Below are 115,674 nucleotides of genomic sequence, written 5' to 3' on the forward strand. Positions count from 1 at the left end.
TCGGGTTTGGCAATATCAATTGGACATTTTTCAACTTATAGCTTGTTTTTTCTCGCGGGCCGGATTCAATCGCTTAGCGGGCTTATATCGGACAGATGGGGTCGATACCGGACGGGAAGGGACAGACAGGATAGATAACGAATCAGGATATCTAAAAATTAACGGGGCAAAAATAGACAGAAACAAAACTGGAAACCTAAATTAAACAGGACTAACTAAACGGGAACAATACCGGACAGGAAAAGAGAGATCGTCAGGTGTGCCGTGCGAAATTATCCAATGTCACTTATTAAAATTTTAAATTTTATAAAACATTTATGAATCATTTTCTGAAAATATTATGCCATTGTCAAGTGTCTGTGCTGTAAAAACTGGGGGTATTGTAAATTATATTGTAATTAAACATACTGTTCAGTGTCATTTTATAACATGTAAAAAACATGCCCTGGCTTAAAAAAGGTTGAAAAACAATGGTTTAGCCAATCTGATTTTTGAGTTGACGACACCATGGTCTTCTAGAAGGCGTAAAAAAACATCAGTGGTTTCACAATCTATGATTGGCTAGTATCACAACAAAAATCCTCGTGTCCACTGCTCCTGTCAAACTGAGTTTTTTCAAAATACGACAGGCCAGGCTCAACTTTCAGCGTTAGTTTTAATGGCGATAGAAAAGAGCGCAATCTGTTCGACAGGGTATTCGAAATCGCCTTGAGGAAAGAAACGAGAATGAATTTTGTGCACACAAAAATGCATTTTTGGTGGGTAAATTTGGCAATGTTCCAAAATAGTGGTGCAATTTTATGAGGTTATCATTGTAATTTTTGTTTGTGTCACAGCTGTAGCTGCAGTAAATGTTTTACACCCATAAAATTCAGGGTTGCATTGATTCAGCCTGCTGAAGGCCTAGGTGTGACATGCACAACCCGCCACAAATGAGTGGAGACAAAACAATGACTGCATGATATTGGCAGGGATGTGGCACATTTTTTTGAAGTAATCACATAATAATGGTGGGGCCAAAAACAATATTTTTTCTTGATAATGGCGGGGACACGTCCTTTCTGTCTATGCCAGTGGTTCTCAAATAGTGGGGTGGGGCCACCTGAGGGCAATGTAGCTCCGTGAAGGGGGGCACGGGCGCGTTTGACTTTGGTCAACTATTTTTTCAACGTTCCCAGAATAAGGTGCAATTGCACCTCCGCTACGCTAGGTGGCATTCGTTTTCACAGTGGCAGAGTGTTTTGTTTACATTTAGCCTTCACGTCATGCATGAAGAGAGGGTTTAAATGAATTATCAAGTGTAAACACAAAGTGTAGCTAGCCCTTAAGTAAAAAAAATAAGAATACGGATGCGGAGACAGGCGAAGCGAGACGGGGTACAGAGACAAACAAAAGTCTCCCTCCGCAGCGCTTCACTGCTACCTTGGAGGAAGACAAGCAAAGATTGGTGTGTTTTCTATGTTAAAAAAGTTCGCAGGGGACAGCATGGATCCAAATAAATTAAGCTGTCACTTGAGGACATTAAAACCCGATTACGCTGTCCCTAATCCCGAAATAATGTACTGGTTGATGCCATCTTCTGGCTGAAAACCTCATTGGAGCTCATTTTGTTGCTCAAATAAACTCTTCCTTTTTCATCTTTTGGCATTAAGACTGTATTTGAAACCGTCATTTTCTTACTTTCACCATTTTCATCGTAGAATAAAAGAAAACCACCAGCACACGCGTGAATTTAATCTTCTCCCCCCTGGCCTTCTTTCCTCCAGCGTAATGCACTCCGTGGCCAGAACACCGAGGGTAAACGTAAGATAAAAGCGAATAGGCGCGGTGGAAAAAATATAAAAAGGCTCTTTGAACTCTGTTGAACATTGTTAACACTTATCAAATAGAAAGACCTCAGATTACCCATCTCACCTGCGTATGAGGGATGGATGTGAGTGGCAAAGGATAGTAAAGGAATATGGAAGTTTGAATCTGGGTTTGTCTGTTCGACTCTCTGTGTTTTGTGCAAAAGTTTTCTGGAGTATATTACGTGGGGCAGCTCTCAGGCAGTGGGAGGTGAACAGCTGTCTGGGGGCCGAGGCGGAGGAGGTTGACGCCCCATTCTTCCGGGAACGGGAGACCAATGGTAGCGGGCTGCGCCGCGACCAGGCGGGGTCGACGCACCACTCTTCCGGGACGGGAGACCAATGGACTCCAGCCAAGTGGCGGAGGAGATTCTTTGCTGAGCAACTCGGAAGAAGGAGAAGCGTGCAGAGCTGTATTGATTTGTGTGTTAGAAATAAATCCCCTCGTGAGTGAAAATGCCGGCTTCTGGAGAACTTTCTATGCAGAAAAGAGCGCGCAAATTGTTTGGATGAGTGGTGATTGGGAAAGGTCCCAAATTGGAGTCGGATGATTAATTGAAGTTTGTGTTGATTTAACAAGAAATTCCAACAATAGTTAAGAATGACTAATATCGGCGCATATGATGCAGAGGGGGTAAACCAGTGTAAGCTGTCGGGCCACTCTGCTAATGAATGGTTGCAAGGCTCAGCAACTCATCCCTTGTTGTGCTCTGGGTTTAATGTTCAGAGTCAGGTTGGGAGGAGCGAAGGGGAACTAATTTTTAGTGAATGTGAGTGTGTTCTTGACTCTAGTCACCTCCCTCGAGGCGGATATGGCTTTAGTACATAGAGTATATCACAAAAGTGAGTACACCCCTCATATTTCTGCAGAGATGTCATTCTAACGTTCAATAGAACATCTTTGAAGAAACATCGCTTTGACAAAATTAAAATAAGTCCACCAATAGCTTATATAGCAGAGTAAATGTATTTGTCCTCTTTAAAAAAAAACTCAAGAGATGGCTATCAATACCTAAACCCCTGGCCACAAAAGGGAGTACTGTAAACCCCAAAGGCACTACACCCCTGTATGTCGAAACAAAGCACTGCTTGTCATTTTCCCTCCAAAATACAATGTGACTTGTTATTCTTACTTGGCCTCAGGTATGAATAGGGAGAAGGTGTTTTCAATTTGAAATACATTCTGTCATACTGGTCACTGAAACTCCCAATATGGGACACCATGGCAAGGGATTCTCTGGGGACCTTAAAAATGAATTGTGACACTACATAAGGCCGCCCAAGGCTACAAGATGATTGCCAACACCCTGAAGTTGAGCTGCAGTACAGTAGCAAATATCCTCAAGCGTTTTTAAAGATCAGGATGCTCTCACAACAGGGCTTGTATTGGATGTCCAAAGAAGCTGAGTGAATGGGCAAAGCATCACATCCAAATGCTATCTAAGAAAGATAGGCACAGGAGTGCTACCAGCATTGCTGCAGAGATTGAGGAGGTGGGAAGGAGGTCAGCCTGGAAGTACTAAGACCATACGCTTGAGGAACTTTCACATTAGGGTGTACTCACTTTGTTGCGAAGGGGTTTAGTCATTGACAGCTATATTTTGAATATTTTGAGGGGTAAAATAAATGTACAATGCTATAATATCTTTACACAGAGTACTTTCCATTGTGGCAAAGCAATATTTCTTCAGTGTTGTACTAAACACTGGAATTAAAACTGCAGAAATATGAGGGCTAGTAGTTACTTTTGTGACATACTGTACATAGGTAGATAGATCATTTGTATGGGTGCTTTTTAAATTTTGGGGGACTATTTTACAGACTCAAGGCTTCGTTGCTTTCATGCACTTTCTGGACAAATTTCAACATATCACCTATGTTTTGTTTTATTAATGTTCACTGTGTTTTGTGTACTGTTACCCAACACTATATCTATTGCACCCTGGTCATCCTGGATAGGGGATTACCACTTGTGAGGCCCCTTCTCAAGGTTTCTTATTTCCCTCGTGTTGAGGTTTTGAGTTTATCCTTGCCTGCATGTTGGCATAAGATCAGGGGATGGTGTCATTGTAACCTGTGCAGTCCTTTGAGACATTATGTGATTAAGGGCTATACAAATTAATGTGCTTTGTCTTGGCTTGCTCGGGTTGAATTCAGGGGTGTCAGGGGCAGTGTCCCCTCTGAGCTGCGCGCGTGCGCAATTGCGCACTGCTCGCACATTCTCAGCGCACAAGAAAATCTAGCCAGCGCACAAAAATGAGGGCTCAAAATTACTCATTAAGAAGCGACTTAAGTCAAAGTTACAGTGCATGAAGGTAAAAATACTAGGGTTCCCCTGACATTGTGTCCTAAATGCGGTATTTTGAAGTCGAGTCGAAGTCGAACGAAGTTGAGTAAAGTTAGTAGAGTTTGTCGAGAATCGTCTTCTTCGGCTCGGCTCACTAAAAGGAACCGGCTCTTTCGGGTCCTAAACGGCTCTTCGGGTTGTTTTTGCTTCTTTAATCCCAACATGACCAGATATTATGTAAAATTATGCACAAAATGACTTAAAGGAAGAGGGGAATAGAACAAAAAAGAAAAAAATACCAAAATGAAAAAGTAGTGAAAAGCTGAGAAAAAAAGAAACAAAAGAAAGAAATGTAGGAAAAAAAGTAAATAGAGAGCAAAAAGAAAAAAGTAACAGCTTGAAAAAAATAAACACAATGAGATTTTTTTAAAGGAATTTAAAAAAAAAGTGGAAAAAAAACACAGAAAAAAGAAGAAAATGTTTGTGTTGCATTCAAATCATTTCCAATTATATCAGTGAATCTTGTCGCCAACATTATACTTCCCCAAAAAAATGTTATTAAGTACAGTTCTGTATCTTACAACCGACTAAATAAGCCCCCAAAAATGTTAATATTATGCGACAAAATATATCAGGAAATAAAAAGAAATGGATATCTTGTGAAAGAATTGTAAGAACAAACGACGTTTGTAGGCCGTACAACCTTTGCAATAGTACATGAGTCAATTCATTCAAAAGAGAAAAATTATTTTGCATTGCCGGAAACTCAGCAAAATGTAACTTGATGTCAAGTTTTGGACGTGTTTGATAATGATTTAGTTGCCACACTTGGGATTGCCATTGCTCACTGTTGTTTCAAGCGTTGCTCACCGACTTTGTGTGAACGCTCAGACCCGTGGAAAATTACAGGGAACATTGGTCAGGTGTAGCCCCCAAACGAACTGGTTAGGCCCATATGTTCAAAACAGGTCTAATTCCAGTCAACTCTCCCAAAAAGTCAACATCTAGTCTAACGCCCCCCACAGGCCGGCGGTGGAACGGACACCCAGCGCGCCTCGTGAACTAGGCGACAAAATAATGTCACGTGATCCAAAATGGGCAGTCCTCTGACGCGGCTGTAGAAAAAAAAAGCCATTTTCTGGCGCTGCTGCAAATTGTAACCAAGTGCTAAGAGTGTTTCTGGAAAAGGAAGCGTCGATGTCAAATCAGGTAAGAGTTATAAGCCTGTTCATAAAATTTCGCGATCGTTGCTCACTCCCTCTTCACTGTGTCACATTTTCAGCCTCTCTTGTTCGCCTCCTCATACAAGCCCTGTCAGTGTATTTAAGATGGCTGCTTTGTGTACCCGTTGGATTTTTTTAAACCCGTGCGTTTTGGGGTGTTTTTCGGGTGTTTTTCCCCACACCCGATGCGTCCCGTCGTTTCGTTAGCGGGAGTAAGGGAAGCTAGGCGCAAATGGGCTCCGTCTTTGTTGCTGCTCCCTCCGAAGAGCCGAGCTGATGCCTTAAGAGGAGGCCACACAGGCGCTATTCAATAGCAGGCTGCTGTGCATGCAAAACCGCTTGGGATGCACGGGGTTCGGGTCTCCCCGGGACAAAGCTTTTGTTTATCTACCCCCTTCAAGGTCTTTGCAATGAATTTGACCGCTTTTGGCTTTCTTTGTTGCAGCAAGGACAAGAGCTAGACAATCGTGGCTCACTGACCAATAACGAGTTATTTACTAGTCCCGAGGATCACACGCCTCCATCTGGCTTACATGTGTTTTGAAACAAAACAAAAATCCATAAATATGTTTCATTGATGAAAATGGAGGAAATTCTTGTTGTTACCCAACTGCCAAGTGCGGGGAATGCACAAGATTTACCCGAGTCCATTTTACTACAGTAATCCCTCGGTTATCGCGGTTAATGGGGACCAAAACCACCCGCGAAAAGTGAAAATCCGCGAAGTAGCGACGCCCCTTCAAAAATGCTTAAAAAAATCATTTTTTAAAAATTATTTTATTTTATTATTATTTTTTAGACCCAGTTAATGGGGACCAAAACCACCCGCGAAAAGTGAAAATCTGCAAAGTCGCGGGCCAACCAGGATAAACATTTATTGAACACACTTAAACTGAATGTTTTTGGAACATAAATATAAATGAAAACTGACAAGAATATTAAATTAAAACCTTAAATCACCTATACAGTGTTTATTATTTTGCTGTAAATAAAAATATCTTGTTAAATTATACAACTTAGAACTTAACTTAAACAACTTAAATTAAATTAAAATGCTTAAAAAAAAATATTATTTTATATTATTATTATTATTTAGACCCGTGAAGCTCTGAACCCGCGAACGGTGAACCGCGAAGTAGCGAGGTCCCACTGTATTCGGTGCCAACTCAACACGATAACCATCACTCAAAAAAATGTAAATTACTCAATGTTTTTAACCTTTTATCTGAAAGGACGTTCAAACTGTAAATGGTCTGCATTTATATAGCGCTTTTCAAGTCAATGATGACCTCCCAAAGCGCTTTACAATGTGCTTCACACACACAGTCACACACCAATAGCGACCATGCAGCCATGCAAGGTGCCGACCTGCTTATTGGGGGCATGATTAGGGATTCATTGTCTTGCCCAATGACACTTTGACTTATAATACCGGAGGAGCCGAGAATCGAACCTGCGATCTATTGATCCCAAGACGAACGTTCTGCCTCCTGAGATATAAGATAAATGGTACAGGTAGGAATATACATCTGTAAATGAAAAATTACACAGGACAAATGTCTCCCCTCTTACAATGCATAGCAGTAACATGGGGGACAGCAATAGATTCAGATTCAGACATACTTTATTGTCCTTCTTGTACACGTGTATACAGAACGAAATGTCGATACATCAGACCCGCAGTTTCCCTGAATGTACGGATATAAATAAAATGTTGTATTGAGTTGGAGTATTGAAGTTCTAATAATATACTAAATAATTATAGCTATGTATAGTATTATACAGTAGTGCAAAGAGTGCAAGAGGAGCAGCCAACCAGATGTGCAAAATGGGCAGTCAGGTAAACAAGTCACTATACAATAGGAGGGTAATTTAATGCTTAAGTTAGCCATCACTACTAATGTGAAAGAAGCTAGTATCCAATGAGTACTTGAAAGAGTTCCGACATGTTTGTGAACCATATTATTAAATTTACAATAAAATATTGGTTCCACTATAGATAAGCGGAGTGGACATGTTATGCTTTTCCTCATGTCAAGTCAAGTCGTGTTAATTATTATAGCCCTTAATTCACAAAGAGTCTCAAAGGGCTCTAAGACCACAGATTATTGCAAACCATAGACTATTATGACACCATCCCCTGATCTAAAACCTACATGAGGGTAAGGAAAAACTCACGGACCTCAACATGAGGTAAATGAAGAAACCTTGAGAAGGGACCACACATGAGGATGACCAGGCTGCGAAGGATGTTGCAATAACAAATAAAACAAATAATTTTGTCAACATGAAAAATAGGTTATTCATATGCTATAGATTAGAAGTGTGTTTTAAGCCTGGATTTAAACAGTTCCACCGAGGTTGCAGATCGAATCTCAGGGGTGAAGAGCATTCCACAGCACCGGGGCCCGAATGGAGAACACTCTCGAACTTGCGGATCTCTTCTTTGCTCTTGGGATCATTTGTAGGCTCCAGACCGGAACATAGGGCGAAATTAAATCTGAAAGATATGAGGGAGCAAGTCAATCAGTAAACCATAGTAAAACTTTGAAGAAAGGGTTGATTAAAAAGTGTTACTTAATCATCTTCTCCGCAATTGTAACTGAATATGAAGTACACAGTCTAAATATCACAGCCGGCAAAATGAACAGAAAATGATACCGGTACTTAAGGTTTGATGCTGACCTGTAGAGTCCGGGTCCCGTTGAAAGTAATCCAAGGAAAAAAGTGTACATTTCCAAAGGTAAGGGTGGGAAAAATCTATCAGATGAACACATTTACTTACGCAACTCCTTTTTCTTTAACCAACTTTTTACCCCCTCTTCTTTCCCTGTCCGTCCCTCACCTTTAGCGGTCCACACTTAAACTCGGCACCCCGCGTTTGTTCCGCCCCTCATTTTTCCTTCACCCGTATCAGAATAAGTGCCTAAAATAAATACAAATAAATACATTACAAAAATATACAGTTGCAAATACATATTATACATGGGTTACACATATTTACAAAGAAAGACGGTACACTGAGAGAGTTTTCAAAGCTTTAATAATAATAATATAGCTTTGACAGGGCAGTTAATGGTAGCAACACTCAAGCGCCGCTAGCAGCCGTTAGAAAAATGACATAAATTGGCCGCATCACTGAATAAGCCGCAGGGTTGAAAGCTAGGGAAAAAAGTAGCCGCTTATAGGAATTTACAGTAGTTACAGATTACTGGAGATACTCTCATTAAAGCTGACCTTCTAAGACTGATTAAAATAGTTACCTAATGAAATAAATAGAAGAAAACTTGTAAACCAATCAATGGAAGCAGTGAAACCTTCATATTGGTTTACGCAATTGTGAGAGCTTGTAAAATATCAGTTGAGTCACTCCATATCCATTTTTTCTTTTGTCTTCAAACCACTCCAATATTTCCATCTCAGTTTCTGGGTACTGTCCAAGACGTTTTCTTTTTCTCCTGGCATGTTGTACTGTAAAAACAATTTTACAAATAAAAAGATTTAAAACAATATTTTACAATTGTAAATACAGCTTACATAACTAGATACAGTTAGATACAGAAGTAGTAGATATAGGGTAGATATAAACATCACAGCTTGATTCTTGTATTGCCGGCGTGAATAGGGTTGTATGGGATTTCATGAGCGAAAGAGCAACTGCCAAATTTTAGCAAACGTTGTGATTCTCGATCTGCTTTCAAAAAGTATCGGCATTTGAGTGACAACATTTTACAGGACTTGGTACTGGGAAAAATAATTGCGTAAAGCGATACTCCCAGCACTGCTGAAAAGATTGACAATACCATCAAACTATTTTGAACGGATATTGTGCTTGGAATATATGACTCCAAGATAAATACGAGCCATAAGAAACCTTTAGTAATTGTCAATCTTATTATCATTTTAGCTAAATTCTACAAAGTTACGGGTAAAATAAATCCATTTCATTGCCTTTCAATGTGAAGTTCAACAATACGTTTTGTCCATAAAGATTTCTCACAACCAGAATGTAATTGAAACTACCGTAAATTCCGGACTATAAGCCGCTACTTTTTTCCCAAATGTTCAACCCTGCGGCTTATTCAGTGATGCGGCCAATTGATGTACTTTTTCTAACAGCCGCCAGCAGCGCTCGAGTATAAAAGGTAAGATTCAAACCGGTGTAATATATGCGAGTGTGTTGCTAGCGTGTTTTTTAATAGAGGAGCGTAGGACTATGTCTATATGACTAAGTCTCTATCCCATACTGGGGAAGACGGCTTTAATGACGTCAGTTATAAGGAGGAAGATTAGCACCGTTTATCGTGATTTTTACGAGTACCGTATATTTTTTTTAACAGACCCGTTTCCTTGTGTTGCGAGCGTGTTCCTAGTAGCGTTTTGCTACCCTTCACAGGCACGGTTTGGGATGAAAGTTATAATATTATTATTAAAGCTTTGAAAACTCTCTCGGTGTACCGTCTTTCTTTGTAAATATGTGTAACCATGTATAATATGTATTTGCAACAGTATATTTTTGTAATGTATTTATTTTAGAGACTTATTCTGATATGTTTTCCACGGGCGAATCAAAAAGAAGGGGCGAATACAACGGGGGCTGACGGGAAGTGGAGTAAAGGTGAGACGTGTTTGTGAACGCAGCGGACAATAGTGGATATATATTTTTCCCCATATACATTTTTTTTCCCTTGGATTATTTTCAACGGGACCCGGACTCTGCAGGTCTGCGTCATATGTTAAGTACTGGTATCATTTTGCGTTCAATCTGCCGGCTGTTGCTTTTGGACTGTGTACTTCATATGCCGGCTGTGGTTGTTGAACTGTGCCGGCCGCAAGAATTTAAAAGCGTCGGCATGTGCTTTTGCACTGATCGCTGCATGGCTCTGTGGCTAGGACCTTGATTCGGCCTATTGGCTGAGAACAAGTGTCTCGGCCCGTGGCCTTGTAGTGAACTATGAATTGACCGATAATGGATAATTGATAACGAATATAGAACAATAACCCTTACAAAATCCCCCCCTCAGTTACAATTGCGGGACTCAAACTCGGGTTTGGGTTAATTTCGTGATTGTGTTACATGTTGGCGCATGCGGCTTATATACAGGTGCGGCATGTGTAAGTACAAAAGCGGTTATCCTCTTAAAATGTGGTGGGTGCGGCTTATAATCAAGTGCGCTCTATAGTCCGGAATTTACGATAATAATATTTTAAACCTTTAGGTATTTTTATGTAACCTGTTTCCCCCCCTGGCATCTCATATCATCAGCTGCACAGCTTATCCTCAGTAGGGTCGCAGGGGTGCTGGAGCCCATCCCAGCAATCATCGGGCAGTGGGCAGGGGACACCCTGAACTGGTTGCCAGCCAATTGCAGGGCACACAGGGACAGACAACTCGCTCGCCCATTCACACCTAGGGACAATTTGGACCGGCCAATCCACCTGATTTGCATGTCTTTGGAATGAGGGAGGAAACCGGAGTGCCCGGAGGAAACCCACGCAAGCATGGGGAGAACATGCAAACTCCGCACAGTAGGTCCTGGTAGCTGGATTTGAACCCACACAGGAGGTTCCAAAGACCTTAGAACTGTGCCGCACACGCGCTAACCACTGCGCCGCCGTGCTGCCCCCCCCGGCATGTTTGTTTATATTTCCTTGTAATTTGGATTGTTTGTACACTGTGGTCTTAATGTCAACACAATATTTTAATAGAAATCCGTATGGGTTTTGTTCAATAAAAGTATTTAAAAAACAAAAACGTCACTGACTTTTCGTTTCTTCTCGCAGATCTTCCCAGATGGACAAAATGCAGCTGAACAGGATTAAAATCACCGATCTCAATTCGCATCTCACTTGTCCACTGTGCGCTGGTTACTTGGTTGACGCTACGACTATTGTAGAATGCCTCCATTCCTGTAAGTACACACATACTAACAATTGTTTGTATTATTGTGTGTTCTTGAGTATAAGGCGCACCTAAAAAACATATATTGGCCAGAAATTTGAAAGTGCGCCTTATAACCCAGTGCACCATTTATTTACCGACCGCCCAACCTAGCTAGCTAGCTAGCTAGTTAGCTAGATAGCTAGCTTCAAAAGTTAGGCGACTTCCTCCTCCATGGTAAAAGCAGTGTTCATTTTACCTGTGAAAAGTGATGGGTCCCTGGGACTCGCATGGTCAAAAATCTATGGGTCCCAACAGAGATCTATGGGTCCCCAAAATTTAGTGTTATCGCGGTTGAAATTGTAAAACGGCGACAAATATGTAATATAAATCTATAGTCAGGCAGAACGGCGGCGCAGTGGTTAGCGCGTGTGCGGCTCAGTTCTGAGGTCGTGGGAACCTCCTGCGTGGGTTCAAATCCAGCTCCCGGCCTTACTATGCGGAGTTTGTATGTTCTCCCCGTGCTTGCGTAGGTTTCCTCCGGGCACTCCGGTTTCCTCCCACATTCCAAAAACATGCATTTCAGGTGAACTGGCCTGTCTAAATTGTCCCTTGGTGTGAATGAGCGAATGAGTTGTCTGTCCCTGTGTGCCCTGCGATTGGCTGGCAACCAGTTCAGGGTGTCCCCTGCCCACTGCCCGGAGATGGCTGGGATGGGCTCCAGCCCCCCCGCGACCCTACTGAGGATAAGCGGTACTGCTAATGCGATGAGATGAAATCTATATTCATTCAGTTTCAATCATCACAGTTTATTGGTAATACAAATCAGTTATCTCTTCAAGATTTTTCAGTTCACAACAATATTGTAAATTATACAAAATAATATTGCTGAAATAATTATCTCATCTCATTATCCTCAGTAGGGTTGCGGGGGTGCTGGAGCCCATCCCAGCAATCATCGGGCAGTGGGCAGGGGACACCCTGAACTGGTTGCCAGCCAATCGCAGGGCACACAGGGACAGACAACTCGCTCGCTCATTCACACCTAGGGACAATTTGGACCGGCCAATCCACCTGAAATACAAGTCTGCATCATACGTTAATTACGGGTATCATTTTCCATTCATGATGCCGACTGTAGTTCAAGGATTGTGTAATATTGACTTTTGGATTTTGTCGCTAGGAGGCTAGGACCTTGACTCAGCCTCTTGGCTGGGAGAAAGTCTCTCGGCTTATTGGCTTTGTAGTGTATCATGATTTGTCGGACAACGGATAATTGATAAAGAATATAGAACAATAAATCTCTACAAAATCACAATCGTGGAATTTACAGCCTGGTCTAGGTTAAACTTGTGATCGTGTCACAAGTTTTAATGCGGGCGCACGCGGCTTATACACAGGTGCGGCTTGTGTAAGTACAAAAGTGGAAAATCACTTAAAAGGTGGTGGGTGCGGCTTATAATCAAGTGCGCTCTATAGTCCGGATTTTACGGTAGTAGTGATTGCCAGCATTGTATATCTCTTTGCAGTCTGTAAAACGTGCATCGTTGCTTTCTTGGAGACCAATAAGTTCTGTCCTCGATGCGACGTCCAAGTTCACAAAACATGTCCGCAGCTCAGCATCAGGTACATATGCATGGGGCACATTCACTGTCATTTCTTTAAATACATTTGCAAATTTAACTGAATGCATGCTTTTCTTTTTTCAATTTATTTAGAGCGGACAAAACTCTTCAAGACATTGTATATAAGCTGGTTCCGGGTTTGTTCAAAGGTAAAACCTTCCAGTTTATAGCACATTTGAAAAGAAAGTATCATCATTACTCACGTGTGCTGTTATCAACCAATCACAGATGAGATGAAGCGGAGGCGAGATTTCTACTCCGACAATCGCGTTCTGGAACCAGGGGAAGTCGTGGAGACGTTTAACATCGCCGAAGACGAAATCATCAGTTTGTCAATACAGTTCTACGAGAGGAACAAGTGAGTTCTCTTTGTGATGGTATTTTCAAAATCCAGTTCTGAATTTACAACGTTTCGATAACTTGATTACGCTTTTGTACTCATGAGTCTATTTTTAGAGATGTTTTCCAAGATGTGGACCTACTAGTTGTCTTTCTCTCTTTATGACACGTATAAACTCGTAAACTAATACCACAATGTACAGAATTAGTCACAGAAATGAACCTATGTGCATGCAAAATATCCCTCCAAATTACGAGATATTGTAAACAATGGCCAGAGAAAATGTGTAATCAAATGAAATTATTAATTCCCTACTTACGACAATCGTTTGTAAGTTGAATTTGTTCGTAACTTGCTTCAGTGCTATATTTTGTATGTTTAAGGTTCATATAAGTATGTTTCAGGCTTTTATAAGTAACCTGTATTGTTTTGTACTAAAAAATAAACATTTCATAAAATAATATGCTCTATAAAGATAAACAAAGTTGAGGTTATCCTACTTTTGGAAGATGGGCTTCAAGAGATTGGTGACTTTCTCCTCCGCGGTATAAGTGGATGAAAAAAAAGCGATCCAACCATTTTCTCAACCGCATCAAGCTTTCTTATTCCACTTACATTTTAAATGAAACTGCTCGCCTCTTCTTTACACCAACCACATCGATTGGATGCACAAAATATTAGACAATAAAATCTCAAAGCTCTTAGTGAGCTGGAGATATAGTATAGAATGTTTACACACGAACTAGGAAGAGGAAGCGGATTTCTTCTTCTTCGGGTGGAAGCTGGGTGAGCTCTCACAGCGCCACACGCTGGTAGCGGCGGAAAGAAGCACTACGGTATTGTCTTGTACTCGGAGAAAGGTGCGCAATACAAAATTGAACTTACAGCAATGTCCGGATATTTTTCGACATCCCGAAAAAAATGTTCGTATCTCAAACTGACTAGCGTTTATATCTCAAACTGAAGCACTGAAACATTCTGCGCTACAAAGCTTTTCCCCAGGCATTCCCGAGAGATGAAATGGAAGAAAATCTTTATTCTCCTCTACTGCATTACCCAGAAAAGCTAGTACCGTAAATTCCGGACTACAAGCCGCTACTTTTTCCCCAAATGTTCAGCCCTGCGGCTTATTCAGTGAAGCGGCCAATTTATGAAATTTTTCGAACGGTAAGATTTAGACCGGTGGAATAAGTGCGCCGAGGTAGACTGCATCCTCATAGTTTACGTTCGAATTGTACGTATGACAAAGGTTCTTTTCTATAAGGAGGAAGACGGCCTTGATGGCGACAGTTATAAGGAGAAAGATGAGGACGGTTTACCCTGAATTTCGCAATTGCGGTACGGCTTTTTGTAACAGCTACGCTTAATGCGTAACGAGCGTGTTAGGAGTAGCGTGGTGGTACCTTTCACAGGTACGGTTTGGGATGAAAGTTATATTATTATTATTATTAAAACTTTGAAAACTCTCTCGGTGTACCGTCTTTCTTTGTAAATATGTGTAACCATGTATAATATGTATTTGCAACTGTATATTTTTGTAATGTATTTATTTTAGAGACTTATTGTGATGTTTTCTACCGTCGAATCAAAAAGATGGGGCGGAGCAAACGCGAGCTGACGGGAAGTGGGGTGAAGCTGAGTTAAATCTGTTTGTTGTTGCAGCAGACAATAGTGGATATTTGTTTTTCCGACCCTTAACTTTGGAAATATACATTTTTTTCATTGGATTACTTTTAACGGACCCGGACTTTAAAGGTCTGCATTAAATTGTAACTACCGGTATCATTTTCCGTTCATGTTGCCGACTGCGGTGATTGCTTTGTGTACTATATCTGTAGTCACGATCGCGGCACCTAAAGTCAGATTCGGGATAAACTTGTAACTGTGTTACATCATCATAACAGATTTTCAATGTGGGCTCATGCGGCCTATATAGAGGTGCGGCTTGTGTAAGGACAAAGCCAGTAAAGCCTGTAAAATGTGGCGCGTGTGGCTTATAATCAGGTGCGCTGTATAGTCCGGAATTTACGGTAATCAGTCTCAGACACTACTACATTCTAAAATAATAATAATCATTAAAAAAAAAAACAATCATACTGGTCGTGGTTAACATCATTTTGCAGTTTTCACTTTTTGTCAGAGTTAACAGTTTGCTCAACATTCTCACTCTCGATTTTCTTGAATTTGCCTGCAGAACAAATGAGAGGCAGCGTGCAGAGGTGGATGGAGACAAGGTAAAAATCTGCTTTTACTTAAATGCAAGATAAGGTTAAGTGTATTTAGATGCTGCATCCTGTTCGGACTTATTTATGTGGTCCTTACCCTGGATTTGTGTTTTGTTCTCAGTCCAACGGTAAACGCTTCCTGCAGTGTCCAGCAGCCATGTCCGTCATGCACTTAGGTAAATTCCTCAGAAGTAAGATGGACATACCCAGCAACTATAAGGTAAGTCCACACATAACGGTGTCTGAAACTCATGAGAAAAAGTTAGCGGACACCAGGGCAGACAACTCTCAGTGATGTGATTTTTCCGACTATAGTCGGAATTCCGACTTTTTCACTTCCTCCATAGTTTCCATATTTTAAGTTTAAGATAGTATGTATACTACACTTAGAGTCTTAAAGCGTACTTTTATTTTGCAATCACTTGAGTCGGGGCAACATTTCCTCATACAATGTCGGGGTGACACGGAATTCAGTATACTGAAATTTGATTGGGCTCCAATGTGTCCATCTCTCTCTAATCCAATGAGATTTCAGTTCTTTGCCCTTAATGCTGCTAGCCAATGTTGGCCTTCGAATATATTACGTCTCGCTAAACGTACTAGCTCGTTAGCATAATCAGCCGCTAAGACTTCGTCGAGAATGGAAGAAGTCTGCCATCCAACAATTCAGAAGAAAAGACCTTATTCAGATTCAGATCTACTTTATTGTCATTCTAGTACACGTGTATACAGAACGAAATGTCGATACATCTGACTCGCACAGTTTCCTTGAATGTACAGATATAAATAAAATGTTGTATTGAGTTGGAGTATTGAAGTACTAATAATATACTAAATAATTATGGCTATGTATAGTATTTTACTGTAGTGCAAAGAGTGCAAGAGGAGCAGCTAACCAGATGTGCAAAATGGGCACTCAGGTAAACAGTAACAATAACACTGTAGTACGATAGTGCAGAGGAGAACAGATGTGCAAGGAGTGGCTAGCTATAAAGAACTGCTTCCGGGGGGACTGTGGCCCCAAAACCCCTGGCTAGGTTTCCGACTTTCTTTTCCTCACCTCAATCACATCCCTGAACTCTGAAAAGTTGCCTGCCCAGCCATAAAGTTACCTGCCCCATTTTTCACAACTTGAAACACAATAAGACGACTCATCGCAAAAAAAACCATTGTTGCAAAGTACCGTATTTTCCGCACTATAAGGCGCACCTAAAAGCCTTTATTTTTTTCAAAAACTGACCATGCGCCTTATAATACAGTGCGCCTTATATATGGATCAATATTAAGTCGCAAGCAGCCGCCGACTAGATTTTTCCTCGTAGGCGATGTGGTCCGCGGTGTATGCTGGGATACCTATGCCGGCGTTTCATTTCCCAGCCAATGTGTCAATCATCATTTGAATCGATCACTATTGGCTAAAGTTATTCGGAGGTAAAGGGGGCGGATCCTTTTTATCATTTACAGGCTCGCATAGGCTAAAGGGGCGAAACAAAGCCTGCAATTGGCCGAAAAAGATGAATGTGAATAGCAAGTTTGGTTGTCTAAGGCATAGAGTAAACATGATTTACCATTCTGTATTTGTAAATATTTTACTCTCCTGGATTTACTACACTCACGGATATAAGAGGACCATGGTTGCACATTATTATTGAACGCAACGACTTCGGTGAGCTACTCCGGCTATATATTTTCCCAGTATCTTGTTTCAAAGTGATTTTGATGTTTCTGTGATGGGTCTTTTTTTAAATTGAACTCAATTCCAAGTGTTTATTGTCATATGCACAGTAAAGTTGCGAGCGAAAAAGAAAATAGAAACTAAGGAATGGTTGGCATTTCTTGAATCCCAAGACTTTAACCTTCCGAATGATATTTGGAACGATGCATTTGAGTGACATCGTACGGACACCGCATCCGCACGTGTCTACGACACGTATTTGCTTCTTTACAAGCTTTCGGAATGTTAAGGGGGTAATAAGTTGGACTGAACTATTTGACTGTTTTGTCGACGTTCCCATTGTAGCGTCTTATAATCCGGTGCGCCTTATGTATGGAAGATATAGGACCAAAAACTATTTTTTGGGGGTGCGCCCTATAACCCGGTGCGCCTTATAGTGCGGAAAATACGGTATTAAGGATTTTGTGTTTGCAAGGCAACCTTGCTAGGAACTGGCGAAGCTGTCTTCAACGCTTCTCCTCGTTCGCCTTATCAATATATTACAAGGCCCCTAGGCAAACTGGGTTTACCCCTGAGCTAAGCCTTCAAGTTAACAAGCTTTTGGCTTTGGTAGATTTCTAACTATGGTTAGGTTAGCATCATCGACCTGTTCTGTGTTCACTTTACCTGTGAAAAGTGATTGGTCCCGGGGACTCGCATGCTCAAAAATCTATGGGTCCCAACAGAGATCTATGGGTCCTCAAAATGTAGTGTTATCGAGGTTAAAATTGTAAATCGGTGACAAATATATAATAAAAATCTATATATTCATTCAGTTTTAATCATCAAATTATTAATTCATTTTCTGCATCAAATTATTGTTGGTAATATACCAATAAAAGGGATAACCACAAACCTGTCTTTTTTTCATTTTCTCCTTTTATACTTCCTTTTATCTTAACTTCTTTATACAACATAATAATTCGTAATATAATGCATCAAAGCAAGTGAGCCGTTTGAGAGCCGGCTCTCTTGAATGAGTTGAGCCGAAAAAGCCGGTTCTCTAAAAAGAGACGGACTTTTCACTAAACAACTCAAGATCGGCGTGTAGACGAAAACTCGAACCGCGAGACCAAAACAACAATGGCGGATCTGCCTGACAAAAAGTTTGGAGTGCGGTAAATCTTTGTTAAAAAAAAAGTAATCGGCTAATAATGACAATTTCGGGGCAAAAAGGTTGATTTGACACAATGCGTCCCCGGCAAAAATGATGTGTCTAGGACGCGGGCAAACGAGAACACTGCTGTTGGAAAGTCCAGCTTTAACACTGACTACATGACATCCAACTTCTCTTGGTAGTCAAACCTTTTTGGACCGTTCCTCAGACTTCTCACGTTTGCAAATATGCCATTAATTGCCAAGAAGAGCCATGGGGGACAGTCTTTTTATATATGCTTAAGGTTCCACTCTCACCTATACAGCATCCATTGTAGGCTGGTCATCCTGGAAGGGGGATTACTTCATGTGCGGTCCATTCTCAGGCTTTCCTTATTTCTAATGCCAAGGTTATTGTGTTTTTCCTTGCCCTCATGTAGGTTTTAGATCAGGGGATGGTGTAATGATAGACTGTGGTCTGTGCAGCCCTTTGAGACTCTTTGTGATTAAGTGCTACACAAATAAACTTGACTTTATCAGCTGCTTGACAGCAGAGTGATGGATTAGATGGGCACATCATTTTTGTCATTAAGTTAATTACAGAAATGGTACTAATTGAAATATATCCCCCCCAAAATTGTTGTTTCAGTTACATTGATTTATTTGTGTCAAATATTTAATGTGATTATAAATAAGATGAAGAATGAATGTCAAACCTTTATAAAACGTTAAGTGTATACGTCATTGTATTTCACAATCTGCTCTGATGTACAAAATATATGTGTTTATAGGTGGAGGTGTTGTATGGGGATGAACCTCTGAAAGACTACTACACGCTCATGGATATTGCCTACTTCTACGAGTGGAGGCGGGTGAGTAAGGAAATCATATTTACCGTAAATTCCGGACTATAGAGCGCACCTGATTATAAGCCGCACCCACCACATTTTAAGAGGATAACCGCTTTTGTACTCACACAAGCCGCACCTGTATATAAGCCGCACGCGCCCACATTTCAACATGCAACACGATCACAAAATTAACCCAAACCCGACTTTGAGTCCCGCGATGGTAACTGAATATAAATTACACAGTCCAAATACTACAGCCGGCAAAATGAACGGAAAATGATACCGGTAGTTAAAGTTTGATGCAGACCTGCAGCGTCCGGGTCCTGTTGAAAATAATCCAAAGGAAAAAATGTATATTTCCAAAGGTAAGGGTGGGAAAAATATATATCCACTGTTGTCAGCCGCGACAACAAACACGTCTCACCTTTACTCCACTTCCCGTCTGCCCGCGTTTGCTCCGCCCCTTCTTTGTTATTCGCCCGTGGAAAACATTTCAGAATAAGTCTCTGAAATAAATACATTACAAAAATATACAGTTGCAAATATATATTATACATGGTTACACATATTTACAAAGAAAGACGGTGCACCGAGAGAGTTTTCAAAGCTTTAATAATAATACAAAACCGTGCCTGTGAAGGGTAGCAAAACGCTACTAGCAACACGCTCGCAACACAGACAACGGACCTGTTAAAGAAAATATACCGTACATGTAGAAATTACTTTAAATCGTCCCCATCTTCCTCCTTACAAATGACGTCATCAAAGTCGTCTTCCTCCAGTATGGGAATGAGACTTTGTCATATAGACGTCGTCTCACGCTCCCTTAATCAAAAACACGCTAGCAACACGCTCGCAAAGTAAAGCTTACGTGCAGTAGCTCTGTTTCCTTCTTAATCGGACTGCTCGATTGTGTTCAGCTTGAAAGCTGCGTCCTGTGCCTTTCTTTTTAGCAATTTGCATGATGAAGATATGTCTACGCTAATTTAATTTGTGCACAAACTAAGAAGTTGCAGTCTTCCTCGGCGCATATATTCCACCGGTCTAAATCTTACCTTTTGTACTCGAGCGCCAATTGGGGGAAAAAGTAGCGGCTTATAGTCCGGAATTTACGGTATATGAATTGGCTGAAATACAATCAGGAACCATGATTCATGACCAGAAGGTACACCCTACAAAAAGGAGCTATCTCAGCTACTGTATGAGAAAATACAGAACTGAAATCAGAACACAAGAGGGCTTAAGACAGGAATAGCCAACCAATGGCCCACGGCCGTGCTGTGTGTCTTCATGGTCCCCTCTCACCGGATCTCTTCAGCTAGTACCGCGATGTTGCGATTTTGTTTGAAAGGGATCACATCTCGTTTTATTGTGATCTAGTGCGTTTTATTGGCTTTTTTTTGTCAATACAGGGTTCTCACGAATCCTTCAAAAGTCTCACAAGGCATTAAACTCATTATTCTAAAAATAAATGCTTAATTTTTTAAAAGTCTTAAGAATGTAAACACATTAATTAGATTTATATTTGTTTGAATTGAAATGGTTACGTAAATAAGTCATTTTTCATGCATCATGGTAACAATGCTTCATGAATGTAGCAGAAGAGTTCTATGGATTTTAGAAGTTATCTGCCAGTTTTGACTGAGGATTCTTGATACTGTAAACTTCCTATTTATTTATTGTTTTCCATGTCTAAAATTTGGAAGAGTGCTGTTTTTCAGACGTAAAGTTTTCAACTGGACCAAAATGCGCTTTAAAAAGGAATGGTTTAAAAAAAATAATTTGTTTAATATTTCCAATAATTCACATGGCGTTATGTTGTGTTTGTTTCAACTGTGATTTTTTTTTTGTTGACTTGGTCTTAATTTTTATATCAAAAGGCTTTAAAAAGTCTTTACAAGTCTTGAATTTTACGTGCTATGAGCAGTAGGAACCCTGCAATAGTAATGGGTACGTTAAATGGTTTAGAATTATTTCATTGTTATCTTTAATACCGTTTTATCCATTATCTACACTGCTTATCCTCAGTAGGGTCGCGGGGGTGCTGGAGCCCATCCCAGCTATCTTCGGGCAATGGGCAGGGGACACCCTGAACTGTTTGCCAGCCAATCGCAGTACTGCTTTATCAATTATATATTTTTTGTGGCTATTTTAGTTTTAAGGAGTTTGCTTATGAGCAATGTAGGCTTATGTATGAGTATATACACTATGCTGTAAGTAAGGCACACATAAGATGCACTTAATAGGGCACGGGTTTTGTATACAATCCGCATGCACCCTCACTTCACCTTTCAATATTTTCAAGTGTATACATTAAAAAATAAAGTGGGAGCAAAACTGAGTTTGATTATGCTTTATTTATTTGTTGAAGAAAGTACTTAAACATTTATAGACACTGCCCTACTTACAAATGAGACTCTGGACAATTGTTTGTAAGTTGATTTTGATCGTAAGATGCTTCAGTGCTATATTTTGGATGTTTAAGGCTTGTATAAGTAACCTGTATTGTTTTGTACTAAAAAATAAACATTTCATAAAATAATAAGCTCTATAAAGATAAATAAAGTTGAGTTTAACTTACTTTTGGAAGATGAGCTTCCAGAGTTAGACTTCCTCCTCTGTGGTAGAAAGTGGACGAAAAAAAGCCATTTTCTCAACCGCATCAAGCTTTCTTATTCCACTTGAATTTCAAATAAAACTGCTCGCTTCTTCTTTCCACTTTACACCAACCATATTAAACGGTTGCACGAGATATTAAACTATAAAAATGTCCAAGTTCTTAGCGCACTGGAGATAGTATAGACATAGACGGTATAGAATGTTTACATAGGAACCAGGAAAAGGAAGTGGATTTTTTACTTCCGGGTGGATGCTGGGTGACCTCTCACAGCGCCACACGCCGGTAGAGGCGGAAAGAAGCACTACAGTACTGTCCCGTACTCGGAAAAATTTGCACAATACAAAATCTCACTTATAGCAATTTCTGGATATTTTTCAACATGCTGAAAAAAAACGATCGTATCTACAGTTTTACGAAAGTCGAAAGTAGGGGAGCGATAGGGTTGGGCATGGTAAAACACAGAACAAGCACAAAAATAGAAGGGGAAACAACATTTTTGGTTTTTACTGGTAATCAAAATACATCAAGCCCGTCATAGTCCTTATCGTCCGTTTCTGAATTTTGCAGACTGGACCCATTCCCCTGCAGTATTTGGTCAAACCCTCCAGGAAGCGCAGAAGGCCGTCCCAGTCGGCCGCCCAGGGCCACTCAGACGGCGTCAACACCAGCCCCGCCTCTGAGAGTGACTCCCAAAGCGACAAAGTCCACAGTCCTGCCTCAGCCCAGAACCCCAGAGCCTCCACACATTCCTGCCCAGCGCCTCACACACCCTCTCCTTCTATCCAGAACTCCAATGGTGCTGCCTTGCCCAACAGTTCTCAGCGACACGCCGTCTCCTCCAAACAAGGAGCATCTTCTCGAAAGGTTACCGTCAACGGCACCGGCAAGGAGGAGGCCAGGGGAGGCGAAAAAAGCGGCTTGCCGCCCACGACCTAATGTTTGAGCGTAGCAACTGGGAGGACAGTTTTTGGATTGCTGCCGCCTTTCTACAGAAAAGGAACAAATGCTCTAGCTCTGTTCCTTTTGGACTTGCCGCTAAAAGGTACCCTATTTTCTGCACTATAAGGCGCACCGGAATATAAGGCGCACCCCCCAAAAAATAGTCTCATCATGGCATTTTGTTTTCCTACATAAGGCACACCGGACTATGAGGCACAGTAAGAGCTACCTTGTGTATACACTTACGGTATATATTCGTGCATGGATTGATCAGTCGCTGACTAAAATCGCGATACAACGTGAATCAAATTTGATTGCGGGCAGCGAGAGCACCAATATTTAACTACTAGACCAGTAATACAGATCATACAAGAATAAAAATGTAATTTCATTATAACACTATTATTAGTGCCAGAAACACTGATTTGCAAAGTGCATTTTGTTCTGCAATTTGATCAGTTAAACTTCTCTTCCCTGTGCGCCAGTAACGTCAAGTTTTAGTATTTGATAGAAGAAAGCAGAAAGTCTTTCATTCTCTAAAATTTGTTGAAGAGGTGGAGATACTGTTTAACCATCAGAATGCAGAACAAAAGGCACTATGCAAATCAGTAGTTTTACTGATTGCAATAATAGGAGTTTTACTTACTGTGCCAGGAATACTGATTTGCATAGTGCATTCTGATGGGTTAAACAGTCTCTCCACTCCGTCACCTGTGCATCAATAACATTGCGTTCTAATATGTATACGTACGTAGAAGAGCTTATATAGTAGTATTATGTTGAAAGACTGTTTTCTAACATTTGCTGGTGAAGAAGCAGAGTGATTGTTAAGCTGATAGGAATACACTCTGCAAATCAGTAGTTTTACTCACGGTGCCACTGATTTGCATACTGCATTCTGATAGGTTACAGTACAGTCTCTCCAGTTGCGGATTAGTATGTATACGTACTTAAATTAGCTTAGAGTGTATTATGTTGAAAGACTCCATTCTTTAACATTGTTGGTGAAGAAGTGGAGGGACTGTTCAGCAGATCGGAATGCACTATGCAAATCAGTGTTTCTGACAGCGTAAAGATAGTATAATGAGAGCTTTAATGCAATTTCATGTCTGGGTTCGAGTCCCTACTGCGTTTAGCGATTGTGGTCAGCAATGTATTTCGATTCATCAATGAATGCACAAATAGGGTAATACACCCTAAAATGTTTTACTGTTTGCATTCCCAACCTTATTCTGCGGTGTACGAGGTGCACCGGATCAAATAGCGCACTTAAAATTTCCGGCCGATTCGGGGTTTTCGTCGCGCCTTATAGTCGGAAAATACGGTCGTTTTCTTATTTCACTACCACGGACTCGAGTGTGCAACCAAATAGTTTCGCCCGCGTGCGTGCATTAGACTAGAACGGTGCACACACCGGACTGTACAGGGCGCGTACATATGTATAAATGTATCTTTTTATACAAAACGTAATCATTTTTGTATCGTATACCACTGTCCAATTTGTACGACGATTCGGCTTCTGTAAAACGTGACGAATAGCAGGAGAGCGTTACAGTGAAAAATAGTTGCTGCGGTTAGAAAAGAAAGGGAGCGTTTTCTGGCCGTGTAATTGAATAACTGCTGTAAGTGTCCAGTATAAGCAAGCACTCATGAGGTTAACACGTTCATGACAAAAAAAAAACTGTTGATGCACTTTTTTCTTTTCAGTATGGCCGCAGTCCAAACCGACAAGTATTTGCTATCTTTTAAGCGCACCCACGCTCATTTGTTAGAGTGTGTATGCTTCTATGTGTGTGTGTATGTCAAGTCTGTTCGCCGATCATAATTTTGTCTCATAAGAATTCGAAAGGGATTTGAAAAAAAAAAACACACGGCCATGTCTGTTCATTCATAAAACTCAGCGTTCATTCCTTTTGTTTCTGTTCCCCCCCCCCAGAAAACCCAGCCATATGTGCATGTTTTAGGTCAATAAAAATGTTTACTAGGTCTTTTGGAAACAGTGTCAAGTTAATCATTTCCTGAGAAGATCAGGAAGTTGTGAAGCATACTGTGAAATAAAACTCAATGCTGGCATATTTTTCAAGATATTTTTTATGGCTGAGTTTTTGTGAGAAGAAGCTTTCACCTTGAGTGTTCTTTAGAGTAGCGGTCGGGAATCTGTTTAGTACTGAGCCACACAGAGGAAAAACATCCATTCATCCATTATCTGTACCGCTTATCCTCAGTAGGGTCCCGGGGGTGCTGGAGCACACAAAGACGGACAATTCACTCTCATTCACACTTAGGGACAATTCGAACGAGCCAATTAACCTGACGCACATGTTTTTGGAATGTGAGAATAAACTACAGTGCCCAGAGGAAACCCACGCAAGCATGGGGAGAACATGCAAACTCCACACAGAAAGGTTCGATTTTATGACCTTGGAACTATGCCCCTCACGCGCTAAACACTGGCTGCCGCAGAGAAAAACAAGTTGCCCTTTGTTGCTTATACTGTTTTGTATGTTTAAGGTTTATATAAGTATATTTAAGGCTTGAATAAGTAACCTGCTTTTTACTAAAAATAAACAATTTCATAAAATAATATGCTCTATAAAAAATAAAGTTGAGTTTAACTTACTTTTGGAAGATGCACTTCAAGAGGTCCTCCTCCGTGGTAAAAAGTGGCCGAAAATAAGCGTTCCGACCACTTTCTCAACCGCATCAAGCTTTCTTATTCCACTTCCATTTTAAAAGAAACTGCTCGCTTCCTTTTTACACTTTACATTAACCATATTGAATGGATGCACGAAATATTAGACAATAAAAATATAAAAGTTCTAAGTGCGCTGGAGATACAGTATAGAATGTTTACACACAAACTAGGAAGAGGAAGCGGATTTCTTCTTTGGGGTGGATGCTGGGTGAGCTCTCACAGCGCCACATGCCAGTAGTGGCAGAAAGAAGCACTACAGTACTGTCCTGTATTCGGAAAAAGGTTCACAATACAAAATCTAACCTACAGCAATGTCCGGATATTTTTCGACACCCCAAAACAAATTTTCATATCTACCGATTTAAATAAGTCGAATGGTCGTAAGTAGGGGAGCGTCTGTACTGACAATTTTTTTTTACCAATTGTTTAAAGTTTGTGAGGTTTTACCGTGGTAAATTACATGATTTGGGTAATGGTTAATCAGGCAATACAATCCCCATATTGGACGCAACGGGAATCAAGTCTTGATCTTGGCAATGAGGGAATTGCTGATTACGTAGGAACATCGTGGCAATGAGAGAATATGCATTCGTTTTGTCATCAAAGTATTTTTACTCACAGTACCACATTCTATTGTCTTTTTTCGTCATTAAATGTCACGTGATCGCTCTATCGTTGTACAATTCTGTTTTAGCTGAATTCGATCCCATAACGCTTAAGTCACAGGTGTCAAACAGGCGGCCCGTGGGCCAGATCAGGCCCGCTAAGGGATGGAATCCAGCCCGCGAGACAACACTCAAAGAAGCGCAAGAGAAAAATGAGCTGCAGGTTGAAATATCTCAACTTGATGTTGCCAAAGCCAGGTGCCTCGGACAAAGACACTGTACTTGTATTTCTTTTTCTCTCTCTCTCTCTCTCTTTTCCACCCCTTTTCTCCCACTCTGTCTCTTTCACCCTGTCTCTCTTTTTCTCTTAGTTGCTCTTTGTCTTTCTCTGTGTCTTTTAACCTCTTTTGCTCTAACTTCCTTTTTTCCTTTTCTCTTTCTCTCTCCCTACCCTTTGCCCTTTCTTTTCTCTCCTTCTGTCTTTCTATTTCTCTTTGGATTTCTTTACTCCTCTCCCTTTCTTTTCCCCCTCTCTCACGACTTTCTATCTCTTTTGTTTCTCACTCTCTCCCTCTTTTTCTTTCTTTGTCCTGACCTCTCTCCTTCCCCCCCATCTTTTTCTTATTTCTTTATCTCTTTTTCTTTCTCTTGTCACAATATGTTAGCCCATTTGTAGCAATGACAATAAAGGTATATTCTATTCTATTCTATTCTATTTAATCTACTCGTCCGGCCCCCAACAGAATGTTTGTTCTATCATGTGGCCTCCAGAGTTAAAATGAGTTTGACACCCCTGCTTTAAGTGGACATTCTTTTACTGATCCGTCCCACCTAAGAACAGAAAGTCTGGATTCTGCCCCAGAAGCAAACCGATGTTGACACCCCTGGTCTAGTGGTTAAGAATCGGAGCTCACACCGCTGCGCTCTGGGTTTGATTCCAGTTTTCCCAATTTTTGTGCATATGGGTTCGATATTTTGCGACAGATTAATCATTGCTCGAAGATGGTAATGTACTACTGTTAAACCTTGTGTATACTGCACACCCCAATGTTGAATTCCTTTTTGGGTACAAAAAGTGTGAGTGCAGGGTTGGATAGGGTTACTTTAACTGGATTACTTTCAATTACGTTTGGATTACTCCAATACCAAATATGCCCATAAAAGACCAAAAAAAAACTAAATATGAATAAAATGACTCACAACACGTGGTAAGCTTTCTCTCCTGGCTTTGATCTCTTTGATCTTCGGCAAAACTAACATAAAATGCGACAGAAACAAAATGAAAATAAATCCTAACAGCTTGCCAACATCATTTTTGCCCTTCCATGTATTACTTTTGGATTACTCCAATACCAAATATGCTAATAAAAGACAAAAAAAAAAACTAAATATGAATAAAATGACTAAATGTGCAGGCTTGGGGAGTAACGGAATACATGGAACGGCAAAAATGAAGTTGGCAAGCTGTTTGGATTTCTTTTCATTTTGTTTCTGTCGCATTCTATGTTAGTTTTGCCGGAGATCAGAGATCAAAGCCAGGAGAGAAAGCTTACCACGTGTTGTGAGTCATCATTTTATTCATATTTAGTTTCTTTTGTCTTTTATTAACATATTTGGTATTGGAGTAATCCAAAAGTCATTGAAAGTAATACAGTTAAAGTAACCCTACCCAACCCTGTGTGAGTGTTATATACAAATAAAAACGGTAAGCGTTATACTTCAAAATACTGGATTCTTCTTTATAAATATCAGTTTTCCACATGCAACGGGGCAGACGCGATGAAGTCCTGCTTGTGTGTGCCATCGCAGTATGGACGGTTCTTTGAGTATTTGCAGCCGCACAGAAAAACTGTAGCGTCCTTCTCCGGGACGAAGCGGACTGGAGACAAGCCCTGGGCTTTGGTCTTGTGCGCTCCGTCACAGAAAGGCTGCAACAATGAGAAAATAGCCAATTTAGTCACAATTTAAGGAGCGTCTCAGAAGTTAATGTTTTTATAATGTTTTTTTTTGTTTTCTGTAAGGCAATTAAAAACATGTCATTCTGGATTTATTACAAATCATCTGAAATATTGCAAGTCTTCCATTGTTTTAATATTGCTGATTACGGAATATAGCCTTGGAAAATTCAAATATCCTATATCAAAATATTACAATATCATGTCAGTGTTTGAAATAACGTCTGCCCGGACGCCTGGGGCGTGCATCTTTTGCGTCGGGCGTACAACTTTTTCAAGAAAGAAGAAAAAAATCTTTAGTTTTTATTTATTTATTTCAAATAAAACATTTGCTTTATTCAGATTTCGAAATCTTCATTCGGTTTGGAAATTTGAATGTTGGTTCGTTCGGCAATTTGCATACTCGCCAGCCAATCAGGAGCCAGGATCGAATAACTTTCGTGCTTCCGGACTTTCCCCAGCATCAAGGTCGTGCATTTACATATCTTTTTTCAAAGTAGGCGCACAGAGACCACAAGAAAAATGGATAATTGGTTAGGAATCAATCCAAAACCTCAGCCCCAGAAGAAATATTCAAAAGAAGCTAACAAAATTGATGACGCTACAAAACGTAAACGTACATTAAAAGCATCGTGGAAAGAGGAGTTCACGTGGCTTGTGGCAGATGACGCAACGCAAACATTGCATGAATGAAGATGAGTAAATACAGGTACATACTGATGGCAGATGGAAAACAGCCATGTCATATACATGCAATGAAGGTTATATGTAGATTTATAATAAACTTAATTTTAAAGTGTTCTGTTATATATTCTGATTATCAATCCTCAACACTTTGCAACAATGTTTTTGTTTTGTGGTTTTTTTGGGATTAGTCGTCTTATTGCGTTTCAAGTTGTGAAAAATGGGGCAGGCAACTTTTGTCTGCCCTGGTGTCCGGTAACTTTTTCTCATGAGTTTCAGACACTGATCATGTACATCAAATTAGACCTTGTCCATGCCAGTAATTCTAAGAAGTCTGTTTCTGAGAACACAGGTTTCAAAAGGTAAAGTAGATGTGAGACTTAATTTCTAATTATTGACATTTCAGATGATATTTTAATGCATCACCACTGTTCACATATCCCTTAACCAACTAGATCGTCTGCGCACAAGTCTGGACAGCTTTCTCCTACGTTAACGGTTTTTGGCCTACGTTTGGGTTGTGGCAAAGTTGGCACCCGTCCATTTCTTAATGTCGTCGGCAGGGTTGGGTAGGGTTACTTTAACTGGATTACTTTCAATTACTTTTGGATTACTCCAATACCAAATATGCTAATAAAGGACAAAAGAAACTAAATACGAATAAAATGACTAAATTTTGTGCAGGCTTGGGGAGTAACGGAATACATGGAACGTCAAAAATTATGTTTATATATAAATGATGAATATATAGTCTGCAGTGTGCATGTAAAATATTTGCATTTCACCTGTTTCTTGCTGTGCCCACAAGAGCACCAAGAGTAGCGCTTTCCACCAATAAGATCTACTTTAAAAGGCTTCTTGGAGGGGATGACTGGATCAGGAGGAATTGTGGAGAGATGAACCTGAGGACAGTTAACAGAGACCATTTATTTACAATTATTGATTTGCTTTCAAATGGAGGACCGATCCTGCTACATGAAAAACTAAATGTATGCATGGAAGAAAGGCCACAAATAGAAACCATAGAAATACATCAACACATAGCTAAATCATGTAATACCTAAATATATGACATAAATGCAATCTATTCATATATTTATGTTGTCATTTATTACATATTTTCTTTTGTTTATTTTACATACGAGCCAATATTTTGACTTAAAAAAGCGGTTATGTTAATGCACAATCCATTTTACGCAATAAACCCAATTCGTCTCGAGAATATTAAAAATTATAATAAAAATTGAGTCATATTTTGTTGTGACAATATGGGGCACATATTAAACCAAATACAGAAGAAAATACACAACTAAATAAACGACGGAATAAATGTCAAAATACGCACTAAAAACAAGAAAAAAAAAAGACAAAATAAATGACAAACAAAAAATAAAAGGACAAAATACACGACATAATGCACTACAAAATACATTACATGACAAAATAAAACACAAAATAAAGGACAAAAGTGATCAAATACAAGGCAAAATACACAACATAATATGCGACAAAACACACCAAAAAATAAACGACTAAAAGACAAAATGGACGACAAAATAAACGAAAAGATACACTACAAAATAAACGACAAAATACGCTACAAGATAAATGGGAGAATTTTCTAAAGGGGAAAGACTGGCTTAGAATGTTCCTGGATCTAAATCCAATAGAACATTATTGGGGCATCCTCAAGTGGAAGGTGTAGAAAGCACAAAGATCTCAAATATCCCCCAGCTCAGTCATGTTGGCATGGAGGAGTGGAAGAGCATTCCAGTGGCAACCTGTGAGGCTCAGGTAAAATCCAAGGAGGATAAGGCAGTTCTGCAAAATCATGGTGGCCTCACAAAACATTGACACTGCAGGATCTTTCACTTAAGGGTGTACTCACTTTTGTTAGCAGGGATTTAGTTATATTTTGAGTTTTTGGGGTAGAACATACATTTGCACTGCTATATAAGTTTTACAGACTACCTTTCATTGGGTGAAAGTAATGTTTCTTCAGTGTTGTTCCAGTAAACAATATGATGACATCTTTGGAGAAATGTGAGGGGTGTACTCAATTTTGTGACATACTCAATAGCAGTATTGGTCCGCCTTATTTTATCACTTGTCCTCACTGTCGAATTTGAGCCTTTCTCACTCGACTTTGCAAATTATATTTAGTCGTTATTGACATCCACTGCACACACACAAAATCTTGATTCCCTCGTTTCAATGTCCATAGTGAAAAAAACGTAAATTACAGCAAATGTCATGCAGAAGTGAGTGAATTTACCTTAGGAGCCACATCATTTCGAGATTGTTTCAAAAATGAACTCATCCATCCGTGAGACAATTTGGACAGGAAAATATTCTGTATTTTCAAGGACATTTTTGCAGAACTGGGGGAAAAAACATAAAAACCGTTGTTTAAGAATGCAACACACCATAAACGCTAATTAAAAAACATTAAACTACTTTTCTATTAGAACCGTTTACTACAGCAACACTATTATACCAACATATGAAACTATAATAGCGTTACCGCCAAGGAAGATTGAAATAACCTTAAAATACTTGTGACATATTGCCAAGGCGCAAGAAAGGTTGCTTAGCTAAGACTACAACCACGCGTAAATCAATGTCGTTTAATAAGCCAATCAGGAAACCGAGAGAATTTGAATGACAGGTTAAAGAAGCAATAGGCGCTAGGAAATGTACTTATGGAACGCCTACTAATTTGATTGGTTGATGGGAACTGTATCCGGAAGACAACTGTCATTGTTTACAAACAGGAGGAACGTTTCGTTGTTTTTTAATTATTTGAATTGGAGGAAACAAAATATCAATCAATGAGAAATTTGTGTACTATTATATATTTTATACGGGCTCTTTGATGCTGCCACGTCGGTGTACTATTAATATAGCCTCAACGACATGACGTCATGGTCTCATCATGTCACTCAAAGCAAAATCAGAGAGTGACGTATTAATCGGTTGTGTTATGCGTGGATTTTTTAAAAGTTTATTTTTTGTTATGAGTGATCAACATCGAAGGGACAGTTTTATTAAAGCCCCAGTGTGTAATGGTTGACCAGTAGATGGCACTGTTGTCCCATGTGAACCAAAAGCAGTGCCAGAGCAAGCAACGAGACATAAGACAAAATGGCGGCGACATAAATTGGAATTCCACTGTCACAGAAATACATTATTATCAACCTATGATTTCTTTAATTTAACCAAAATTACTCTGGTATAAGAGTTCATTTTTTTTTGCCTTGTATTCAAATTATTGTTTCGGTGTTTAATTTTTTTTACTGGGTTAAAAAAATGTTACCACTAGGAGGCACTAAACATTACATATTGAGCATTATAATCGGTTTTACTCCTTTGGGACGACACATGAGGACTTTGATGAAGGTAATAAATTACACGATGTAAGCCGGAAGTTAAGCGTCATATAGAAAGAGATATCCGTTATTTGCCAAAATAAAACCATTTGGGAAACAAGCCAATTGCATGGCTTTCGTCACTTGGAATTTGGAATCACTCACACAAAAAAAAATCCAATTAATTAAACATGCATTTGCTAAAATAGAATCTAAATGATACTGACCGTGCCTAAATGATATCATCTTATTTCATCTAATTTTCATATTACGGGGATTTCAGACGATTTATCTGTTTTGCCTGTTTGAAATGGAAAATTATTTTCAGAGCCATACGGAAATATTGCTTTATTTATCTGCTCATATTGCAATATATTGGTTAGCTTTTCTGCAGGTTCAATTAAATTCACTAAACTATATGCGTCATCAACAAATGGTAATTTTTTTTAAATTTAGTACTCTGTCTATTTAAACCCCGCTTTTAAACGGAAACAATGGCGGCCAAGTGATGCAGGTGCTGTATCGGAGTCGAGAGAGAGAGAGAGAGAGAGAGAGAGAGAGAGAGAGAGAGAGAGAAAAAGAGAAAGACAGAGATAGATAGATGTCTAGATAGATAGATTTCTAGATAGATAGATGTCTCGGTGTCTTGATAGATAGATGTATAGATGTATAGATAGATAGATGTATAGATAGATGTATAGATAGATGTATAGATAGATAGATAGATAGCTAGCTAGCTTTATTCATCCCCGTAGGGAAATTCACAAAAATACACAATATAACTTGTAAAATAAGGTTTTTCTTGCTACTGGTAACTATGGAAACCGGTACTGTTTCATTTGGGGTAGCAAACCCCAACTAAGAAAAAAACACACACCACAGGAAGCGGTGCTCCGAGGACCCAGGCGGTCAAGGGATCCGTAAAACATTAACAGATCACATGATTTTAAATCTAAGAAGTACTTACTTGTATATTTGGGGGAATTTACTTTCAATTGTATATTTTTGAGTTTACAATTCGATTAGCTGTTGACTGGATTGCCCGTTAAGTGGCGCTGATGATCCGCCTCTAGAATTATTCCGAGTTGGTTGTCTTAAAATTGGGGTTATTAATCAGTACTTTCAACTGTTACAAACAATGTCTAGAGCACAGGTGTCAAACAGGCCGCCCGCGGGCCAGATCATGCCCACTAAGGGATTGAATCCGGCCCGCGAAACAACACTCAGAGAAGCGCATGAGAAAAACAAGCAGCAGGTTGAAATATGTCAACTTGATGTTGCCAAAGCCAGGTGCCTCTCACAAAGACACTGTACTGGTATTTATTTCTCTCTCTCTCTCTTCCTTTATCACCCCTTTTCTCCCACTCTGTCTCTTTCACTCTGTGTCTCTCTTCTTCTGTTGCTCTTTGTCTCTTTCTCTCTCTGTGTCTTTTAATCTCATTTGCTCTAACTTCCTTATTTCCTTTTCTCTCTTTTCTCTTTCTCTCTTCATACCCTTTGTGCTATCTTTTCTCTCCTTCTGTCTTTCTATTTCTCTTTGGATTTCTTTCTTCCTCTCCCTGTGTTTTTCCTCTCACACCACTTTTTATCTTTTGTTTCTCACGCTCTCTCCCTCTCTTTTTCTTTCTTCCTCCCGCCCTCTCTCCTTTTCCCTCCCTCTTTCTCTTATTTCTTTATCTCTCTTTTTCTTTCTCTTTAATCTACTAGTCCAGCCCCTGACAGAATGTTTGTTCTATCGTGTGGCCTCGAGTTAAAATGAGTTTGACACCCCTGGTCTAGAGTGAATATATTTCGTTTCTATGAAATACATCCATCAAATGTTATTTTTAGCCTATTATGCCAATGTTGGCATTTGGCATCATTTTTATAGTAGTCAAAATGTGCGAAGAGAATAGAATGGCCAGATGAGTGGGATGCTTTTGAGATTTGAATAGTTCAGGTGGGGAAGATTGGTATGTTAATTTAGGTTTAACTGCTTCCGTTTCAGAATGCCACTAGCAGAGAGGTCATCGATTCAGTGTCCAGGATGTGATTTCTGCTATCCAAGATGGTGAAAGTGACTTTGAGTTGGGAACAGACAGTGATAAGAGTGATGAAAATGCATTTTTGTTTGTAATAATTCTGTTTTATTTTGTAATGTTTTTTACTTGTATCTTTATATATCTTCAAATGTATATTCTTTGATTCTGTTCTGATTAGGTGAACAAAATAACGAGACCATCCTCGGGTGGTGGGGGTGGGACGGCCTCCAAGAAGCTATGTGCATGACTCAACAAGTCCTGTGGACACCCTGCATTGGATGTCCATAAGGACCGAACGGCTCATTTCACACTGAAAACAAATAAAGGATGCTGCAGGCATTATGATAAAGGGTACACCAGCCTGCAGTATAGCAGTGTAGGAAATTTAATATTCTCCTTTGCCTCATAGATTTTCTGAACTATCATTTAATGTGAGTAAGGTAAATGGAGCAGAGAGGAGGCCAGAACATGGCCGAACAAAAGAACAGATTTTCACTTTTTTGGACTAATGAATTAACATTTATAAAAAAATATGATATGGTGTGTGGTTAAAAATTATGTTAGACATTATACTGTTATGGAGCCAAGTAGGCAATATACCCTGCAAATAAACACTTTATATTTGTTCAGACGATATGAGTACAGGTACAAAAATCCTACTCACTTCAAAGATCAATGATGCCATATGGCATTTATTTTTTTAAAACTTACTTAAACACAATTTCTTTAAAAACAATTTCATTTCTGCATACAAGAATATCTGAAAGGTGAAAAAAATTGCTAAATTTTGGTTAGATCTGAAACCGTCCTCTTACTTGTTGCTGCGGAGATTTGGTCTCGTGCTCTGGATGGTCGCAACGTATGGCCCTCATGCTCAGCTAAAACCCGCAGTGCAAGCCAGCATGGCAGTTGTCGCGACCAAGTGCGAAACCAACCAGCCAGGCGGAAGAAGAGGACGAGCTATTGGTCAGCTCCTCTTTTTGTATGGATCAGGGATGCTTGACCAGATCATACCTCTTTGGGCGTAGTCTCAGATATCTGAGACCACCAGGATCAGATGATGGTGTTTGAAGTTGCTAAACTTGTTAGAGAGCCAAAGAAGTGAAATATTTGTGTAATGTTCTGTACTTGAGAATGCCCCTCCAATCGACATAATTACGTACAGTGAGAACATTAAATTTATCAATACATAGCCCTGGATGTTTTAATTACATTCAAAACTACTGTGTATGTCAATGGACAATGTACTTAACAAATTAATTTTGTCTTCCAGTAAATATTGCTAAAGGTATTCTTACCAATAAAACAAGGGTGCCCACGTGTATGCAGCAGCTTTTCTTTATATGTAAATCTTCTAAACTTCATTTGACTTCCTATATATGACACATTTCACTGAAATTGATGATTAAACAACTAATGATTTATGAAGAAAATCTTGAAAATGGGTTTAGGGGGGAAAATAGGCCTGTTTGTACTACATTATTCATTCAAGTCAGTATTTAGGAAAGGCATATATGCAAGAGCAGGTACAGGCTGTGCTTAAAAAATATGACTTACAATTTACCGGACCAGACAGTTTTTATTGAAATGTAAAAAAACGATTATTGAATCTAAAAGAAAAAACAACACAAACAAGGTAGATTATTTTAGAATACAGAGTGATACAAACAAAACTACTCTTTAGTGTTACAGGTAAAATAGAGGAAACTACGATGAGGTAGAAGTGTAAAATGAATTACTATTAATGGAGATGTTTGGTAGCACTTTTTCTTCAGTTATCCACAGTGAAAATACAGTACATTATACCCCATCAGCCCACCCCTCAAATCGACGTTTAATTTTGAAGAAATGTTTGCAACCCTCAACATATTTTTCCCAAATCAGCATTCAATTCATGACATTTCTCTGATTTCTTTTTTCTTAAGTTCCTGATTTGATCATGGCCACTAGAGGGCAGCCAATACTGATTTCGGCCACCGTCGTAAGTACGGAACAATACCTTAAAATGAAGGCTGATACCGATACTCAAACCAATACTCATTAACGATACTCAGCATCCCCGATTAAAAAGTAGTGCATGATGTTGCATGTGAATATCTCATTTAAAGACCTTTTTTACCGAGTTGACCAAATCATGGTAGATGACTTTGAAATGCGAGCCGTCACAATACGGAGCGTTTCTCGTTTGCTTGCACGCGCACAGCATGACCTTCTCGTCTTTATCAGGGCTGAAGCGGAGTGGAGAAAGGTTTGGGGCTTTGGTCTTGTGAGCCCCATCGCAGTAAGGCTGGGGAAGGATACAAGAGAAGAACTGAAATTGACAAAGTCTAACAAAAACTGTAGCATTTAAAATCAATGTTTTCTTTTCCGAAGTATGCTTGCCTACGAAAAAAGCGTGAAAGAAAATGGAGGAAAAAAATAGAAGAACTTCTCATCTCATCTTTGTTTGTTAAAACACAGAAAGTTGTAAGACGATTGGTTCAAGGGACACGGTGTAATATTTGACCACTAGATGTTGCTGTAAATGATCTGATCTGCATTTCTATAGCGCTTTTCAAGTCAATGACTTCCCAAAGCGCTTTACAGTGTGCTTCACATTTCCCAATAGCGGCCTGGCAGCCATGCAAGGCGCTAACCTGCTTATTGGGGGTATTAGGGGTTCAGTGTCTTACCCAAGGACACTTCGACATGTAACACAGAGGAGCCGGGATTCGAACTGGGATCCCTTGTTCCCAAGACGAGCGCTCTACCTCCTGAGCTACTGCCGCCCCGATCAATGCTGTGTAGTACAACTGAAAACAAGTACAGACGCTCCCCTCCTTAAGCAAAACGGTAGATACGAACATTTTTTTCGGCATGTCAAAAAATATCCGGACATTGCTGTAAATTAGATTTTGTATTGTGTGCACTATTTTCCGATTCCAGGATAGTACTGTAGTGCTTCTTTCCGCCACTACCGGCGTGTGGCGCTGTGAGAGCTCACCCAGCATCCACCCCAAAGAAGAAATCCGCTTCCTCTTCCTAGATTGTGTGTAAACATTCTATACTGTATCTCCAACGCGCTACGAACTTTGACATTTTTATTGTTCAAGATCTCGTGCATTCATTCAATATGGTTGGTGTGGAGTGTTAAGAAGAGTTGAGCCGTTTCATTTGAAATGAAAGTGGAATAAGAAAGCTTGATGCGGTTGAAAAAAATGGTTGGATCGCTTTTTCTTGGCCATTTTCCACGGCGGAGGAAGTCGCCTGTTGAAGCCCATCTTCCAAAAAGTAAGTTAAACTCAACTTTACTTATCTTTATACAGCATATCATTTTATGAAATGTTAATTTTTAGTACAAAACTATACAGGTTACTTATACAAGCCTGAAACATACTTATATAAACCTTAAACATTCAAAATACAGCACTGAAGCAACTTATGAACAAATTCACCTTACAAATGATCGTCGCTCGTAAGTAGGGCAGCGTCTGTACTCCAAAGCACAAGTAAGATTACAAACTACACTGACCAAACTGCACAATTTTCCTCTCAGTTTCTCCACAGTATTTCAACGATCGTGACAATTTCCAGGCAGAATGTATCAGTATTGGATTGTTATCGATCGATACTGCCCTGTATTGACTTTGAACGGATTTACATGGAAATTTTAAGTATCGCCCGCTCCTGGAAGCCTACGACTCAAAAGCGTAAAGTCCTAACATGCTCAAGCCTTCTTTTCTTGTAAAGCAGGCCGTTGACGTAAAGACAAACAGCAGCATGTGTTTCTTTTAACACTCAACACGTTCCTGTGAAACAAATACAGGCATCGCTCTCCCCAAGCAGCTTTTTGCTCACGTTTTTCTGGTTCTACAGTTTTTAGCAGGGTTCACTGCAATGTTCCCTCTAATCTTCGGAGTCTGTGAGCATGGCTTGAACGGTGAGCAACCAAATCGTTAGCAAATAAGTCCAAAACCTGAATCAGGTTACATTTTGCAGAAAATTCCTGCAATGCTAAATTATTTTTGACATTTTAATGAATTGACTTATGGCCAAAGGTGGGTAGTAACGGAGTACATTTACTCTGTTACGTTTACTTGAGGAAGTTTTGGGAAATATTGTACTTCTAGGAGTATTTTTAAATCCCTACATTTGTACATTTGTGAAGAAAAACAAACGATACTTTTACTCCGCTACATTAGGCAACGTTTAAGTCGTTACTTCGTAAGTTGTCAGTCAGTCAAGTAGCCCTTACACAAATGGCCACCAAAACAACTACGACAGCTTGTAGCTTTAGAAATTCATCAATTAAATCAGACTCTGAGGAAAGTCAGAAGAGCTCAGTTAAATGCTGATCACTAGCGGGTGCTCTGTGGATTGTTATCGCGTTCCGGAATCGGCCGAGGCGGCGCCGAAAAAGAAAGCCAATAGCTAGGCTAAACACTCATAAACCACCACTCCCAAATGTGGCTAGTCACCAACGCCAGATCCATTACTTATGAAACGAATGATTTGGAGCTACAACTTGTGGAAACCGCTATATTTGTGACTCTAGTATTCTCATCATCACAGAGACCTTGCAGAAGTCGTGGTTACCTGTTACTAGCGTGTAGCTACATCCCTTTCTTGCACTGAATCGCGACTCTTTTATTTTAATCACCTTGCAGAAGTCGCGGTTACCTGACGTTAGTGTGTAACTAGCCAGCCGTTCTCTAAATCGCTTTCTTACACTGAGAAGCCCTCCAAATTTCGTTGTTCTTTTGTACTATGTTAATACAGACCATCTATTCAACTGCAATTTTGTTTTCATTTATAGATCTATGGTTATTTTGTTACAGTCGTATACTCACAGTCATCTCGAGGTAAGTTAGCAAGTTGCTAAGTTCTCCCCAAAAACAAAACAAGCACATAAATTCACTTTTCTCCTAAGATCGAAAATCGCACCAAAATTCAATGTAGGTCTAAAAATCGCAACAAGGTTTTTTAATCAAAAATTGTGCAGCCCTACTGTAACATCAAATATGCTTTTTTTATCCATGCTACATGGGCAACTGGTGTTAAACTTCCCAAACCAATGAGAAAAGATGTGCATACTTTTCCAGACAAACCTGTTTCTTGCTGTGCCCGCATGCACACCAGGCGTAACGTTTTCCTGCAGACACTCGCACTCTGTAAGGAAGCCGGGCTGCAGGGACGGGCTGCGTAGACTCAGGTCGAACCTGCATCTGTGATCATGGATAGCAGCTATTCTTGATTGTAAACGAGCAAATTCTGCATTAAAACACAATTTTTGAATCGTTTTGTGTCATTTAATTCATACCTGTCAACCCCAGCCAAAACAACACGGGTTCCCTTGGCGGTGTGTTTTAAATATGGTATGGAGTGCGAGGTATTGCAGAGAGTGAATCAAGGGAGCAAGGTTTTGGATGCTCTGAGGAGAGTGATGAGCAACAAGAGTATGAGTATGGATGTTGAGAGTGGACTGTATGAGAGCGTGATTGTGGCGACTGTGTTGTATGGTGCAGAGACTTGGAGCCTGAACGCAGATTTGAGAAGGGAATTAAATGGGTTTTTTTTGAGGAGTATGTTAGGAGTGACAAGATTGGATAGATTGAGAAATGAAATTGTGAGAGACAGAACTGGAGTAGTAGTGGAACTGAGCAAGCGTGTGGATAAGAGAGTACTCGTTTGGTTTGGAGACATTGAGAGGATGGATGAGGAGCAAAAGTTGAAGAGGATCTACAGAGCAGAAGGAGACCAAGAGGAAGGCCGCGATTGACGTGGATGGATGGTGTTATGAGTGCACTGCAGGAAAGAGGCCTAAATGTAGTGGAAGCCATAGCTCTTGTTGATGATATGAATGAGTGGAGAGATGTTGTGAAAGGATAATGGGATGTTTGGACATGTTCTAAGGAATGGGCAGGGCACCCCTATGATGCGGCAGGGGTAAACCATTGGAAGCTGTCAGGCATCAACACATTTTCACTTTATTCTTTCCTTTTTTGTGTATGTGTTTGTCTTGCTGTCGGTCACCCCTCTCGCGGTATATGAACAGGGTAGATAGATAGATGGACGAAATCAATGTCGAAGTTAAGCAAAGTTAAGCAAAGTCAGTGAAGTTTTTCGAGAACCAGCTTTTTCGGCTCACTAAAATGAGACGGTTTTTCCTTCTTTCTATAATGTAGCCTTTCTTTCTCTTTTCTGTACTTTATTGTTGTTTCTCTCTTTCTACTTTCTCTAATGTGCCTTTTCTCTCACTCTCCTTTGTCTGTTCTTTCTTTCACCCTCCCTCCCTGTTGTCCTCTTTCTTTCTCCCTCTTTTGCCCTCTCTCTCTCTCTTTTGTCCTTACTCTTTCTATTGTTTTCTTTCTCTCTCTCTGTCTTTTGTCCTTTTTCGCTCTCTTTTGTTCTTTTTTCCCTCCCTCTTTTGTCTATGATTTCTTTTTTATTTTGCTTTTTTGGCTCCCAAACAACTCTTCCGTTTGCTTTTGTTGCTTTAATTCACAGTTGTCAAACAGGCGGCCCGCGGGCCAGATCAGGCCCACTAAGGGATTGAATCCGGCCCGTGAGACAACACTCAGAGAAGCGCAAGAGAAAAACAAGCTGCGGGTTGAAATAGGTCCACTTGATGTTGCCAAAGCCAGGTGCCTCGAACAAAGACAGTGTACTTGTATTTATTTCTCTCTCTCTCTCTCACTCTCTCTCTCTCTCTCTCTCTCCCTACCCTTCGTGCTTTCTTTTCTCTTTTCTCTCTTTTTGTCTTTCTATTTCTTTTTGGATTTCTTTCTTCTGCTCCCTTTCTTTCCCCTTCTCTCACGACTTCTCTATTCATCCCTTTTGTTTCTCACACTCTTTCCCTGTCTCTCTCTCTTTGTATTGCCCTCTCTCCTTTTCCCTCCCTCTTTCTCTTATTTCTTTATCTCTTTTTTTCTTTCTCTTTAATCTACTAGTCCGGCCCTTGACAGAATGTTTGTTCTATCGTGTGGCCCCCGAGTTAAAATGAGTTTGACACCCCTGCTTTAATTCATCTATTACTCATCCATTATCTGCGTCCTTATTCTTACTAGGATTGTGGGGTAACCGGAGCCCATCCCAGCTGTCGTCGAGCAGTGGGCGGGGGACACACAGAGACAGTCAACTCGCTCGCTCATTCACACCTAGGGACAATTTAGACAGGCTGCATGTGTTTGGAACGTGGGGGAAAATAGCTAGAATTGACCCCGGACCTATGCACCGTGGGGCTGCGTGGTAACCACCCACCCACTGCATAATATTACATAATAATTGTTAACAATTATTATGTAATATTATGATTGAAAAAGGGGGGAAATAAAGCAAAATAGAAAAAAATACCCAAACAAAAAAGTAAATGTTCTACATTTATATAGCGCTTTTCAAGTCAATGAGGACCTTTCAAAGCACTTTACAATGTGCTTCACACTTTTCCTTTTTACACACGAACAGATAGCAGCGTCAGCCATGCAAGGCAACTACTTGCTATCAGGGGCAATAGGGGTTCAGTGTCTTGCCCAAGGACACTCTGACATGTAACACGGAGGAGCCGAGAATCGAACCTGCGACCTCTTGATGCCAAGACGAACACTTTTACCTCCTGAGCTAATGCCCTTCCCAAAGAAAAAATCTAAGAAAAGAGAAGAGAAAAAGTAAAAAAGTGAAAAGAGAGTAAATAAAAAAATAAAATAAAGAGGAAAAAGGGAAGAAAGAAGCTCAGAACAAGATGAAAAACGGTAAAAAACAAAATATAGAATAAATGAAATAGAGAAAAAAAGAATAAAGCAAGAAAAAGGACGGAAAAAGCGAAGAAAATATAAATAAAACGAGAAAAAATAACAATAATAAAGAAAATAGAACAATTTTGAGGCAGCACGGCGGCGCAGTGTTTAGCGCATGTGCGGCACAGTTCTGAGGTCATGAGATCGAACCTCATGCGTGGAGTTTGCATATTCTCCCCGTGCTTGCATGGGTTTCCTCCTGGCACTCCAGTTTCCTCCCACATTCCAAAAACATGCATGTCAGGTTAATCCGACGGTCCAAATTGTCCCTAGGTATGAATGAAGCGAGCGAATTGTCTGTCTTTGTTTGCCCTGCGACTGGCTGGCAACCAGTTCAGGGTGTCCCCTGCCCACTGCCTGAAGATAACTGGGATGGGCTCCAGCACCCCCGCGACCCTACTGAGGATAATGGATGGAACAATTTTGGTTGCCACACTTGGGAATGATGTCACTCACCGTTATTACAATTAGTGTGAACGCTCAGACCCAGGTAACATTAGAGGGAACATTGTTTCTGACCATTTCAAAGGTGAGCAAAAAGAAAGGCGTTTCGACTCCATAGACAAAAAAAATATTAACCCTAAGAAATTAAACGCGGCATTGGATTTCAATGTTCGTGTTAAGAGAACGGCTAAGAGACTACGAACCAGAGTCGAAGGAGGGAGCGGCAGAGGTCGCCTTAATTGTCTCAATGCTCTCCAGGCTTTGTTCATGTTCCAAGCGACGAATGAAAATGTTAGTAGCTTGAAAATAAACCGTATTTTTCTTGGAGTTTAAGAGTTTCACGGCAGTCGGTATCCCAAAAATAAGCAAAAGACACTTGGGAACTTCAAGTACTAAGATTCCAACATGGCCCCCGCCCCGCTTTCAGGAAGTAGAAAGAGGATTGGCTGTAATATGTAAATAAACTATGACGTCACGACTCGCCTTTCCGCGCCCGCTCTATGTAAACATCATGGTAACGATTAGAATGGTATTTATCGTCGTTGATAAGAATGCAGCGTTTACGACGAGATTAGACATGGCACACCAAGATAAACATGTTATATTTTACTTGAAAATGAAAAATAAGATAAAAAGGAGTGTTTGGTGAAATAGACACGTGTTAACATGTTAGTGCGTATGGGCCGATTTAATGCAAAAGTAGTACAATGGTATTAGCATCAGCATATGTTCAAAGTAGAGGAACATATAAGATATAATCATTGGCAATATTGTCTTTTGCACTTTCCTTATGTTGTCCTTTCGTTTTCTATTTTGCCCCTAGTCGTTTTCTTTCTCTTTCTTTTCTTTTCCATATTTTTCTTTCTTTCGATCTTTCTCCTTTTCTTATTTTCTCCGTTTTATGTCTCTAATGTATCATTTCTTTCTCTCACTCTTACTCTCCCTTACTCTCTGTTGTCCTTTCTTTCTTCCTTCCTTTCCTTTTTTTCTCACTTCACCTTTCTTTTTTTTCTCTCCTCTTTTGTTCTTTCTTTCTCTCTCTTTTGTCCTTTCGCTCTCTCTTTTGTTCTTTCTCTCTCCCTTGTCCTTTCTTTCTCGATTTTGTCCATTCTCTCTCCCTCGTTTGTTCTTTTTCTCTCACTCCCTTGTTTATTTATCTTTCTGCCTCCCTCTCTGTTGTCCCCTTTCTTTTTTACTCTTTTGCCCCTCTCTCTCTTTTGTCCTTTTGCTATATTTTACTTTATTTGTTTTTCTCTATTTCTTGTGCACTCTCTCTCTCTCCCCCTTGTCCATTTTCTTTCTCCCTCCGCCTCTGTTTTCCCTTCCTTTTTTTACTCTTTTGCCCTCTCTCTCTCTCTCTCTCTCTCTCTCTCTCTCTCTCTCTCCCTGGTCCTTTTTTCTTTCTCCCTTCCTCTCTCTGTTGTGCTTTCTTTCATTCTTCTATTTTGTCCTTTCTCTCTCTCTTTTGTCCTTTATTTTCCTCCCTCTCTATTTTGTCCTTTTCCCTCTCCTTTCCTTTCTTTGTTCTCTTTCTCTCTGTTTCTTTCTTTCTCTCACTCTTGTTCTTTCTCCCTCACTTTTGTTCATTCTTTCTCTCCCTCATTAGTCCTTTTCTTTCTCTCTTTTCTTTGTCCTTCCCTTCTTCAATCTTGTGTCCTATCTTTATCTTGTCCGGTCTACCTACCTACAAACCTACCCACCTAATTTTGAACAGTAAATGAAAGAAGCCTGTATTTTTCAGGCACCATCAGTAGCTTTTAGATCCTGTTTTAGCAAAAGTAGGCCTAGTTCAAGAAGGTTAATTGCAGTCAATCACTCAACTAAAATAGTTTTCGAAATAACATTGGATGGAAATACTGTACAATCGAGTGATAAACTCTATGAAGCAAAAGTAACACTTTCCTTAAGGAGACGTCAAGTACAGTGAAAAAAAATTACACAATTCCTGGTGTATGGTACGATAATGAATCAAGATCATCTCAGGGTTTGTAGAAAACAGGATTTGTAATGTCTGACAGGGGGAAGCAGGTCAAAGAGGTGGTGGCCAAGGTCAGAGGAGTCCTTTATCTTATTGGCTCTGCTGTTGTATAGCGAGCCGATAATGACCTTGTTTAGTATTTACAAACAAGTCTGTATCAAAGGAGATATAATTGGGCAGTTTATTTGACTTGACAGTAAACATTAAGCGTGCAAACTATTTTTTTTTTCAGTTTACTTAACTTAGAATATGATGCATTCTTGTTTAGATATATGCTTTATTGGCTCTCATAAATATATATATTTTTTTCTTTTCCAGAAAAAAAACAGATTATGTCAAATACCAATTTCTTGACCGATGACTATTTAAAATAAATGCGCATTTATATGATACTTGATGTATTTTTGCTGATCATTCAAATTAATAATCGTTTTTTAATGAAAGTCAGTTTTTATTACTACTCAGATACATTGAATAATATACAATGTCCCTTTAGGTGTAGAGAGCATACTGTTTTAACTTTTTGACTATTGTCACGGTTGCCATGGCGCCCAATTGGCCCCGCCCATGTGGCGCCAGCTGCGGCTCGTTGACGGATTGCCTTTCCGTCTATTTAAGCTCAGTGCTCTCACTCTTCATTGGTCAGTCCGTCAACGAACCTCTGCCCCGCAAGACATGGGTTTTGAATCCGTCCTGTTTCCTGTTGGTATTTCCTATCTGGTATTGTTCCCGTTTATTTTGTCCTGTTTAATATCGGTTTCAAGTTTCGTCCCCGTCTAGTTCTGTTTAATTTCGATATCCTGTTTTGATATCAATCCTGTCTGTCCCGTCCTGTCCGGTATCGACCCCATCTGTCCGATATCTGCTCGGGCAACTGGTATCGATCTCGTCGGCCTCTGGCTTCCTGTCATTCCACGCCAGACTGCTGCCTAACGTGCATGACTGCCCCATTTCCCGTAAAATAAAAGGCTTGCGTGAGAAACATCACACATTTGGGTCCTGATTGTGTTCCGGTTCATGACAACCATAGCATTTTGTAGTTTGTAGTATTTGAACGTTTGAACTGTATTGTGTAGTGCGAACAAAAATGAGTGCTACAAATCATAAGGATGAATACAAACCAAAGAGGCAGTGAGTGATTTGAAAAAGCACAAATTTTCTTCTAAATTTTTTGCTTATCCTTTCACTTTTTGATCTCTGGGGGTACCTGTAGCAGCAAGATGACAGACAATCATGTCAGCTCCCTCTAGGTGTGTCATGATTACCGATGTGATGCACCTGTGCCGGCTCCTTTGGCGCCAACTGCCTCGGATTCTGATTGGCTCCCTGTCCCTATTTAAACCCACACCAATCTGTCCCCTTTTCTCAGTCCGTCTGCAAACCTCAATTTACTCTAGGCAAGCCTTTTTCGACCCTGACTCCCACCGTTTTTTTGCTCCCGTCTGTTCCCCAGCTTCGAACCGTTTTTTGATCCTGACCACGTCTACGCTCCTCTCCTGGCTTTCGACTCGTTTCCGACCCCGACCAGTTTTTGTTCTCCTGACCCAGCTTCTGACTTGTTTTTTCCGCTCCCGACACCGCCATCGCTCGCCACGGAATTCCCACTTCCGCGTTCAGAGCGACCTGCTTCTCGCACCCAGCGATCACCGGATCGTGGGTGGAACCCTTTCCTTATTTTTCCGATAAAACTGAGAGAAACGTAACGCAAGTGGGTCCTGTCTCCGTTCTGGTCTTGACAAGGTGAGCCTCATGTTATGTAAAATAAATACAAATTCCTTGACCAACAGGTATTTTCAAAAAAATGCATGTTTGCTTATCATTTCAATTCGATGTACAATATATTTTATGAAGTTTTTTTTTACCACTGGGAGGCGCTATACACAGGGATCAGAATTTTCCGCGGATCCGCGGATTTCCGCTGTTTTTGAACCCCAAAGGCATTCCGACTTTTTCACTTTTTCTCTTGCGTAGCAAACAAATTCAAAATCCGACTGTCTCACTCTTTCCTTTATTGCTCTGGCGCACCCTGGCGGCCGTTAGAAAAATTGGCCGCATTGTTTCGCCCTGCTTTATTCCTGGACCCTGGCTATTTCAGCTGAAAATGAAAATCTCCATTCTGATCCCTGTATACACACTGTCTCTTCAGAGACGGTACATTTGATACATTGAAAATAAATGAAAATACACATGTAAAACAAATCAGCCAAAAACATTTATTGACATAATCAAACAAACTCATACGAATCCATCCATTGTTTTAATTTAACACACAAAAGTATCAAAATAGTTTATTGGGATTTAATAATAATATTGTCAAATTCATTTTGTTGACCCCTTCCCTTAGGCAATAACACTGTACAATGACAGGAAGCCTGTCATTAAATTAGGTACTCATTTTCCCTTTGTCACAAAACAATGCATTTAAAACCATGCATAGCTAGAAATTCATACTTCACTGGCAATCGGGCACAGTCCTTATACCATCTAATTGTTGAAACGTATGGAAAGCAATGCAAAAAGTTGGTTTCGCCATTAACATCTGCATTTAAAAAAGCAATTTTCAGTACTTTGAATTGTGAAAAAATGGTAAATGTACTTAATGGCAACATGGAAGGTTTGGGCCCGACGCCAGCGCTATAAATGTACAGTGGTACCTCTTTATACGAGCGCCTCAACACACGAGAATTTCTATTTTAATAACATCTACCTCGCTTTACGAAGAAAAATCTAGTTCACGAGCGATCCCAGAGGCCACCACTAGAGACCGCTCACAGCCATCAGCCCGGTCCAGTTTGCACATGCGAGAGAGAATGAAACAAAGTATAAAATAATAGAAAAACACTAGCGCGGTGTTCGTGAGTGACCAAGCTAAGGAGTACAATGGGGAAGCAGCGAGCGCCGGTGACAAAGCCGCGGAAGGATTCACACAGGGCTTTGCTGCGATAATTTCAAGGGGGGTTATATTCCTGCCGCAAAAAAAATGCGAAAGGGAGGACGAACCAGAGGAGCTGGAGTTGACAAATTAGAGAGGTGCTGGCAAAGTAGGAAGAAGTTGCTGCTTCATTGAAAAAATGGCAACTGATTGGGCGACAGCTAACTTTTAATGACAATAGCATTTCTGTAACAATTTGAAGGGGAGGCAGGGACAAATTTCCTTGGCTAAGTTTCTTTCCAAAAACCTGTCAAAGGAATAGCGTTGCGAGTCCAGTTTAAAGAAAGTGCTGAATGAAAACGGAAACACGCATAAAGTAAAAAAACAACTGTGTTTTTTGTTTACATTTGATTAAAGTTACAGGAAGTTTAAGGGTACGGCGACTCTCTCATAATAAATTTTCATTTTAACCTATTAATATCTCATTTATCGTATCACTGTATTTTTTATGTTTATTTCCTATTCGAATTGCTTTTAAGTGACCAGGAAGATGTGTTTTATAGCTATTAAGATTTGATCCTTTTGAGAGGTTCGGAATGGGCCAATTCGTTTGCGATTACCGTATTTCCACGCCACAAAAATCTCAGATGTCATTCAAAATGTGTGCCGCGCCTTATCACGCATGCGCGCCTTTTTCGGCGGACGTAACAGAACAGAGAAATGATATATGTTGAGGAATTTGCCCTTTGGGTAAGGTTTAACATGTCATCATGATTAGTATTATTTTAAACTTTAGTTAATTTACCTATTTTCTGATTTTATTTCTGCAGCACTGTCTCTTCCTATGAAATTTCTAACTTTGTTTCATGGTGAAACAGTCAAACACTTTTAGAGAGAATGTCGTTGGGCGTCGCCCTCAAGAATACGCAGAGAGAAGACATGGCAAAAAGGGAACGCGCTTTATTGCATTGCGTTCAACATTGGCTTTTATAGCGTTTTCAAATAAAGTTAAGATATCTCATGAAGGTCGTCCAGCTTGTGACCACTTGCAACAACGTCATTCCACGACCTTCACCAGATGCCTACATACTTATCATTAGTTATTGTCCACTTTCGACAACAACACTACCAATATAAATAATGTTCAATATTTGGGATTTTAAAAATGTAACATGCGACCCTACTGAGGATAAGCGGTGCAAATAATGGATGGATGGATGGAAAATGTGACATCACTCTTATAACAACCTGCGTTTTTTCCTGGGACTGTCGTTCAATCGTTTTCAAAAGCCGGCATAATTCCCGGCACGGAAAGTGACTCGGAAAATGAAGCTTTGGCAAGGATGAAGAGTTTAAGGGCTTTGTAGAAAAATCTGGGTACCAAACTGTTAGGTCTTTTTTTATTTTATTTTTATACAATTTTGTTGTATTTTGGCGTTTTACGATGTGATAAATACTTAATAAACCGCAATCAAACTTAGTTTTGTTCCTGCTTTTTTTTTTGTTTGTTTTTTTGATACTCACACTAGGGATATTACGGTGTCATGGTTGCCATGGCGCCCAATTGGCCCCTCCCGTGTGGCGCCAGCTGCAGCTTGTTGACAGATTGGCTTCCCCACTATTTAAACCCTGTCCTGTCAATCCCCGGTGGTCGGTCCATCTGCAAATTTCTATTTTTACACAGCAAGCCCTTTTACGACCCTGACTCACGCCTGTCCCGTTTTTTTGTTCCTATTTGTCTCCCGCTACGACCCGTTTTGATCTCGACCACGTCTGCTCTCCCGTCCCGAATAACGATCCATTTTTGATCTCGACCACGTTTGCTCTCCCGTCCCGGCTTACGACTCGTTTCCGACACCGACCACATCTTGCTCTCCCAGTCCCGGCTACTGACCCGTTTTTCCGTTCCCGACACCTCCATCGCTAGCTACAGAAGATCCACGTCTGGATCGTGGGCGCAACCCTTTCCCTTTCTTCTAAAAAAACTTGTGAGAAACGTTACACGAGTGTGTCCAGTTTCCGTTCTGGTCCCGTCATAAAGTCGCAATTCGAGCTACGAGCAAAATCCAAGAATGCATTGCACTCGTATGTAGAGGTACCACTGTATTGAAGAAACCACAGCATTTAATGCAGTTGTGATTCCGGCAAGAAAATTAGTCTCAAATAAACGAGACGGGCGCTTAAATGTTACATCGGATATACACAGTACAACGTTCATCAAATGAATCACCTTGATTACCTCGACTTCAAAGCTTTTAAGAACAAGTGTCAGACAGCCCAAACTACGGACGAGTCGTCATCAAATAAGAACAATTGGAAAATAAATGGGCTTTTAGGGCCCCAGTGCATCATGGGAAAGAAAACAAAAACATCTCCTCTCCCTTCCTTGGACATTGTCTTCTCGAGACCTTCTGTACTTGGTCAGTTTTGGTGGTAAAATGTTGGCTCGTATTTATTTAACACAATAAACATTCCTGTTCTGTCAATGCTACAGTAATGAATGACTTCCTAGTGAGCTGCTTAATGTTGTTTTTTGACTTCTACACACAACGTTTACTATCACAGCAGATGTTCCGTGGATATTCAAAACCAAAGCGGTAAAGAGAAGAAACACCTAAAGATTGCTACAGAAGAAAAAAGATTACAGGCCAAAAAGAAGAAATGAAGTGCCTTCCTGTGGAGGTAAAAGGATGAATTTGTACGCTGCAGAATGGAAGCTAACACGCTAGCATACAGTGCCTTGCAAAAGTGTGAGCCTCTCGAGAACTTTTTGACATTTTGCCAGGGTTGGGTAAGGTTTCTTTAACTGGATTACTTTCAATTACTTTTGGATGACTCCAATACCAAATATGCTAATAAAATACAAAAGAAACTAAATATGAATAAAATGATGACTCACAACACGTGGTAAGCTTTCTCTCCCGGCTTAGATCTCTTTGATCTCCGGCAAAACTAACATAAAATGCGACAAACAAAATGAAAATCCAAACAGCTTGCTAACATCATTTTTGCTGTTCCATGTATTCCTTTACTCCCCAAGCCTGCACAAAATTTAGTAATTGTATTCATATTTAGTTTATTTTGTCTTTTATTAGCATATTTGGTATTGGAGTAATTGAAAGTAATCAAGTTAAAGTAACCCTACCCAACCCTGCATTTTGCTATATTTCTGGCTTCAAACTTAAAGATAAAGAACTCCAAATATTTTCTAAGAATGCGAATGTATTCAACATTTTATATTGTGCAAACAATTGAATAATTCGAAAAGTAGGCGTTGCAAAATTATTGATCCTGTCAATGCTGGAGTCCAGTTAACTTCTGAATAATGGAATGAGCCCGTACAGCGAAAATCGACCAGATGATGAAGGTGCTGTATCTGATTCATCTCTTGTTACTGGCAACCATAGAAATCTGTTTCATGTGGGGGAGCAAACCCCTACCCAAAAAACGACCTGGAGAGGGATGGGCGCTGCTAGGCAATGCTTGCCCAAGACACACCACAAGAAGTAGTTTCCTACCCATCCTAGCGATTAAGAGATCCGTGAACCTTCTTTCGGGCATGTCTATAAGTTTTTCACATCTTGAAAAAGAAGTACTTGGCCGTTCTTCCTTACAAAACAGCTCGAGTTCCTTAGAGTTTGATGGTGATCGTTTGTGCACCGCATTTTTCAGATATTTTCACAAATGCTCTCTAGAATTGAGGTCTGGACTTTAGTTTGGTCATTCTAACACCTTTGTAAACCGTTCATTGTAGGGTCGTCGTACTGTTGGAAGGTGAACCTGTGCCCCATTCTCATTTTTAGCTCCATCCATATTCCCATCAACTCTAACGATCTTACCAGTCCCTGCTGACGAAAAGCAACCCTAAAGCATGATGCTGCCACCACCATGTTCGACAGCGGGAATGGTGTTTTTCAAGGTGGTGTGCAGTGTTACTCTTAAGCCAAACGTAACACTTTGCATTCAGCCCAAAAAGTTCAATTTTTGGCTCATGTGACCACAACACCTTGTTCCACATGTTATTTGTGTCTTTCATGTGGCTTCAGTCCTTTTTATGGTATTCTTTCAGAAGTGTCTGTCTTTTCGTCTCTTTTCCATAAAGGGCAGATTAATGCAGAGCATGACTTTAAGTTGTCTCATGCACAGATTGTCCCACCTCAGCTGTGTATGCCTGCAGGCCATCTAATGCTATCATAGCCTTCTTGGTTTCTTCTCGAGTTAGTTTTTTTCTTTATTTGGGCGAAAAGTTTAGAGGGACGGCCAGGTCTTGGTGGTTTTATGCTCTCTCCATTTTCATATTATTGCTCACACAGTGCTCCGAGAGATGTGTAAATGTTGTGAAGCCTATCTGCTTTGAACCTTTCCGCAACTTTATCCGAGACCTAGCTGGTGTGTTCTTTGGTTGTCACAATGTGTCTGTTCTCCAGTATCTCCTTTTACAGACATCTGAGCCCATCACAGAGCAGTTGCATTTCAACTGAGGCCCCAATGACACACAGGTGCACTTTTTTGTCATTGTTAGTCATTTAAGTCGACATTGGATCATTCAGAAGTCATCAGGGAACTTCTGGAGTCAGTTGGCTGAGCTGAGAGAACAGGAGGGCAATGTTCTTATGACGCCTACTTTTCAGTTTTTGGTGTTGTAAATATAATATGAAATGTTTAAATAATTGAGTTCCACTCCATTTTGACGATTCTTTGAAAATATCTTCAATTTTGAAGCCCGACATTTACCAATGACAAAAAGTTCTTCGAGGGCCAATACTTTCGCAAACAAGCTTCCCTTTTGTATGGCAGCAAATACCAGCACCCGTAGCCATAAAAGGGCCAATGCATCTCACTTTTCCATCTGAAATCCATTTTCCTTCTCTTACATTTCTGAACTATAGACAACTAAAGAGCGTTATATCAGAACAGAAAAAAATACAGTAAGAAAAATGACACGACATAATGTTAGTCACAAATTTCATTTGACGAAACTGGTTATCTATAAAAACACATACCTAAGGTTTTAGTATGAGTCCCAGGTATCCTGAATTAAAAAAGACTATCAGCGTTTGAGCCTTCAGACTCAATGTTTACTCTGTATGCTCACCATTTTTAAGGCATAATCTATACCAGGGGTGGGAAAACTACAGCCCAGGGGCCCATCGGGCTTTTTAATCCGTCCCGCCAAATGTTAAAAATATAATAATATGCATACAATCATTTTAAAAGGGTAATAAGAATGATTTGGTGCTGCTCTTGTCCCTAGTGTCCCAAACATTGAAATAGCTTGTTATATTTGTTTTCACTTGCAGTAAGCGATATATTTTACACATCACGATATTTATTCATTTTCATAAGAGATTGATATTCATTTAATTTAATGGGGAAAAAATACTGAGCCGTTTTGCATTTTGAAATTTCGTGGATTAAAAGGAACATAATTAATCAATTATTCTCATATGATAGCTGCTATTGCCCCTTTTTTTTAATCAAATAATTTAAAAAAAAAATGTGGGTTGTGTATTTTAGGAGCGATGAATAAGCATTCAGACATCTACATGTACAATATATTTAATTCGTAATCTATAAATAGACCATTTCATCAAATTGGGTTTGAAACACTCCAAACTAAAGCAAAGTGATTAATTAATTATATATTTTTTCACTTGCAGTAAGCGACATATTTTACACATCACGATATTTATTCATTTTCATAAGAGATTGATATTCATTTAATTTAATGGGGAAAAAAATACTGAGCCATATTGCATTTTGAGTTCTTCAATGCATATTATGAAATTTAGTGCATTTAAAGGAACATAATTAATCACTTTGCTTTAGTTTGGAGTGTCAGACATCTCATCTCATCTTATCAGCTGCACCGTTTATCCTCAGTAGGGTCGCGGGGATGCCCTAGCCCATCCCAGCAATCATCGGGCAGGGGACACCCTGGACTAGTTGCCAGCCAATCGCAGGGCACACGGGGACAGACAACTCACTCGCTCAGTCACACCTAGGGACAATTTGGACCGGCCAATTCACCTGAAATGCATGTTTTTGGAATGTGGGAGGAAACCGGTGTGCCCGGAGGAAACCCACGCAAGCACGGGGAGAACATACAAACTCCGCACAGTAAGGCCGAGAGCTGGATTTGAAGATTTGAACCCACTCAGGAGGTTCCCACGACCTCAGAACTGTGCCGCACACGCGCTAACCACTGCGCCGCCGTTTCAAACCCAATTTGATGAAATGGTCCATTTATAGATTATAAATTAAATATATTTGTACATGTAGATGTCTGAATGTTTATTCATCGCTCCTGAAATACACAACCCATATTTAAAAAAAAAAGATTTGATTAAAAAAAAGGGCAATAGCAGCTATAATATGAGAATAATTGGATACGCCAACATAATCCTTTTGTCCCGAGGTATCGGATTTCCGACTCTACAGGTAGATTAAAAAAATAAAATAAAAGTTATATTCCTTCTGCTGAATTATTTTAAACAAAATGCGGCCCTCGAATCAAAGTTTGCCCACCCCTCATCTATGCAGTATTGCTAAAAGAACAGCTAGTTAGCAGACACGTAAAGAGTATGATAACCCGAAATATATATATATGTACTGTATATAAAAATCAAGAAGCAATTAACATTAAGGAAAACTAACATAATCTATTAACATGCAAAGTGCACACTTATTCGTGGAGGGAAAAAAAAAAATCACACCTTCCAAACGTTTGGTTTCATCCTCTTAATCTCGACAGCAACTAGAAAGATTTTAAAACATACAAGCATACACTAATGCCAACTGTAAGGAGGACCAAATCTTATTTGGGATATTTAGACATCTGCAAATCAAGTCCACACAATTAATAATTACATTTTGGTCGCGCTAAAAATCCAGTACGAGTAAAAAAGAAGGAGCCAAAGATCAGTGTAGAAAAAGTTTTTGAGGTAAGATAGATTGAGCTTAACATTAAAATGCCGCTAACCTCCCTTTAAGAAATTGCCACACACACTAGAAGACATTACAAAAAAACTAAAAACATGGACAGTGTGTATTATTTGACCATATGGCGTTGCTATATTATGTCCTCCAAACGAAACAGATTGCTTCAAAGCACAAGGAAGAATACCAACTACGGAGACTCACAGTGACCATAAAGAATGTAGTTTTTATTCCTTTGCTCAGCCTTTTTCCATATTGTTTAACTGTAGCAGCAAGATGGCGGGCAATCAAATCAGCTGCCTCTGGGTGAGGCTCACGTTATGTCAAATAAATGCAACTTTCTCAGAGAAAAAGCATATTTATAGGGTAAGAAGTGTGTGGAGGAAATAAGAAATCGATGATCTGCAGGAGGCACCATGCACAGACACCTTAGGAGTATAGCACCAAACCAAGATATGGAGTTAAGCCTGAATATGTTTATTATTTTAGTGGGTTGCATGAAACCAGGTTGAATTTAGCTCTGCTCAGTTACTGTGGTGATTTATTCTCAACTGCCAGGGTAAGTTGGCCAGGCTAAGATCATTCCCAGGGATATATCTGGCACATCTATTCTCAATTGTGTGGAAAAATCAATGGGTTTTATTTAATTTCCATATACTTTCTTGATGAGTTTAATTATTTTAATTATCCTGCATTAAACTTTTACATGTAGGCTATATTGTCCTTTCAATAACCTCGGTTGAATGTGTAATTGAAGGAATGATTTTATAACAATTCATGTAGTAATGTATTGCTGTCAGACGGTGTGTTTATTTTTATAGGTATCGCAATCGAGAAAGGAATTAACAATGCTTGTTAGATGGCCATCTTGTATATTACTTGCCATATTTGAGATTCTAAATACGGATGCAAAAACTTGAAAAGGTTGTATCAATGAAGTCTTTGAAAGCTTCATATGGTTGCCACGGCGCCCAATTGGCCCCGCCCGTGAGGCGCCAGCTGCGACCCATTAACAGATTGGCTTTCCGTCTTTTTAAGCTCAGTGCGCTCTTTCTTAGTTTGTCAGTCAGTCAACGAACTTCTGCCCCGCAAGACGTGGGTTCTGACTCGGTCCCGTTTTCCTGTTGGTACTTCCAGTCTGGTATTGTTCCCGTTTATTTTTGTCCCGTTTAATATCGGTTTCCAGTTTTGTTCCCTTCTGTTTTTGTCCTGTTTATTATTCTCTACAGTTTTCGTTCCCGTCTAGTTTGTCCTGTTTATTTTCAATATCCTGTTTCATTATCTATCCTGTGTCTGTCCTGTCCGATATCGACCCCATCTGTCCGATATCAACTCGGGCAATTGGAATCGATCTCGTCGGCCTCTGGCTCCTGTCTTTCCACGCCAGACCCCTGTCTAACGTGCATGACTCCCCATTTCCCGTAAAATAAAAGGCTTGTATGAGAACGTCACGCGTTTGGGTCCTGATCCTGTACTGGTTCCTGACAATAATATGTCTACCGGCAGGTTAAATGTCCATCCATTTGTTCCCTTGCAAATATATAGAAGTTTTTGTGTTTTTGTATTAAGAATGAATGAAAATTAGTTCTTTCCCCACGTGCAATTTAGTGTTGCCTGTTATACACAGCAGTGCAGGATTTTACAGACTTTTTCTTCATTAGCATTCTACAATGATGTTTTTGTTTGCTAACAGTTACAGAGAGGATCCTGATTAGAGTAGAAATAGACGATATTGGTCTTTAAAAATAAATCCTGTACAAAAAGTTATACGGTATTCACAATTTGGAAATGCGGGGAAAATATATAAGTTCACAGGAGACTATTTCAAGCAACGCCTCTTCAGTCAGTCTGGATTTCTTTATACAGCTTTCGTGCAATACCACCCAGGGCAACTCCGCGCCAACTCACTACAAAATCGCTATTGTAACTATTGATCTTAGCAATTAGCATCCTTTGACCTGAATACTTTTTAATCTATGTATCATGATGTTTGGGTTGCAGTGGACCATTCTCCCCCTGATTGGCTAGAAACGCACAAGTTTGTTTTGGTTAGTCCTTCGCTAGGCGGTGATCCTCGGTTTTAACATAACAGTTGCACGGAGCAACAGGCAACTATTTCCCCCAGCGCAAATTACAGTAACTTGCCTCAAACGCATGATTCACTCTCAGGAAATCACACAATACACCTCTCCCTCCTTAAAAAATTTCTCCTCGGATCTACACAATTCATACCCTACTCATATTTGAGTTCAAAACTGCGAAATTCACCGAAAGGAGAGATTTTTATGCCTGATTAAAAACATTAATGCATATCTAAATAACAGAATGCATTTTTGCTTATTATTTAAACCAATACTGTTTTTTTTTTCCTTTAAAAATAATGTTTTTTTCCTTCCATGATGTGTTAAATAATACACACTGTCCCTTTAAGTGCCTTGAAGAAACCAAAAAGACAATATTTACGGGAAGACAAATATGTTGAGGTGGCTCATGGAAATCCATCACTAATTCCAAACAGTTTCAATGGAGAATGTGCGGAAGGGATTCAGTGCTCGAGATGAAACTCCAAACCGAAAACCTGGACCACGAGTGTGGAGGGTCCACACCAGCAGGTCGGCTGGCTCAGCTAACAAAATTAGTGCAATTTAAGACAAGACCGCTGAAATGGTCATCTCTAGAAAGTTGCCCGTGTAAAAAAACATAGAAACCGACTTCCACATACAAAAAGCTCACCCTCCTCAAGTCCTTCCTGTTTTACATTCATTAAGTGGAATCTTCATTGGAGCGGTATCTACGGCGATTTCATCCATTTTTTTCTCCGCACTTCTCTCCGGCAGCCTGAAAGACACAGTCAAAAAACTTGAGTGAAGAATTCCATCTATCTATCTATCTATCTATCTATCTACCCTGGTCATATCCCCCAAGAGGGTTGACCGACAGCAAGACAAACACATACAATAACAAAGAAAATTAAAAAAGGGAAAAAGTTACAAAAAACACACACACAAGAATTTTCGGACCATAGCCAACCCAAATGCCCAAACACCCAAACAAGTTAAGCACCTCGGCACCCAAGTTGGTCATGCTTTCGTCCCTCCAGATGAAATGGGACACCAGAAAGCGGCCATGTCACTTGGGTCAGGGTGACACAACATACTCTTTTGTTCAACAGCAGGGCCCGACAGCTTTCACTGGTTTACCCCTGCTGCATCATACAGGTGCCCAGCCTATCCCATAGAACACGTCCAAACATCCCACTATCCTTTCACAACAGCTCTCCACTCATTCCTATCACCAACAAGAGCTCTAGATTACACTATATTTAGACCTCTTTCCTACAATGCACTCATAACACCTTCACTTGAAATATCACTTTGTATGTTTACATGCAGGGAATAGTCAGAGTTTGGGTTTTTGGGCCATTCAGAATGATCTATTGGGCGAATCAGACTGATCTATATACATGACATATGAAGGACCAATCCTGCCATATATAAGAGTACATAAATAAATACCAACATACAGTGGAACCTGTTTTCGAACGCCTCTCAGTTCGAACAAATCGGAGTCCGACCAAAAATTTTCAGAAATTCTTGCTTCGCTGTTCGGTCAAAAAATCGGAGTTCGAACGCCGGTAATGCGTGAGTGCGTACGCTAGGGTGCGATGCTGAGCGGCGTACGGGTGTAGATCAGTAGCCTAGATGGTAAGGCGCCCGCTTTGAGACTGGGAGGTCGGTGGTTCGCGCCCCGGCCGAGTCATTCCTAAGACTTAAAAAGTGGTCGGCGGCGCCCTCTGTTGGCTGCGGCTGCATCGGCTCGCTACAACGGGTCAGGTGCAATCGACATTTCGTTCTGTGTACATTGTTACACAGAATGACAATACAAGGAAATTATTATTATTATTATTATTATTTTCCTTACCAACTGTTATCGCGTGCGGACGTGCTTCGTTTTGCTTTCGGTTTTAATATAGGTGTACGAAGTGTTTTAGCCCCTAATTATGCCTGTCATGAGTCACTTTAGAAAAGTGCTAAAAAGAAGGCAGAAGCAAGTGTCAGTAGATCGGTATTTTAAGAGAAAAGAACATCCTTCCAAACAATAATTTTCCTACCCACCGTCCACCTGCGCCTTCTGCTGACCACCACAAAGGTAAGAAATCCTGTTCATAATTCTTTTCTTTTAATTTTTACACGTTCATGTTAGCGTAATCTTTCGTACGGAAGATTACTATAACGCGAACGTACGATTAGCCTGGGTTAGCTTTAAGTTTACAATAAACATTCAAGCTAAACATTGAGCGTGTTAGAACGGAGCCCAACATTGAGGGTGTTGGAACGGAGCCTCCTTTCTAATGAACCGCTCACCACTTGTTGTGGAGACCCGGGTGCTAAATGACTTGTAAACGACCTGATTTTTTTCTTTTTACACGTTCATGTTAGCGTAATCTTTCGTACGGAAGATTACGATAACGCAGACATACGATTAGCCTGGGTTAGCTTTAAGTTTACGTTAAACATTCAAGGTAAACATTCAGGGAGTTGGAACGGATTAAAACGATTTACATTATTTTTAATGGGAAAAATGATTTCGGTGATCGAACAAATCGGTTTTCGAACAGGGTTCTGGAACGGTTTATGGTCGAGAACCGAGGTTCCACTGTACATCATTTATTTATTTACTTATGCAGATTCCCACTTATGTTGTAATTTTTTCTGTAATTATATTTGTCGTGTATGATGCTGTGTATTTTGTCGAATACCTTATTTATTCGTGTGCGACAATTGGCTCTGTATGTAACAATGCATAGTCAATGTACAAGCTCTATTTTAGGCTCCTGAACCCTGGATTAAAGCAATAAAAAAGTGCAGAGCCGTTTAGGAGCCGGTTCACTAAAAAGAGTCAAAATTCCCATCAGTAGTGAACATACTGACTCACAGGCTTGTGTAGAGCGCCTTCCTGTCGGCTGAAAACGTTTCCCCCCTGGCTGCCCTGGGGGCAGCTTGTAGTTGAGGCCAGTATGGTGGAGTTTGACGTGGAGGTGAGGGCTCCTGCCAGTGTGAGGCGCTGTAGCTCCCTCTGCCTGTGGTGCTGCTGTTGAAGCATCTGGAAAACCACCGTCCTCTGCTCCTAAGGAGACAGCCAAGGAAGTCAAGAGTCCATCAACAATTTAACATTCGGATCAAAGTCATTCAATAGATATCCAATCCTGTGGTTTCCTCCCACATTCCAAAAACATGCATGTCAAGTTAACTGGCCAGTCCAAATTGTCCCTAGATGTGAATGAGTGAGTGAGTTGTCTGTGTGCCCTGAGACTGGCTGGAAACCAGTTCCGGGTGTCCCCTGCCCACTGCCCGAAGATAGCTGGGATGGGCTCCCCCGCGACCCTACTGAAAATAAACAGTGCAGATAATGGATGGATAATATGTAAATCAGCAGGCGTCACTGGAGATGAGTGGTTAGGGTGTCAGCCCCACATTGCAGAGGTCCGGGGTTTAATTGCAGCTACTAGACTCCACGTGCGGAGTTTGCATGTTCTGGCCTTGGCTGTGTGGGTTTCCTCCAGACGATTTAGTTTCCTCCCACATTCCAAAAACATGCATGCCAGGTTAGTTGGCAGTTCTAAATTGTCTCTAGTTGTGAATGAGTGAATTGATTGTCTGTGGGCCCTGCGTGCAGGGTTGGGTAGGGTTACTTTAACTCGATTACTTTCAATTACTTTTGGATTACTCCAATACCAAATATGCTAATAAGAAACTAAATATGAATAAAATTATAACTAACAACACGTGGTAAGGTTTCTCTCCTGGCTTTGATCTCTTTGATCTCCGGCAAAACGAACATAAAATGCGACAGAAACAAAATGAAAATAAATCCAAACAGCTTGCCAACATCAATTTTGCCATTCCATGTATTCCGTTACTCCCCAAGCCTGCACAAAATTTAGTCATTTTATTCATATTTAGATTCTTTTGTCTTTTATTAGCATATTTGGTCTTGGAGTAATCCAAAAGTAATTGAAAGTAATTCAGTTAAAGTAACCCTACCCAACCCTGCCTGCGTGGCTGGCAACCAGTCCCCTGCCCACGGCCTGAAAATGGCTGAGATGGGTTCCAGCAGCCTCACAACTTTAGTGTTGATGAAATGGATGGATGAATATAAATCAGAAAATCAAAGCTTCTAGCAAGTAGCTGATGTTAAAAATAAACCCCTACACATGCTTGCATGACTCACACCTTCAGATGTGAGATATCCCACTTTGAACGCTAACAGAAGCTTCTATTTGATTCTTGGACTTTTTTCGTTGCTTGTGTGATTCACAAAATGATTTGCGTGCGAAACGTGTGACCCAATAGTAAAATTAGGTGGCTATAACAAAAGAAACAGAGTGCATGAGCGTTAGAAAAAAGACAAAGGTAGAAATGTGTTGAAATGTCCATAGAAAACTGACATTTAGAGAGCGTCAGATCCTATCTATTAGACCACAAGAATACAGACTTGATAAGAAAGGGCATTAAGTTTCATCTTATGATCATACTATTTTTAGTCACAGTACCAAATATGTTGCAGAAATGAGTAAACAGTGATTAAAAATGTGAATAACATTTTGTTTCATTTTTTTTCTCAGATCAAACTAAGCATTGCAAAATTTTGAATATATGCGGCGAGTATTTATTGATAACTTTCAGGACGACTGAATTTCTTCCTACAATGCCTTTCTCTTTCTCTCAATTCAGAATCCCGTGCGCTTCGTAAAAGACTCTACCAGTCGGCAATACATTTTTGTCTTTCAGTGGTCTGCAAACTTTCTGTACCATGGACCAGTTTAATGTCTGACCAATATTTCCCCGGTCAATAACAAAAAATCAGTACTGTGAGTAAAATAGGTGGAATGAGATAAAACACAATGCCTTTTCGAGTGTAGTCTGTATCCCTAGTGTTCTTGTGAATACGTTTTTTGTGCAACAGTAGCCCTCACTGTTTTTATAATTCCATGCGCTTTATAGTCATGTGCACCTATATGAAAAAAATATCACAAAAGACTATTCTTTAGGTGTGCGCCTAATAATCTGGTGCGCCTTATAGTGCAGAAAACACGGTAATAGTCTACAATGGTTTATGTTCCAACAAGACTTTCTAGTTGTCCATCCATTCTCAATTCCACTTCATGTAAAATAAACTTGTCCCTTTGATTAAAAGGAATACCAATTACAGTACATGAAAACATAAGACCAGAATATTTACATATAATTTTTCATATACAGTAATCCCTTTCTTTAACACTGTTCTCCTTTTAAGTGTCTCACTGCTTCACCAATTTCCATTACGTATTGTGTTCTGCATTCTGATTGGCTAAAGAGTACCCAAGAGAGTTGGTATGGTACAAAATAACCCCCAATTTTTTTTAACAGGTTCAGTAAACTTTTACATTATAAGGGTTTGTTCTGTGGTTTTAATTTTACAAGTATTTAATTGCATAATAATTAATTTTTTAAAGAGGTGTCTACTTCACAATTTTGGCCTTTCATGGGTTCTTTTTGGAATATAACGCTCGAGATACGAGATTTCACATTGGTCAAAAGTGTAAAACAAATTCATAATCCCAAAGGTGAGAACAACTAGGAAAAGTATGTGTGTGTCTGTGTGTGGAGTTAAACTTTGGAACAATTTACAAGACGAGATCAAACAATGTCCAACTACCGTAAATTCCGGACTATAAGCCGCTACTTTTTTCCCAAACGTTCAACCCTGCGGCTTATTCAGTGATGCGGCCAATTTATGTCATTTTTCTAACTGCCGCCAGCGGCGCTCGAGTACAAAAGGTAAGATTTAGACTGCAGCTTCTTAGCTTGTGCACAAATTAAATTAGTGTAGACATATCCTCATCGTGCAAATTGCAAAAAGGAAAGGCACATGACGCAACTTTCAAGCTAAACGCAAGCGAGCAGTCCGATAAAGAAGGAAACAGAGCTACCCCACGTAAACTTTACTTCGCGAGTGTGTTGCTAGCGTGTTTTCGAATAAGGGAGCGTGGGACGGCGGCTATATGACAAAGTCTCATTGCCATACTGAAGGAAGACGACTTTGATGACGTCAGCTATAAGGAGGAAGTTGTGGACGGTTTACCGTGCTTACTACATGTACGGTATGTTTTTTTAACAGAGCTGTTTACTGTGTTGCGAGCATGTTGCTAGTAGCGTTTTGCTACCCTTCACAGGCACGGTTTGAGATGAAAGTTATAATATTATTATTAAAGCTTTGAAAACTCTCTCGGTGTACCATCTATCTTTGTAAATATGTGTAACCATGTATAATATGTATTTGCAACTGTATATTTTTGTAATGTATTTATTTTAGAAACTTATTCTGATGTTTTGCACGAGCAAATGAGAAAGAAGGGGCGGGGCAAACGCGGGCTGACGGGAAGTGGAGTAAAGGTGAGACGTGTTTGTGGACGCGGCTGACAATAGTGGATATATATTTTTCCCACCCTTACCTTTGGAAATATACACTTTTTTCCTTGGATTACTTTCAACGGGCACCCGGACTCTGCAGGTCTGCATTAAATAATAAGTACTGGTATCATTTTCCATTCATTTTGCCGCTTGTGTTTTTTGGACTATATCATGTATGGGTTAATTTTGTGTTTGTATTGCATTTTTTCAATGTGGGTGCATGCGGCTAATATACAGGTGCGGCTTGTGTGTGTACAAAATCGGTTTTCCTCCCGAAATGTGGTGGGTGCGGCTTATAATCAGGTGCGCTCTATAGTCCGGAATTTACGGTATTCACTTCGGTGTTCAAATTTAAATACACTACCCCTTTTCGAACATATTATGTAACATTATTTTGTTGTTGAGTTATTGTTTTTGTTCTGTTTTTATTTCAATGTTCCAAATAAAGTTTTCATTCATTCATTCATAATTTGCTTGTTAGTAGTAATATCTTAATGCATTACAGAAGTGAAGTTCTGTGATGTGAGGAACTGCTGAAGTTGCTGCTGCTGCTGCTCCAGAATTTTCTGCTTATGATGTTCGGAGAGGAGAGAAGACCTAAAAAATATGAAATATAAGAAAATCGTAGCTATTTTAACAAAAGTCAACAAAATCTCGTTCGGCTTACGCACGGGCTCACGCTCTTGGGAAGTTGAGAATTCTGGGCCATAGTTTGGGTGTATAGTTGAGGCGGCTGGGGCCGCAGAGAAGGGATTGTGGAAGCACTCTGGACGGGAGCATGGATCACCCCGTTTGCTCCACTCAGAACCCCATTCATCAGTTGAGGACTTCCTGCAGGAGATGTTAAAAGCCCGCCAGGTACAGACTGAGTTGAAGGACCGGCCTGACTGTTTTGGGCAGGGCAGTCACCTGAACCTCGCCCGTTCATCACAGATTGACTCAAGGAAGCGGGGCTTTGTTGAAGGGGAGGAGAACTCTGAAAGGAGTGGGAGGAGCTACTACGGGATGGGCTACCAGAACGGGGATCCTGCAAAAATGAAAACATAAACAATAAATGGTGGATTTTTTATTTCTTTATTTTTAACCTTTTCGCTGCTTATCATCATGTGCAATTTAGTGCCATGGCTAGAAGTAGCTGCAGCCCTCACCAGTAACCTCCAAGCAGGAAAAGGCAAATGTGGCGTTAATGCATTCGGAGAGGAGGACAGGTTCTCACCTCAGAGGAGGTAACAAAGGAGGTGTCATTAAGGAAACTGCTCTTCGACAGGGGACTCTTATTGGTGATTAGTGCGTCTGAGAAAAGAGAGGCAGCGTGAAAGGCTGATGTAACCCCCGGCACATCGAGAGTTAGAAATAAATAAACAAAAGGATAATTTAACATTTAAATGAATGATTGAAATTTGTTTGGAAACAAATGGTAGTAAATATTTGATCATCTAACTAAATCATTTAATGAATTAAAATATTTTTTATTAGCAAACAATGATTTGTGGTTCCCTGTTTCAAGAAAGTTTGTAACATCTAGTTGGATCCGCCCATCTCTGTCTGTCCCTCACCCCCTCATACACCCCCCTCCGGAGGAAACAAAGCTTATACAACAAAGACAGTTAAAACATCTTCTTTGTTCCTTTATCTCTTTGTTTTCCTTATCCTCACTGTAAAATGTGGCACTGGAGTGCCACGTCCAATTTCGTTGTCACAATATATCCCATGTTGTAACAATGACAATAAAGGTATATTCTATTCTATTCTATTCTAATAAAAGACATCATAGCTCGCTGCCGGCAGAGCACGCACGCCAGCGTGGACGTCAGACAGGACCTGCAATTATCATAGCAATCGCTAGCAAAACTTTGATTTTCTTTGTTTTGACTCCACCCAGTGACGGCGTGAATCACAATCGACCAAAAACACGAACTAGACGAGTTTTGTTTACATTTCTCTTTAAAGTTTTAAAAGGTCTATTTGCCATAGCTAATGGTATGTCTCTGTTGATTGTATTTTCATATTGTTACTTGAATTGCGTTTAAATGTAAAAAATTATTGTAACTAGCTCGTGCAACGAGTAGTCACCCCTTTCGTGTTCCTTGACATGTAGCCGCAGACGGTTAGATGTTGTCAAAGTTGATTCTTTTAAAAAAAGGCCAGGTTTTCTTTCCCTCCCGGAAAATTTCCTTGGACGTTTGGACATCTCAGTGATCCGAGTGGCGAGCTACACGGACCAAAATCCAACAGTATCCGACAAGGATCTGATTCATCATTGAGCTCCACATCAAGGTCACGGTAAGATTTGGATTTTTTTCGTTGCTCCTGACTATGGACATTAGAACTTTGAGAGACAGCGTGTCCTCATAGTACATACCCATGGATTTGGGATTCTCTGAATTAGAGAACATTAAAATTGTGTTTTCTTAGCTTATTTGATGAACCTTCTTGTCATTCATTTAAATTGTTATTGAAATTTGAGGTTTATTATTGTGTGATTTAAATTCTGACACAAAAACAAATTTAAGATGATTCTAAAACCAAGTGAAATGATCTGCATTTCTATAGCACTTTTCAAGTCAATGACTTCCCAAAGCGCTTTACATTGTGCTTCACATTTCCCAATAGCGGCGGTGATCTGTGCAGCCATGTAAGTCGCTAACCTGCTTATTGGGGGTATTGGGGGTTCAGTGTCTTACCCAAGGACACTTCGACATGTAACACGGACAAGCCGGGATTCGAACTGGGATCCCTTAATCCTAAAACGATCGCTCTACCTCCTGAGCTACTGCCGTCAATGCTCAAGTGTAAATTTTGCGACTAAAAATAGGTTTGTGAAGTAAAATTATAGTAGATGGCCGGTTATTACACTGGAAAAGAAGTAAAAGCCCTTTGAGACTCTTTGTGATTAAGGACTATACAAATAAAAATGACTTGACTTGACTTAACTTAACAAGGTTATTTAACAAAACTTAGAACTTTGCATTCAACACCTTAACCCAAATAAGAGAGCTATGATACTATGACTTATGGTAAACGTTCTCTATTGTCTTCTTGTTCAAATCAATTTTGACATTGAAGTTTGCGCTTTTACTTTTACCACTCATCAAATCTAGAACTAGTCCAGTAGCTTTTTCTCACCCTACCTATTAGCAGGGTTGGGTAGGGTTACTTTAACTGGATTACTTTCAATTACTTTTGGATTACCCCAATACCAAATATGCTAATAAAAGACAAAATAAATTAAATATGAATAAAATGACTATATTTTGTGCAGGCTTGGGAAGTAACGGAATACATGGAACGGCAAAAATGATGTTGGCTAGCTGTTTGGATTTATTTTCATTTTGTTTTGAGATCAAAGAGATCAAAGCCAGGAGAGAAAGCTTACCACGTGTTGTGAGTCATCATTTTATTAATATTTAGTTTCTTTTGTCGTTTATTAGCATATTTGGTATTGGAGTAATCCAAAAGTAATTGAAAGTAATCCAGTTAAAGTAACCCTACCCAACCCTGCATTTTATGTTAGTTTTGCCGGAGATCAAAGAGATCAAAGCCAGGAGAGAAAGCTTACCACGTGTTGTGAGTCATCATTTTATTCATATTTAGTTTCTTTTGTCTTTTATTAGCATATTTGGTATTGCAGTAATCCAAAAGGAATTGAAAGTAATCAAGTTAAAGTAACCCTACGCAACCCTGCCTATTAGTATAGGTGCTACACTATTCGATTCATTTTCTATACCACAACGAACTGGAGCCTATCCTATTTTATGTAGCGCAATAGGCAGGGAAACTCTTGACTAGTCGCCATACAGTTCCAAAGAAGAAAATTATTCTCATTGCGCAAAACTTCATTAGCTTATCATGCATGTTTACTCAGACGCATGCACAGTAATACCTTGTGACCCCAGGAAGCTCTTAATCTCTGAGTCACACATGCAAAACCAACTGTTTATCATGCCGCCTCAAAGAAAATTTCAGTTGTGCATGCATGTTGAAAAACGCATAGAGCACATAATGCAGAAGTAGGGCTGATGAAGGAGAACAAAACACAGGAAGGGCAGAAAACATACATTGCAAATCAAACCTTGACTAGAGGACAGGAAGCTCATGTGAATCGCTGCGTGCAAAGACCCGGAAAGTGCATGAGGGAAAGGTACAGCCAGCTCTGTGTTGAGCAGCTGCAGACGCTCCCTTTTGGCTGTAAGACTGAGAATCTGGTCCTGGAGCCTCTGGTTCTCCTGCTGCAGGGAGTGAAGTGTCTGAAGCATGTCTACAACTGGCAAAGACAGAAAACAATACGGAGCACTTAGGAAACATTCCATACTAGGACTAGAGAAACCAATTACCGTAAATTCCGGACTATAAGCCGCTACTTTTTTCCCAAACTTTCAACCCTGCGGCTTATTCAGTGATGCGGCCAATTTATGGAATTTTTCTAACGGCCGCCAGCGGCGCTCGAGTACAAAAGGTAAGATTTAGACTCCAACTTCTTAGCTTGTGCACAGATTAAATTAGCGTAGACATATCCTCATCGTGCAAATTGCTAACAGGAAAGGCACATGACGCAGCTTTTAAGCTAAATGCAATCGAGCATTCCGATATAGAAGGAAACAGAGCTGCCGCAATGTCGTATCCGTTCATACTTGCCTCTCTCTTCCTGCAGCAACAGAATTTCTATAGCTAATTTGTGGTTTTCATTGTGGTTGTGCCGATCCAATGTGTTTTTCTGAAAGTTCGTATTGCATGATTTATGCAGTCCAGTTTTTTTGTCACGCTGGGTACACGCATCACAGAACATGTAGCCTCCATTATCATCCTCCTTATAGCGTAACCAGGAATATAATTTAGTCCATTTTGGCAGAAAAGTCCTTTCCTTGAGTATTCATTTTCTTTCGTCAAATCATTCGCTTCAACGCACGTGTTTTCCTTGCCTTCGCGATCTCCTGAAGAATTTCTCCACCGTTTTTTTCGTGCCGGAATTATTGCCGTTGTTATCACTTTCTGCATTATGTTTCGACTTATTACTGACACTGAAGAAATGTCCAATTTTGTGTTGATTTACACCTTAACCCGACGACAAGCACCACAACAATGACGTAATCTCGAAGCAACAAGACCTCGTTGCCCGAGATCGGCGTGCAGACGAAAACTCGAACCGCGAGACCAAAACAACAATGGCGGATCTGCCTAACGAAAAATTTGGAGTGCTGTAAATCTTTGTTAAAAAAAATAATCGGGTAATAATGACAGTTATTGAGCTACCTGAGGCTGAACATATTTTTCACCCCAAATATTCCCCAAATATTCCCTCCATTGATTGCTCTCCGCGTTTCCGTCTGCAATAATGTGTGGATTTCTACGCTACGAAGATCATTGAAACCGAGAAGCCGAGAAAGATCTTATGCCTAAATTGGACTCCACTTCGCGTCAATTATGCTTCTCAGCGCTGCATTTCCGACAGAACGTGTGCAGCAATTGTAGTCTGTATGCAGTGTTTATTAAGGAACATTGATTGGCGTGAGGGGCCGCACGGCGGTGCAGTGGTTAGCGCGTGTGTGGCACAGTTCTGAGGTCATGAGATCGAACCTCCAGTGTGGAGTTTGCATGTTCTCCCCTTGTTTGCATGGGTTTCCTCCGGGCACTCCGGTTTCCTCCCACATTCCAAAAACATGCCTGTCAGGTTAAATGGCCGGTCCAAATTGTCCCTAGGTGTGAATGAGCGAGAAAATTATCTGTCCCTGTGTGCCCTGCGACTGGCTGGCAACCAGTTCAGGGTGTCCCCTGCCCACTGCCCGGAGATAGCTGGGATGGGCTCCAGCACCCCCGCGACTCCTACTGAGGATAAGCGATGCAGATAATGGATGGATGGATGGATGATTGGTGTGATGAAAACAAAAAAGCGATCGTGGTCTTTGTAATGAGTTTATTAAAACATGCAAACATCACAAACACCGCAGTAGAATGCACCCGCGCACGATCGTGAGATGCGCCCTGTGTATGTGTTAAATACAAAAATATAACCGGCTATGGAGACTGCACCTTTAACACGGTGCGCCCTATGGTAGTGAAAATAGGGAACACTTTAAATCACTCAACCACAACGGCTTAAACCTCCACTTTCCCATCCCAAAGTTACTCCACTAATGACAGGGGTTAGAGACTGACTGTAGGTAAAGCTAAAAAGTAATGCTGCATTTTGGAAAATACGGAAATCTGGATTTTCCGACTGACACATTGCATTTATCAGTCAGAGTTCGATAAAGTCGAAGAAATAGGAAATCGTTTTAACACACGACATTCCATACTTTTGTAGATAAGACAGGGAAAAATTAAGACACTAAACAGTTACATTCAATGTTCCCTCTAAGCTGCGCGCATGCGCAATCGCACACTGCTCGCACATTCTCAGCGCACAAGAAAATCTAGCCAGCGCACAAAAATCAGGGCTCGAAATTGCTAATTAAGAAGCAAATTAAATCAAAGTTACAGTGCATGAAGGTAAAAATACGCTGTTTTCTAAATGCGGTATTTTTAAGTCAATGTCGAACGAAGTTGAAAAGTAAAGTTTTTCGAGAACCGGCTTCTTCAACTCGGCTCACTATGGAGAACCGGCTCTTTCGGGTCCCAAACGGCTCTTCAGGTTGTTTTTGCTTCTTTTTCATCCCTATATGACCAAATATTATGTAAAATTATGCACAAAATGACTTAAAGGAAGGGGGAATAGAACAAAAAATAAAAAAATACCAAAATGAAAAAATAGTGAAAAGCTGAGAAAAAAAGAAACAAAAGGAAGAGAAAAAAGAAGGAACATTTCAGAAAAAAAGCCAGAAAAAAGGAAAAAGAAAAAAAAGAAAAAAAGTAAATAAAGAACAAAAAGAAAAAAGTAACAGCTAGGAAAAAATAAACACAATGAGATTTTTTTAAAGGAATAAAAAAAAGAAAGAAAACAAAACAGGGAAAAAAACGAAAAAGTTTGTGTTGCATTCAAATAATTTCCAATTATACCAAGTCAATCTTGTTGCCAACATTGTACTTCCACCAAAAAAATTTGATTAAATACAGTTCTGTATCTTGCAACCGACGAAATAAGCCCCCAAAAATATTAGTATTATGCGTCAAAAGATACCAGGAAAAAAAAAAGAAAATCTTGTGAAAGAATTGTTGTAAAAACAAATGACATTTGTAGGCCGTACAACCTTTGCAATAATACATTAGTCAATTCATTCAAAATTGAATTTTTTTTTTGCATTGCTGGAAACTCAGCAAAATGTAACTTGATGTCAAGTTTTGGACATGTTTGATAACGGTTTAGATGCCACACTTGGGATTGCCGTTGCTCACTGTTGTTTCAAGCGTTGCTCACCGACTTTGTGTGAAAACTCGGACCCGTGGAAAATTACAGGGAACATTGGTTACATTTAAGATTTGTAAATAAAATGTGAGACATTTTAATTGCCTTAATCTGTGGTTATCATTTTCGTACATCCTCAAGTTCTTAAGACCTTGGAGGAACCCGGTGAGCAGATCAAAAAGAAACAGTTACCCTGGCGCAAGATCACACTTTTTCATACAGGAGGCGAAGAATAAGGTTTCTTACTGTTGACGCCGATCTCGCCGTTGCTATGCTTCTCCAACAAGAGCTCAATGTGGGAGCTTGCCTGAGGGATATTCTCTGGACATGCTTGAACACTTCCACTTAAACCATCTCTCTGGTCAAAAAGTAAAGGAAGGGAGCTCATAGGAGACCTGTGTGGGATGGAGAGAGTCAGGGAGTGAAGTTTATCATTTTTATCTGGATTGTTCACTAGCTGCGAATTCGCTGTGTATACAAATGACTTTTATCGATTTTGAATAAAGTACCAAAGAAAAAAAACAAAAGACATACTGTGACCCAAGACTTTACCTTGGTGAGCTTCCCTGACATGGGAATCGACAGTCATCAAGGTCTGTCTCTATGAGAAGGAAGATAAATCAACAATTTAGACAGTAATTCTATGTTTTTGTTTCATCCCAAAAGGTGAGACCGGTAATTGACTCATTAAGGAGGATGAATTTTAAAAGGTATGTCCAAACAGATTTTTTTTTTTTAATTACGCACAGAATGTGTAGTGTTATTATATATATATATATATATATATATATATATATATATATATATATACCACAGTCATATCCCCCTAGTGGGAGGTGGCTAGAGTCATTTCTGACTCTTTTTGGGAGATTGATTCAGAGGAGGGGATTCCCAGCCCCCTCGCTCAACCCAACTGAGGTGTTGGGAGTCATTAGGTGACCAAACCCCCAAATTCCAACCCCTAATGATGAACGCCAAGCAGGGAGGCAATGGGTACCAATGTTTAAGTCTTAGGTATGACTCAGCCGAGGGTTAAACCACAACCTCCCAGTCTCGGGGCGGGCGCCATACCCCCAAGGCCACCGAGCTGGTCACAATTGAATTACGCACATAATGTGTAGTGTTACTCCCAACGATTATGCAAAGAAATTAAATCTCAAAATGGACTCATCCGGCTTGTTTGCTATAGAGCAGTGACGAACACTTTCGAAATGGTGAATCCCATTAACACAAGATGTGAAGCCAGCTTTGGAAACAGACAGCGATTGAAGTAAACAGCAATTGCATTATGCTCATTTCTGCTTGGAGGTAGGTGATCGTGACTCTCTATTTGTGTTTTGTTGCCGTCTTTGTCATTTTTGGTATCATTTTGTGGAACATTTACAGTGGGGCTACCAAGGACTTTTCTGTTTTGTTTGGTTCTGATTGGCGCTCGTTGGCTGCCAACACTTTATTGTTTTGCCGGTTAGCCTGGTTTTCGCCCAGGTTTTTCCGTGTCCCTTGGTTAATTCCTGGCTGGCTCCGCATTTGTCGCCATAGCCCCTTTTCGTTAATGTTTCACGGTTAGCCTGGCTGCTCACTGAATGTTTTTTGTGGTCGACCATTCTTGCCTTTTGTTAATCGGTCCCCGGTAAGCCCCCAGTTGGCGGCTCTCTGTTCCTTTGTTTTTGCCAGTTAGCCCCCTTTTGGCTGCTTTCTGCACAAAAACTACCAAAACTTCGCTCAAAACACTCGTAACCTCTTCGACTAAAACGTAAAACAATATGCCGACTGGCTTGCTAGGGGTGCTGGTGTTCCTGTGATGACGCCACAGCTCAGAATGACAAAGACAAGGCATGCTGTCTTCTAAATGCCTCATCTCCAAAAATAATTGGAATATACAGATGAAATGAAATGATCTGCATTTTATATAGCGCTTTTCAAGTCAATGACTTCCCAAAGCGCTTTACAATGTGCTCCACATTTCCCAATAGCGGCCTTGCAGCCATGTAAGGCGCTAACCTGCTTATTGGGGGTATTATGGGTTCAGTGTCTTACCCAAGGACACTTTGACATGTGACACGGACGAGCTGGGATTCGAACTGGGATCCCAAGACGAGCGCTCTACCTCCTGAGCTACTGCCGCCCCCCAGATGAAATGCAGATAGATTTTATGCAAAAACCATGTTCTTTTTCCCCCACATTTTGCAAGATAAGAATTTGGGATTACCTTTAACAATGATTTTACCGGTATCTTGAATAAAACAGTACGAAAAATATCTGCCCAATACCTGGTAATGAGATTGGAGCTTGACTCAGTAGTGGAGGCAGCGTGGAGAGACCAGTGATAAATGGTTGCGTGGAAGTCACATTGTAGGAGCTGCTCGGACCTAGATGTACCTATAACATTTCATTTTTATTAAAAATACATAAAGTGTGAAGATACAAAATCCACATATATAATCTATAGATGCAAACAAACAAGAATGCACCTGTGTGTTTGAAACAGTGCTGCTTGGTGGGAGAGAGAGGGACAGAGTGTTGGATGGGTGGAGTCCCGATGAGAGGGAGGTGCTACACATGCCCCCAGCCAGGGACAAAGAGGTGCTACACACCCCTCCGCCCAAAGAAACGGAGGTGCTGCAGATACCCCCGCCCAGTGAAAGAGGGTTCTTAAGGCTGGAATAGATACCTGAGACAATAAAACAGAAGGAATATTTAAAGGGATACACAGGAATCAGAATGGAGATTTTCATTTTCAGCTGAAATAGCCAGGGTCCAGGGGCCGCAGGCCCCGGCCAGGTCCAGGGCGGAGCCCGGTGGGGGGCTCAGGGGGGCAAACCCACCCGAAGCCAACGGCATTTATCTTATTTGCTATGTGAAAATTGCACTAGAATGAATTAAATCCAACAAAACAGAAACCATGTATTTTTTTCAGTTTTAAGATGTTTAAAACAATTGGGGGATTACAATGTTACAACCATCACCATTGTTGTTGTGTTTTGATGATGAAGATGGACCTTGTATTTAGCTACTAATCAACAATATATATGAAAATATATACATTAATAACCATTCATCATTAATTTGAAAATAAAATGCACAAACTGAACATGCTTAAAGAAAATACATGTCAGTCTGTGACAGTCTTCTCCAGCCATGACCACTTCAATTTATTCTTGATTCCTTTATCAATCTCGGAAACAAAAGCCTCGTCTTCTTTTCTTAGTATTTTCATATTTACTTTTTCAAACACTCATTTCACCGTTTGAAAAGACCGGAAGGAGCGCCATGTTTGAGAAAGCCAATGCTCTGAACAAAAGCTCCGCTGATTGGTTATCAGCGAACCTATCGACCAATGGTAGGAGTCGATCTATTTGTTGTGTGTTATAGATCTAATGCGCTGCGCTTCTTTTTGCCGATTTTTCTCGCGATCTCTAACTGCTAACTTGGGGTGATGAAACAGTCACGTATCATACCTCACCCCCCCCAAAATATTTTCTCATCGAATTAAGACGATTTACGGGAATGACCTTTGGGGTTCAAAAACAGCGGAAATCCGCGGATCCGCGGAAAATTCTGATCCCTAGATACAGTGAAACAGATTTTCACAAGCTTGATTCCCTCGAGGATCGTGCGGGTAGCTTGAATTACCTGTGTAATGAGCCAATTTTCTTTCAAGGATATCATTAAAAACGAAATAGTCTGCTTCAATGAAATAGCTATAAAACACATCTTCCCAATCAAGTCATGTTTATTTGTGACGCTCTTAATCACAAAGAGTCTCAAAGGGCTGCACAGACCACAGATGATTGCAAACCACAGACTATTACTACACAACCCCCTGATCTAAAACCTACATGAGGGCGAGGAAAACTCAAAACCTCAACATGAAGTGAAAGAAACCTTGAGAATGGACCGCACATGAGGTAATCCCCCTTCCAGCATGACCAGGCTGCAATGGAAATAAGATGATTTTTTTAGAGGTTTTTTGTCAGGATTTTTGTAGTATTTTAGCAGAGGGAATTTTGAAGTATTTCCATAGCAGGATTTTAGCAGTACAGTACAAGTATTTCAGTTGAAAGATTTTTGCAGTATTTCGGCATTAGGATTTTTGCAGTATTCCCAAATTATGATTTTGTTGTATTTCCGTAGAAGGATTTTTGTACTACTTCCATAGTTGTATTATTGTAGTAAATCTGTAGTATTTTCTTCTTTTTAGAATGAAACTAAAATACATTAGGTCCCCACTTTTAAGCACTCAATTTGATATTTTGTTTTGTGACTTGACAGGTATGAGATTGAGAAACCGTAAGCACTTACTGTACACTTATAATTAAAGTTACTGTAACTTGAAAAACGAACGCTCACCCCCAAAAACTTTTACAACACCATTTGTTTTGACTGCAGTAGCTTGCATGCGCTAACTACACGAGCTAAAGCTGGCGGTGAGCCGTCACGAATGGTGAGCGGTCTCTACTGGTAGCCTCTTGGACTGCTCGTAAACTAGATTTTCCGTCGTATAGCCAGGGTTGGGTAGGGTTACTTTAACTTGATTACTTTCAATGACTTTTGGATTACCCCAATAGCAAATATGCTAATAAAAGACAAAAGAAACTAAATATGAATAAAATGACTCAATTTTGTGCAGGCTTGGGGAGTAACGGAATACATGGAACGGCAAAAATGATGTTGGCAAGGTGTTTGGATTTATTTTCATTTTGTTTCTGTCGCATTTTTTGTTAGTTTTGCCGGAGATCAAAGAGATCAAATCCAGGAGAGAAAGCCTACCACGTGTTGTGAGTCATAATTTTATTCATATTGAGTTCCTTTTGTCTTTTATCAGCATATTTGGTATTGGAGTAATCCAAAAGTAATTGAAAGTAATCAAGTTAAAGTAACCCTACCCAACCCTGCATATAGCGAGCAAGCTTTTTGTTGCGAATTAAACTCACATATCAAATTTCCGTGTCTTTAAGGGCGCTTGTATTAAGAGCAGTGTTTGTACACCTTTTTCATGGCCAAATTCAAGCAATTTTCAACCACTTTTAGAGCCAATTTTGTAGTTTTTCCAGTACCTTCAAAGGAATGAGTCCAGTGCAGATTTTTTTACCTGAAGACTAAGATAAAGTTGCTATCTTGCTGCTAGCACATATTTTGTATTATTTCGAGCTATTACTATCTATGATCTATGCTCTTTGAGTGTCAACGGACTGCTATAAACTGACATGAATTCTGCCATTCTGCCTCAAGCTTGTCACACTACAAATACAAAAGGGCTCTATAGATGTTCGGTAATAGTGGAGTTAAATACAAAGACAAAAAAAGAAAGTACTGTATGTATAAAAAACTGAAAAATGAGCCAAATTTGGAATCATTTTAATGATTTTGATTGCTCCGAAGCAGAGTGCATTCAATCTTTCAATCTCAGAGACTGCTCATCTTTTGCTCTTTGTTTTACTTATTTTAGTCGATATTTTCTGCATGTTTTTCAGAGGATCAGTGTCTTAATTGGTTAAAATAATTGTCAATAGTTAATATTTTTGCATTTCATCATTTATTTATGACACTGAAGAGTTCATATTTTTAATTTATATTTTATTGTTCTGCATTTTTAGTGATTTTGTGTGGTTGTTCGACTTTAAAGCTGTTCAGTTTGTAAAATGCTAAAATTGTTTTGTATTTTACAGTTTTTGTGGGAGATCTGAGAATATTTTGATTCATATTTCATGCGTTTTACAGTGATCCCCTGCTAATCATATGAAATTACTAAATCATTTGGTGCATTATGTTATATTACTGTTGATAATATATTAAAAAAAATAAAATCTGAGAAGCCGTTTGGGAAGCCAAAAGAGCCGGGTTTCTAAATAGAGCTGTCCTCTTGCGTGTGACCAGTTATGTCGGACTCATTTTCTCGCCCTTTTTTTTTTTCATTTATTGCGTAGTCTATTGAGTCAGACTGCCAAGAAACATGGCATTTTCAAGCATTTCACCCAACATTCAATCATTTTCCTGACCTTGGAAACCCAAATTTAAAATTCAAGCATTTTGAAGGATTTCAAGCCCCCGTACGAAACCTGAGCAGCTTACCAGAGCCAAGCAGCGGGCTGCCACGACCTGTGGAAAAACTGCTAGCTAAGGAGGAAGAGAATGAAGAAGAGGTTGTGGTGGGCACTGTGGAGGGGAAGGCGAGGGGTGAAACCGACACTGGACTCAAGGAGTGCGATGAGGTGAAACCCCGAGGTAGAGGAGCTGCGGTGCTACGATGATGACGGTGATGAGCGTCCCCTTTTCTCTCTCGATTTTTGCTTCCCCGAGGTCGGCCCGGACCGTGGCTGCTCCTTTTGTTGCCGCGGTGCTTCCTCTCTTGGGACAACGGCGGCGGGGACGTTTTGCCTTCTGGTTCTGCTTCCTCGGGGATAGGCGGTGTGCTCAGTTGTGAAGACTTGCACAGAGACTTGGAGGGTTTGTAGTCTCCCGAAGAGGACATTTTGCGGATCTTGCTGCTACTGCCCAGCACGGACGCGGAGGTGATCCGCATGATGGATCCGAAAGTTGATATCGTGACCTTGTTCTCAAACGGGCCGCTGGAGTTTCCATCCGACCGATCGTGACCCTGAGGTCCCGGGAGAAGACCCTCAACAGGAGTCAGTGCCGGCGGCTCATGGTAATTGCGATCTTCGTTTTCCTCTTCGTCTCCATCTTTGTCCTCTTCCTTATCTTTGTCCTCTGACGATCCCTGCACTGCTGACCTCCTGTGACGCTCTTTGCGTTCCTCGCCGCTGTGTTCACCGTTTCCTCGCTCGTGGTCGCACTCCGGTCGAGAAGATGAGTAGAACTGATGAGAATCTTGAGCCGAAGTTAAGGCTCCACCTACAATGGCAAGACAGACCGGAATAAATGAAAGTCCTCTTCTTCGGGTTTACCAATTTTGCAGAAATAAAATGCAAGAAAATACAAATAAAATAACAGTAGAATAGAATATACCTTTATTGTCATTGTTACAAAATGGGTTGATTATATTGTGACCAGTGTTCCCTCTAAGCTGCGCGCGTGCACAATTGCGCACTGCTCGCACATTCTCAGCACACAAGAAAATCTAGCCAGCGCACAAAAATGAGGGCTCAAAATTACTAATTAAGAAGCGACTTAAGTCAAAGTTACAGTGCACGAAGGTCAAAATACACGGGTTCCCCTGACGTTGTGTCCTAAAAACGGTATTTTGAAGTCGAAGGAGAACGAAATTGAGTAAAGTTAGTAGAGAAACCGGCTTCTTCGGCTCGGCTCACTAAAATGAACCGGCTCTTTCGGGTCCTAAACGGCTCTTCAGGTTGTTTTTGCTTCTTTAATCCCAACATGACCAAATATTATGTAAAATTATGCACAACATGACTTAAAGGAAGGGAGGAAATAGAACAAAAAAAGAAAAAAAATACCAAAATGGAAAAGGAGTGAAAATCTGAGAAAAAAAGAAACGAAAGGAAGAGAAAAAAAGAAGGAAAAAAATAGAAAAAAAGCCAGAAAAAAAAGAAAAGAAAGAAATGTAGGAAAAAACTAAATAGAGAACAAAAAGAAAAAAGTAACAAAAAAGTAGAAAAAAACACGGAAAAAAGAAGAAAAAGTTTGTGTTGCATTCAAATAATTTCCAATTGCATCAAGTGAATCTTGTTGCCAACATTGTACTCCCACTAAAAAATGTGATTAAGTACAGTTCTGTATCTTACAACCGACTAAATAAACCCCCAAAAATGTTAATAGTATGCGACAAAATATATCAGGAAATAAAAAGAAATGGATATCTTGTGAAAGAATTGTAAGAAGAAACAACGTTTGTAGGCCGTACAACCTTTGCAATAGTACATGAGTCAATTCATTCAAAAGAGAAAAATCATTTTGCATTACCGGAAACTCTTGCTCACAGACTTAGTGTGAATGCGCAGACCCGTGGAAAATTAGAGGGAACATTGATTGTGACAACGAAATTGGACGTGACACTCCAGTTTCACATTCAACAGTGAGGATAAAAGAAAACAAAGAAGATAAAGGAACAAAGAAGATAAGGTTATAATTCACACAATATAAAGAAACAAAGAAGAAAGGTTATAATTTACACAATATTTACGCAAGAAATGTGGGCAAGTATGATGTTACAGTTTTGGGATTGTATTAGTGCAATATGCGTGCAAAATTAGTCAACATTGTGCAAAGTGAGCATGGGCATGAATACAATTTTACAAACAGTAGGATTTAAAATCAACATGAAGCTAATTATAAATTGAATAGAATATTTAAAAAATGGATTCAGCAATATTGATAAGTTTATTCTGGTTGTAATATTAGACACCTGCAAAGGATATCTCATGGTATAATAGTTCACTATTCCGAAAATAATACTCGATTATTAGTTGTTTTGACTATTATGCACTGTTTATATCATTGTCACTATCGGTCAATCATGTTGGCGTTCTTTGAATCCGCACCCTATAATGTCATGATTTACCCATGGTTCGTTTGGCTCCAGCTGCTACTCGTTTCCTGATTGGTTCCCCTCCTATTTAAACTCAGTGCTCCTTGTCAGTCCGTCAACGAACCTCCGTACTTGCAAGGCAAGCATTTTTGACTCCCGTTCTGTTCCCGACCCGTCCTGTATCAATCCCTGATCCAAGCTCAGTTATCCTGTATCCTGTATCGATCCCTGAGCCAAGCCCCGTTATCCTGTATCCGGTATCCTGCATCGATCCCATATGTCCTGTCCGGTATCCTGCTCGTTTGCCTCTGGCTTCCGGATCTCCCGTTCCGATTACCTGACTTGTTCCGATCTCTGACCACGCTCGAATGTCCAGTCCTGGCTGCTCAACTCGTTTCCGCCCCCCCAACCACGCTCGGATCTTGTGGGATTCCTGCTTTTCCTGCTCAGCGATCGCCGAATCACTGGCGTTTGTGTTCCCGCGCCTGACTGCTCCGTTTCCGTAAATAAAGCTTGGTGTGAAACATTACGCATTTGGGTCTACTGGCTGTTTGGGTTCTGACATTAAGGGCAGATCTGCTTTTGTAACCTAGGAAATTTAAACAGCCAATCAGGTGCCCCGCATCAGTAAACATGACATTAATCTATGATGCACCCAAGCCAGTTTACAAGCACTAACTTGTAAATATTAGCTAAACTGTAAATCCAGATATTCTATTTTAGCTTTTTTATTCTTCTTACATTTTTTTGGTTACATACTGGAGTGCCATATCTATTCTTGTTGTAAACAATGAACTCCACATTGTGGTCAAAGACAATAAAGACAATTCTAATTGTAATCATTTAGTTTCACTCACTCTTTTGTTTTATTACAGTAAATTCCGGACTATAGAGCGCACCTGATTATAAGCCGCACCCACCACATTTTAAGAGGATAACCGCTTTTATACCCACACAAGGCGCACCTGTATATAAGCCGCATGCGCCCACATTAAAACATGTAACACAATCACAAATTTAACCCAAATACGACTTTGAGTCCCGTGATTGTAACTGAACATAAAGTCCACAGTCCAAAAATCACAGCAGGTAAAATGAATGGAAAATGATACCGGTACTTAAGGTTTGATGCAGACATGCAGAGTCCAGGTACCCGTTGAAACTAATCCAAGTAAAAAAAAAGTATATATTTCCAAAGGTAAGGGTGGGAAAAATATATATCCACTATTGTCCACCGTGACAACAGATCTCACTCACCTTTACCCCACTTCCTGTCAGCCCGCGTTTGCTCCGCCCCTCTTTTTTAAGTCGCAAAACATATCAGAATAAGTCTCAAATAAATACATTACAAAAATATACAAATACATATTATACATCGGTTACACATATTTACAAAGAAAGACGGTACTCCGAGAGAGTTTTCAAAGCTTTAATAATAATATAATAACTTTCATCCCAAACTGTGCCTGCGAAGGGTAGCAAAACGCTACTAGCAACACGCTCGCCAAGTAGAATTTACGTGCAGTAGCTCTGTTTCCTTCTTTATCGGACTGCTCGATTGCATTTAGCTTGAAAGCTGCGTCATGTGCCTTTCTTTTTGCAATTTGCATGGTGAGGATATGTCTACGCTTATTTAATTTGTGCACAAGCTAAGAAGTTGCAGTCTTCCTCTGCGCATATATTCCACCGGTCTAAATCTTACCTTTTGTACTCGAGCGCCGCTGGCGGCCGTTAGAAAAATGACATAAATTGGCCGCATCACTGAATAAGCCGCAGGGTTGAACGTTTGGGGAAAAAAGTAGCGGCTTATAGTCCGGAATTTACGGTAGTCATTTTCAATGTTTGCTGACATCTTTTTTATTTTCTGCAACTTCTAAACTCTAAATGCGGTACCTGGGTTGAATGGACTTGAAGAACAAGAAGAAGAGGATCCACTTTTGCCGCTGCTGCCCGTCTTACTGTGGTGACCATGACTGAGTTGAATCAGCTTCTTGGACTTTCCCTCATTTTCTTTGGAAGTGCGATGACTGGAAGAGAGCTATCCCCAGATAGACAAAAATGCCATTAGATTTCCTTCACTTTTTACAGCGATCTTCTCTTTGTACCATATCTATGCTGCTGGACATCACCGAAGGGACCAGGGTGTCGGATGATTTCTTGTGGTGCTCTTTCTGTCGAATTTTGTCCTTGTGACTCTATGATGACATCGGACAAGGGTCAGTTTCTCATCTGACGAGCGAATAAGGGTACAAACGGGTAAACAAAAACTGTTAAAGCTTGGGATGTCCAGCTTATATGAGCTCAGGGGCCACATCATAGAAAGAAATCCACATGGGCTGCACTAGTAGATAAAAGAAAAGGTGAGGAAGAGAGATGGAGGAGAAGAGAGAGACACAGAGAGAGAAAAAGGCAGAAAGGCAGAAAAATAGAGAGAGAAAAAGTGAAAGAAAGAAAGAGGGGAAAGAACAAAAGAAAGAGAGAATGAGACGGATAGAAAAAAATAGAAAAAAAGAGAGCCAGAGAGAGAAATGAGAGAAAGAAGGGCATGATAAAGAATGAAAGAAGGAAAGGGAAAGACTAAAAAATAGAGAAAAAAAGAAAAGAAAGAAAGACAAAGCAAGGGGAAAGGAAAGAGAGAAAAGAGAGAGGAAGAAAGTGAAAAAGAGAAACAAAGCAAGAAAGGGAGAGGAAAAGCAAAAAATAGAGAGAATAAAAGAAAGTGTAAGGAAGAAAGCCAAAATGAGAGAAAAGGAGAAAAAAATGAGAGACTAGAAGGAGACACAGGGAGAGAGAAAGAGAAAAGGAGAGAGAAAGGAAAAGAATAGGAAAGAAAGAGAAAAAAAGAGACGAAAGGAAAAATAGAGAAGGAGAGGGGAGAAAGAGGAAAAAAAGACACAAAGAAAAAGAAAAGAGAGGGATAGAGAAAAATGTGAGACATACAAAGAGAAAGAAAAACAGAGATAAAGAGAAAACTGGGGGATAGACAAATAGAGAAAATAGAGAAAGAAAAATGAGAGAATAAGAGAGAAAGCAAGAAAAAGAAAGAAGAAAAAGAGCAACAGAGAGAAAAGAGAGAGAGAAAACGAAAAAAAAAAAAATGAAGTATGAAAGAGAGACAGAGAGGGAATAAGAAAGAAATACAGCTCCAGTATCATAGTGAGTGGTGCCAGACTTTGGCAACATCAAGTGGACATACTCAAAACTGCAGGTAAGTTTTTGTTTTGCTTTTCCCTCCGTTTTGTCTAGCAGGCCGGTGGTGCTGATCCAGCCCACGTACCGCGTGCTTGACACCACTGGTCGAAGCAGATTAGTCAGTGGTTTACCTTTCTCGGTCTGTGGTGGTGATGTTTGTCTTGCAATGGAGAGGTGGAGCGACCACGGGGATGACCGAAGGCACTGCTTGCATTGTCACTGGAACGTCGTTTCTTCTGCTGTAAATAAGTTAAATAAATTGTACGTGACCCAAGTCATTTAAGAAAGTCATAAAGGGTTAACTCATTAACACTCGAAGTGCCAGGAATTTTCTTACCCCCTCCACAATGGCCAACCGACAGCCAAAAGGCTGGGTTGTTTAAAACCAGGGTTGGGTAAAGTTACTTTAACTGGATTACTTTCAATGACTTTTGGATTACTCCAATACCAAATATGCTAATAAAAGACAAAACAAACTAAATATGAATACAATGACTCAATTTTGTGCAGGCTTGGGGAGAAACGGAATACATGGAACGGCAAAAATGATGTTGGCAAGCTGTTTGGATTTCTTTTCATTTTGTTTCTGTCGCATTTTATGTTCGTTTTGCCGGAGATCAGAGAGATCAAAGCCAGGAGAGAAAGCTTACCACGTGTTGTGAGTCATCATTTGATTCATATTTAGTTTTTTGTGTCTTTTATTAGCATATTTGGTATTGGAGTCATCCAAAAGTAATTGAAAGTAATCCAGTTAAAGTAACCCTACCCAACCCTGTTTAAAACTCAACAGTTGTTCAAATGGAAATGTTGTTGGTGTGGTGGTGATAGATGCAGTCAAGAGTCAGTTGGCAAAAATTTAAAAAATACTACAACAAATTTACTCCAAACTACATTTAAAATTTATAGAAATACTACAAAAATACCACTATAGCGAAACTATAATACAAAAATACTGCTACATAAACATTACAACAGAAATACTACAAAAATGCTGAAACAGAAATAAAACAAAAGTGCAACTACAGTAATACTACAAAAAATCTACAGATATTCTGCAACATTACTACAAAACTAAATATCAAATATCAACTTTAGTGCTTCAAAACAGGGACCTTATACGTAGGAAATACTACAAAAGTACTAGTACAGTAATACAATGATACGAAAATACTTTAACAGAAATATTTCAAAGTAAATATTACAAAAATTTAACTACAGTAAAATTAAAAAGTACTAAAGAAACACGAAAAATACTAGATTGGAAATACTCCAAAATACTTCTATAGAAATACTACAAAAATACCACTATAGCGAAACTATAATACAAAAATACTGCTACATAAACATTACAACAGAAATACTACAAAAATGCCGAAACAGAAATATTATGACATAACTAAAACAAAAGTACAACTACAGTAATACTACAAAAAGAATCTAAATATTAAATATTAACTTTAGTGCTTCAAAACAGGGACCTTATACGTAGGAAATACTACAAAAGTACTAGTACAGTAATACAATGATACAAAAATACTTTTACAGAAATATTTCAACAGAAATATTACAAAAATTTTACAACAGTAATAGTAAAAAGTATACTTCAAAATACTTCTATAGAAATACTACAAAACACACCTGAATCATTTCACTGCTTTATGAAGCTTCATTTTGCCATCAGCACAATAGAGACAGAAATGGAGAAAAAACAGCGAGAAAGAGGAAGAAAGAGAGAAAAAAGAGAAAGAAAGAAGTAAATAGAGAAAGAAAGTGAAAAAGAAAGAAAGATCAAGAGAAAAAGAGTGAGCATAAGAACGAGAGAAAGGGAGTGAGAAAGAGAGGAGGTGAGAAAAAAAAAAGGAAAGAGCGAAAGATAAACAATGAGAAAAAAAGAGAGAAATAGAAAAAAGTGAGGGAAAGAGAGGGTGAGAAAGAAAGATAATTAATGGGAAAAAGACAGAGAGAAAAAGAAAAAAGAATGAGAGCAATAAAGACAGAATGAATGGGAAAAATAGAGAAAAAGAAAGAGAGAAAAAAATAGAGAAAAAAGAAGAGAGAGAGCTTGAGAGAAACAAAGAAATACTACTAAAGTCACTTTGCGAGGGGTGCCTGGCTTTGGTGACATAAGTGGACACATCTAAAACTGCAGCTCATTTCTCTCTTGCGCTTCTCTGTGTTGTCTAAAGGGCCAGATTGAGGGTCGCCTGTGTCACCTGTGCTACACACTAAGCCACCGGTGTCAAACAGGCAGCCCGCGGGCCAGATTAGTTCCGCTAAGGGATTGAATCGGGCCCGCGAGACAACACTCAGAGAAGCGCAAGAGAAAAACAAGCTGCAGGTTGAAATATGTCAACTGTACTTGTATTTATTTCTCTCTCTCTCTCTCTCTCTCTCTTCCTTTGTTCCTCTTTGTCTCTTTCCCTCTCTGTGTCTTTTTAACTTCTTTTGCTCTAACTTCCTTTTTTCCTTTGCTCTCTTCCTACCCTCCGCGCTTTCTTTTCTCTTTTCTCTCTTTTCTGTCTTTCTATTTTTCTTTGGATTTCTCTCTTACTCTCCCTTTTTTACCCCCTCTCTCACAACTCCTATTTTCATCTCTTTTGTTTCTCACGCTCTCTCTCTCTCTCTTTCTTTGTCCCGCCCTCTCTCTTCTTTTCCCTCCCTCTTTCTCTTATTTCTTTATCTCTCTTTCTCTTTCTCTTTAATCTACTTGCCCGGCCCCCGACAGAATGTTTGTTCTATCGTGTGGCCCCCGAGTTAAAATGAGTTTAACACCCCTGCACTAAGCTATGTCGTTTGAATAAAAAACTAAATTAAATTTATGTATAAAGTGAAGTACTTAGTAACACTGGTAGGACCTCATACCATTTTGTTGTAGTGATGCTTGCAGTAGCCACAATATTTGACATTGTCAGCTTCCGGGCCTTCTTCTTCACACAGCAGGCCAGCCATCTGAGCGCTAAAAGCATCAAAGGGACAACACAAGTGAACAAATAAATAAGCATCTGTTGACTCATAATAACAGGAATTGGTACAGTACAGTGGTACCTCGCTAGTTCGCGGTTCCACTTTCGCAGGTCTAAAAAATATACCTTACCTTCTCAATGAAAGCATTTACTGTATTGACTTGAAGCCATTGAGCGCGAGCTTATGTCAACTGAGGACACGGCATGGACACTCTTATTGTGAAGGGGAGGGGGAGGCCCTGACACAATGCTTAGTCATGGTGAGTTACCGCCCCCCCCTTAACTCCTCCCACATCACCCCCTTCTTATGTGGCGCTCAGTTTATCGAGGAGGAACTCGGCGACGTAAGTATATTCTCTTCTGTCACATTTCATCTCAAGTTTGACTTTATTATACCGAAAGCGAGCGGTTGTTTATACTACCTAAACACGGCTAATTGTGTGTGGTTTCGTGTTTTTGTTATAAAAGCTGTTCGATGCCGCTAGCTAAAGTATGTTGTTATTGTCAGAAGGTAGCTCTTTCACTTTCATCAAAATGAACACAGACCATTTTTTTTAACTGTTGTTTCCCCAAAACGCTTCACAAACACTCATCAAATATCACATTTTGACTGTTTTTATTTTCAATAGGTAACCGGTAGTTTTTCATGTGGTTGAGAGCGGTTAATACAATCATACTGAATGGTTCGTAGTGGTTTTGCCGCAGTCCTATTCCGTGTACATGCAATATATTTTACAGGGTTTTTTTTTTATTTTTTATAACATGAATTTCACTCCCTCTCTCTCTACCCGTATTCTATATGGTGTACTGCATACAGGGGGGTATACTGTATACCAGTATACGTTTTTTTAAGCACTTTTGAAGGAGGGCCGCTACTTCGCTGATTTTCAGTTTTCGCGGGTGGTCTTGGTCCCCATTAACCGCGATAACCGAGGGATTACTGTATTTCTAACAGCTAATAAAACATTTTATTGCAAACTACTAGTGGCACAGTAGTATGGAGGACCGACCCGGCCATATGAAGATAGAAATGTAGGAATAAATCAATACCTACAAATATAAACCATATAAATAAATGAACACACAAATAAATCACGTAACACCGAAATATATGACATGAATGCAATTTATTCATATTCGTAATGCAGTTTATTTTTATTTATTTTTACGTGTATTTATTTTGTCATGTGTTTTGTCACAACAGGATGTTATTTTACTAAGAAGGCCCGATACATGGGGGGAAAGCATTACAATTGGTCGCTGCACTCGCCAATCAACCAATAGGTGAAAAGCTCAGTTTGACCCGCCTCCCTCATTTGAATAAATTTTGTATTTTTAGGTATTGATGGAAAAAATATAATCAACATTACATGATTTAGAAATTTAGGCCATCAGAGGAGGTCTCGCCAGTCCTGACGGCCCACCACCAGGTTTTAAATAGCAATATCACAATATTACCATTATTGGTAATTCGCTAAAGTATAAATGCGGCTTTCTGGAATAATTACATATTTGTCACAGTTTCCCATTGCCCCCAATTGGCCCCGCCCGTTTGACTGATTGGCTTCCCTCCTATTTAAGCTCAGTGTTCTCACTCACCCTTTGTCAGTCCGTCAACAAACCTCTGCACCCGCAAGATGTGGGTTTTGACTCTGTCCGGGATCCTGCTTGTGTATCCTGTCCGGTATCGATCCCTTCTATCTCGCCCTGTTTGATATACGACTCCAGTCACCAGTGTCTGTTATCGATCCTGTCTGTCTCGTCCTGTCTGATATCTGACTCCAGTCTCCAGTATCCGGTATCGATCCCGTCTGTCTCGTCCGGTTTGATATCTGACTCCACTCACCAGTGTCTGTTATTGATCCTGTCTGTCTCGTCCTGTCTGATACCTTGCTACAATCTCAAGTATCGGGTATCGTTAACATCTATCTCGTGCTGTTTGATATCGGTCTCCAGTCTACAGTGTCTGGTATCGTTCCCGTTTATCTCGTCCTGTTTGATATCAGTCTCCAGTGTCTGGTATCGATCCCGTCTGTCTCGTCCTGTCTGATATCTGTCTCCTGTATCTGATATCAATCCTGTCTGTCCTGTCCTGTATCGACCCCATCTGTCTGGCATCTGCTCGTGTATCTGGTATCGATCTCGTCGGCCTCTGGCTTCCTGTTTTCTGCCTTACTTCTTCCGCCCAGCGATCGCCAAATCACTAGCGTTTGTGTTAACGTGCATGACTGCCCCATTCCCGTTAAATAAAGCTTGTGTGAGAAACGTTACGCATCTGGGTCCTCCTCCTGTTCCGACACATATTTACCAGAAAAATGCCAAAATGTTTATTTTTTTTACTCATTTTAAGTTACCGTTGGTGGTTGGAATATGCTTGCTATACCTGTATATGATTGTTGCAATGCACACATTCTGAAATAAAGCTTATTTTAAGAATCAATATTTTGGGAAAATCTGCAACATTGAAAAACACAAAAATACCCACAAGCACCTACCAGGTGACATGGAAAGCTTGTTTGCAGCCCTGTCTGTTACAAGCCATGCACGCCCCACAGGCAGCTTTGCTCTCTCGGCCATGGTCTTCACAGATGTAACATGTCTGGAGAGAAGACAGTAAGGTGCAGTCATGGAAATGTACAATTTTAAATATATTAAATGGCTCCTTTTTTTCCAGTACGAAAGTTCATTCTTAGTTAACTTTACAATATTTCCTTTTTCCAAATCGCTGAATTTCCAATAATAATGTCCAAATTGTCCCTAGTTGTGAATGAGCGAGCGAGTTGTCTGTCCCAGTGTGCCCTGCGATTGGCTGGCAACCAGTTCAGGGTGTCCCCTGCCCACTGCCCAAAGATTGCTGGGATGGGCTCCAGCACCCCCGCGACCCTACTGAGGATAAGCGGTGCAGCTAATGAGATGAAAATATCAATAATACAATTAATATGTAAACTATTACTGAGCCACGCAATGTTCTTGCTTCATAGCAGGGGGCGATAGTGAGATTAAGGAGTTGGCGCACACCTCACCCCAAACAATAGAATCAGCATTAGCAAGCTAACAGCAAGTCAAGCCATCCAGTAATTTGTTTCTCTCGGTACATGGACTTATTTTCATAATGGAAGATTTTCTACCAATGTTTTTATTCAATGTGTATGCATGACCTTGTTTACAGTATAAGTTAAGGTAAGATAATAAAATGTATTTTTCAATGCTATATTGCTTTCTTGCTCTGCCAATCAATTGATAAATACGATTGATTTCAAGTCAATTTATCTTTAAATTTGATTGTGCCTCATCAGACGCAAATTTCACCACAATTCACGGAGAGAGCCAAGTTAAGCCTTGTTGCAACCATTGTTCCCCGTATACTGCACGCGTATACTTCCTGACTTTAAGCTAAAAGTAAAAGGGCCGCTGAAAAAACACCCAAGAAAGATAGATAGATACTTTATTCATCCCCGTGGGGAAATTCAGACTTCCAGCAGTATCCTTTTGTTGTTTATTAACAGATTACCAGGATGGCCTCGGGGTGCTGTGTTGTAGTTTAGCAACAGCGGAGTGGATGATGTCACACGCTAGGCTAAAAGTTCGACGTCCCTGCAGCAGATGGATATCTTTGTGCCCAGGGTTACACCACCTCGTGTTCACGTAGATAGCGAGTCCACCTCCTCTCCGTTTCCCGCAGGCTTTTGTGTCTCTGTCTGCTCTAACAGTGCTGGAGCCGGGTAGCTCCACGTTAGCTCCGTGTATGCTTTCATGTTTTTCACCAGCACAGCCAGTTCGTCGGTCTTATTTGGTAGGGAGTTCACATTTTCCATGATTACGGACTGTACCAAAGGCTTATAACGCCGCTAGCCGCTTAGCTAGCTCTCCATCCACGATAGGGCCCCCTCATCACGCCGGCACGAGAATTCTTCAGGGCAAGGAGTTGATTCCTCGAATAAACGCATTTTTGTGCGGTAAAACCCATTATCAATTTATCATAGGATAGAAAGTAATCCAAAGTGTAGTTGTCAAACGGGACAAAAAACACAGAAGATAGAAGCAGACGCTTAAAACAATAAATCACAAAAAGAGCGAAATAACACGGAGCTACTGGAAAGGCTGCTGGAAAGGCTGCCGCCCGCGGCGCCTATGATGCATATAACACACCTATGATGTATGTAACCTGGAAGCAGCAAGAAGGTTTATTGTATTGTAGATGAAAATAAATTCAGACAATGGAGGAAGAATATAGCAATGGAAATTACACCTGAGGCCAAACGTGCAAACAGGGGATACAAACTTGGGACAGAAGAGGTAAACAGAGATCTTCGAGTGGATTGTACAAGACAATAAATATGTAATGGTACACCAATTCTAAAGTGTCTTTTTCTATTTCTTTTAGTTTGTGGCTATTTTTAAGCAGTTTTAGGCAGTCGACTTATATGCAATGTAGGGGTATATATATATCATTATATACTACAATTTGTAACTATCCAGACTAACGCATTACGTTTTGTTGTCAGTACTCCGGGGCAGGGTTGGGCAATTTTAGGGGCGGGCTGCATTGGATTTAAAAATTGGGCTGAAGACCCACCCATTTTTTCATTTATCAATAAATATACATAAAGACATTTACATGTTGTATTTCTTTCTATATATTTTTCAATTAGATTAGTTTCACCAAATGGGGTTTGAAACGCTTACTATTAACAAGGTTTTGAGTTTTTCCTAGCCGGCATGTTGGCTCAAGATCGGGGGATGGTGTAATTGTAACCGGTGCATTCTTTTGAGACATTTTGTGATTAAGGGCTATACAAATTAATGTGACTTGACTTGACTTAAAGCAAAGTATTGGGTTAGGTCCTTGTTTTGGGCACTTTTTTTGTATTTCGTTTTGTAGTATTACTGTAGTATTTTGTAGTAATTGTCATGTATGATTTTTGTAGTGGGCAGCACGGCGGCACAGTAGTTAGCGCGTGTGCGGCACAGTTCTGAGGTCATGATATCGAACCTCCTGTGTGGAGTTTGCATGTTCTCCCCGTTTTTGCTTGGGTTTCCTCCGGGCACTCCGGTTTCCTCCCACATTCCAAAAACATGCATCTCAGGTTAATTGGACAGTTCAAATTGTCCCTAGGTGTGAATGAGCGAGCGAATTGTCTGTCCTTGTGTGCCCTGCGACTGGCTGGCAACCAGTTCAGGGTGTCCCCTGCCCACTGCCCGAAGATAGCTGGGATGGGCTCCAGCACTCCCGCGACCCTACAGATAATGGATAGATGGATGGATGGATTTTTGTAGTATTTCTGTCGTAATGTTTTTGATTTCTGTGGTACGTTTGTCTGAGGATTTTTGTAGTATTTTACTCACAGGTTTTTTGTAGTATTTCCATAGAAGGATTTTGTACTATTTTTGTCATAATATTTTAGTATAATTACTGTACTTGTATTATTGTAGTAAATCTGTACTATTTCTTTCTTTTTTGAATGGAAGTAAAATACATTAGGTTCCCATTTTCAAGCACTAAATTGGATATCTAGTTTTGTAGTAATTTTGTCACATATTTGTACTCTAAATTTTTAGTGGACACACAAAGGAACAATCAGGGTTGGGTAGGGTTACTTTAACTAGATTACTTTCAATTACTTTTGGATTACTCCAATACCAAATATGCTAATAAAAGACAAACGAAACTAAATCTGAATAAAATGATGACTCACAACACGTGGTTAGCTTTCTCTCCTGGCTTTGATCTCTTTGATCTCCGGCAAAACTAACATAAAATGCGACAGAAACAAAATGAAAATAAATCCAAACAGCTTGCCAACATCATTTTTGCCGTTCCATGTATTCCGTTACTCCCCAAGCCTGCACAAAATTGAGTCATTTTATTCATATTTAGTTCCTTTTGTCTTTTATTAGCATATTTGGTATTGGAGTAATCTAAAAGTAATTGAAAGTAATCCAGTTAAAGTAACCCTACCCAACCCTGGGGACAATGGTTAAAATACAAGCATATTTCTTAAAGTGGCTTTTGTTATTATAGAATCCTGGTCTATCGTGAATCCATTTTTTGTTACTGTACCCAACTAATCATAATGCAAAGTAATCCAGTAAATGTGTTCTCAACAGAAAAAATGTTATGCAATGTCTATTGTGGATAAATGTTCTTTCTGTTTTTTTTAATCTCATGCCAGTGAGTGTGGCACGCTGCTTGGGGTGAATGAGTCCACAACACAGGTGCAGAACAAAAGAACGGCAGGCTCTCTACCTTTTAGCTTCAGCCTGTCTTAATCTTTTGTCCTCCAGTCCCTCAGTCTAGATCCACCCAGCAGAATTCTGCAGGGCTCGCTCGCATTATGGATCCAGCGAGACTGTCATAAAAATGTGCTTTGAATACTTCTAGTGTGGGCTTAACATTCGACCCCCTCGTTTGGTTCCAGTGGGTTCACTACAAAAGTGGGGAGTCTTAATAACGGCTCAATATTCCCGCCTTGAACAGGCGTTGCGGGAAAAAAAAGGGGCGGTTATGTTACCCTCAAAGGACATCAACTATAAAATGGAAGAAGGCTGACCAAGCCACAGCAGCCTTTTTAAAGGAAGGGTGCCTTCTCAAGTTTGCTCCATCCGTCCTAATGGTGTTGAGGAATGTGGGCTGCAATCTATGGCTGAATGGCTTTGACAGGAGAAACCTGCATGCAATTTACTTCAGCTAACACGGTAATATGAAACCAGGAGTCCGATGTGTACAATGACATGCAAACACTGAGCCAGTGTAAGCACATGGTCAGAAAAGATATTGATTTGTATTTCAGTTCTTTTAAAAGGATAGTTTTGATAGATGTCTAGCATTTCAACGTTTTTAACCAGCTATATGAATCGCGCAGCTGTCGTTTGGCACAATTGGAAGTTATACTCTAAAAAGGACAAAACAAATGATTACCCGTAAATTCCGGACTATAAGCCGCTACTTTTTCCCCAAATGTTCAGCCCTGCGGCTTATTCAGTGAAGCGGCCAATTTATGGAATTTTTCTAACGGCCACCAGCGGCGCTGGAGTATAAAAGGTAAGATTAATACCAGTAGAATATGTGCGCCAAGAAAGACTGCAACCTCTAAGTCTAAGCATTCATTATCTGTAAAGTTAAGGTACGTTCCGATAATGAGGAAGACGCCCTTGATGGCGAAAGTTATGAGGGGGAAGTTGAGGACGATCTTCCGCGAATTTCACAATTACGGGATGCTTTTTTTTAACTGGCACATTTGATAAATTGCGAGCGTGATCCTACTAGCGTGTTGGTACCTTTCAAAGGCACGGTTTGGGATGAAAGTTATATTATTATTAAAGCTTAGAAAACTCTCTCGGTGTACCGTCTTTCTTCGTAAATATGTGTAACCATGTATAATATGTATTTGCAACTGTATATTTTTGTAATGTATTTATTTTAGAGATTTATTCTGTTATGTGTTCTACGGGCGAATCAAAAAGAAGGGGCGGAGCAAACGCGGGCTGACGGGAATTGGGGTAAAGCCGAGTTACCGGTAGATCTGTCTGTTGTCGCAGCGGACAATAGTGGATATATATTTTTCCCACCCTTAACTTTGGAAATATACATTTTGTTTCCTTGGATTACTTTCAACGGGACCCGGACTTAACAAGTCTGCATCATACGTTAATTACGGGTATCATTTACCATTTATGATGCCAACTGTGGTTCTAGAATTGTGTACTATCTAGGAAGTTACAACCATCGAACATACAGCCTGGTCTGGGTTAAACTTGTGATTGTGTCACAAGTATTAATGCGGGCGCACGCGGCCTATTCATGGGTGCGGCTTGTATAAGTATAAAAGTGGCAAATCACCCAAAAAGTGGTGGGTGCGGCTTATAATCAGGTGCGCTCTATAGTCCGGAATTTACGGTAAATAGCGCGCAGTACTGTAGATAGAACAAAAGCAGAGGTTTTATCTTAATTAACCAGCTTTACAACATTGAATTAAGACTAAGACAGTAAAGCAGGAGTCAGGAACATTTTGACCCAAAGAACCATAAAAGTAAAAATGTTTTAAAAATAAATTGAGAGAGCCACATCATATATTTTCAGACAAAATTAAAAAAACTGCTAAACATGCTCTCTAGACAAAAGCTCATTCTTCAGCACATTTTATTTCACTGTGTGTCATTTGATGATTTAATCAAATGTATGAAATGATGATAAGGCCAAAACCTGTGTCCCAAATCAATGTAAATATGCAATTTACAATTTGTCTTTCACCTACATTTAAGAGTGTTGGGGCAATTATTTTCCATGAAATTTGTCCTTAATAACGGTTTCAAAACAATGTGCATGCAAAGTTCTTTTGTAAAAATGTCACAAATTACTGCAAACGATAAGCATATCGTCATATTCACTTTCGGTGTAGACTGCACTGAGCGAGAGAGAGAGAAGAAAGTGTCTTGCGCTGTGTGCAGGGATCTGCCCCCCTTTACTGCTCACCCAATCAAAGTCGTTTGCCAGCGTTTTTATTTATCAGTTTGAATGGTTTCTTATCAAACTTCTGCATTTAGTTGCTTCGGCTTTATATGGACCAAAATCGGGATGAAATCACTTGACTTTGGAACGCCACAGAGAGATATGCAATAGTTACATTTTATTTCTGAGCCATACGTACTCATGAAAAGAGCCATTTATGGCTCCCGAGCCATAGGTTCCCTACCCTTGCAGTAAAGTAACATATTCACTTCTAGTAATTTTACCCCGGACACTGAGACATGCTCTACTTGTAGGCCATTAACATGCAAAATTGAGTGCAGTGTCAGCTGCCAAACACAATAGATTTAGTTTCTAGACTATTGAATATCTGTTGATTGGCACTCATTTGATAATATTATTTGATTGAAATGAAAATTTCTTAATAAATAATGGTACACAGAACAGTTGGGTTATCTGCATATATTCGCAAATCTAAGAGAGGAATTTTATTCTACCTATGATTATTAAAAATCTATCCATAAACCGCCATCAGTTTGAGTGTTTATACCAGGGGTGGCGAACACGAGGCTCTAGAGCCGCATGCGGCTCTTTGCCTCATTATATTTTCTATAAAACTAAGGAGATGATAATAGATTTCCATACTAAGCCTCTCCCGCATGTGCCACTGTCAATTAATGGTAGTGAGGTGGAACTGGTCCATTCATTCAAGTTTCTGGGTACTTACTTGTCAGCTGACCTCACATGGACTGTCAATGCTACTGATATTCTAAAGTCAGCCAGACAAAGGCTCTACTTCCTTCGTCAACTCAAATCATTCGGAATCAGTCAATCCATTCTAGTTATTTTTTATCGTGCCATCATTGAATCCGTTTTACCTAGGTCAATCACAGTTTGGTTTGGTCGCGTCAATCAGAAAGAATTGTCAAAGATGGAATCAGTAGTGAGGACGGCAGAGGAAATAATAGGTACTGGCCTCCCGTCCCTGCAAAGTATCTACATCGATCGAACTAGAAAACGGACACTAAAAATTATAGACGATCCCAGTCACCCTGCTCGCAGGTACTTTGATTACCTGCCATCAGGTCGCCGTCTTCGCTGCACTGCGAGCAAGACTTCACGTCTTAAAGAGAGTTTTTACCCTTCCGCTTTCCGTATGTTCAACGGGAAGTGATTTAGGTTATTATGTATAGTATTATTATGCCAACGCCGTTCTTCCGACCTATTCTACTCTAGTCTTGTTATTTACACATTCTTTCTTTTTAAACTATTCTATATAATTACCTTGTATTATACACTACAATATCTCTTTTACTCTATTCTTTTTATTCTTTTAAATCTATTATTTTATCATTATTGAGTGTTCGCGTGTCGAATGATTTCTTGTATGTATCATGTTTATAGTTTGTACTGGCTGAATGAATAATTACAATACAATATATACTGTGGCTCTTTGCCTCGTTTCATGTTTAGTTTTTTGCATTCTTAAAACACACTTGAATCCATCAGAGTTAATAACAAATAATATTTAGAAATTAATTTGGCAGAATTGTTGTTTTTATGCTGCTCCGGACACATAACTGACTACCAATCACCTGCGTAGGTTACGTCTAATGCCGGTCAGTGCGTGGTGTGGCTCTTTGACTCTCACAGTTCAAAATTTCGGCTCTTTGTGTTAAACTTGTTCGCCACCCCTGGTTTATACGGTATTGCATTTTCATGACTTTGTAAACAATGTGTGTTCACCTGGCTCACTTACAACAAGAAAGCAGGTGAGAGCACCAGTTTGTCCACCTGCTGTTAATACGGCGCCTCATCCAGTGTTCTCGTTTGCCCGCGTCCCTGCGTCCTAGACGCATCATTTTTGCTGGGGACGCATAGTCTCAAATCAACGTGCGTCACCGGGACGCAACCTTTTTGACACAAAATTGTCATTATTACCAGATTACTTTTTTTTTTTTACAAAGATTAACCGCACTCCAAACTTTCCGACAGGCAGATCCGCCATTGTTGTTTTGGTCTCGCAGTCTGCACGCCGATCTCGGCAAACGAGATCTCGTTTGTTTTTAGATGACGTCATTTTTGTGGTGCTTGTTGTCGGGGGAAGGTGCAAATCAACACAAAATTGGTAATTTCTTCAGTGTCAGTAATAAATCGAAACATAATCCAGAAAGTGATAACAACGGCAATAATTTCGGCTTGAAAAAACTGCGGAGAAATTATTCGAAAGATCGCGGAGGCAAGGAAAACACGTGTGTTGAAGTGAACGATTCGACGAAAGAAAATAAACAAAAGAATACTCCTAGCAAGAAAATGACTTTTCTGCCAAAATGGACTAAATTATATTCCTGGTTACGCTATGAGGAGGATGATAATGGATTGGATATGAACTGCAAAATCAGAAGTGATAACTTGCTTTGTGTTACCAATTAACTGTGATGATTAAAGCTGCATGAATATATAGATTAATATTTCAGCAATATTATTTTGTATAATGTACAATATTGTGAACTGAAAAATCTGAAGTGATAACTGCTTTGTACTACCAATTAACTGTGATGATTAAAACTGAATTAAAATATAGATAAATATAATTATTTCAGCAATATTATTTTGTATAATGTACATTATTGTTTTGAACTGAAAAATCTTGAAGTGATTTGTATTACCAATAAACTGTGTTGATTAAAACTGAATGAATATATGGATTAATATTATATTATAATTTGTCGCCGATTTACAATTTCAACCTCGATAACACTAAATTTTGGGGAGCCGTAGATCTCTGTTGGGACCCATAGATTTTTTAAGCATGAGAGTCCCCGGGACCCATTACTTTTCACAGGTAAAATGAACACTGCTCATCAGACTGTAGTTAAATTAATCATATCAATCACAAAGTCAAAGAATCTTGCTGGAGAAGTTACAAAAATAGCTGGAGGTAGCCACCTCGCAATCACAAAGGCAGAAACAACCCTGCATATATTGCCCTTTTTGTGGGGCGTCAAAGTGTAGATTTCAGTGTGAAACGATATATCGTCACACTCATAACATAACTGAGGTGGGAACTGAAACAAAGTGATTGTAGTATGATGGGGGGGTCTTGTGGCTGAATCTGCACCTCAGGGACATTGACTGCTTAAACTTTCAACAATATGGGAAACCTTTCATAAATCCCCTTGTTTTCCCAAAAAACTGGAAAGGTTGGATTGTTCTCAAAGATAATCCATAGAAAACGTGTTCGGTATGACTGCAAACAAACTAAGCATACTGCACCAATTGTGTAACTTTCAGTTCAGTTTTCAGTTCTTCAACATGTTGGAATACCTTCATGTATCGCTCATGTGGAACATACTGCAGGATGATGGGCTCCATGGTGAGAACATTGGCAAACTGCACCTCGGGTATGTAGAGTGCACAAACCACGTGGGCCCAACCTGAAAAGACAAGGACAACAGTGTGATCTAATAAAAAAAGAGTTTACTTATAACGTAAAATGGTACTCATGTCTATGTTTCTTGCACAATGTTGACTGCACTGTTTACTACTCACCTTGTTGACTATTTTTGCACCAAATGCATATCACACAAACCCTTACGATACCAACTGTATGTAACATCCTACATGCCGTCATTTCTTTGTGTAAATTATAACTATAACCTTATCCTCCTTGTATTATAACCTTATCTTCTCTGTTCCTTATCTTCTTGGTTTCTTTACCTCACTGTGAATGTGTGAAACTGGAGTGTCATGCCCAATTCCGTTGTCACAATATGTTAACCCATCTTGTAACAATGACAATAAAGGTACCGTATTTTCCGCACTATAAGGCGTACCGGGTTATAGGACGCACCCCCCAAAAATTGTTTTTGGTCCTATATTTTCCATACATAAGGCGCACCGGATTATAAGGCGCTACAATGGGAACGTCGACAAAACAGTCAGATATCATGGTAAATGCGAAATACGACCAAATAACATCGAAGCGCACAGGGAGCGCAGTTGCTGTGTTTTGCGGAAACGTGGCTCACGTTTAGCATTCCCGACGCTAACGTGTAGCCACCCGGAGCTATTCCGGCTTCAACGCCGCTAAACAGAGACACGAAAGCCGGGGGGAATCGGAGAGGAGGCGGACTAGCTAACACGAGGTGGTGTATCCCTGGATTTTCACAAAGAAAAGTTTTCCATCTGCCGCAGGGATGTCGAACTTTTGGACTGGCGTGACGTCATATACTCCGCTACAAGCACCCCTAAGGCATCATGTTAATCTGTTAATAAACAACGGGGTAGACTGCTGGAAGTGTGAATTTCCCTACAGGGATGAATAAAGTATCTATCTATCTATCTATCTAGATAGTTCAGTCCAACTTATTACCCCCTTAACATTCCCAAAGCTTGCAAAGAAGCAAATACGTGTCTCAGACATGTACGGAAACAGTGTCTGTACGATGTCACCAATCACTCAAACGCATCGTTTCAAATATCATTCGGAAGGTTTAAGTCCTGGGATTCAAGAAATGCCAAGCATTTCTTAGTTTCCATTTTATTTTTTGCTGGCAACTGTGTGGACAGCAAAGTAAGAATTGTATTGTGCAGGGAACAGGGGTTCTTTACTGTGCATATGACAATAAACACTTTGAATTGAATTTAGTTTAAAAATAGACTCATCACAGAAACATCAAGATCGTTCTAAAACAAGATACCGGGAAAATATAAAGCCGCATAGCTCACCGAAGTTCTCTTGCAGCCATCACGTTCAATAATGATACCTAATCGTGGTCTTCTTACAACCGTGAGTGTAGTAAATCCAGGAGAGTAAAATATTTACAAATACAGAATAGTCAAAAATGTTTTCTCTATGCCGTAGTGCAACCCAACGTGTGATTCACATTCATCTTTTTCGGCCAATTGCAGGCTTTGTTTCGCCCCTTTAGCCTATGCGAGCCTGTAAATGATAAAAAGGATCCTCCCCCTTTACCTCCGAATAACTTTAGCCAATAGTGACTGATTCAAATGATGATTGACACATTGGTTAGGAAATGAAACGCCGGTATATAAATCCCAGCATACACCGCGGACTACTTCGCCTTCGGGGGAAAATCTAGTCGGCGGCTATTTGCCTTAGTTGCAAGACTTTGCGACTTAATATTGATCCATATATAAGGCGCACTGTATTATAAGGCGCATGGTCAGCTTTTGAAAAAAATAAAGGCTTTTAGGTGCGCCTTATAGTGCGGAAAATACGGTACTTAATACCAAACCCATGAGATACTTACCTCCGCTGTCTGTTCTCTTGAGAGCGCCATCTTTGTGGGGACATAACTCACATCTCTGTTGAAAAACATCAGCTTACTTAATGATTGTGATCTCAGAGTTGGATGCTGTCTATTGGCACACTCACCACTCTCGCTGCCCTCTCCTGTGACTCACACTTACGACAGAACCACGGGCCTGTGGGCACCTGGACAATCCCATAGCATGCTGAGACATAAAAAAAACAAATGTAATGGAAATTAATTTTAGTGAAATGAGAATAAATGCAATTCTAGGGCAGTCTTTATATGAAGTACACATAGTAAACAATTTGGCATCGATCTGGCATACAGTGGATGTGGATTGAACCTATCCCGAGACTGGCAATTGTGTGGAAGATAAGATATAGAGTGTCTGAAATAACGTCGGCCCGACGCCCGGGGCGTGCATCTTTTACGTCGGGCGTACGACTTACAAAATGTCTCTGCCCGGGTGGCCAACAACTTTTTCAAGAAAAAAAGAAAAAAATCTTTCATTTTCCCCCTTTTTTTTTTTTCCCCAAATCAAACGTTTGCTTCATTTCAATTTCAAAATCTTCGTTCGGTTCGGAAATTTCGGTTCGTTTTGCAATTTGCATACTCGGCAGCCAATCAGAAGCCAGCATCGAGTCAAGTCAAGTACAGTCTAATTTATTTATATAGCCCTTAATCACAATGTCTAAAAGGACTGCACAGAATTACGATGACACAATTACCTGATCTTAAACCAACATGTGGGCAAGGAACAACTCAAAACCTCAGCATGAGGAAAAAGAGAAACCTTGAGTAGGGACCTCACAAGTGGTATCCCCCTTTCAGGATGACCAGGGTGAATTACATTTAGCATTACAGTACACAAACATAGTAAACATCGAATAACTTTCATTCTTCCAGACTTTCCCCAGCGTTATAAGGTCGTGCATTTGCATATCATTTTCCAAAGTAGGCGCACAGAGAACACAAGAAAAATAGAAAATTGGTTAGGAATCAAGCCAAAACCTCAGCCCCAGAAGAAATATTCAAAAGAAGCTAACAAAATTGATGACACTACAAAACATAAACGTACATTAAAAGCATCGTGGAAAGAGGAGTTCACGTGGCTTGTAGCAGACGACGCAACGCAAACATTGCATGACTAGAGATGAGTAAATACAGGTACATACTGATGGCAGATGGAAAACAGTGATGTCATATACATGCAATGAATGTTATAAGTAGATTTATAATAAACTTCTTTTTAAAAGCTTTTTCCTGTTATATATTCTGATTATCAATCCTTAATACTTTGCAACAAAGTTTTTTTTGCAATGAGTCATTTTATTGTGTTTCAAGTTCTGAAAATGGGGCAGGCAACTTTATGGCTGGGCAGGCAACTTTTCAGAGTTGTCTGGTGGTAACTTTTTGTCCCGAGTTTCAGACACTGAGATATATCGTATTTATTCGTGTACAACGCATTTTTTTACCCCAAAAATAACTCAAAGTTTGGGTGTGTGTTATGCACAGGGTTTTATGGTACAGTGGAACCTCGGTTTTCGAAGGCCTCTCAGTTCGAACAAATCGGAGTTCGACCGAAAATTTCGAGTAATTCTTGCTTCCCTGTTGAGTCAAAAATTCGGAGTTCGAACGCCGGTAATGCGTGAATGCGTACGCTAGAGTGCGATGCTGAGCGGCGTACGGGTGTAGATCGTGTAGATCGCCCCCACCCCTCTCGACCAACCGTTATCACGTGTGCACTTGCCTCTTTTTGCTTTCGCTTTTAATATCGGTGAACGGAGTGTTTTAGCCCCTAACCATGCCTCCGAAGAAAGTCGGTGCAAGCAGGACAGGTGAAAAAAGAAAAGTTGTTCGTACAACTATTGCCTTTAAGAAAGACATAATAGCTAAATATGAAAGAGGTGTGCGAGTTTCCGATCTTGCTAGGGAATACAGCATGCGCCTTCTGCTGACCACCACAAAGGTAAGAAATCCTATTCATAATTCTTTTCTTTATCTTTTTTTTTTTTTTTTTTTTTTTACACGTGCGTGTTAGCGTAATCTTTCGTACGGAAGATTACGATAACGCGAACGTACGATTAGCCTAGATTAGCTTCATGTTTACGTTAAACATTCATGGTAAACATTCAGGGTGTTGAAACGGATTAAAACGATTTACATTATTTTTAATGGGAAAAATGATTTCGGTGATCGAACAAATCGGTTTTCGAACAGGGTTCTGGAACGGATTATGGTCGCGAACCGAGGTTCCACTGTAGTCTCCATCCATATTTGTGCAATGATTGATCGGTCGATAAATACCGCTGACCACAATTGCAAAACATTGGATGCAACAGTAATCGAACCCGGGTCACGGAGCTGAGAGTGCCAAATCCTTACCACTAGAACACCAGGGATGTAAATGACATACAAAAAGGCATTAGATTTCATCTCATTATCACAGTATTTTTATTTTCTGTGCCAGAGACGAATGTTTGAGAATGAAGAAAAAAGAAAGGTCTTTGAGGGACATTAAATAAATACATTGTACATTTTGTGTTAGTATTGTGTTCATAGTTTACATTAACAATAAATAATTTGAATCATGTTTGCTGTGGACCTCTACATTTGCTTCAGGGTTGCCTTTGGTCCCTCAGTATAATCAATGCCCGTATTGGCAGGTCAGGAAATTTTGATCAATGGCCATCTTTGTTCTGTTACTTAACTTCTTCTTCGGTAGTTCTCAAGCACAAGTACAAGGCTGCGCATTAGTATACAGCGACACCGCAGGAAGGGGAGTGTATTACACGACACCACAGTCCCATGTTTCCGTTTGACACACTTGGATTTGATGATTCTCAGGGGATCATCAAAGACTTGTAGATTTTGGTATAACCCAGTCCTAGTTAGTTTCTCTACAATTGTGTTCCTGACATGTTTGTAAAACTCATCTGCCCTCAATACGGGATGTTTCTTGTTAAGTAGTGTTGTAGCCACTACTTAGAAAAGATGTGCTCATATTGACACATCATGTGGCACTTCATTGAAAAAACACTGTGACTTTGTTTGACTTAAAATACGACTTGTGAGCAATGTTCCCTGTAATTTTCCACGGGTCTGAGTTCACACAAAGTCGGTGAGCAACGCTTGAAACAACAGTGAGCAACCATAATCCCAGGTGTGGCAAAATAATTCATGATTAAACATGTCCGAAACTTGACATCAAGTTACATTTTGCTGTTTCCAGCAATGCAAAATGATTTTTCTCTTTTGAATGAATTGACTCATGTACTATTGCAAAGGTTGTACGGCCTACAAAGGTCGTTTGTTCTTACAATTCTTGCACAAGATATCCATTTCTTTTTATTTCCTGATATATTTTGTTGCATAGTATTAACATTTTTGGGGGCTTATTTAGTCGGTTGTAAGATACAGAACTGTACTTATTCACATTTTTAGTGGAAGTACAATGTTGGCAACAAGATCCACTTGATATAATTGGAAATTATTTGTATGCAACCCAAACTTTTTCTTTTTTCTGTGTTTTTTTTTCTACTTTTTTGTTACTTTTTTCTTTTTGTTCTCTATTTACTTTTTTCCTACATTTCTTTCTTTTCTTTTTTTCTGGCGTTTTTACTAAATTTGTCCTTATTTTTTTCTCTTCCTTCTGTTTCTTTTTTTCCCAGCTTTTCACTACTTTATCATTTCGGTATTTTTTTCTTTTTTGTTCTATTCCCCCCTTCCTTTAAGTCATGTTGTGCATAATTTTACATCATATTTGGTCATGTTGGGATGAAAGAAGCAAAAACAAACTGAAGAGCCGTTTAGGACCCGAAAGAGCCGGTGCCTTTTAGTGAGCCGAGCCGAAGAAGCCGGTTCTCTACTTACTTTACTCAACTTCGTTCCACTTCGACTCGACTTCAAAATACCGCATTTAGGACACAACGTCAGGGGAACCGTGTATTTTTACCTTCATGCACTGTAACTTTGAATTAAGTCGCTTCTTAATTAGTAATTTTGAGCCCTCATTTTTGTGCGCTGGCTAGATTTTCTTGTGCACTGAGAATGTGCGAGCAGTGCGCGATTGCGCACGCGCGCAGCTCAGAGGGAACACTGCTTGTGAGTGTAAAGCTTGGTTTTGACATGTGACGCCTTTGCGCGGAAACATGACATGCACACATTTGACGGCATCCGCATGAAATGTAGCCGGCTGAGGCAGTTGGTCATCATTTGTACATACTAATGTACATATTGCATTCAAAAAATCTATATCTATATCAGGGGTCAGGGACCTATGGTTTGCGAGCCATATATGGCTCTTTCCATGAGTACATCTGGTTCGGAGATAATATAGAACTTGCCCAAATTTTGACTGTATTGTTACATGATTGCAGCAAAGCCAAGACACCATTGACTACTAAAAGGGTTCATTCCAGTATATATAGGGCATAACCTCAACTACAGTTTATATTTAAGGTGTCACCCCAACAGACCCCGTTTTGGCTGTAATTCGCGAAAGAATCATTTCTACAGATGCTAATTTAACAATCTATGTTCATTGTTGAGACACTTTATGATGAAAACCCATAGAACAAACTGTAAACACACAAAAAATCTTTTTCATTGGGTGATCCGTAGGAATGGGCAGAGCTATCCACACAGTGCTCATACTCTTTCTCCCTGCACTAAAGGTAACTTCGTTGGTGATTGGTCTCCTTGTTTGCAGCATGTTGTGACATTTTTACTAAAGAACTTTGCAAAATACCTTGTTTCAAAACTATTATTTAGGGCAGGGACGGAATCTATTGCACTGATACTTCACAAAGAAAAAGAAACAAAGAACAAAGATGGGCGGATAATAATATTCCACCTGTCCCACCTTTACTACTCGGGCGCCCCTGCCTGCCGTTAGAAAAAATGCATAAAACAGCCGCATCATTGCATAAGTGGCAGGGTTGAAAGCTATGGAAAAAAGTTGAGGTTTATAGTCCAAATTTTATGGTATTAAAATATTCGGTCTGCATTATACCACACGCACACCTGACGCCAACCGTGTAGGGAATTTGGCATTGACGTCTTTGGCTGCAGAAAGCCAAACCGGACACCGTTTTCAGCAAGACAGTTTTCCGCTTTTCTCCAAATTGTTTGTATTTTCCGATCATAACGGCATTCAAAATAGCGACTACTGTTGTGGCAAATCCTCAAAAGCATTTGCACTTGCATATATAGAAATAGATTTGCATACATGTCTACATTAACTTACAATACATTACTTGCTTGTGGGAAAAGGTCGGGGTGACCTCGGTTGAAGATACCGTTACCAGACGATTAGAGTTTACCTTGAAGATACCGTTGCCAGACGGCGTGCAAGGAACGGTCACGTACTCAGACGGCGTACACGGGACTGGTCACGTACTCATACGTGATACAGGACCGCCTTTTGGGGTGTACTCAATCGAAGCCTAATCGTCACTACCAGCTTTAAATACATTGTCATGTTCCTAGCTCTGTGAGATCTTTATTGACGCATCAATAAAGTGACAATCTCCCTCCGTAACGAGACTGGCTCCTGTCTATTTCTTTTATCCACTTATGAGAAGACTTTCTCTCGATTATCGGACCTCCAATTTCTACAACATTTGGCGCCCAACGTGGATTGGCACTAATTAAGTAAAAAAGAAAAGGGAAAAGACTTCTCAGTGGAACGGTCTCGAATGAGCGGTTGAGGTAAGGAAGATTTTTTTTCTCTCCTTACTTCGGTTTGCTTGTGGAGATTCGTGGGTGGACAGGAGCCTGTGGCGTCGGAGCTAAATTATGAAAATTCGTGCACGTGGGATTTTCCGTCTGTAGTCAGGCCCAAGTTCGGACGGATGAGATATATAGACTGAGTTGAGATTTTTATGTCCGACGGGAGTTCTGAGCTCAAAGAATCCTGTCTGTTTTGGGACATGGGCTGCTTGAAAACCTGGATAAAATGGTGCAGCGGCGTCGGTATTTGTATATTTATGATTGTCTTGAGATCTGTGTAAAGCTGTGATAAGACGTCGTCATTTGCTAGTGGCAGTTCAAAATAGACGATTTATATATTGTTAATACGGGAAATATTTATTTGTTTCCCTAGTGGATTTATGATTTGGGAGTCGGACATGTAACCTTGACTTAATAAGAAGTATGGTGCGTGGAAGACCGCCATTTTCTAAAATCTGATTTTGTTAGACCGACGCTAAAAAATGAGCAGTAATCGATGTTTTATTATTAAAATACTTTCGCATAGAACAGGCGATACAAAGAATGTGTGGGAATTGATGACATGTTTTGGTGTGGGAGATGTCTCATTCGGGAATGTTGGTGTGTGCCAGCTAGCGAGAACTGTGCGTGTGTGTTTCTGTCTGTGGATGTGTGTTCTCCCCCGCCCGGCTAGCTCAGTCGGTGGAGCATGAGATTCTTAATCTCAGGGTCGTGGGCTTCGCTGAGTGATTTTTATTTCAATGGCAGATAACATCGCTTGCTTAAATGTGATTTCTCTTTATTTAAATAATAACAGTCATTAAAAAAATGTTACCAATGAGCGAACGTTACTGCTTTTATATTTAATATTAAAAAGAGGTAATTATATAATAAAAATAAATACAAGTAAAAGTGTCCTAAACGTTTGTTAAAGACCCTTTTGAAATGTAATATTTATTTGACTGTTTATGCAAATTATATTCTGTATTTTTGTAAAAAAGGAAATAAAATATCTTATTTTGTACGCGGGTGATTTATAGTTAACTGTTTAAGGGCGAGGACGACGCTGTGCGGAGGAGAACCTTTGTGTTTTTGTCTTTTTTGTTTTTGTTTTGTTTGGCGTTGGGTGTGGAGTTATGGAGGCATGGATGAATGATGGAGTGACTGCTTCTTGGTTTTTGTGGGTTATTAGCGCAAACCGTTGGTTCTTTTTGTCTTTTTTGTTTTTTGTTTTTTACCCCCCCTTACCCCCACCACTCTGTCTTTCTCCGTGTGTAAGTTGAGCTCGACCGTGTGTATTGTTTTCCCTTTACTTTATGTAACGTTATGTTAAGTGGTGTCATAAAAATAAACAGGAATTAAATATAATGAAATACAACATCATAATTGTAAATGAGAAAAACTGGATGTGTCCCTAGGCCGTGACGACAAAAGTTTGCCCACCATTGACTTAAAACAATTGTTTTTGGGACGATAGACTGGTGGTTAATTGCGCTTTTAATGACTGATTTTTTTTTAGGTTCTTTTAAGAAGCAGAATGTTGGAAAAATTTTAAGCTGATTGTAGGCGATGATGAAATAGGTTGGTAAATTCTCTATAGAGCGTGACGTCTCGTTTGGTTTCATGTTATAGTCGTCATAGTTCCATTCCACTCCTTGTAGTTATTAGTATCGATACGACGACACACACACACACACACATACACATACTGCTGTCGTCTTAATAAAACTGAATCGTCTCTGCGCAGCACAACACAGTAGCCACGATCACACTCTCAGTCCACTCTTGGCGCCCATTCTCAGTCATCCCTCTTCTCAGAGCGCCCTAAGCCTTGCTTCCTTGATTGAGTAGAAGGACGTGTATAAATAGTGCAATTTGCGATAGAAGACAAGTTTGAATTACTGAAATTCCGAGTATCATGGGATGAGTCAGACGAAAGATAAACGTGCAACCAGTCGGAGTGCCGACGGACTACCAGAGACCAAATATGTTAACGACAGTACAGACTAAAGTTAATAATAGACTAAATAATAATACTAAATAATAATAATAGGCTAAATCTTAATGTGACGATACAGGCGAGAAGGGTACTGACACACCAAAGTCCAGAGAAACCTACACCCTCGGCGACGGCACTAAAGAGTGAGGTTACAACGCCGACAGCCAAAAATGAGTGCACGGCCAGTACGTAAAATTCGGGAAATTGTGTAGAAGAGGGAAACCGTAACCCTAACTCGGTAGTTGTGTAGGCGCATGGTCTCAAGGTGCACTGACTTAATTTGACTAAACAACTTAAATTTTTGTGGGCCATTTGTCTTGTCATATGTTTTATGTTTGTTCAATGTTGTAAATGTTTGTATACTTTCCTGTATTCTCTTTTTTCTTGTTTCATGTTTGTCTTGCGCTCGCCCACGTAACTGAAAAGAAAAAATAGAAAAATACGAAGGAAAATTGCCGCGGACGAGAGCGCGTGCGTTTTTAACAAAGAAGAAAAAGGAAGCGAATTTAAGTGCACAATGCAACGACAGAAACGTTTTGTTATCAACAGTAAGACCGGTTAAAAAATGTTGTTTTTGGGTGGAACCGAGAGCACATCGCGTCAGGAATCGAAAATGTTCGTTTTTTGGGAAATCAGTGTTTGACGCTAAGGGTGTTCAACATAACGCATAGGGGCCTAAGGGGTTCCAATAAAAATTTTTACGGTCCAAATTTTTTCTGTTTTTTCAATTGGAAAACGATAAATTTAGGAGTGGTAAGTTTGGAAAAATTATGTTGAGTTATTTCAGATTCATAGAGGTAATGCCAGAACCACACCATAGAAAGATGGAATAGTGACAGAAAATGAATAAAAATGTTTCGTTTTCAGTTAAAAATTGGAAAATAAAGGAATGTGAAGATGAGGAAAAATCCAATTGAGTGAATTAAATGGAGTAATTTGAGAATGTAAAGCATTGTTGTACGAGAATAGTGGAAGAGCGTGAGTTAATACTTTTTTTTCATTGAATATGGAGGAAATATTCATTGAATGGAATACAAATGAGTAAGATGAATCGTTGTAGATCAATGCACGTCGTTTTCGAATGAAGTAGGTGGAGCTAGGATAGTAGATTTAATTGGTTTGGGAAAAATAAATAAATAAATTGGAAGATTAAGTGAGATGGTTATATGTCAATTTCCCATTAAACAAGTGGGCTAAAAAGCACGTGTTAGAGGGCGTAGAAGAAGGGAGAGTTATGTGGAAAATGGATTGTTGGCAGAGCAAGTAAGGAAGTTACAAATACAGAAAGATAAGAGTTGGCAAAGGAAGAAATAAAAAGGCGAAAAGAAAGTAGGCGTTGAGGAAAAGAGAAGAGAGGGATATACAAGTGAAAAAAAGGAAGAAATGAAAAGGGGAAAAAGTAATTAAATGAAATATTTTTGTTGACAATTGGCCGGAGTAGAGAAAGCATATGTATGTGGACGGGTATGGCTAAATAACATCGGACAACCGAGGGTAATTCCAGAGTAATTTATAGCTAGCAATGAAATTAAGTCTGGATTAGAATCGGTGTTTATCTGGATAACTCAGAATAAGAACGCAAAATGGATTAACTACATTTATTACAACCAACAACGTTTATTAATTACATTACCGAGGCCTTTAGTGCAGTAGGAGAGCAATTACATGAGACATCTAGGATGGCCTGGCAGAATCATCAGGCCCTCGATTTTCTCTTGGCCAGTAAAGGAGGCGTGTGTCATATGATAAAGGAGGAAGGCTGTATGTATATACCTTTAAATACATCCGAAGCAGGAAGCTTCACAGAAGCACTGTCAAAGATTCGTGAGTTGAGCAATGAAGTGACAGTAAATACTGAAAAGAACAGTATCTCTTTTGATTGGTTCTCGTCTACATTTGGGTACTGGGGTAGTATGTTAGCGAAGGGGGGAAATTTTCGTACTAACTATCGTAATAATTATGTATTTGTTGTGTTTCTGTGCCATACCTATTCTTAAAAGAGGAATTCTTAAGACTTTTGGAGAACAAATGACAGTAGTGGCTAATACTAGGGTGGCAAGAAGCTCAATGAGCACAGTTAGTGATTAAATATCGAAGCCTATTCCTGAGGGAGGACAGATGACTCAACTAAATTCAAAACCTTGAATTTTATTTGGCAACGTTAATAGTCAGTCTACATTACATTAAATAATGGAGCATCTGCGGAAAGAGACACAAATGATAATCTACACTAATAACAATATCAAGTAGCACTAGGAATAACAGCAACAAATATATTGGTTTCTACTTGTGATTCTTTTGTTGGTATGTCACACTGCCGGGGAACAAGCTGCTGCCTGGGATGGTCATCGTCGCTTCCGGGTTTTTGGCTGCATGGAAACTGAGCGTGATGCCTGCTGGGATAACACTCACTCCAACATCTGACTTCACGCCACCCGTTGACGAATACGACAGTGCATGGTCTTCAAATTATGCACAGGGGTCAGGCCAAAGGCCGATGTATATGCTGTATCACTATCCACTCATCTTGAAATGTATCGACGGCTGTTACCAAAATTTGTTATCACTTATCAGTTTAATTATTCATTTACCTTTATCACGTACCGATCAACCGTCGACGGTCCACGTGTATAATACAGTATGTACGGATAAAGATAAATGAAGGGGGGGTTAGTGCATAGGTCAGATGTTTGGAGTGTTAGGGGTTTTTTCTTTTTTATTTAATGAAACATGAACAATGAAAGTTAGAGTAATCACAGCAGGCTGACCGCCAGAATTTTATTTTATTTTCGATTCGCGTAAACTCTGTCCTGTATTGATATCTATGATTGGTAATAATTTGCCACTACTCTGTATTCCTTTTCAATTTTAATTTCCATTCAAAGGAAAAAAAAAAAAAAAAAGGGGGGATTATGTTGTGGCAAATCCTCAAAAGCATTTGCACTTGCATATATAGAAATAGATTTGCATACATGTCTACATTAACTTACAATACATTACTTGCTTGTGGGAAAAGGTCGGGGTGACCTCGGTTGAAGATACCGTTACCAGACGATTAGAGTTTACCTTGAAGATACCGTTGCCAGACGGCGTGCAAGGAACGGTCACGTACTCAGACGGCGTACACGGGACTGGTCACGTACTCATACGTGATACAGGACCGCCTTTTGGGGTGTACTCAATCGAAGCCTAATCGTCACTACCAGCTTTAAATACATTGTCATGTTCCTAGCTCTGTGAGATCTTTATTGACGCATCAATAAAGTGACAATCTCCCTCCGTAACGAGACTGGCTCCTGTCTATTTCTTTTATCCACTTATGAGAAGACTTTCTCTCGATTATCGGACCTCCAATTTCTACAACACTACCATATAGCTGGATAGCGATTATGAATACAATATTTACGAAAGGCGAAAAAGGGCTGCGTAGCGACAAATGTAAGCCCTTTATCTGAAACCATGGCTGGAAAAAATATATTGCACCATACTTAGCCATGGAGGAGGATTTTTTTGAGTGGTTTCACGCTCATGAACAAAATGGATATGGAGTGTCTCAGCAAAGTCTTAGTCTGAAAGGTCTCAAGATTACACAAGACATCCAACAGGGTCAGCTTCAATGCGAGAATATACTGTAATTCAGGGGGTTCCAACCTTTTTCAAGGTGAAGTAGCTTAGCTAGAAAGGTAAACAGGTAAAAACTAAAAGGGAACTACGTAGCTTGCTAAAAGTGTAAAAATCCTACTAATGCCGGGAGAAAGTAAAAACTACATAGCTAGCTACACCGGAGGTCAATATTTAGCTTAATAACTAGCAAAAAAGATAAAACATTGGCTAGATACCATGTAAGTGGAGTCAAATTTAGCTTGCTAAATAGCTTGCTAACAAGCTATTAAGGTGGGAAGATAGCTAGCTACATATTTTAAAATGTAGCCAGAAAACTAGCTAAAACACTGCACGTTTTTTGTTCATTCCCTTCATAAAACCCATAAATTGGAATTTAGTTGTATTTCCTGTCAAATAAATCAATAAAAAGACGATAGTGTAAATGTATTTGAATATCTTAATATATTATTTTAATTGCTTAAAAATATGTATCGATAATTGCATATTTTGGTCCATAAAGTCCACAATTTGAAACTTTATTCTTTTTAATTTTTTAAATATTAATGTATCATGTTATTAATATGCTGTTACAATACTCTTATCACCGGGGAAATGATGGAATATTAGAGTTAAATAGACTCAGTCAACCACTAAAAAATATAATTTTACTAGAAAATCACCACGTTGGAGCCACCTGCTCTAATTTATAACTACATACCTGTCAATCTGTACGTTTTTACCGTACAAAGTACGTTTATTATGCATTTTAAGACGAGTACGACATACAAGAAAATCTGTACGGGAAAATGCACATTTTTCAATTATCGTTACCATCCGGTAAACACCGACTATCACCAAACGGCAAATCAATCAAGTCAAACGAGTTCGCCGTGGTAGCCTCTATCTCGGTATCGTTTCTTTTCGTTGCAAACGAAGCGAGCTGTTTGATGCTACTGTGCGCATGCTTCCCATCATGCATCATTCGGTGGTAGTTGTGGAGTGAAAGGAAGTTCGTCTCTTTTTAGAGAACCGGCTTTTTCGGCTCAACTCATTAAAGAGAGCCGTCTCTCAAACGGCTCACTTGCTTTGATGCATTATATTACGAATTATTATGTTGTATAATTAATTTAATGCAGAAAATGAATTCATAATTTGAATAAAAAAATGTATAATCTACTTCATTATATTTACATGTATTTTATCCTTCTATAGTGAACGTCCAAGCTGCTTAATTTTTGAACTTTTTTTATAATAAACCTAATTCGTGTCGAGCAACTCAGTATCTCACAACAAAATGTTAATGAACAATATATATGATTTAAGGAAACACATGTACAATATAACATGTTAAACTACATCAATAAACACGTTTGAAAAAAAATATGGAGTAAGATTATTTTGTATTTTGTAAGGGAAAATAAGATGGAAGAGTATGGAGCCCTGGAGGTTGACAGGTATGGGAGGTCAATATTTAGCTTAATAACTAGCAAAAAAGATAAAACGTTGGCTAGATAGCATGAAAAAGAGTCAAGTTTAGCTAGCTAAATAGCTTGCTAACAAGCTATAAAGGTGGGAAGATAGCTAGCTACATATTTTAAAATGTAGCCAGAAAGCTATCTAAAACACTGCTCGTTTTTGTGAAATAAATCAATAAAAAGACGATAGGGTAAATGTGTTTAAATATCTTAATATATTCTTCTAATTTCTGTTAGGAACTTAATATTATAATGTACTGTTTTCGTGTTCGAATTAGTTATCTGACTCCATTAACCAAACACAACCTGCATTCTCCTAACGATGCGCGCTCGTTTCTTGATGGAAGAATGAACAAGAGACCGGCATTTCCACGCGGGGTCAGATTTAATTTCTTAAACGATTTAACTAAGTGAATTAGCCAAATTAGTGTCGCTTGAGTCTCTGTCAAGCCTCCTCTCTCTATCCTTTGCCTTTCTTCCTCTGCCCACGTTTTTCCGCAAGCTGGTGTGTCGGCTCCTCCCATGGGCGTGCCAATGAAAGCCCCCCCCCCCCGTGGGGTCCACCCCCTCGCCTCGATGTCTGGAGGAACTCAAAACAGGAGAGCGTTTCTACGTCATCAGGGGCTTGTTCTACAAACATCGCCTGCTGTCCCTGTCATGATTGCCAAAATGAAGAAACCTGGGACAATCGTTTGGCGCGCAGGAGCGCGCTCTCTGATTGGCTAGCACTCTCCTCTTAAGCTGTCAGCGGCCAGAGGAGAGTGTCAGACCGTACTTGTGTTTCTCTGTGTGTTTTGCCAGATTCCAGTACCAAAGACCTCTCCTGTTTGATTCTTGCCTGCCTCCGGTTTTGACCTGTTTCTGTCCCTTGTTTACAACCTGCTCTCCTGCCCTGGCCATCGACCCGCCCGCTAAGCCGTATCGATTCTGCCTACCTGTCACGGAACTGCCATTCCGTCCAACGCTGATAGCGACCGACAACCATCGGCTTCCAAAGCAAGCTCTGTCAGCTCAATCCAATAAAGATTCCTTTAAAACGAACGCAATTGGGTCCGAGATTCCATTCTGGTTCGTGGCAGTACCCCCCCGTCATAGTCCTGTTATTAAAATTCCCCAGCCAAAACAATCCGCATTCAGATCAGCGTGACCTGAAGTCCACTCAGTGAAACTCTTCATTGCACTCAATAAATGTAACTTATATTTAATCGTATAAAATCCTTTATAGTAAAATGTATAAAATCCTTCATTGCTTAAAAACATGTATCGATACTTTCATTTTTTTGTCCAGAAAGCCCACGATTTGAAACTTTATTTTTTTTAATTTCTTAAAATATTAACATATCATGTTATTACTATGCCACGGGTATAGGCGGCCCGCGGGCCAGATCAGGCCTGCTAAGGGATTGAATCCGGGCCAAGAGACAACACTCAGAGAAGCGCAAGAGAAAAACAAGCTGCAGGTTGAAATTTCTCAACTTGATGATGCCAAAGCCAGGTGCCTCGAACAAAGACACTGTACTTGTTTTTCTCTCTCTCTCTCTCTTTTCCACCCTTTTCTCCCACTCTCTGTCTCTTTCACTCTCTGTGTCTCTCTTTTTCTCCGCAGGGTTGAAAGTTAGAGAAAAAAGTAGCGGCTTATAGTCTGGAATTTACGGTATATATTTTTTGTCCCCTGCCCACTGCCCGATGATTGCTGCGATGGGCTCCAGCACCCCCGCGACCCTACTGAGGATAAGCGGTGCATCTAATGAGATGAGATGAGATTTTTTTTCAAGCCTTTTTGAAGGCGCGTCGCTACTTCGTGGTTCCACGTTCGCGGGTTCAGAGCTTCGCAGGTCTTAAAAATAATAATAACAAAATCTCATCCCATCTCATTAGCTGCACCACTTATCCTCAGTAGGGTCGCGGGGGTGCTGGAGCCCATCCCAGCAATCATCAGGCAGTGGGCAGGGGACACCCTGAACTGGTTGCCAGCCAATCGCAGGGCACACGGGGACAGACAACTCATTCGCTCATTCGCACCTAGGGACAATTTGGACCGGCCAATTCACCTGAAATGCATGTTTTTGGAATGTGGGAGGAAACCGGAGTGCCCGGAGGAAACCCAAGCAAGCACGGGGAGAACATACAAACTCCGCACAGGAAGTCTGGAGCTGGATTTGAACCCACGCAGGAGGTTCCCAAGACATGAACTGTGCTGCACATGCGCTAACCACTGCGCCGCCGTGCTGCCCATAATAATAAAGTAATTTAAAAAAAAATTACGCATTTTTGCAGGGGTGTCGCTACTTCGCGGATTTTCACTTTTCGCGGGTGGGCTTGGTCCCCATTAGCCTTGATAACCGGGGGATGACTGTATTACACTCCCAACAAATGCGAAACGAAGTGGTTTTGGTTATATGCTCGCCATTACATTCCCGAAAAGTGATATAAAAGTGAGATAAAAACGAGGTAAACGTGGTTATAGTAGCGAAGGGGATGCAAATCTGGGCAGGGACGCATTTCTCGGCAGACATGAAAAATAACACGCCTACCACCAGCAAGAAGCCACCCCCGCACGCGCGAAGCCTCCAAGCCGCCAGCCATCCAGCGAGCGACGGCTAGGTTCTCACAGCAGCTAGCGGAAGCTAACGGTTCTTTACCTTGATGGACGGCGACGTTACAGCCGTGTCCATCGCAGTACACCAGCGGATTCTCAGCCCAGCCTCGCTCGTCGGAACACACGCAGCAACCACCGACCATTTCCCGCATAATGTTCCCATAAGAAGAAATGGATTTCCCTCGTTTCCGTGAACGGAGCGGATGTCGCTTCAGGCCTGCCAAGGGCTGGTTCCGCTTTCGAGAGCGGCGCCGAGCATGTTGGTAGGCCGCTTGGTACTGGAGCAATCTCGGCGTAAGGTTCGCTGGTGGTGCCGCTGCTGTTTTTTCCGTAATGTCCTCTCAGTCCCCCCTAATAGTGATGTGTCGTTCACGGACGGAACGGCTTTAAAATGAAAGAGCCTGCATTTGGATCTCTCTCTCTCTCTTGTTCTCTCTCTCTCTCTCTTGCACTTTCTATTTCTTTCTCTCTTGTTCTCTCTCTCTTTCTCCTTCTTTCCCACTTTCATTTTCTTGCTTTCTTTCTTTTTTCTTTCTTTTTCTTTGTTTCCCCCCCTCTCTTTGTTTTTCTTTATTTTTTCTTTTGCATCTTCTATCTCTTTCTCACTCACTCTCTTTCTTGCTCTCTCTTTTCCCTTATTTTCTCTCTTTCTCTCTCTCTTCCTCTCTCTCTCTTTCTCTTTCTCTCCCTTGCACTTTCTATCTCTTTCTCACGCCGTCTCTTTCTTGTTTTATTTTTCTCTCTTCGTCTCTCTCTCTCTTTCTTTCCCACTTTCATTCTCTTGCTTTCTTTCTCTGCATTTCTTTGTTTCTCCCCCTCTCTTTGTTTCCCTTTCTTTTTTCTCTTGCACTTTCTATCTCCTTTTCACTCAATCTCTTTCTTGCTCTCCTTTTTCCCTTATTTTCTCTATCTCTCTCTCTCTTCCTCTCTCTCTCACTCTTTCTCTCCCTTGCACTTTCTATCTCTTTCTCACGCCGTCTCTTTCTTGTTTTCTTTTTCTCTCTTCGTCTCTCTCTCTCTTTTTTTCCCACTTTCATTCTCTTGCTTTCTTTCTCTGCATTTCTTTGTTTCTCCCCCTCTCTTTGTTTCCCTTTCTTTTTTCTCTTGCACTTTCTATCTCTTTCTCACTCACTCTCTTTCTTGCTCTCCCTTTTCCCTTATTTTCTCTCTCTCTCTCTCTCTCTTCCTCTCTCTCTCTCTCTCTCTCTCTCTTTCTCTCCCTTGCACTTTCTATCTTTTTCTCACGCCGTCCCTTTCTTGTTTTCTTTTTGTCTCTTCTTCTCTCTCTCTCTTTCTTTCCCACTTTCATTCTCTTGCTTTCTTTCTCTGCATTTCTTTGTTTCTCCCCCTCTCTTTGTTTCCCTTTCTTTTTTCTCTTGCACTTTCTATCTCTTTCTCACTCACTCTCTTTCTTGCTCTCCCTTTTCCCTTATTTTCTCTCTCTCTCTCTCTTCCTCTCTCTCTCTCACTCTCTCTTTCTCTCCCTTGCACTTTCTATCTTTTTCTCACGCCGTCCCTTTCTTGTTTTCTTTTTGTCTCTTCTTCTCTCTCTCTCTTTCTTTCCCACTTTCATTCTCTTGCTTTCTTTCTCTGCATTTCTTTGTTTCTCCCCCTCTCTTTGTTTCTCTTTATTTTTTTTTCTCTTGCACTTTCTATCTCTTTCTCACTCCCTCTCTTTCTTGCTCTCTCTTTCCCCTATTTTCTCTTTCTCTTCCTCTGTTTCTCTCTCTCTCTCTTGCTCTCTTGCACTCTCACTCCCTTGATATCTCTCTTTCTTTTCCACTTTCATTCTCTTGCTTTCTTTCTCAGTATCTCTTTGTTTCTCCCTATATCTTTTCCGTCTTTCATCCTCTTTCTTTCTCTCTTTCTTTCTTTCTTTCTATCCCTCTCTTTGTTTGTCTCTTTTTTCTCTTGCGCTTTATATCTTTTTCTCACTCCCTCTCTTTCTTGCTCTCTCTTTCTCTTATTTTATCTCTCTCTCTCTTTCTTTCCTACTTTCATTCTCTTATTTTCTTTTGCTGCATCTCTTTGTTTCTCCCTATATCTTTTCCCTCTTTCATTGTCTTTCTTTCTTTCTTTCTTTTTGCCCCTCTCTTTGTTTCTCTTTATTTCTTTTCTCTTGCACTTTCTATCTCTTTCTCACTCCCTCTCTTTCTTCCTCTCT

The 115,674-nt window shown here is 40.0% G+C and overlaps 4 protein-coding genes and 1 long non-coding RNA gene across 11 annotated transcripts; 1 reads left to right on the plus strand and 4 right to left on the minus strand.

The window, feature by feature from the left end:
• Positions 1-5,225: 5,225 nt before the first annotated feature.
• LOC148360695 (polycomb group RING finger protein 2-like) lies at positions 5,226-24,720 on the plus strand. Its single transcript, XM_088341590.1, has 9 exons — positions 5,226-5,343; positions 11,142-11,269; positions 12,768-12,864; positions 12,957-13,012; positions 13,092-13,221; positions 15,398-15,437; positions 15,550-15,648; positions 19,029-19,109; positions 22,276-24,720. The coding sequence occupies exons 2-9, from the start codon at positions 11,152-11,154 to the stop codon at positions 22,642-22,644; spliced, it is 990 nt and encodes a 329-aa protein (XP_088197716.1). The 5' UTR covers positions 5,226-5,343; positions 11,142-11,151; the 3' UTR covers positions 22,645-24,720.
• Positions 7,537-11,270, minus strand: LOC148360696 (uncharacterized). Its single transcript, XR_015851088.1, has 3 exons — positions 11,123-11,270; positions 8,621-8,828; positions 7,537-7,857 (listed from the first exon to the last, which is right to left on the minus strand). It is a non-coding gene; the product is annotated as an uncharacterized LOC148360696 (long non-coding RNA).
• Positions 24,721-27,665: 2,945 nt separating the features above from the next.
• Positions 27,666-31,439, minus strand: LOC148360697 (uncharacterized). Of its 5 annotated transcripts, none has more exons than XM_088343021.1 (4): positions 31,302-31,439; positions 30,862-30,967; positions 29,372-29,488; positions 27,666-27,875 (listed from the first exon to the last, which is right to left on the minus strand). In XM_088343021.1, exons 2-4 carry the CDS (start codon positions 30,955-30,957, stop codon positions 27,696-27,698), a joined length of 393 nt encoding a protein of 130 aa, XP_088199147.1. In that variant the 5' UTR covers positions 30,958-30,967; positions 31,302-31,439; the 3' UTR covers positions 27,666-27,695. The 5 variants fall into 5 exon arrangements, with proteins under 5 accessions (XP_088199147.1, XP_088199148.1, XP_088199144.1 ...); XM_088343022.1 differs by having other exon boundaries at positions 31,287-31,389; XM_088343018.1 differs by lacking the exon at positions 31,302-31,439 and adding an exon at positions 31,133-31,279.
• Positions 31,440-35,534: 4,095 nt separating this feature from the next.
• On the minus strand, positions 35,535-42,605 carry LOC148360698 (CDGSH iron-sulfur domain-containing protein 3, mitochondrial-like). 2 transcript variants are annotated; one of them, XM_088343023.1, is made up of 3 exons: positions 42,395-42,605; positions 39,063-39,179; positions 35,535-36,262 (listed from the first exon to the last, which is right to left on the minus strand). In XM_088343023.1, exons 1-3 carry the CDS (start codon positions 42,458-42,460, stop codon positions 36,074-36,076), a joined length of 372 nt encoding a protein of 123 aa, XP_088199149.1. In that variant the 5' UTR covers positions 42,461-42,605; the 3' UTR covers positions 35,535-36,073. The 2 variants fall into 2 exon arrangements, with proteins under 2 accessions (XP_088199149.1, XP_088199150.1); XM_088343024.1 differs by having other exon boundaries at positions 39,063-39,203; positions 42,395-42,590.
• A 13,523-nt stretch (positions 42,606-56,128) lies between these two features.
• LOC148360699 (protein AF-17-like) lies at positions 56,129-113,872 on the minus strand. 2 transcript variants are annotated; one of them, XM_088341593.1, is made up of 21 exons: positions 113,554-113,872; positions 98,245-98,324; positions 98,120-98,174; positions 96,171-96,280; positions 86,872-86,975; positions 84,276-84,369; positions 81,545-81,652; positions 80,327-80,416; positions 80,115-80,259; positions 75,845-76,627; positions 72,244-72,443; positions 72,043-72,151; positions 70,325-70,373; positions 70,019-70,167; positions 66,506-66,697; positions 63,650-63,726; positions 63,343-63,460; positions 63,105-63,264; positions 62,937-63,030; positions 58,916-59,107; positions 56,129-56,818 (listed from the first exon to the last, which is right to left on the minus strand). In XM_088341593.1, exons 1-21 carry the CDS (start codon positions 113,660-113,662, stop codon positions 56,783-56,785), a joined length of 3,054 nt encoding a protein of 1,017 aa, XP_088197719.1. In that variant the 5' UTR covers positions 113,663-113,872; the 3' UTR covers positions 56,129-56,782. The 2 variants fall into 2 exon arrangements, with proteins under 2 accessions (XP_088197719.1, XP_088197718.1); XM_088341592.1 differs by having other exon boundaries at positions 63,105-63,460.
• Positions 113,873-115,674: the final 1,802 nt, after the last annotated feature.

The sequence above is a fragment of the Urocampus carinirostris genome, chromosome 8 (genome assembly GCF_059441175.1).
Source record: "Urocampus carinirostris isolate Australia breed hairy pipefish chromosome 8, RoL_Ucar_1.0, whole genome shotgun sequence".
Lineage (NCBI taxonomy): Eukaryota > Metazoa > Chordata > Actinopteri > Syngnathiformes > Syngnathidae > Urocampus > Urocampus carinirostris.

Bases quoted from the DNA above. Each gene is read 5' to 3' on its own strand.
- LOC148360695 (XM_088341590.1), top strand. From the start codon at position 11,152: ATGGACAAAATGCAGCTGAACAGGATTAAAATCACCGATCTCAATTCG. The intron at 11,270-12,767 runs GTAAGTACACAC...ATCTCTTTGCAG, and splicing joins TGTAGAATGCCTCCATTCCT to TCTGTAAAACGTGCATCGTT. The intron at 15,438-15,549 runs GTAAAAATCTGC...TTTTGTTCTCAG, and splicing joins CAGAGGTGGATGGAGACAAG to TCCAACGGTAAACGCTTCCT.
- LOC148360699 (XM_088341592.1), bottom strand. From the start codon at position 113,662: ATGCGGGAAATGGTCGGTGGTTGCTGCGTGTGTTCCGACGAGCGAGGC. The intron at 96,281-98,119 runs GTAAGTATCTCA...TTGTCTTTTCAG, and splicing joins CAAGAGAACAGACAGCGGAG to GTTGGGCCCACGTGGTTTGT. The intron at 63,031-63,104 runs GTGCGTAAGCCG...CATATTTTTTAG, and splicing joins CTTCCCAAGAGCGTGAGCCC to GTCTTCTCTCCTCTCCGAAC.
- LOC148360697 (XM_088343021.1), bottom strand. From the start codon at position 30,957: ATGTCCTTGAAAATACAGAATATTTTCCTGTCCAAATTGTCTCACGGA. The intron at 29,489-30,861 runs GTAAATTCACTC...AACTGTCCTCAG, and splicing joins GAAATGATGTGGCTCCTAAG to GTTCATCTCTCCACAATTCC. The intron at 27,876-29,371 runs GTGAAATGCAAA...TCATTGTTGCAG, and splicing joins GTGGGCACAGCAAGAAACAG to CCTTTCTGTGACGGAGCGCA.
- LOC148360698 (XM_088343023.1), bottom strand. From the start codon at position 42,460: ATGAACAAAGCCTGGAGAGCATTGAGACAATTAAGGCGACCTCTGCCG. The intron at 39,180-42,394 runs GTTCGTAGTCTC...CCATGATCACAG, and splicing joins CGCTCCCTCCTTCGACTCTG to ATGCAGGTTCGACCTGAGTC. The intron at 36,263-39,062 runs GTTTGTCTGGAA...ATCCTTCCCCAG, and splicing joins GCGGGCACAGCAAGAAACAG to CCTTACTGCGATGGGGCTCA.